The sequence below is a fragment of the Neovison vison genome, chromosome 14, assembly GCF_020171115.1.
Source record: "Neovison vison isolate M4711 chromosome 14, ASM_NN_V1, whole genome shotgun sequence".
In the NCBI taxonomy this organism is placed as follows: domain Eukaryota; kingdom Metazoa; phylum Chordata; class Mammalia; order Carnivora; family Mustelidae; genus Neogale; species Neogale vison.
The window spans coordinates 31,456,229-31,569,690 of NC_058104.1; the positions used below are offsets into that span (position 1 = coordinate 31,456,229).

Here is a 113,462-nt window from a genome sequence, read left to right on the forward strand (position 1 = left end):
GCAGCCAAGAATACTATATCCAGCTAGGCTGTCACTGAAAATAGAAGGAGAGAGAAAAAGCTTCCAGGACAAAGAAAACTAACAGCACTGGCAAACACCAAACCAGCCCTACAGGAAATACTGAAAGGGGTCCTCAAAGCATAGACAGAGCTTAAAAGTAATTGACCAGAAAGGAACAGAGACAATATACAGTAACAGTCACCTTACTGGCAATACAATGGCACTAAATTCTTATCTTTCAATAGCTAGCCTGAATGTAAAAGGGTTAAATGCCTCAGGGAAAACACACAGGGTACCAGAATGGATTAAAAAAACAAGACCCATTGACATGCTATCTACAAGAAACTCATTTTTGGCATAAAGACACGTCAAGATTTAAAGTGAGGGGGTGGAAACAATTTACCATGCTAATGGACATCAAAAGAAAGCTGGGGTGGCAATCCTTGCATCAGATAAATTAGGAGCCAAAGAGTACAATAAGACATGAGGAAGGAAACTATATCATACATAAAGGGCCTATCCAACAAGAAGATCTAACAATTTTAAATATCTATGCCGCTAACATGGGAACAAAAAGGTCCGTCCAACAGGAAGATCTAACCATTTTAAGGATCTATGCCTCTAACATAGAAGCAGCCAATTATATAAACCAATTAATGACAAAAGCAAAGAAACGTATCAACAATAACACAATAATAGTAGGGGACTTGAACAAACCCCTGAATGAAATGCACACATCATCTAAGCCAAAGATTAACAAGGAAATAAAGTCTTTAAATGACACACTGCACCAGATGGACATCACAGATACATTCAGAACATTCCATCCCAAAGCAACAGAATCCACTTTCTTCTCTAGTGTACATGGAACATTCTCCAGAATAGATCACATCCTGGGTCACAAAGCACATCTCCACTGGTACCAAAAGACTGGGATCATTCCCTGCATATTTTCACACCACAATGCTCTGAAGCTAGAAGTCAATCACAAGAGGAAAGTTGGAAGGAACTCAAATACATGGAAATGAAAGAGCATCCAACTAAAGAATGAATGGGTCAACCAGGAAATTAAAGAAGAATTGAAAACCTTCATGGAAACAAATGAAAATGAACACACAACTGTTCCAAATCGTTGGGACACAACAAAGGCAGCCCTGAGAGGAAAGTATATAGTGATACAAGCCTTTCAGAAGAAACAATAAAGGTCTCTAGTACACAGCCTAACACTTCACCTAAAAGAGCTGGAGGAAGAACAGCAAAGAAAGCCTAAATCCAGCAGAAGAAGAGAAATTATGAATATTAGAAATCAGTGAAAATGAAACCAAAAGAACAGTAAAACAAAACGACAAAACTGGGAGCTGGTTCTTTGAAAGAATTAGTAAGATTGATAAACTCCTGGCCAGACTTATCAAAAAGAAAAGAGAAACGACCCACATTAATAAAAACATGAATGGAAGAGGAGAGATCACAACCAATACCCAGGAAATATAAACAACTATAAGAACATATTATGAGTAACTCTATGCCAGCAACTTGACAATCTGGAAGAAATGGATGCATTCCTAGAGACGTATGAACAAAACTGAACCAGAAAGAAATATAAAACCTGAACAGCCCCATATCCAGTCAGGAGGTTGAAGCAGCCATCAAAAATCTCCCAAAAAACAAGAGCCCGCATCCAGACGGCTTCCCAGGGGAATTCTACCAAGCATTTAAAGAAGAATTAATACCTATTCTCCTAAAGCTGTCCCAGAAAAATAGAAATGGAAGGAAAAGTATCAAACCCATTATATAAGGCCAGCATTACCTTGATCCCAAAAGCAAACAAAGACCCCATCAAAGAGAATTACAGACCAATATCCTTGATAAACATGGATGCAAAAATTCTCACCAAAATACTAGCCATTGGATCCAACAGTATGTTAAAAGGATTATTCTCCATGACCAAGTGGGCTTTATTCCTGGGCTGCAAGGATGGTTCAACAACCACAAATCAATCCATCTGATACAATACATTAATAAAAGAAGAAGAACCATATGATACTGTAAATAGATTCTGAAAAAGCTTTTGACAACTGACAGCAACGTTTTGTGATCAAAACCCTTCCCAATGTAGGGACAGAGGGTACATCCTGAAATACCATCAAAGTCATCCATGAAATACCCACAGCAAATATCATTCTCAAGGGGGAAAAATGAGAGCTTTTCCCCAAAGGTTAGGAACACAGCAAGGATGTGCACTATCACCACTGCTATTCAACATAGTACTAGAAGTCCTAGCCTCGGCAACCAGACAATAAAGGAGATAAAAGACATCCAAATAGGCAAAGAAGTCCAACTCCCACTCTTTGCAGATGATATGATACTTTATGTGGAAAACCCAAAACACTCCACTCCAAAATTGCTAGAACCCATATAGGAATTCAGTCAAGTGTCAGGATATAAGATCAATGCTCAGAAATCAGTTGCATTTCTAGACACCAACAGAAAAACAGAAGAAAGAGAATTAAGGAGTCAATCCTATTTATAATTACACCCCAAACCATAAGACACCTATGAATAAACCTAACCAAAGAGGTTAAAGAACCTTTCCTTGGAAAACGATACACTACTCAAGAAAAGAGTTGAGGAAGACACAAAGAAATGGAAAGACATTCCATGGTCATGGATTGGAAGAACAAATATTGTGAAAGTGTCTATGCTACCTAAAGCAATCTACACATTTAATGCAATCCCTATCAAAATACCACCCACTTTTTAAAAGAAATGGAACAAATTATCCTAAAATTTATATGGAACCAGAAAAGACACCGAATAGCCAGAGGAATGCTGAAAAAGAAAACTAAACGTGGTGGCATCACCATTCCAGACTTCAAGCTCTATTACGAAGCTGTCATCATAAAGACAGTACGGTACTGGCACAAAAACAGACATGAAGATCAATGGAACAGAAGAGAGAACCCAGAAATAGACCCTCAACTCTATGGTCAAGTAATCTCCAACAAAGCACGATAAAATGTCCAATGTGAAAATGACAGTCTCTTCAACAAATGGTGTTGGGAAAATTGGACAGCCGACACAGAAAAATGAAACTGGACCATTTCCTCACACCACACACAAAAATAGACTCAAAATGGATGAAAGACCTCAATGTGAGACAGGAACCCATCAAAATCCTTAAGGAGAACATGGACAGCACCCTCTTCGACCTCAGCCACAGCAACTTCTTCCTAGAAACATCGCCAAAGGCAGGGGAAGCAAAGGCAAAAATGAACTATTGGGACTTCATCAAGAGCAAAGCTTTTGGACAGCAAAGGAAAAAGTCAACAAAACCGACAGACAACAGACAGAATGGGAGAAGATGTTCTCAAATGACAGAAGAGATAAAGGGCTTGTATCCAAAATCTTATCAAACTCAACACCCAAAGAGCAAATAATCCAATCATTAAATAGGCAGAAGACATGAACAGACATTTCTGCAAAGAAGACTTCCAGCATCACTCAGCATCAGTGAAATATAAATCAAAACCACAATGAGATACCACCTCACACCAGTCAGAATGGCTAAAATGAACAAGTCAAGACATGACAGATGTTGGCGAGGATGTGGAAAAAGGGGAACCCTCCTACACTGCTGCTGGGAATGCAAGATGGTGTAGCCACTCTGGAAAACATCATGGAGCTTTCTCAAAAAGTTGAAAATAGAGCTACGCTATGACCCAGCATTCGCACTACTGGGTATTTACCCTACAGATATAAATGTAGTGATCCGAAGGGGCACGTGCACCCAAATGTTTATCGCAGCAATTTCGACAATAGCCAAACCATGGAAAGAACCTAGATGTCCATCAACAGATGAAGAGATAAAGAAGATGTGGTATATGTACACAATGGAATACTATGCAGCTACCAAAAGAAATGAAATCTTGCCATTTGCAATGATGTGGATGGAACTAGACTAAGGTTAAATGCTGAGCTAATTAAGTCAACCTAGAGAAAGATAATTATCATACAATCTCTCTAATATGAGGAATTTGAGAGAGAACGGTGGGGCGGGGAGTAGTGAAGAAAACAATGAAATAAGATGGGATCAGGAAGGAGACAAATCATAAGAGATTCAATCTCAGAAAACAAACTGAGGGTTGCTAGGAGGCAGGGGGTAGGCAAAGAGTGGTTGGGTTATGGACACTGGGGAGGGCATGGGCAATAATGAGTGCTGTAAAATGTGTAAGCCTGATGAGTCACAGACCTGTACGCCTGGGGGAAATAATAAATTATATGTTAAAAAAATAAGATTCAAAAAATTAACAAATTTTTGTAAATGGTCCCTCTGCATAAACATTTACAAATCAATGGCATGACAACCAGAAATAAATTAAAACTTCAATGGCCACGATGGGGAAGTTTTGATCAGCCCAACATTAATTTTCTCAAAGCTGAATTGGACAACCATGGCTCTAAAATGGGATGCCTATTTCAATCAGTATTTTGAAACTTCCAAATGCTATCAAGAATTGAAAAATGCATCTCTCTATATACAATTTGAAAACTAAATAAGGTAATCATACCACTAGAGAGACAAAACAGACCTTCTGAGTCCTCTTCTTCCCGTCCCTCACCTTCTTTGTCTACACAGGGGAGGCAACAAGCTTGTGCTCAGGCCACACCATCAGGCCCCATCTGGCACCATCTCCCTCTGCTCTCTGCGCCCTCTCATCTCCCCTGATCCTACCCTCTTATCCCTTCACTAACCCTGCTTTTTCCTCTGAAGCTCCCTCTGCTCCCTCCTTTCCCAAACCTGTTGAAATCGGCCCCTTTGGAGTTAAGTCTTCTGAGGATTTAAAGAGACTCCAGATGTCCAAGTTGTCTCTTTTTCTTTCTCTTACTACAGTTGACACCCAATGTTACATTCGTTTCAGGCTCACAATTAGCGATTATGGAAATTTAAATATTTAAATGTTATGCTATGTTCACAAGTAGGCCTACCATCTATGCCATCACATTACAAGGATTACTGACTGTATTCCTTACACTCTGCTTTAAGTTCCTGGGACTTACTCATTTCCCGGCTGGAGGCCTACATCTCCCTCTTCCCTTGGCCCATTGTGCCCACCACATGACAGGAAGTGGGCTGTGGGCTCTCTTTTGTTACAATATGTAAATGACTGGCATCTCTGCTTCCCTCCTGACAGAAGAAAGCATCCACCTGAGATAACTTGTGGCCTTAAAAGGGACATAATATCTCCGAAGAAAAACTGCAGTTTGCTCAAACTCGCGTTAGGTATTTAGGTCACCTGATCTCAAAAAAGGACCACATCTGGATCCAAGTAGTCTCAAGGCATCCTCAATTTCTCATAACCTAATACGAAATGCCTATACCCAGGCTTTCCAAGACTAACCAGCTACTGTCAACAGTGGATTCCAAACTTCTCAGCCACTACAGGTTTTACTAAACACTGACAAACCTAACTCTATTCATCAGAAAGAGGGGGACGACACAGCCTTTGAAATCTGAAACAGAAGTCGACCAACAGCCCCTTCCCTCGGGCTTCCTCACTATCAACTTCCCCTTCCCTCTCTCTGTGTGACAGGGAAGGGAATGCCCTTGGAGTGCTCACCCCAGAACACAGGGAGCACCATCACCCCGTAGGCTATTGGCGTCAACAGGTAGATGCCGTGGCTGGGGGATACGCCCCCGACCTCAGAGCCATCCCTGCCCCTGCCCTCTGGGATGAGGCCACTGAAGAACCCGTCACAGCATCCCCTTTCACCATCCCCATGCCCCATGTAGTAGAAGCCCTTCTGAATTCGCCTCAGACTCAGCATTTTCCAGCCGGTCACCTCACCACCTATGAAATCCTCCTGCTGTGCTCGCTTTGGCAGCACATATACTAAAATTGAAATCCTCCTGCTTACCACTCCAACAGAACTCTTTCTGGTTCCGACAGCCTCAACCTTTCCACCCTTCTCCCCTCCTTCACGTATGAAATCCCTCACAGCCTCTTTGCCCTGACTGATCACCTGCTGACTCCCTGTGACAACTTGCAGCAAACTGCTCTAAGCGGTGCAGACTTTCAATGCTCTCCTGATGGTTCTTCTTTAAAGGAGGAGAATGACAAACAGCATGACGGGTATGCTACTGCACCTACCTTTGAACACACGGAGGCAGCACCTTTCCCTCCTGCTGCTTCAGGCGAGCAGGATGAGTTACACACCCTTACTCCAGCTTTTACTTTAGCCAGCAGCACGACCACAAACATGGATGCGGATACTCGGTATGTGCTTTGGGTAGCTCGCTCATGGTTCTGGAATATTATGGAAGCAATGCGGTTTCCTTCCCTACAAGGGGGATGAGATGGAAAAGGGTGCCCATGTCCAAAACGCATCAGATGCCACACTTCTGCCTGCAGATCTGGCCATTAGTAAGGTCCCAGGGATATTCTGCACTTGGATCCCGGGAGGCCAAAGGAAACCCCCTCGCTGATATTTCTGTACAAAAAAGTTTCTCAAAAGGAGACCAAAATCCAGACTTCTGCCACGTTCAGGAGGGATGTCCTACCAACTGAGAAGTTGGAATAATTGACGAGTCATGCCCAACAATGGGGCCCAGACAAGGAGAAACCATGTTGCAAATCTAATGACACCTGGATAAAAAGAGATAATTTAGGCTTGGAGCAAAGAACAATCTGGCCCTGTCCAACGTCTAAAATTCCCACTCCTGACAACTGTGCCAGCAGTAAGCCATTGCTCTGCTGACAACTTGAGAGCATTCATGAACCACTATCGATGGGGAAATGTTACAAAGCCTGCAAAAATAGCATTCCTTGTTTATCCCACTTGTCCAAAATACAACCCTGGGAAAAAAGTCCTTACCTCCGCTGGGCATTTTAAACCACTCGATGAACCATCAGACATTTGGCAACGGGATTTCATGCAATTTCCTCATCTCATGGATATAAGTAGGTGTCAGTCAATGTGCCTATGTCTTCTCACTGGACAAAAGCTTTCCCTTGGAGAAAGGTCAATGACTCTTCTGCAGCTAAAATCCTGTTAGAACAAATTACCCCTCCCAGGGAAACCCTCTTGAACTATACACAGTGACCAGAAAACCCATTCTACCATGCAGGCGTTTCACCAATTTGTGATGATTCGCTAGTTTTACAACAATTTCATTGTACATTACTGTCCTCTATCTTCAAAGTTAGTCACACAATGTCCCCAATACTGGGGACTCACCTGGCAAAATCAGCACAGACTTCCCAACTACCTGGGTCAAAGGGATTGCCGTCACTCCTAAATCTCAAGCCCACCCCTTTTTGGAAATCAGTCTCTCCCCCTGGGAGGTAGTCACTGGACACCATGCATTCGAGCACTGCCTCTTTGGACCCACAGTTGGAAAAGGGGACATATTTCAATGAAGCAAAGATGGAGTTGCCTCTGTTCAACCTAACCACACTGCAGTAGATCAGACTTTTCACAGTGCACTCCCAAGGACACGTACTGTGACCGTCACACCTTGCAACCTGGAGATTCTGTTGGGAAAGACACCTCCACAAAGATTCTCTCCAACCTTCCCCGAGAGGACCCTCTCCAATACTGCTAACCAATCCTTGCACTGCCAAACCCCAGGGAATGGATGCTTGGGTCCCCAGGACACCTTCCAAGGTGACACCCAAGCCTGACTTGACCTGTACATCATCTGGTCACAAGAAGGTTATTACTGCACCAACTGAAATACAAAACATATGGGGAGACCCCTTTCCCCACATGTCCAGACAAGACCTGCATTCCTCTCCTCACTACTGCTCCTTCTCCATATTCTGTGCAAAGAATATGCCACTCTAGGCATCTCCCAGTCTCTTCCAAAAGGAGGAAACTTCTTTGGATTATCACCTTTCCAGAAAACACTCACTTTGGTCTTGTGAGCATTTCTAGAAGTTTAGAAGGTTCAGAATTCAAAACTCGTTCCTTTACCTCTACTACTAACTGAATCCTGATTCGAATCCAAATGCTTGGCTTCTGAAGTTACAACATAGCAGATCACTTTTGATAACACACAGAGTTCTAAACAGTTCTTTTGAAAAAACAATACTGTTTGGAAATGTCCTGGAAGTATTCCTATTCTTGCAACAAGTTCTCGAATGAATGCTTCACGTTTTTCAGTGTACTCTATGTCCCCAAACGTGCTCCCTGATTGCAGTCCGTGCGCTCTCCCAGATTTCACTCTTTTGCTCGTAGTCACTTGTGGAGGACACTTCCAGGACACATACAGGACTCTGGGTTGGCCTTCATAGGGAGAAAACCTTCCTCCTTCAGCCCAAACAAGTGCCAAGAAATATTTTCAGCTGGCTCCTTTCATATATAGGGTCCTGGTTTAGAATCAACATATGGTTTGGAATTGTCACCTTGCTTTGGTTCTGCACTTGCTGTCTCTCAAATCCCGAGAACCAGTGACAGGGTGGGGGCTCACTGATCTCAATCTTCAGCAGATACAGACTTCACATGGGGAGCTGGTGAGACTTTCTCCCTTCTAACCCTTCCTGCTCCTCCGGGGTCACCTGAGTAGTTTACAGCTGTCATGCACATACCCTCCAACATGAGACAGGCCAACCAGAAAAGGCTTTGCTAGCACTGAAACACAAAACCACTAAATACAAATAACTTGACAGTTGATTTAAAATTCTTCCAGGGAAACTTCCCTTACCTTTTAATTTATACTACGATTAACTCACATACACTGTTCTATTCATTTCAGGTATAAAATCATGACTCAGCACTTCCATGCAACACGTGGCACCCATTACAAGGTGATCCGCCTCGTTGTTGCATTTCTGGTATTGTTCCCACAGTTTGGTCCCCATCACCTGTTGAACCCATCCCCCCCCCAAACACCACCTCTCTGATGTACCAGCAAGTTGTTTTCTAGCTAAGAGTCTGTTTCTTAGTTTGCCTCTTTTTCCTTCTCTTTTTTGTTTCATATCATATAAAGCAAAGATTGAGTCCAACCTAACCACACTGCAGTAGAGCAGACTTCTCACAGCGCAACTCCCATGTTTTATATCATAAATTCCACAAATGACTGAAATCGTATAGTACCTGTCTTTCTCTGACTTATTTCATCTATCAAGGCAAATCTTGATCAGAAGGGGCAAAGTCTTAAGGGGAAAGTCACAGCAGAGGGAAGAGGTTTTGGTAGGGGGTGTTCTAACACACAACCACTCCAAATAAACAGGGGAACCAAAGGGAGGACATGGACTTGACCTTGCACATGGGTACTGCACTACTCGTACTAGCAGAAGTCTATTCTCATGTCTCTATCCAGCTCCCCACCTCCTCCAACAGGATTTAACCATGAGAAGCCATAATGATTTGAACTACCAGATGCCTCCAATACACTTCTGGTTCTTAACAGCCTTTCATATTTTCCTTTCTCTGACAACATTGAACCTCTCCCAAGTCCCCCAGTGTGCCAAAGGTTTAGTCACGGCTTCTTTGGCCTACATTCAGTTTTCCTTCCTTCTCCACAAACCCAACATTTGCTGGCAGTTGTAACCTTGAAGGTTAGAAACTGGACGGCACATTGTTTTCACCTGGGGCTCTGATTCCAGCAGTAATCGGCAAGTGGGTCCCAAGTGCATTCTTCTAGGGTGCCCCGAGAGTCAGCAGTTGGGGTTTTCACCTCACAAGTACATGCTGTTCCTGTTCCTCTTAATTTGAGTCCAGATTTCTCCCCAGAAACAAGCCTGCATCTGTATCAAACCAACCACGGCATCTCCGGAATGGCACAGCGCGACCCCTCTAGCCAGGGATCAGGCCCTGAGTAAAATAGGTCTTATTCAAATACCCTCGAGGAAAATGAGGACCCAACTGTGGGAACAACACCAGAAATGCCACAACGAGGCAGCTCACCTACCAGCATGTCTCGGGAAGCCGCCCAGAGCCCCCTCCTCAGCTCTCGGCCAACAAGGCCACTCCAGCATCGCACCACAGGAGGCACCAAGCTGCTGCAAAGCCCCTAGGATCCCTCCGGGGCAGCGTCAGAACTTGTTGTAAACGCAACCCTGAGTGTCTGAGGGTCCTCAGCTGGCGGCAGAAACCCTTCCTGCCCTGAGGAACCCAGTGTCAGATGACATCATAGCGTGCCACCTACCCCCTAAGGCAGCTGAGCACAGAAGCAGACAAACAGCCCCCTGCTGGCTGGAGGCATGCGGGCGCCCTCTGCCAGCGGCCCTGGGAATCTCTGCAATGCTCTAAGGGGACCATGAGGGATTGAGGGGACTGGGGGCGCTGGGAAACTAACGGGGTGCGGGGGTGTGGCGCTGCTCTGGGGGAGGCACCGAGGCTTCTCTGGTCCCAGGAAGCCTGTTCCTACACTGGGACAGGCCTTTGCGACAGCATCTCAGATCCAAAAATCGATTCCTTCTCCTCTCTGTCTGAGTGATGACTGAAGCCACATTTGACAATGTCATTACTTAAATTGTAGTGCTTGCACTGCTCCCTTAAAAAATACAGAATGCAGGGCACCTGGGTAGCTCAATTGTTGGGGAAAATGCCTTCACTTTCCAAGCTGGACAGCAATTGAGAGTATATGGTAGAGGTCACAAAATCAAAAATCTAATCATGTTCCCTTCCTATAAACATTAACAACTAACTGTGTATCTTGAAATCAACCATGTATACATATGTGTTTGTGTATATATATATATACACACACACACACTTTTTATGAGAAAGAGTGAGAGAAAGAAGACTGAATGGGAGGGGTGGGCTAGAGAGAGAGGGAGAATCTTTTTTTTAAAGATTTTATTAATTTTTTTGACAGAGAGAGAGAGAGAGAAAGAGATCACAAATAGACAGAGAGAAGGGAGAAGCAGGCTCACCACCAAGCAGAGAACATGATGTGGGGCTAGATCCCAGGACCCTGAGATCATGAACAGAGCTGAAGGCAGAGGCTTAACCCACTGAGCCACCCAGGTGGCTGAGAAGGACAATCTTCAGCAGACTCCATGCTCAGTGTGGAGCCTGATTTAGGCTTAGTCTCATGAACCTGAGATCATGACTGATGCTTCACCAACTGAGCCAACAAGACGGACCCCCATATCAACTCTCTTTGATCCCCTCCAGTAAACTCTAAATTGACTTTGTTGGTATTAATCGTTCTAGTATTACAACCATGATTTTTCTCTCCATGAGTAATTAGCCCCTAGAATGGCAGGCACCAACTTCACAGAGAGCCACGTGATGACACACACACATTCTAGATTAGAAAACTACATTATGATAGAATCCATAATGGTATATATGTTTTACCTTAACATAAAACAGCTATAGTAGCTTTCTGTGATTTCTATATGGTTGTGTATTACTCAATTTCTGAAACATACATAAATGCTATTATTTAAATAAAACAATAGAAGAGAATAGGTGTCAATTACTAGTAAGTAATGGTAGGACTAATTATGCAACATTATGCATTAAAAAATAGAAAGCAATGATTACTAATAAACTTTTCAGTGTATAATAGGCTTAGACTTACCAACAATACGAAATAGGAAAGACAGGACTGAACATTTCCATACATACATACAGTTTGCCAACTACTTTCCTTTCTTACAATTCTTTCATTCCACTAGAGTTCACATACAGTAGTTTCTGGAATACAACAGGGGATTCAACACTTCCATGCATTGTCCAGGGCTCATCAGGACAAGCAGCTCCTTCATCCCCATCACCTATTTCTCCCATGCTGCCCACCATCACTTTGTTGTCTGTCATGAAATGTCTGGATAAAAGACCTCAGACTGAGGCAGGAATCCATCTAAATCCTAGAGGAGAAGAGAGGCAGCAACATCTTTGACCTCAGCCACAGCAACTCCTTGCTAGACACAATCCAAAGGCAAGGGAAACAAAAGTGAAAAGGAACTTTTGGGACTACCTCAGGATCAAAAGCTTCTGCACAGCAAAGGAAACCATCAACAAAACAAAGGGCAACCCACAGAATGGGAGAAGCTATTTGCAAATGACACCACTAAAGGGCTGGTGTCTGAGGTCTACAAAGAACTTCTCAAGCTCAACACGCAAAAAAACTAATAATTGAGTCAAAGAATGGGCAGAAGATGTGACCAGACACCTCTGCAAAGGAGACAGACAAATCACCAACAGACACGTGGAAAAATGTTCATCATCATTAGCCATCAGGGAGAGTCAAATCAAAACCACATTGAGATACCACCTTCCACCAGGTAGAATGGCAAAAATTGACAAGGCAAGAAACAACCAGGGGTGGAGAAGTTGGGAGAAAGGAGAACCCTCTCACACTGTTGGTGGGAATGCAAGTTGGTGCAGCCACTGTGGAAAACAGTGTAGACGTTCCTCTAAAAATGAAAAATAGAGGATAAGATATTTCACACCAGAGCTGAACCTGTTCCAAAAATTACATGTGGCCAAGGGATTCATTGTGGCTGACTCAATTGTTCTCGGGATACATCGTTTTTCCCTTCTTCCCCTTCATCCTCTTCAGCAGTAATAGGACAATCAAATATTTCAAATTTAGAAAGACATTCCAAGACTGGAAGAATGCAGAGTGAGTTCAATGAGTTTCAGGCTGAAGGAAAAAGATATGACCATGAGGTGGCAGTAACGTGCAATCCCCTTTCCTGGGGGACTGACAGGTTTGCAAGAGGGGGGACCCATCACAGTATTAATCCTTCCAAGACTGGGGACATTGAACAGAGTACACATGTGCCTAAGTAAGGCCTTTTTGCAGCCTGGCTTGGCGGGGCGGGGGCAGTGGACACTGCATCAAGGATTTAGAAATCTAACAGCTGTTCAGGGTCTTTTAGAGCTGAAGAGTTCATCTGGATTGCTTAATTGACTCACTGACTTTATTTATGATAAGAAAATGTTGGTCAGTTTTACGACCTATGGAATTCAGCCAGGCAGTCTATACTTAAACATCTCCTCTCCAGGGTTATGTTCTTAAAAGACTGGATGTGTAGAAACCAAATCTGACTTAGGCACCAGCAAGAGGTCTTTAACTCATGGGTTGCAGCTGCCAGTACACAGGGGCCATCTCTGGCTCACTGATATCACAGAACAGAAACAGAATCTGTCACCATGAAGATGTAATATATTTCATCATGAAGGTTTTCTTTCCAACAAAGTTCAAAAAGTATTCAAACTCATAATTTATTTGATTGTGCTTTGTAGCAAGTGAAAAAAATTTTTTAAATGAAAGCTTATTTACTTTAACACTCCCCTCCCTGAAATGGACAGATCATCCAAGCAAAAGATCAACAAGGAAATAAGGGCCTTAAATGACACACTGGACCAGATGGACATCACAGATATATTCAGAACATTTCATCCCAAAGCAACAGAATTCACATTCTTCTCTAGTGCACATGGAACATTCTCCAGAAGAGATCACATCCTGGGTCCTAAATCAGGTCTCAACCAGTATCAAAAGACTGGGATCATGCCCTGCATATTTTCAGACCACAATGCTCTGAAGCTAGAACTCAATCACAAGAGGACATTTGGAAAGAACCCAAATACATGGAGACTAAACAGCATCCTTCTACAGAATGAATGGGTCAACCAGGAAATTAAAGAAGAATTGAAAAAATTTATGGAAACAAATGATAATGAAAACACAACCGTTCAAAACCCATGGGACACAACCAAGGCAGTCCTGAGAGGAAAATATATAGTGGTACAAGCCTTTCTCAAGAAACAAGAAAGGTCTCAGGTACACAACCTAACCCTACACCTAAAGCAGCTGGAGAAAGAACAAGAAAGAAAGCCTAAAACCAGCAGGAGAAGAGAAATCATAAAGATCGGAGCAGAAATCAATGAAATAGAAACCAAAAAATCAATGGAACAAATCAACGAAACTAGGAGCTGGTGTTTTGAAAGAATTAATAAGATTGATAAACCCCTGGCCAGACTTATCAAAAAGAAAAGAGAAAGGACCCAGTTAATAAAATCATGAATGAAAAAGGAGAGATCACAACTAACACCAAAGAAATACAGACAATTATAAGAACATACTCTGAGCAACTCTACGCCAACAAATTTGACAATCTGGAAGAAATGGATGCATTCCTAGAGACATATAAACAAACACAACTGAACCAGGAAGGAAATAGAAAGCCTGAACAGACCCATAACCAGTAAAGAGATTGAAACAGTCATCAAAAATCTCCAAACAAACAAAAGCCCAGGGCCAGACGGCTTCCTGGGGGAATTCTACCAAACGTTTAAAGAAGAACTAATTCCTATTCTCCTGAAACTGTTCCATAAAATAGAAATGGAAGGAGAACTTCCAAACTGATTTTCTGAGGCCAGCATCACCTTGATCCCAAAACCAGACAAGGATCCATTAAAAAAGAGAACTACACACCAATATGCTTGATGAACACAGATGGGAAAATTCTCACCAAAATATAGCCAATAGGATCCAACAGTACATTAAAGGGATTATTCACCAAGAGCAAGTGGGATTTATTCCAGGGCTGCAAGGTTGGTACAACATCCGCGAGTCAAACAATGTGGTACAACACATTAATAAAAGAAAGAACAAGAAGCATACGATACTCCCAATAGATGCTGAAAAAACATTTGACAAAGTACAGCATCCCTTCCTGACCAAAACTCTTCAAAGTGTAGGGATAGAGGGCACAATATTCTCAAAGCCATCTATGAAAAACCCACCGCAAATATCATTCTCAATGGAGAAAAACTGAAAGCTTTTCCGCTAAGGTAGGAGCATAGCAGGGATGTCCATTATCACCACTGCTATTCAAAATAGTACTAGAAGGCCTAGCCTCAGCAATCAGACAACAAAATGAAATTAAAGGCATCCAAATTAGCAAAGAAGAAGTCCAACTATCAGTCTTCGCAGATGATATGATTCTATATGTGGAAAACCCAAAAGACTCCACTCCAAAACTGCTAGAATTTGTACAGGAATTCAGTAAAGTGTCAGGATATAAAATCAATGCACAGAAATCGGTTGCATTTCTCTACACCAACAACAAGACAGAAGAAAGAGAAATTAAGGAGTCAATCCCATTTACAGTTGTACTCTAAACTATAAGATACCTAGGAATAAACCTAACAAAGAGGCTAAGAATCTATACTCAGAAAACTATGAAGTCCTCATGAAAGAAATTGAGGAAGACACAAAGAAATGGGAAAAAATGTTCCATGCTCCTGGATTGGAGGAATAAATTTTGGGAAAATATCTATGCTACCGAAAGCAAACTACACATTTAATGCAATTCCTATCAAAATACCATCCATTTTTTTCAAAGAAATGGAACAAATAATCCTAAAATTTATAGGGAACCAGAAAAGGCCTCGAATATCCAAAGGAATATTGAAAAAGAAAGCCAAAGTTGGTGGCATCACAATTCCGGACTTCAAGCTCTATTACAAAGCTGTCATCATCAAGACAGCATGGTACTGGCACAAAAACAGACACATAGATTGATGGAACAGAATAGAAAGCCCAGAAATAGACCCTCAACTCTATGGTCAACTAATCTTCAGCAAAGCAGGAAAGAATGTCCAATGGAAAAAAGACAGCCTCTTCAATAAACGGTTTTGGGAAAATTGGACAGCCACATGCAGAAAAATGAAATTGGACCATTTCCTTACACCACACACGAAAATAGACTCAAAATGGATGAAGGACCTCAATGTGAGAAAGGACTCCATAAAAATCCTTGAGGAGAACACAGGCAACATCCTCTTCCACCTCAGCTGCAACAACATCCTTCCTAGGAACATCGCCAAAAGCAAGGGAAGCAAGGGCAAAAAGGAACTATTGGGATTTGATCAAGATCAAAAGCTTTTGCACAGCAAAGGAAACAGTTAACTAAAGCAAAAGACATCTGACAGAATGGGAGAAGATATCTGCAACTGACATATCAGATAAAGGGCTAGTGTGCAAAATCTATATAAAGAACTTAGCAAACTCAACACCCAAAGAACAAATAATCCAACCAAGAAATAGGCAGAAGACATGAACAGACATTTCTGCAAAGAAGACATCCAGATGGCCAACAGACACATGAAAATATGCTCCATATCACTCGGCATCAGGGAAATACAAATCAATACCACAATGAGATATCACCTGATACCAGTCAGAATGGCTAAAATTAACAAGTCAGGAAATGACAGATGCTGGCGAGGATGCAGAGAAAGGGGAACCCTCCTACACTGTTGGTGGGAATGCAAGCTGGTGCAACCGCTCTGGAAAAGAGCATGGAGGTTCCTCAAAATGTTGAAAATAGAACTGCCCTATGACCCAGCAATTGCACTACTGGGTATTTACCCAAAGATACAAACGTAGTGATCCGAAGGGGCACATGCACCTGAATGTTTACAGCAGCAATGTCTACAATAGCCAAACTATGGAAAGAACCTAGATGTCCATCAACAGATGAATGGATAAAGAAGATGGGTATAAATACACAATCGAATAATACGCAGCCATCAAAAGAAATGGAATCTTGCCATTTGCGACGACGTGGATAGAACTAGAGGGTATCATGCTTAGCAAAATAAGTCAAGCGGAGAAAGACAACTATCTTATGATCTCCCTGATATGAGGAAGTGGAGATGCAATGTGGGGGGTTAAGGGGGTAGGAGAAGAATGAATGAAACAAGATGGGATTGGGAGGGAGACAAACCATAAGTGACTCTTAATCTCACAAAACAAACTGAAGGTTGCTGGGGGGAGGGGGGTTGGGAGAAGGGGGGTGGGGTTATGGACATTTGGGAGGGTATGTGCTATGGTGAGTGCTGTGAAGTGTGTAAACCTGGCAATTCACAGACCTGTACCCCTGGGAATAAAAATATATGTTTATAAAAAATTTTTTTAAAAGAAAAAAAAAAAAAGAAGGAGGTAAGCAGGGGCACCTGGGAGGATCAGGTCTTGATCTCAGGATGGGATAGAGTCCCACATTGGGGTCCACACTCAGTGTTCAGTCACCTTCTCCCTCTGCCTCACCCTCCTCACCACTGTACTTGCACAAAATCGTTAAAAATGGAAAAAGAAAAGGAGATGAGGTAAACGGTACGTTTGGAAGATATTATTGATGAGTTTCCTTCCAATGAAGACTGGAAAGGATAAATAAAACAATTCCTGTTTTCCTTGTAAATTTCACTCTAAAAGAATGAAAGGTTTATGGTATCAGGTACCTGCCAAGTTTTCCCTTGGTTTCCAACTACTGTAACAATGTTGGCAAAAATAAACACTGAAAAGTAATAAAAGCATGTTCCAGTGGAGGACAGTCTGTGCTTTTACCTGGGGCACTGGTTCTAGCAGAACTCAGAGAGGGGAACCCCAGCTCTACCTTCTAGAAGGTCTTGAAATCAGCAGTTCCTACATTCCTGTCCCAAGCCAATGTAGCTCCAGTTTCTCTGAAGCTGAGTCAGGACATCTTCCCAGAAACAAGTCGGGATCGGTAACAAAGCAACCACAGCATTTCTGATGTGGGGTCCCCTGACCTCTCAATCCAGGGACCCCTGAGTAAAATAGGGCTTCTTCAAATGCCCTCAGGGAAAATGAGGACCAAACCATGGGAAGAGCCCCAATATGTAAGCGCCTGGATTTCTCACCTACCAGCACATCCTGGGGAAGCTCCCAGAGCCCCCTCCTCAGCACTCAGCCAACAAGGCAGTTTCTCTGTCACACCTCAGGAGGGAACAAGTTGCTGCAAAGCCCACAGATCTCCCCAGGGCATCGGGGGAACTGGCTGGAAATACAGCTCTGACTCTCTATCCCGGGGCAGTGAGAGTGGAGCTGGATCCCTAGGTGGCTACAGAAGCCTTTCCTGCTGAGACCCCCTTGGGTCAGAGAATCCAAAGGGGAAACCTCTGCTGGCCATGGCTGCTCACACAGAGAAACCGCCCCCTTCCTGTTGGAGGTGCGCGGGCCCCCTCTGCTGGCCACCCTGGGAATCCCTGCAATGCTCCAATTATGGCATTTCAGTAGGAGGAAAGAGGGTGCTGTCTCTCCCCTGACACATCCTGAGGCTCGGCCCCACAACCCTATGCAAAAAGAGGTGCGCCCATCTTCCCAAGTGAAAAGGCATCTGCAGAGCTCAGCCCCCGAGAGGTCAGAGCTGTGGGCTCAGGGAAATCTGATGCCCGGGATTCCCGCCTTCTCTGGCCATAATGCTCAGAGCACCTACCCACACCTCCCCCACCCCGGTCCATTCTCCACCTCCACACAACTAGACCACCAACCGCTGTTCATCCTTGAAACTATTCTTTGTCTCTGCCTCTGTCTAACCTATCTCCTTGCTTCCTCTCCCTTGCAAGCACTTGCCCAATTCCCCCTACCATTCACTCAGTGTCTCATCCTGTCAGTCTCCTTTTATAAAAAAAAAATATTTTATTTACTTTATTTGACAGACAGAGATCACAAATAGGCAGAGAGACAGGCAGAGAGAGAGGAAGGAATCAGGCTCCCTGCCAAGCAGACAGTCTGATGTGGGGCTCGATCCCAGGACCCTGGGACCATGACGTGAGCTGAAAGCAGAGACATAACCCACTCAGCCACCTAGGCACTCTCCAGACAGTCTCTTGATCACTCCCCAGACCCTCAGGCCTCCTGCTCTGTACAGCTCTGTCTGGGAACACCACAGGGAACCACCTCTCCTGTCAAACCCTCTGTCCTGCCCTCCTTTGGCCTAGGCCCTGTCACAGGACTTGACAATCCCATTTATAAAGGCTGCTCGGGCTGACCCTGACTACCGCAGTGCAGTTACCAGCCTCTCCTGAACAGCATGTGAACAGACTGAACTTGATCCTTCGGTGGCCCTGCCATGACCCCAAAGCTGCTGGAGGATGGCTGCGTCCATGACCTGGGAAGAAGGAGGGCTTTGCAGAATCCAGCAGCTCTGCTGCAGAAGGGGTTGGCAAAAAGGGCCTAAAAGGGGACAGAATCACACCCCCAACTCCTCCTGCTGCTGAGGAAGGGATGGGTCTCCTGTCAGTGACCTCTGCCCTGCCCATCCCTCAACAGGGAAACTGTGGGAGCATTGTGGGGCATGATGGGTCTCCCCAAGAACACGGCCACCATCAGCTTTCCTCAAACACCCCTGTGGTTGGGGGGCAGCTGAGAAGGTGAAACCACTGCACAAAACCCGGATTAATGCTGGGCCTCCTCACCAGGCTCTCAGGGCCTCTCCCGACACCTCGTTCTCTGCTCACTGTCACAGCAGACCACTGCCTGGGGACAGGCAGCTGTCTTGCTCATCACTACCCCCTCCCAAGCTAGCAGGTGCCATGTGCTCAAGGGGATCTGTCACCAGAGTTAATACAAACACCAGTGGAACTAAATTCAAACTGGGCCCCCTCCCCGGAAGGATTCTTGGGGTCCCTTGCAGAAGAGGTACCACGGAGCGTAGTCTTGCTCTATCCTCTGTCACCACCACTGCTGCCAGGGTGTTATCTGTGCATGAAGGCGTCACTCTGTGCCCTCGAAGGAGAAGGACTGTAGGTCCTCCTGAAGGCAGACGCTGACACAGACACAGAACCGTGAGCGGTTTATTGGGGGGATACCACGAGAGACACGAAGCACAGGGGAGAGGATGGGCAGGGAAAGCACTCAGACCACCAGGCAGAAAACATTCTTATTTTTACTAAATAGAAACTCATTGGAGCCTGGTTGTTGGAGGTCAAGGTGGTCTTCAAGTTACAAAATGATTAGCCTGTAAGCAAAAGGATTTGGGTTAGTACACTGGGACCTTATATGTTCACAAATGCTCTTTGCCTCCCATAGTGGCTCTGAGGCCTTGGATGAATACTTGCATGTGTGGCTGCCTAAGTGAGTCTATTTGTAGTAGACAATAACTGTCTTCACATCTCACATATAAAGCTCTGATTGTAACCGTTCTCCTCTCTTTTACTTCATTGTGGCTGTGACCTGAAATTTAATAGAAAAAGGGGGCTCTTTGCCTTGTCTTTGAAATGAGAATGGCCACTACCTGGGCTGAGGTGATACACTCTTAGTGCATTTTGTGGACTTAAGTGAACATCTTTTGACGCTCTTCTGAGTGGAGCTATTTTCATTTAAACAGAACAGTGAATGGTCAGAGCCCATGTATTATGCATTTTACTTTCTTTAGGGAAAGGATTAAAGGGAGAAAGGGCAACATGTGAGCAAAGTGGGAAAGGGGAGAAGGTGAGGGAGAGAGAGAATCCCAAAGAAGCTCCACACTCAGCACCAAGGCCGGCTTGCAGCTCAATCTCAGAACCTCGAAATCATGACCTAAGCAGGAATCAAGGTTCTGCTGCTTCACCGACTGAGCTGCCCATGAGCCCCTGCAGGTTCTTTATGGACTTCAACTCCTATTGCTCAAGTGACCTCAGAATCCAGTATGCTCCCCCTTTCACAGATTAAAAAAAAAAGCTGAGGTCCTGAGAAGGCCCCACTGAGAGTTGGACTTTGGGCTGAGAAATCCAAATCTGCAGGACACTAGGACTGACGTCCCGGGGGAGGTGCACAGCTGCAGGCAGGGTGGTGACATAGATACAGAGGCCTGGTGACAGGGCTCCAGCTACGGTGGCTCCTGGTCAACACTGACTCCCCCACGAACAGTCTGACTCTGGTTGATGAGGCGAGGGCAGCCACCCTTCGCCAGGTCTCACTCCCGTCTTCCCTTTTTCTCAAACCCTACATGCCGCAGATGAAGCGAGAGGTGTTTCATCCCTCCCAGAACAACAAAGGCGGATGCTGGACATGCACGACGGTAAGAGACAGACGTCTGCCATTGTGCGACAGAGACACTTCCTTCCCAACAATGGCACCTGCCCACTGCTCAGTGTGTGCAAAGAGCCAGGCACACGCATGTGTGTCCTGAGGAACTTCAGCATCTTCAAAGGGCCCCCAGCCCGGTTTCCCCTTGAATGCCAAGCCCTGAGCACAAACTCTGCCTTTGCTCCACCGACACAACTGCAAGGTGAGTATCCGGAAACAGAGATGCCTATAAGCTCCGCACGAAGACTTGCCACTTTGAACAGGAAAGGACACCACCCACGGACCCCAGGTTATACCCAACACACACAGCTCAGGACACTGCGAGGCCCAGAAAAGAACAGGACTCCAGAATAGGGTACAACTGAAAACACACCTGTACTTACTTGGTTCTCCACTGGGACCTTCTTGGGCACAGGGCTGCTATTGTCCCCTTGAGCTCCACAGGCTTCGGAGTGGAAAGGAAGCCCTAGTAGAGATGGAGGTGGATTCAGACTGGCGATGACCATGTAAGATTCAAGCCAACCCTCTCCCCCTGCCCCAGACTATTCCATGCTCTCCCTCTGGAAGGTCCTTCCTGTTTCTCACAGGACTCCCCTGACCCCTGTGGATGAAGGAGGGAACAGTCCCTCACCCTCACACGTATGACCACTCTGCCTGGGAACAGATGTTTCCAGAACTAATCTATAACGCAGGACAACTGGGGCCTCCACACATGAGGGTGATGTGAAGGTTGTGCTTCATCCAGCCCTGAGCCCAAAACCTCGTGTCTGCGCAGTGCAGCTGGGCAATGCTTCTGTGTCTGTCCTCTGCGAGATGTCACCTTTCTTCCCCATGGCAGACACCTGCTGCCCAGTTCTGGGCGGTGGCCCAGACAGTCCATGAGATGGACGTCCACACAAAGCGGAGGAATGTGACCATGTCCTCACTCGGGCTTAGCTTTGCTTTGAAAAGCCCTGTGGTACCACCTCTGCATCCTCTCACCGACGGAAGTGGCTAAACTGTGAATGTGCTTTATGGAACACATCAATTCAGATCATCTCACCGTGTGGTGGAGGAACGCGATGGGGCCGAGGCCCCCAGGTCCCCCAGTGTGGAGCTGGAGGAGGAGGAGGAAAGCCTGGTATATTCTGCCCCCTGTGGTAGGGCATACAGAGGGGACCTGGGCAATGAGGAAACACTCCCACACCTGTACTGACCTGCAGAAAGACAAGAAAACATTTTAGTAAAACAGACAAAAGTTGCAACACCAAGAGAAGAAACCAAAGCAAAGAGCTCTCAGCATGCGACTTCTTCCGGAGAGCAGCATCTGCTGCAAACCTGACCTGCCCCTCCCAGCTGGTGCCAGTTCAAAGACAGGGGAGAGGGCAGTGGCTGTCACAGGAATAGGCTGTCACCAAACATCACTGCCCAGGTCTGCCCACGTTCACCAGCAAGAACTCGTGTCTTAAAGATGAAAAAGGGTCACTGCAAACTAGTACAACAGCACATTCCAGACACGGGGGCATCGGCATCCAGGACAACACTTCGTCTTTCCTCCTCGGTCCCCGGAGAAGATTCTGGTTAGGTCAGAAGAGAGGGAATGGGACGAAACTGAATGCCCTTTCTCCACAAAGTTTCTGAGCCACTCGAGGGGAATCGTTCACTTGAGAGTCCCCAACTCTCCCCACGCTGCCTCGCCTCCTGACAAAGGGTTCTCTACTCTCTACAGTTTCTGGCCATGGACAAAGACCCTTGAGGAATTAGGGGCTTGTGGTCTGACAGAACCCTGGAAAAGCGTCTTCCGAGGAACATGATACCAATAAGCCTTCTTTACACTCAGCAGCTGTGTCTGTCTTAATACACAGTCATTTGGAAATTTCAACCGACTGAGTTCCAGAGTCATTTTGTCCAATGGGAAATGAAGATGGGAGGGCCAAATAAGAGAATTCACAGAAATGTATATGCTTCCCGATGGAAAACTCCACACGTATGATGAGAACAGAAATAAGCTCTTAGGAAAGTAAGGACCAAAGAACCTGCTCCTGGAAGCCCAGCTCAAGGGCTGGGAGGCAGTGGTCAATGCAGGTCATCACTGACGTCCCCCATTAGAACGTGTGCGCGGGTTGCGATTCCGACAGTGCGCCTGAGAGCTTTGATACTTCAAAATACTTGTAGAAAGGGTGTGAGTAGGTGGATTCTGCACAGCAGGTTTTCCAGCAGAGGTAAAACAGGGATAACTCGTGAAACTTACCCTGAGAATGTTCTAGACTGCAAAGGAGACAGTATTAAATTCAGAGAGAGTTTTCCCCAGGCTCCATTTGTGAGGATTTCCGGACCCATCGAGCCCCGGCATGAGCACAACACAGTTGCACTGAACGTAACCTAAAAGGAGTCAGGCCAGCCAGAGGACTTCACTGGGGAGGGAGCGGTCCACCTCCCCCAGTTACTTCCCCGGGGTGCACTGTGGGCAGGCAGGGGTGCACACACACGCACACGCATGGTCCCCAACACTAAGTTGCAAGACGGTAGCACCCGTGCCAGAACGGCTACCCGTCCCCTGCATCTCACCTACAGCCTGGGGTGAACAGAGGCCGTGGGGAAATCTACCGTCACCACATGTGAATATAGGTCTGCACCTCGACACAGACAAGGAGTCTGCCGCCAAGGATAATCCACAAAGGAAAAAACTCCATTCCGGACAGGCCGGGATCGACGTCCAGGACCACACTTCCCCATCATGGCAAGCACAGCATCTCCTTCTGTACATTGAGAACACGCTCCTTAGCTCAGGCGCAGAGCAAATGCGTAGTCCTTGGTGCTGAGAACGACGGACGGGCCGATTCACCAACCCCAAATGCAAACCGGTGTGTCTGGAGAGCACATGTGACGCTCCCAGGATGGGTCGGGAGAGACACTATGAGCTGGCACAGCCACCAGATCCCAACTGAACCCGCTCACGGGAGCACAACTGAAACCCGTGTGAGGGGTGGGCCCTGAGGGGGGTCACCGGGATTCCCTCTTCAGGGCTGATGCACCAGGGGGCGTTTTCTATGACACACCTGCACCTGGCGGCGGGCACCATCATCTCACCAAGGGGTCAGCTGGAGGGATTCCAGCTCACGTCTTTGCGCGCACAATTGGAAAGCAGAGGAGGTCTCACAACTCACCTTCTCCACCAACACTCAGGCTGCCCAAAGCACGTGGCACAAGTAGGAGGAAGTCGTGACTTTTCCCATTTTTCCCTCTGTGAGCACCTCTGCAGACCTCCTCCCGGGTTAGTCTCCTGACCCAAAAACAAAAAATGCTCCTGCTCCAGCAGGAAGGAAAACCACAAACCCAGCCGGACTACCTGAATTCACTGTGGAGTGAGACGTCATCCTCCTCGAGTTATGTACACAGATGCGCGCGCGGGCACACACACGCACACACACTCACGCACACACACACACACACACACACGAGGTGAGCATCCTACCACCACCTGTCTCTAAGCATCTGTAGCTTTGGGAGGAAGCGCGAAATGGAGGATCTCTAACAGAGCAGCCCGGAGGCTCCTGGGTGAGCGGCGTGCACTCTGAAAGGGATGATCGCAGATCACACGCAACACCACAAGGCCAGGACAGGGTGCTGTCCACACTGCAAAACATTTCAGAAACGGACACAACTCAAAACGCCCACACCACTTACCGTAGGCATCTCGGGGCCCTTTTGAGGGCCGGTGCGGCTGTTCATCCCGGGAACCGGTCTAGGTGCTGGATCAGACAAAGGACAGGTTTATTGTGGTTTGCATGCCCTCCATGCCTTCCTCTCCCATCTTGCACTCTTTCCCACACTCGCGTCCCTTATCAGAGGGTTTCCCACGTGACTCAAGTGACTCCTTTGCTAGGAGAGACACCAGTCCCCTGACCCTTGCGGGAGACAATCCAGGACCCCCGTTCCAGTGTTTCCATAAGTAATGCATCCCGTTTGGACAGGTCAGGGTACAACTGGCTGGAACTCAACACTAAAATTGGGGTGCTCAACACACATCAGGCAAATCACTTTTTCTTCATAGATTAAACATCTAAGTGAGAATAGCATTGGGTGGGTGACAGCCACAAACCCCCAACATGAACGGCCCACGTTCTCTTCTCAGGCCACAAAGGATGGTTCGTTTGTCCAGCCTGCGGATGAGACTAGCATGCGTGACTGACCAACAAGAAAAAATTTCAGAGAAGAAACAGACTCGGACAGTTGTATAGTCACGAACAAGAAAACATAGGCAGATGGAGCAATAAAACTATGGCATGACACCGACAGCATGAGAGGAATAAAATACCTCATTGATGAATATGGTCCCATAGATTACCAATAAAACAAAAATATAGGAACTTCCATAACAGGCAAATAAATGCCCTTTTTGACAAATAGTCTTTCCTCCCCCCAAGGTTTGACTCCTGAGTCAAGGTGGGAAGGGAGCTCGGCTCCCACATTCTCGGGCGCAGCTCTTCAGTAGGGGGTGGCCGGGGGGAAGGTGTGGAGGGACGTGAGCTCCACCTGTCACAAGGGCAAGTGTCCAGGAATGGGAAAGGCACCATGTGGTTTCACAGCAGAAATCAGGCTGCTGCATTTCACATCGTGCTCCCTACCTTGCCACAGAGGCTTCTGGAACTCAGGCCTTCCCGGCATCGGTCCGCGACGCGTGGGTCCCACAGGCAGCATCTCCCCATCTATCATGCGCAATCTTGAACACAGAAAAAGAATGGACATTTTTTAAGAATTAAAACACCACGTCCTCTCCTAGGCACTAAACAGCATAGCCGTCACCCCTCCGAACACCGTAAAAACGCACGGCAAACTCTCTCACCTGTGTTTCAGGTAGGCGTTCTCCCTGCTCTGCTGCACTATCCTCCTCTCCCAATCCCGAGCCCTCATCTGTGGGAGAAAAAACACACCCATCATCGGGTGTGCCAGACTGTGCCCCAAGAGAAGACGAGGAAAAGGAAAACACTTACCCAGTTAGCCACAGCATTCCTCTCCTGGACTGCGATCTGAAAAAAGCCAGCACACCAAGAGCCCATGTTCAGGGCTCTAAAGGCCACTACCGTCACCTGCAGGGGGCGCCAAGGGGTCAGTGTGTTGGGCACAACTCAGGTTACCTGGCTTTGGAAGGTCAACTCCGCCTCTGGCAGCTGGTGCTGCATGTCTTCCACTTGTTGTCTGAGGGACAAGTGTTTTCATCAGACAAAACCCAACATGGGGTGTGATTTTCCATCATCTGCCCAAGTGACCAACCTCCTCTATCAGTCCCCTCATACAACGTATCCCAAAACAGGACCACTTTCACCTGATTATAACTGGACAGTAAGATCAAAGCTATTGTTACAGCCTTTCTTAATCGTTTTGCTTCACCTGCAGGTTCAGAATTGAATAATTTCCTTACCCATTTTCAATCCTTCCCTCAGTTATCACATGACAAGTGTCTTTTGTCACGAAGCTCTATTCTCCTCGAACTTCTATCCTCACCATGGTTCCCAGTGTTGCAAAGACCATCACCATCAGATGGCACTACAACGTTTATACATAAGATTCATCCTAGGCAAACTGCTCTCCTCAAGATTAGGACAACTGAAACCAAGGACACTGGTGTGGAGCCAGTTTCCAAAGAGTCACGCCAGCGCTGGGGATCAGGACATGTTTAGTAATGTAATTGTTTTGTTCCTCATCTTTCTGTGGCTGTTAATTCTCTCTGGATATATCCTCTGAATTTTTGTGTATATCACCTGAGTCCTAATAATGTACAAAGATGAAAATCCAAAGGGAACAGGGATTTCAGGAGCCAGTAGTAGGTAGTGTCTGGACTTACCTATACTTCTCCATTTCATCTTCGGTCACCTTCAGCTTTTCTTTGGCAGCTGACAGCTCATTCCTGGTTGCATTCAGTTCATTAATGGTCTCTTCTAACTTCCTAAGATGGGAAAGGTATGTACATTGTCCAGGAGACAAGGTCCTGAATTTCGGCCATTGATCCTCCCAAGCACACTTGATGGCCTAGGTTGGAACGTCCCCACTAAAAGCACAGACTGAAAACACAACAGGAGATGAATGAAGGCCCCATTTAGGGTTCAAGAACAATCAAACTCTGGCTGCTGCCAAGTTCCCTCCAATCGGGACTGTCTTCATACTTCCCTACTTCAATTCATTCACCATGTCACCAAATAACATTGCACTCTGTGCCCTCTCAGGGTTGGTCTTTGGGTTGAGACGGTGAAGGCTCATTTCAATTCAAAGTGAAAAGCCAAGCCTGACCAGCCACACCCATTAGGATGAAGCAGTGGCCCATCATTAGTCTCACACCTCCATGGGGAGCCCTGATCCTTAGACCAAGGTTGGGCAACACAGTCAGCCCAAAAGGAACCTTCCAGAATAGGGCGTCACTGGCATGGAAACTCACTCCCACACATCTCTAGGATTGAGATGTACAACCCCTGCCCCCACTTGAAAAATCCTGGTGTAGGAAAAGGCCAACCGTACTGCCAAAAATAGGTCCTTAAATAATCCATGTGAACTGTCACATACTCAGGGTGTTTTGTCCAGGGAACAGACTTCAGATGGAAAACTGTCAACTCCATTGTGTTAACCTTCTCGAATACAAGACCAAGTTCAAGGATGGTGAAGGCAGCAAACGGTGATGTTAGCAAGGTTGGTTTGCTGGGCTGCCTCAGACTCTCGTTCATGGTGTTGATTCAAAGGTTCCAACAGGACACGTGTCAAGAATCACGCGCAGAAAAAAGACTTTAAAAGCTGAGACAAAACCTCGAGAAAGAGAAGGACATGAGCATCTGCTTCTGGCCTCTCCACGATCCTTCAGCAAATGGCTTCTGGAGCGGCAGTCAATGTGTGGCCCAGGGATATGGTGCTGAAGAGAGAAAGGTGGTGAGGACACTAGACCGGCCCCAAGAAGAACTTAGCAATGAACAGAACCCAGGTGCCTGTGAGAGAGAGCGGCCCCTACCCCTGGAGAGGGAAGAGATAACACAAAGCTGAGTCTCCAGGGAAGACAGGGAACAGTTTTGCTTTTCAACAGGAATGAGGGCCTCCAACGTCCTGATCTCCTCCTGAGAAACAAAAGGAAACACTGGACAAGAGACCAAACTTGTGAGTGCACCTAATTTTGAAAGAGCACATGAAAAACATGAGAACCAGATGGAGGAGGAGGAAGACTAGGAGGAAGCCTAGGAGAAAGCCAGCCTGGCAGTGGGAGCCAAGCTCCCCAGGACACATCAGTGAATTCTGGAACAGGCGAGTGAATACAAAGTAAAAGAACAAGCAACCTTTTGGGGACAGGTAGGAATGCAACAAGCAAAGTTCCGGTTCAGCCAGCAAAGATGAGACTTAGTAAAACTGCAGGCTTTGGATGGGATCCGGGAGAGTTCCACCTAGAAAAACATGTGGAGGGGCACAAGGGTGGCCTGGTCATTAAGTATCTGCTTAAAAGTATTTGATTCAGGTCATGATCCCAGAGCCCTGGAATCGAGCCTCACATTGGACTCCCTGTTCGGCGGGGAGTTCCCTGCTTCTCCCTCTCCCACTCCCCCTGCTTGTGTTCTCTCTCTCACTGTGTCTCTCTCTGTCAAATAGGTAAATGTACAATCTTTTCTAAAAATAAAAAAAATAAAAAAAAAAGAAAGAAAGAAAAAAAAGAAAATCACTTGGACAGGAAATACCCTGACCTTCTTAGTGACTGGGCTGCACCGAATGATCTCAGTTGTACACCAGATGAAGGGACCCAGTATTGCTGGAGCCCCAGCCCACGTTCCACAAAGAAACTTTCCTGGTTTCTGCAGGAAGAGATTCCAATTTTCTCTCCACATTCTGGGCCCAAGTCTCATGCTGCACAAGAATGGTACCTAATGCAGGAGCGGTAAGAGCACGTGGGGAGAGTGAACCTGAAAGGACAGTGTAGACCGACCCAGAGGGGATCCAAGCATCCAAGTGATTAATGCTGCTATCTGCCGGCGCAACTCCTTAGAACAGAAAGGAAAATGCAGGCTACACCTATCAAAATAGAAAGGGCAGGCACAATTCTACAAAATGCATTTAGCAAAAGTACTCTACGATCCAATTCCAGAAGTTCCAAATACAGTTATCTAGACTTGACGCCACATAAATTTATACAACGGTACTTATGACAACACAGCAAGAGTTTACTCTTCTGCAGTCCGTTTTTGTTGTTCACTGAACTCCACCATCATATCCACTTTCTTCCTTAGCAGGTTCAATTCCGCTTCTTTAGCTGTTTTCTGAGAACTCAGGGCATTATACCGGTCTTCCAGGAACCTTTCGCTCTCTGTAAAGGATGAGTTTCCTTTTGTGTGTTTGTGCCATGACCTGAGAACTTGGTTTTGATGGGGAAGGAGAAGGGCAAGACCGTGAAGGCAGGAAGGAATTCTTTCCCTGCCTGATGCAAACTCATTGCCACCCTATGGAGATTTCTTTCCCCTAAACAACATACCTTTCAGTTCTTGGTTTTTGCATGTGACGGCTCTCAGCACTTCATCATCCAATTCATCTTGGACCTTTAAGACAGATGTAAGAAAAGACCTATGAGGGCACCTAGCAGGACAGCATCAGAGAGGGCAACAAAGAAAGTCCTTGAGGCATAAATAGAATAAGGAGAAAGTAAGACAACTGGTTCATTTCAAAAAACACACAAATGGCTTTCTCAGTGGAACAGATACTAAAAGAAATCTTCTACTATATAATTGGACTTGCTATCGCCCTTCATCACTCACATATTTTGTGGGATTTTCTACATAATGTGGAGGGCAGCTCTGAATGATGTGAAGATTACCCAACTGTGAAATAAACCATACTTCCTAGACCTTGAAGTGGCAAACCTCATCGTGGTGGTCCCAAGTGAAATCGCAGCTCGCTGTTCAGTAGAAGCTGCAGTGCCCAGACGCCCACTCTCTACTGCGTAAACAGCTCACAGGTACACTGCACTCACCTCCCCCACAGAGTCAAAAGCCTCCGGAGCAGCATTCTAACATCGACCTCTTACCACATCCACAGTCTGGTTATCTCTGGAGTTCATAGCTTCTGAGAGAGCCTGTTTAAGACGAAGGGTGTCCTTCAAATTTTCATTGATGACCTCCACCTTTCTGATGTTCTCCTTCAAGATAATATATGGAAATATATATATATATGTATTGAATGAGGAACAAGGACTCATTCCTTGGGGCGCTTGGGTGGCACCTGGATGGTCCAGTGTGTGGAGTTTCTGACTCCTGCTTTCACTGGCCTCAAGTCCTGATCTCAGGGTCATGGGATTGATCCCTGCAGCAGGCTACACACTCAACATGGTGTCTGCTTGGGATTCTCTCTCTCTCTCCTTCAAGCCCCCTCCCCTCACTCTTTCCTTCTCTCAAATCCATCAATCTTAGAAATAATAATAATAAGAGTAATTATTATTTTTATTTCCACTGTTACAACACAATCCGGGCAAAGAAAGGATTCTTACTTTCCATTTATTTATTTCGCAAAGGGAAACCTTAGGCTGTCTCTTCCTTTGCGCTTCGTTCTTTGCTTTGCTGATCTGTAAAGCATAGAAAAAAGGAATCAGAATCCCAAAATAGCATCATGTTAGAGAATCCTATCTAACAATGTGTAACTCCTTTCTCGAAGAGAGAGGCAGTGCTCTACATTGTGAAGCTTCTCTTACTCAAGGACCACTCTGGATCCCATGAACTAGATCAATAGAATGAACTAGCCGAGGAGGAGGGAACCAAAATGAAATCACAAAAAATATTTGAAAGGGCACACATACCTTCTCCTCCCAACTGGCTATGGTTTTTTCAATTTCCTTGATTTCCCTTTGCACCTGATTAATATTACTCTTTATTTGGTCTAAAGGAAATGAAAGGAGAAAAAAGAATTTTAAGATAATTAGCAAAACCAGCGACACTGAATAATCCCAGTGGGATTGAATAATCCTACCAGGGACACATTCTCTGACACGTGGGTGTCACTAACTTGCTAGCATTCCCATTGTGCCTGAAGAAAGCAAGAACTCACAGCGATGAACAACGGCATTCGACCGTTTCCAAAGCGCCTGTCGGCCACCCAGGCCATCAACAGCCAGCACCTCAGAATCACCACAATCCATGAGCCCCAGACACTATCCATTATCCCCGCTGGCACACATTCGATTCCATTCATTTTCCCTTGGCAGGAAAGGCTCCCTCCACTTCCGACTCAAAACCATGCTTTGATCCTCTCCCATGACACGTGCTCTGTGAGGCAAGATCTGCCTTCTTCTCCAAGTGTAGCCTGTTTGCTAGACTCAGAGAGCTTTCTCCTCTTGACATTTCGCCAAGAGCCAGCTCATGACAAAGTACTCCCTCCAGACCTCAGGCTGTGATCATCACTTGCCTCCTAAACATCTCTCTGCAAAATGACACCTTGTATTCTCCCTAGTCCCACGAGGTGTTCCTCCTCCTGGTCTCTTAGACAGGGCAACTCCCTCCACATTGTCACTTAGACTCCCCATGGGGAAGAGAACCATTTGCAAGACTTAACAAGTCAGTGAGACATCAGGAGTCACCATATTTATCCCTCATCAGATTATACCCACATCATACACTGGTACCGAGAATTTTTGGCGAAGAAAGCCGAAGCTGAAAATCTTACCTTCATGTTGTCGAGGCTTTACCTAAGAGAGGAAGAAACAGAGATGGGCTGGATTTCAGAACATATTACAAGTAAAAATCTATAGTTCAGCTAGATACCAAATTTTTAATCCAAAGATATTAAAATAATCACTTTGCTTAGCAGAAGGAATTCACAGGATTAAAAAAGAAGACAACATTGGAATTTCTTGATTAAGTCATCATAGTTCACAATCCATTTCTGATAAAGAGCACAAGTGTGTATAACTTCCTTTTGAGTCCCAAATCTATTCACATTCTATTGCATCAGTGTTCAACCTATTCAATTTTGACAAGGGATCATGCAGATATTTACAACTTATTCATTATTTCACCATTTCCCTAGCTTTTGTTTAATGTTAGTAACCATGCAGTTTGTGTTAGGTTTTTTTTCATTGTATATATTTACTGAGATGGAATTTAAACATTGTCTCCAGCTTTACTGAGCTACAAGTATAACGTGTACAGTGTGTTGATGTGGTACATTTATAGATCACAAAATGATAACCACCACGGCTGATCCTTCAGCCTGCCCCATGGTTGCTTTTTGTGGTGTATGTAATAGAGTTTTGCTATTCTGTGTCCTTGGATGAATTTAGTGCAGGTTCCTGCCATGCTAATTACAACACAGAACATACCCATCACTGTCAGTTTGGTGAGTGCCTCTTTCCACTCAATTCTACCCTACAGGTGTTTGTGTGTCTTTTTTGTCTTTCATGGGGCATGTTTCTGGGATGCATCCATGTTGCATGGTTCTTGAATCTCCCAGATGGGAATCGACGCAAATCATTACAGTATGTGTGACCTTTTGAGTCTGGCTTCGCTCATTAAGTTCTTTGTGGAGATGAAGAGCCAAGAGAATTAGCAGTAAAACATGTGGGAAGAATTTGAGATTCCCAAATGGCACAAAGGGAATAGATGTTGGGGTCTTGGCAGCGCCCAGAATGCACTATTTTGTGGCCAACACAATGGTCTGGGAGAAACTTCAGACTGGAGCCTATGCTGCGTTGGAAGCAAGGTATAAGGTGATCTGTATAAAGCAGGGAAGCTTGGTAGGCACCATGGGGAAACGCGGAGGGGCATCCGTGGGTCCCTTGGAAGAGCTGGTCTTGATTTCTATTCCAGCTAATTGCTGTTTGGCTTTCCTGAGCTTTGCTCTGTGGTTCATGAACCAAACCTGCAGTATGGTGGGCTGGATCTCCAGTTTCTAGGCCATTTCTTTCTGAAGGCTGGGGAGTGGGGTATGGGTTCCGGCTAAGCCAGGATTCCAAATCAGCCAGCTGTTTTTTGATTCCTTTCCTTTGTGAATGCTTCTCGAGCTTTCCTTTAGGAAGGTCCCCTGTGCTGCGACATCCCGAGATCTAGCTGTGTCCCCATGCTCTGGTCCTGTGTCTCTCTCATCAGTTTTTGGTGCAGTGTTCTAGGATTCGCAGTTGTGTATAACACCCAGCGCTCCATGCAACACGTACCCTCCTAACCCATCACCTGGATCACCCATCACCTGGCTCACCCATCTCCCCACACCCCTCCCCTCTAAAACCCTCAGCTTGCTTCCCAGAGTCCATAGTCTCTCATGGTTCATCTCCCCCTCTGATTCTGCCCCCCTAACTCGTTTACTTCTCCATTCTCATAATATCCTCCATGCTATTCCTTATGTTCCACAAATTAGTGAAACCATATGATAAGTGACTTTCTCTACTGGACTTATTTCACTTAGCATATTTCCTTAACTTTTTTGCAACACAATATCTGCACTGGAGTATAGAACCTGGGACTATTGTAAAGTCCTGGAAGGAACTTGGGGGGTGTCTGGTTGGCTCAGTGGGTTGGGGCCTCTGCCTTCGGCTCGGGTCATGATCCCAGAGTCCTGGGATCAAGCCCCACATCGGGCTCTCTGCTCAGCAGCAGCCTGCTTCCTCCTCTCTCTCTCTGCCTGCCTCTCTGCCTACTTGTGATCTCTGTCTGTCAAATAAATAAATAAAATCTTAAAAAAAAAAGTCCTGGAAGAAAGGAAAAAAGAAGGCAGAGAGTCAGGAAGGCAAGGGAGCAAAAGCTGTGTCAAAGATATGACTCTTTCCTTCTCTAGAAAGATTTCCTGAAACTTTCCAAAGAGTTGGCTGTTTACTGAATTCACACACAGTTAGAGCACATCAGGTGCTATGAAGTCTCCCAGACTATGAGAAATGGAATGTCATCAAAAAGAAGTAAAAGCTATCGAATGAGAAAATAGAGTGGCCCATGATGACAGATGAAGCATAAGCCACCACAGAAAGACAGCGGATGTTTCCAAAAAGGGGAGCCAGGCAATTCAGACTCGAGTGACACTGGTCTTATTAGAGCTCAATAACATCTAGGCAAGACCTCATTTTGCACCATGAACATATTTCCCCATTCAACAGTTTTACGGGATGATGAGAGGCTGAGGCCAACCCCCACATCTTGCCAGGATCTTGGAATATCACCATGCTATCACAAACCAGTCATCATAATGTTGGTGGGGAGAGTGCATCAGGGCAGGGCAATCAGACAACCATAGTTATTCCTTTAATTTCACATGTTGATTAGGAACCTCTGAGCTCCCCTGGCCCTTGTCACCAACCCCAGAGGCAGGGGAAGTGTAAAGGTAGATGGCTACACCGAATACATAATATTTTTCTTTTCTCTTTGAAGGGAAGTTTTCTCCATTGACAGGGAGAGGGAGGAGTATTCCCATGGAGAAAGAAACTCGAGAGTTCTTCCTTCTTAGAAAGATCAGCCCTCAAGTGAAATCATGTCACCAGAGTCTAACTCAGGGTTTCCCAGAGACTAAGCCACAAAGGTGAGGGAAATACTCGACTCCAGTGCCATCTCTCCCTGCCTCACCGATGAATACCTCAGTCTAACCCTGAGTCAGAGGAGCAGAAAACCTCACCCTAACACCCACCTACCTCAGTTCCTTTACCAGGACACAGTATCTTGCTTTCAACACAACCCTACAAGACATGCTACAGGTAAAAACCATGAGAGCAAGCACGAGAATCACACTTCTTGTGGCAGAAGGGATGGGTTAGCCGGCTGGGGCTTTAAAGTCCCTTCCATGTAGGATAATCCATCTAAGGGAAAAGTGCACAAGAGGAAAAAGAGGTGGTACATGTAAGCATAGATATGAAACTCTAAGACTGTAACATGATTCTAGACAACACCACCAATAAATCAAGAGTGCTTGTGCTGGCTTCATGAAGAGGCTCAAAATAAACCAGAGCAAAGAATCATTGACAGGAAAGAATATCCAGTAGAAACTTCCAAAAAGGAAACAGAAAGGGCGCCTGAGTGGCTCAGTGGGTTGAGTCTCTGCCTTTAGCTCAGGTCATGATCTCAGGGTCTTGGGATCAACTCCCACATTGGGCTCCCTCCTCGACGGGGAGCCAGCTTCCTCCTCTCTCTCTCTCTCTTCCTGCCTCTCTGCCTACTTGTGATCTCTCTCTGTCAAATAAATTTTAAAAAATTATTAATAATAAAAAAAGCAACACAATGACAAAAATTACAAAGACAGCACAGAAAATCCAAGACTGGTAGGTCACTGCAAAATGTGTAACACACACATAATAGGAATTCCTATTCCTATAGGAGTGAGGACAGAGAGATATTTGAAGCAATAATGACAGAGGATTTTCTAAAATTAATGGAGTTTCCAAATCAAGATCCGGGGAAATAAAACATCAAAAGCAGGAGAAATAGGGCGCCTGGGTGGCTCAGTGGGTTAAAGCCGCTGCCTTCGGCTCAGGTCATTATCCCAGGGTCCTGGGATTGAGCCCCACATCGGGCTCTCTGCTCATCTCTCTCTGCCTGCCTCTCTGCCTGCTTGTGATCTCTGCCTGTCAAATAAATAAATTAAATCATTAAAAAAAAAAGCAGGAGAAATACAAACACACACACACAATGAACAAAAAGCACCAATAATGTCTGTTATAGAATATTCAGCTACAGATCATTAAAGACAAAGAAACAGTTCTGCAAATCTGGAGCAGGGGCTGGGAGTGGGTAGGGGAAGGGGGAGAGGGGAGCAGTAACACCTTACTCCAGAGGAAGACAGATAAGAACGACATCGCACTTCTTTTCAGAAAAGATGCCATGAAGAAGGATGAAATGTGTACACTGTTGAAAGAAACATCGAACTAGAAACCTTTTGCCAGTGAAAGGATCCTTCAAAACACACCTCAGAGTAAGTAAGGAAAACCATCAGGAACAACGACGGGCATTATTTCAATGATGAAGGGGTCTCCATTTCTCCATTGTCCATTTCTCCAAAAGGACACAACAATTTCTAATGTGCATGCATCAACAACAGAGTATCAGAGCACATGAAGCAGAAACGGAAAATATTGCTGGTGGGAACAGATGAATCCATTCCTACAGCTGGAGAATTCAAAACCCTCTTATCAGTCATTGACAGACCCAGAGATACACAAATAACATGAGAACACAGGTGCACTGGCGAGCATCACCCATCCGCTGCATCCACTGACCTCGGCAGAATACATGATTCAACGACGAGGTATAGACACTCTTCTCAAGCTCACGTGGAACAGTCACTGAGAGAGGCCATAGTCGGGGCCATACAACACATGAGAACCACCAAAGGAATCGAAACTACAGGAAACAATGCTCGCAGACCACAGATGACTCAAACTAGAGATTGAGAACACAGAGAGCTGGAGAATGGCCCAAAACCGGAGATTCAACAGCACACTTCTAAAGAAGACAAGGTGGGGAGGGAAGGTGGGTGGAGGGACGGGGGAAAGAGGGGAAGGGGAAGAAGAGTCCACTTCTTGTGGCGAGCACTGAGGAATGTACAGAATTGTGGAGTCAAGTTGTACACCTGAAACTCACATTACACTGTTTGACGATTATGCTTGAACTTAAAAAAAAAAAAAAAAAAGAACATATGGATCAAGAAGACACTTCAATAGAAATTTAAAACTACATCAATCTAGGTGATCATCGAAATGGACATATTAGAGGGAAATCTGTAGTACTGAATGGACATAAAAATATCCAGTGACTATAAAATTTTCTGCTTATTTATGAATGAAAGTACACAAGGTACATTACTATACTTACAGCGAGGATGGTTCTCCACAGGTAAATGAGAAAGGCACAGGTTCCCAAGCAGGCAGTTATAATGAGAAGCTTCCACAGAACTTCAATCACATCAGGGCCAACACAGAAATGGTCAGGCAAGGAAAGGACAAGCTGAAATACCATTTGAGACAATGAGGAATCTCAAAGACATTTACTGTGTATCTGTCACAAAGAATCTACTTTACAAACCCTCAACCGGCCTCCAGGAGGTAAGCATACCTCTCACCTACCTCCTCCTGGAGGGGAAGGCGCACAGAGGGATGACCAAGGAGCTGGGGCAAACTCTGGGGAGTGATACGTGTGTTTATCATCTTACCACGGTGATGGTTTCCTTGTTGCTTACCTATGTTCAATATCAACAAACAGTATCCTTTGAAAAGATGTTGTCATCACATATACATTATAACACACTGAAGCTGTAGGCAAAATCTAATAGACAAATCTTAAGAGATCTTACTCTACCTACAAGGACGTTGCAAATTTGTTTCTATGGCTAACAGAACTTGAGAATGGATAAGCCAACATAAAATACACAAGAAAAGTCAATGTAAACTTAGAATAGGTAAGAAGTCAGTGACTTCTACTGCACATCCATGAAGGAGCTGGATAAACTCCTTTGGTACGTTTCCAAAACTACACCCAAAATTTATGGAAGAATGAGAGAAAGCATGAATATAATGTACTAGAGGTGCAAAGGAGCATGTTATATGGACAGATGTTTATAGATTAGGACATTCGTGACAGAAAAGGGAGGCTGCTCTTTAATATGATATGTAATTATTTTCCAGTAAAAATTATATTAGAGTTATTGCTTAGTTTCTGAAAACATTAATGTTTTCTTTCAATGCTCACATTGCTTATGAGTCACAGTCCAAGATGTCCGATTCCTGAAGTACATAACGATTTGCATAATCAGGTGATCATGTGTGCTCTAAGGTTATCTGTGACATTTAGGATCTCCAAAACGCCGATGAAAGGAAGTCCTTTCCTATTGCTTAGTATTGTAATTAAATCGGGCAATAAAAGCTATAAAATTTAACTCTTTAAAGAGAGAAAGTATTAAAGAATGTATTTATTTCTTTGAGAGACAGAGGAGGGAAGGGCAGAGGGAGACTGAGCAGCAGACTGCCAGCTGAGCAGGGAGCCCAACCAGGGCTCAATCCCAGGACCCTAGGATCCTGACCCAAGCCTAAGGCAGACACTTAACTGCTTGAACCACCCAGGTGCCCGGGAATTCTAAAAGAATACAGTATTCCTGGATATGAACACCAAGGAAGGAACACATCATTTTACAAAAACTAGATTTAGAAGTACTACAGGTTAAAAGACACTAACAATGCAATTCTTACTAGTTCACACCAAGCTTGAATTTTGTGGACACACACCTCTCTAGAAAGGAGCTCCTGAAATATGTAACAATTTCCCCTTCAGCCCACACAGCTGAGGTCAGAGAAATGTGTGCTAGCGGGAAACGTACACGGTCTTTGAACATCCACTGTCTGAAAGAGAGCAGTAGCTGTCAGACAATGGTTGATCATGGGTATCAAATGCACAAGAGACAGAGGCCATCTTGTCAGGAATGTAAAACGCGCCCCGTCGTGGGTACTCAGTACATCTGGCAGCTGTCTGGATGCTGATACGAGTAGCTGAATCTGCACTAGATGACAGCCAGTGGGGCCAAAAACACTAGGTTCTCGACAGCGGCCATGAGCAGGTGGAGGTGGGAAACGCAAGAGCAGTTCATTTAGGCAAGAGTTCAGAGATGGGGTAGAATGAGAAAGGTGAACAGATCCATGAGATGCAGCCTAGGTAGAAGGGAATAATTGAAATCAAGACGACCAAGAAATTCCCTCTTCTGAAGACTCCAGTGAAACAGAATGAAGCCTATTTTGACTAGAGATCTTCACATGGGATAGGTCTGCCTCAATGAAAGGGTCCTTCTTGAACAATGACACTTCCGGACCCCTGTTTCATAATCTGGTACAAGCAGATCTAAAGAAGTCTACTGATTTCCAGGGGTGTCCCATAACTGTTATCTCTCTCTCTCTTTCTCTCTCCTGGGGTTACAGGTTTTACTTTTTCATCATAGAGTGAAATATTCATGCTGGGAACCACTTATTTCTTTATATTTGGACAATCCTAAGGATATCCAGAACCTTCTTATCTTGGGGAAACCAACACTCTGCACAAACTTGGCCGAAGAAAGAACAACAACTCATTCACTCCCTGATCACATCACTCCTAGTGATGGTTCCTGTGAATATATCCCAGCAGGATGCAGTCCCTTAGTGTCTTCTGGGATTCTCAGGTCTCCATGGACCAGGAGGGACACATGGTCCCTGGGGACAGCCTCCAAGACCAGAAGGAGAGGGCTGATTCAGAAGCTGCTGAAAGTCAACAAACCCAGAAGCACAGAGCACAAAGGACCTTTCACTTTTTAACACTCTAGTCCCAACACCAAAGCTTCAGATACCCAGGGCTGTCAAACATGACGAATATAAACAATGTGCTGATAGGAAAACCAACTATACAGAAGATGGACCCTGAATTTACCAGGTGTTGGGGACCGCCTCCAGCCGGGAAAATCCCCGCCATTACAAGATGGCGTTTGGCTCACTGCCAGCAAAATATGCTGCAAGTAAACAAAGAAGGTTCTGGTGAAGATCGCCTAAAGGAGGACATAGTCATTGGCTGTTTCAAATTTAATCAGGATAGTAACAGGACTCTCATTGGCTCTCCCCATTGTTTGGCCCCTTATTGGTCACCTTGTTCACTGATTGGTCATGTAAACGTATATAAGTGTGTAGGCTTGCGGAAATAAAGACAGAGAAGATACATCTGAACCGGGGCTTCTTGTCGTCCTTGAGGGTCGAGGGCGACAATCAGGCTTGAAGCAGGATCATCATTGGGCTTCCAGGGGCTCATCTAACACCTCTAGCTCCTATTAAATTAGAGTTCTGACATTGTCAAAAACAATGTAATGAGATAGAATGTACATATCAACAAGCCCCCTATTTAGGACAAAGAGCTCAATGGCTTTCATATCTTCACAAATCCTTCCTCTTGACACTATAAACCTGGGGTGTTCAGGTTTCCATCCTACAAAAGCGGCTCTTCTTGGACCAAGGAGCACAGACAGGACCCATAACATGATGGAAATGGCTGTGGCCAAAACCCCTTAAGGCTGACTGAAAAACCTTCCCTGTTGTGCCCGGTCTTCAGGAAGAACTATCATTCTTCTGAGGTTCCCATCAGGAACCCCATGAAAAAGCTGTTATGAAACCACCATGTGAAGGAACCCAGTCAGAAGGAAGACACCACTAGTAGCTCAGTCAGTTAAGTGACCAAGTCTTGGTTTGGATCAAGTCATAATCTCATGGTCCTGAAATTGAGCCCCTCTTTGGGCTCTGGGCTCTATGCACAACTGGTTTGGGATTCTGTCTTTCCCTCCCCGCCCGCGCCATTCCCCATCACCTGTGCCCCTTCTTTTGCTCAAAGAAATCCTATTTCAAAAAATAAGAAGAAGGAAGACACCACTGAAGTGTCATGTTTACTCACATTTGGGTTTGGGGAACTGGGATATGGGAACACGAGGAGCCAGAAGAGTAGCCTTTGCACCATCATGTTCTTGTCCTTTTAAGGGGCACTGTGGCCCCAGGGAGGAGGTGAAGATGGGGGGCAGGGAAGGGAAGAGTGGGAGGGTTAGGGAGGGGTGGGGAGGGGAGAGGGTGGTAATTAAGGATGGGAATAGGGAGGAATTAGGGGGTACGATGGGGAAAGCCTTGGTCAGGAGAAGAAGGGGGTCAAGGACAGTGTCAGGGTCAGATTAAGTATTCAAGGGGAAGGAGCAGGGTTCACAAAGGTTAGGAGGTCAGCAGGTTAGTAAAGCACGAGGTCAGCAGGACAAATTAGCAGGTAAAGTAAATTCTCAGGAGCAGTTGGTATGAAGAATCCAACTTCCACCAAACCTTCCCCTGTTTGAACGTTTCCTTAGCAACCTAGAACCCTTTTGATCTCTCCACCAATCAGCTGCCTTTGCCCCTAGTACCTCAACATGGATGCCACAGGTGACCTCGTTGATACAAAGCCCCTTCCCCCCTGATACCCCACTACGGGCCATCCCAACGACAGGTCCTCTCTGGAACTTTGGCCATCCTTCCTGTTTGCTCCCTCCAACCCAGGTCCCTCTTCCCTCTTCTGGGTGCTCTCTCCTTCCTTTCCACACTCCCGGCCCAGAGCCACTGGCTGAACAAAGGAGAAAGCAAAGGAGGACCAAACGGCAAAAACAAACAAATACACAACCAGAGTAGGAGGTTCCAGCCTTCTCACAGCAACTCAACGCAGTCTACAGAGCATACCTAAGATACAGCTCTTGATGGCAAACCATCAGGCGCGTGCACACACACACACACACACGCACACGCACACACATACACACACTGGTGAGGCCACACACACGGGTGAGGCCACACTGCCCTCTGCTGACCACACGGTGTAAATGCACATGTATGTCCCCTGGGCCTCCCTCCAAGGCATCCCCATACCTGCATTAGTGCCAACAACAGACACAAGGACCTCTGTGTCCTCCTTAACTCCTTCCATTCAGGTCCTGGCTGCTCCTCACAGCTGATCCTGCCACGCCGGATGTTCGCTCAGGGCTTTCTCCACCTCCGTGCGCCCGATGCGGTTCCTGCAGGATCAATGGCTCTTGTCTGGTTTCTGAGCAGCTGCCCAGGTCAAGAGACCCAGGCCCTCAGGTCTCATGTTTTGGAGGATCCCATCTACCCCTGGACTGCAGGAAAACTATACCTCGGACCTGGCTCTGTCATAGGCCCCAAACATGAAGAATGCACACTCCGTGCTGAGACATACAACACTCGCATGCTCCCCAGAGTATCTCGCCTCGCTTCCTCTGCTCAGGGAGGAGGGTGAATATTTACCTTTGCACTAGCTCTGGGGCGTGACTCAAGCAGCTTCCTTTGACCTGAAACCTAATGGAACTCTTAACATTTATCTTGAAAATTTATGCGAATTCTGCATACTTGTCCCCATTAGATTAGCATGTTTGCATCTGACCCTGCATTTACCCCATCCAAGTGTGAGCGTTTCAGGGACTCCTGTGGTGTCGATGGTCAGAGAGAGGATCTTGCCACACTCACCAGCTGGCCCTGGAACAAGGTTGCAGGATCACGGGATGATTCACGTGGTTTAGAGCAGAAAGCTCACACCAAGGCACTGCTCCCATCCAGGAAAGAGGACGCATGACACGCCATTAGAACTTTCATAGGAATTGCATTGAATCTATAGATTGTTTGGGGATAGTAGGGACATTTTAACCATGGTAATTCTTCCAACCCCTGAGCATGGACTGTGTTTTCATTTGTTTGGGTCTTCTTTGATTTCTTGTAGCAGTGTCTGGTAGTTTTCAGTATAGAGGTCTTTTACCTCCTTGGTTAATTAGATTCCTAGGTGTTTTATTCTATTTTATCCAATTGTACGTGGGACTGTTTTCTTACTTTCTCTTTCTGATAATTCACTTGCCTTTCCCTCTAACGGGTCTAAGTTTTACCTTTTCGTCTCTTGCCATCAGCAACCATTATTCTGACTTCTAAAACCATAGATCGATTTTCCCTGCTCACTGAGACAAATGGAGTCATTCGGTCTGTACGTCTTTGTGTCTGACTTCTTTCTCTCCAAATAAGGCCTGTGAGATTTACACATGTCATTGTCTGTATCAATAGTTCATCCTTCATCATTATGTAGAATCCCATTCTATGAACATACCTAAAATGGACTTCTCCACTCTACTTTTGGTGAGAGAATGGAATTCTTTCCAATCTGGGATAACATGAATAAAGTTGCTATAAACATTATTGTACATGTTTGTTGCTGAATACTTGTAGGGATTTTATGATAGATAAATATCTAGGAGTAGAGATGCGGAATCATAAGGTATACGTAGTTTAAGCTTCATTAAGGTATTACCACACAGTTTTCTAATTCCTAACTTATACTCATACTGCAGTGGAAGCTGAATACAAGGTCAATAAAAGCTCCAATTGCATAGTTATGCTGAGCAAAATAAGTCAGTCAGAGAAAGACAAATATCATATGATTTCACTCCTGTGCAATTTAAGATACAAAACAAATGCACATAAAGAAAAAAGGGAAAGAGAAAGAGAGAGGGGAGCAAACCAGGAAAAAGACTTATAACTGCAGGAACAAACTGGTGGTCTCCAGAAGGGAGGTGGGGACATGGGTGAAATAGGTGATGGGCATTGAGGAGGGCACTTGAGGAGCACTGGAGTTTGTACTGGGTGCTGAATCACTAAATCCTACACTTGAAACTAATATTATACTGTATGTTAACTAACTGGAATTTAAAATAAAATAACATTAATTAAAAAGTTCGATTTGCTCCATACCCTCCACAACACTTGAGATTATGAATCTTTCAAACTTTAGTTATCCCTATAAGCATGCAGTATTATTTCATCAGAGTTTTCATACCATTTTAAGGGCCACGTAGTAGTTCCTTCTGTCAAGATGATGAAGTTTTTTAGTTTACTAATCTTTAATTGTTAGAGGCTTTTATTTTTTTAATTCTTTAAAAAACACTTGGATGATCATCCTTTAATATAAAATTTTTGTGTTCCAATATCAGAAATTAAAAGAGAGTTATCACTACAGATTTTACACACTTAAGAAATTAGGGGCGCCTGGGTGGCTCAGTTGATTAAGTGTTTGCCTCAGCAGTGTTGGCTTAGGTCATGATCTCAGGGATACAGCAAAGGCGGTCCTAAGGGGAAAATACATAGCATCCAAGCCTCGCTCAAAAAAACTGAAAAATCTAGAATACACCAGCTGTCTCTACACCTTAAAGAACTGGAGAATCAACAACAAATCAAACCAACTCCACACATAAGAAGGGAAATCATGAACATTAGAGCTGAGATCAATGAGGTAGAAACCAGAGATAGAGTAGAACATATCAATGAAACTAGAAGCTGGTTTTTTGAAAGAATCAATAAGATCGATAAGCCACTGGCCACACTAATCCAAAAGAAAAGAAAGAAAGACCAAATTCATAAAATTATGAATGAAAAGGGAGAGATCACAACTAACACCAAGGAAGTAGAAACAATCATCACAACTTATTATCAACAGTTATATGCCAATAAGCTTAGCAACCTAGATGAAATGGATGCATTCCTGGAAAACTATAAAGTACCAAAAATGAACCAGGAAGAAATCGACAACCTGAATAGACCAATATCTAATAATGAGATTGAATCAGTGATCAAAAACCTCCCAAAAAACAAGAGCCCAGGACCTGACGGATTCCCTGGGGAATTCTACCAAACCTTAAAAGAAGAAATAACACCTATTCTCCTGAAGCTGTTTCCAAAAATTGAAGCAGAAGGAAAACTTCCAGACTCTTTCTATGAAACAAGCATTACCCTGATCCCCAAACCAGGCAAGGACCCTACCAAAAAGGAGAATTTTAGACCAATATCACTGATAAATATGGATGCTAAGATTCTCAACAAGATCCTAGCCAACAGGATCCAACAGCACATTAAAAAGATTATCCACCATGATCAGGTGGGATTCATCCCTGGGCTACAAGGATGGTTCAACATTCGCAAATCAATCAATGTGATACAACAAATTAATATGAGAAGAGAGAAGAACCACATGGTCCTCTCAATCCATGCAGAAAAAGCATTTGACAAAATCCAGCATCCGTTCCTGATGAAAACGCTTCAAAGTATAGGGATAGAGGGAACATTCCTGAACCTCATCAAATCTATCTATGAAAGACCCACAGCAAATATCATCCTCAATGGGAAAAAGCTTGCAGCCTTCCCATTGAGATCAGGAACAAGGCAAGGATGCCCACTTTCACCACTCTTGTTCAACATAGTATTACAAGTCCTAGCAACAGCAATCAGAAAACAGAGAGAAATAAAAGGTATCCAAATTGGTAATGAAGAAGTCAAACTCTCTCTCTTCGCAGATGACATGATTCTTTATATGGAAAACCCAAAAGACTCCACCCCCAGACTACTAGAACTCATACAACAATTCAGCAACGTGGCAGGATACAAAGTCAATGTGCAGAAATCAGTGGCTTTCTTATACACAAACAATGAAAATACAGAAAGGGAAATTAGAGAATCGATTCCATTTACTATGGCACCAAGAACCATAAGATACCTGGGAATAAACCTAACCAAAGAGGTAAAGGATCTGTACTCGAGGAACTACAGAACCCTCATGAAAGAAATTGAAGAAGACACAAATAGATGGAAGACCATTCCATGCTCTTGGATCAGAAGAATAAACATTGTTAAAATGTCTATACTACCTAGAGCAATCTATACTTTTAATGCCATTCCGATCAAAATTCCACTGGCATTCTTCAAAGAGCTGGAGAAAATAATCCTAAAATTTGTATGGAATCAGAAGAGACCCCAAATCGCTAAGGACATGTTGAAAAACAAAAATAAAGGTGGCAGCATCACGTTACCTGATTTCAAGCTTTATTACAAAGCTGTGATCACCAAGACAGCATGGTACTGGCATAAAAACAGACACAGAGACTAGTGGAACAGAGTAGAGAGCCCAGATATGGACCCTCAACTCTATGGTCAATTCATCTTCGACAAAACAGGAAAAAAAATACAGTGGAAAAAAGACAGTCTCTTCAATAAATGGTGCTGGGAAAACTGGACAGCTATATGTAGAAGAATGAAACTCGACCATTCTCTTACACCTTACACAAAGATAAACTCAAAATGGATAAAAGACCTCAATGTGAGACAGGAATCCATCAGAATCCTAGAGGAGAACATAGGCAGTAATCTCTTCGATATCAGCCACAGCAACTTCTTTCAAGATACATCTCCAAAAGCAAAGGAAACAAAAGCGAAAATAAACTTTTGGGACTTCATCAAAATCAAAAGCTTCTGCACAGCAAAGAAAACAGTCAAAAAAACAAAGAGGCAACCCACGGAATGGGAGAAGATATTTGCAAATGACAGTACAGACAAAAGGTTGATATCCAGGATTTATAATGAACTCCTCAAACTCAACACACACAAAACAGGCAATCACATCAAAAAATGGGCAGAAGATATGAACAGACATTCTCCAATCAAGACATACAAATGGCTCTCAGACACATGAAAAGATGTTCATCATCATTAGCCATCAGGGAGATTCAAATTAAAACCACATTGAGATATCACCTTACACCAGTTAGAATGGCCAAAATTAACAAAACAGGAAGCAACATGTGTTGGAGAGGCTTTGGAGAAAGGGGAACCCTCTTCCACTGTGGGTGGGAATGCAAGTTGGTGCAGCCTCTTTGGAGAACAGTGTGGAGATTCCTCAAGAAATTAAAAATAGAGCTTCCCTACGACCCTGCCATTGCACTCGTGGGTATTTACCCCAAAGACACAGATGTCATGAAAAGAAGGGCCATCTGTACCCCAATGTTTATAGTACCAATGGCCACAGTCGCCAAACTATGGAAAGAACCAAGATGCCCTTCTATGGATGAATGGATAAGGAAGATGTGGTCCATATACACTATGGAGTATTATGCCTCCATCAGAAAGGATGAATACCCAACTCTTGGAGATACATGGACGGGACTGGAAGAGATTACGCTGAGTGAAATTAATTCAAGCAGAGAGAGTCAATTATCATATGGTTTCACTTATTTGTGGAGCATAACAAATAGCATGGAGGACAAGGTGCATTAGAGAGGAGAAGGGAATTTGGGTAAATTGGAAAGGGAGGTGAACCATGAGAGACTATGGACTCTGAGAAACAATCTGAGGGGTTTGAGTGGCGGTGGGGGGTGGGAGGTTGGGGTACCAGGTGGTGGGTATTATAGAGGGCACGGCTTGCATGGAGCACTGGGTGTGGTGAAAAAATAATGAATCCTGTTTTTCTGAAAATAAATAAATTGAAAATAAATAAATAAATAAAGTAGTATTAAATATTGTCAATTATATGATCATTTCTCTATTGTTGGGCATTTTCAGAGGCTGCACATGTCATCAAAAACAAATGAAATAGAGGTAAGTCTATCACCATGTATTGTAGGCTAGGATAAATTGTTAACTTTTGTTTGTCATGTATCTATATATGTATATATGTATAAAATTTAAAATGTACTCCCAGGGGCACTGGGTGGTTCAGTGGGTTAAGCCTCTGCCTCAGCACAGGTCATGATCCCATGGTCCTGGGATGGAGCCCTGCATCAGGGTCTCTGCTCAGCAGGGAGACTGCTTCCTCCTCTCCCTCTGCCTGCTGCACTGCTTACTTGTGATTGGTCTCTCGCTGTCAAATAAATAATTAAAATCTTTAAAAAAAATTCCTCACTCTATCTGATTAAAAAAATAATGATAAAAATAAATAAAATGTACTCCCAGAGACTCCAAGATGGTGGAGAAATAGGAAACCTTATTTTCATCTGGTTGCAGGAATTCAGTCAGACAGTTATTGAATCATTCTGTTCACCTGTGAACTCACCCAGAGATGTAAGAAAAGAGTAGCTGCAACTCTAGAAATACAAAAATGACCAGCAAGGCTCTCATTCAGAACAGAAGGAGAAAGAAACAGCTTCTAGGAGAAACAGAAACTAAAAGAAGTTGTGATCACTAAATCAGTCCTGCAAGAAACACTAAAGGGGATCCTTTAAGCAAAGAGAGAGCCCAAAAGTAACACGGACCAGAAAGGAAGAGAGACTATATACAGAAAGCGTGCCTTTAGAGGTAATACAATGGCACGAAATGCCCATCTTCTAATAGTTACTCTGAATGTAAATGGAATCAATGTACCATCAAAGGCATGGGGTTTAGGATTGGATGAAAAGGCCAAGACCCATCCAGATTTCATCTAAAGAGAATCGTTTTAGACCCAAAGACACCTCCAGATTGAAAGTGAGGGGGTAGAAAAATATTTATCAGGCTAATGGACATCAAAAGAAAACTGGGGTAGCAAACCTTATCAGACAAATTGGGTTTTATTTTTGTAAAGATTTATTTATTTGGCAGAGAGAGAGAGATCACAAGTAGGCAGAGAGGCAAGCAGTGATAGATGGGGAAGCAGGCACCCTGCTGAGCAGACAGACTGATGCAGGACTCGGTCCCTGGACCCTGAGATCATAACCTGAGCCAAAAGCAGAGGCTTAACCCACTGAGCCACCCAGGCGCACCCAGAAAAATTAGATTTTAAACCAAAGATGTCATAAGAGATGAGGAAGGCTATTATATCATACTTAAAGGTTCTATCAAACAAGATCTAACAATTGTAAATATTTATGTTGCTAACACAGTCAATTATATAAGCTAATTAATAACAAAATTAAAGAAACACAGCAACAATGATACAATAATAGTAGGGGATTGAACACCCCACTCACAGGAATGGACCTATCATCTAAGCAGAAGATCAACAAGGAAACAAGTGTTTTGAATGACACAGGGCACCAGGCGGACTTCACATATATATTCAGAACATTTCATCCTAAAGCAAAATAACATATATTTTTTTCCTGAGTAAACTTAGAACATTCTCCTGATTGCTTAAATATTATGTCACAAATCACATCTCAACTGGTACCAAAAGTTTGGGATTATTCCTCACATATTCTTAGACCCTAGTGCTGTGAATCTGAAACTCAATCACAAGAGGAAATTTGGAAAGAACCCAAATACATGGAAGCTAAACAGCATCCTAGGAAAGAATTTCTCTCTTAGGAGATGATATGCTACTCTACAGAGAAAACACTAAAGACTCTACCAAGTAACTACTAGAGTGATTAATGAATTCAGTAAAATTTGAGGATACAAAATTAGTATTAGAGATCTGTTGCATTTCTATACACTCCTAGTGAAACTGTAGAAAGAGAAATTAAGAAAGCAATCCTATTTACAATTACCCCAGAAAGTTAAAAACACATAGCTATAAACTTAAACAACGAGGTGAAACACTTCTACTCTGAATGCTACCAAACACTGGTGAAGGAAACTGAAGATGACAGAAACAAATTCATGAGCAAATGCCATGTTCATCAACTGGAACAACCAAGATTAAAATATCCATACTACCTACAGGAACCCACAGTTTTAATGCAATCCCTATCAAAATATCAACACCAGTTTTCATTCAACGAGAACAAAGTATCCTATGGAACAGAAAAGACCCTGAGTGGCCAAAGCAATCTTGAAAAAGAAGAACAAAACTGGAGGTACCAAAATTCCAGATTTCAAGATATACTACAACACGGTAGTCATCAAAACAATACAGCCTGGCACAAAAATGAACACACAGATCAATGAACAGAACAGACAACCCAGAAATAACCCCATTCTTGTATGGCCAATTCATTCATGACAATGGAAATCAGAAATTCACAATGGGGAAAAGATCTATCTCTTCAACCAATGATGTGGAAAAACTGGACAGCCACTCACAAACAATGAAATCACACTACTTAATTATACCAAGCACAAGAAAGACTCAGAATGGACTAAAGACTTCCATGTGAGACCTGAAGCCATAAAATTCCTGAAAGAACATAGGCTGTCATTTCTTTAACATCAACCATGGAAACAGTTTTCTAGGAAGGCCTCCTCTGGCAAGGGACACAAAAGCAAAATTAAAACACTGGCATTACAATGAAATCTAAACTTGTACTCAGTGAAGAAAACTACCAATAAAACACAAAGAGAACATATGGAATGTGAGAAGATGCTCGCAAATGATGTGTCTAATAAGAAGTTAATATCCGACTTCATCAAAATCAAAAGCTTCTACACAGCAAAGGAAACAGTCAAAAAAACAAAGAGGCAACCCACAGAATGGGAGAAGATATTTACAAATGACAGTACAGACAAAAGGTTGATATCCAGGATCTATAAAGAACTCCTCAAACTCAACCCACACGAAACAGAAAAACACATCGAAAAATGGGCAGAGGATATGAACAGACACTTCTCCAATCAAGAAATACAAATGGCTATCAGACACATGAAAAAATGCTCATCATCATTAGCCCTCAGGGAGATTCAAATTAAAACCACATTGAGATATCACCTTACACCAGTTAGAATGGCCAAAATTAACAAAACAGGAAACAACATGTGTTGGAGAGGATGTGGAGAAAGGGGAACCCTCTTACACTGTTGGTGGGAATGCAAGTTGATGCAGCCTCTTTGGAGAACAGTGTGGAGATACCTCAAGAAATTAAAAATAGAGCTTCCCTACGACCCTGCAATTGCACTCCTGGGTATTTACCCCAAAGATACAGATGTCGTGAAAAGAAGGGCCATCTGTACCCCAATGTTTATAGCAGCAATGGCCACAGTCGCCAAACTATGGAAAGAACCAAGATGCCCTTCAACGGATGAATGGATAAGGAAGATGTGGTCCATATACACTATGGAGTATTATGCCTCCATCAGAAAGGACGAATATCCAACTTTTGTAGCAACATGGACGGGACTGGAAGAGATTATGCTGAGTGAAATCAGTCAAGCAGAGAGAGTCAATTATCATATGGTTTCACTCATTTGTGGAGCATAACCAATAGCATGGAGGACAAGGGGCGTTAGAGAGTAGTAGGGAATTTGGGTAAATTGGAAGGGGAGGTGAACCATGAGAGACTATGGACTCTGAAAAACAGTCTGAGGGGTTTGAAGTGGCGGGGGGGTGGGAGGTTGGGGTACCAGGTGGTGGGTATTATAGAGGGCACAGCTTGCATGGAGCACTGGGTGTGGTGAAAAAATAATGAATACTGTTTTTCTGAAAATAAATAAATTGGGGAAAAAAAATCAATAAGATCGATAAGCCACTGGCCACACTAATCCAAAAGAAAAGAATGAAAGCCCAAATTCATAAAATTATGAATGAAAAGGGAGAGATCACAACTAACACCAAGGAAGTAGAAACAATCATCACAAGTTATTATCAACAGTTATATGCCAATAAGCTTAGCAACCTAGATGAAATGGATGCATTCCTGGAAAAATATAAACTACCAAAATTGAACCAGGAAGAAATCAACAACCTGAATAGACCAATATCTAATAACAAGATTGAATCAGTGATCAAAAACCTCCCAAAAAACAAGAGCCCAGGACCTGACGGATTCCCTGGGGAATTCTACCAAACCCTCAATGAAGAAATGACACGTATTCTCCTGAAGCTGTTTCAAAAAATTGAAGCAGAAGGAAAACTTCCAGACTCTTTCTGTGAAGCCAGCATTGCCCTGATCCCCAAACCAGGCAAGGACCATACCAAAAAGGAGAATTTCAGACCAATATCACTGATGAATATGGATGCTAAGATTCTCAACAAGATCCTAGCCAACAGGATCCAACAGCACATTAAAAAGATTATCCACCATGATCAGGTGGGATTCATCCCTGGGCTACAAGGATGGTTCAACATTCGCAAATCAATCAATGTGATACAACAAATTAATATGAGAAGAGAGAAGAACCACATGGTCCTCTCAATCCATGCAGAAAAGGCATTTGACAAAATCCAGCATCCGTTCCTGATGAAAATGCTTCAAAGTATAGGGATAGAGGGAACATTCCTGAACCTCATCAAATCTATCTATGAAAGACCCACAGCAAATATCATCCTCAATGGGAAAAAGCTTGCAGCCTTCCTATTGAGATCAGGAACATGACAAGGATGCCCACTCTCACCACTCTTGTTCAACACAGTATTAGAAGTCCTAGCAACAGCAATCAGACAACAGAGAGAAATAAAAGGTATCCAAATTGGTAATGAAGAAGTCAAACTCTCTCTCTTCGCAGATGACATGATTCTTTATATGGAAAACCCAAAAGACTGCACCCCCAGACTACTAGAACTCATACAGCAATTCAGCAACGTGGCAGGATACAAAGTCAATGTGCAGAAATCAGTGGCTTTCTTATACACTAACAATGAAAATACAGAAAGGGAAATTAGAGAATCGATTCCATTTACTATAGCACCAAGAACCATAAGATACCTGGGAATAAACCTAACCAAAGAGGTAAAGGATCTGTACTCGAGGAACTACAGAACACTCATGAAAGAAAATGAAGAAGACACAAATAGATGGAAGACCATTCCATGCTCTTGGATCGGAAGAATAAACATTGTTAAAATGTCTATACTGCCTAGAGCAATCTATACTTTTAATGCCATTCCGATTAAAATTCCACCGGCATTCTTCAAAGAGCTGGAGAAAATAATCCTAAAATTTGTATGGAATCAGAAGAGACCCCGAATCGCTAAGGACATGTTGAAAAACAAAAATAAAGCTGGTGGCATCCCGTTACCTGATTTCAAGCTTTATTACAAAACTGTGATCACCAAGACAGCATGGTACTGGCATAAAAACAGACACAGAGACCAGTGGAACAGAGTAGAGAGCCCTGATATGGACCCTCAACTCTATGGTCAATTCATCTTAGACAAAACAGGAAAAAATACACAGTGGAAAAAAGACAGTCTCTTCAATAAATGGTGCTGGGAAAACTGGACAGCTATATGTAGAAGAATGAAACTCGACCATTCTCTTACACCATACACAAAGATAAACTCAAAATGGATAAAAGACCTCAACGTGAGACAGGAATCCATCAGAAACCTAGAGGAGAATATAGGCAGTAATCTCTTCGATATCAGCCACAGCAACGTCTTTCAAGATACATCTCCAAAAGCAAAGGAAACAAAAGCGAAAATAAACTTTTGGGACTTCATCAAAATCGAAAGCTTCTGCACAGCAAAGGAAACAGTCAAAAAAACAAAGGGGCAACCCACAGAATGGGAGAAGATATTTGCAAATGACAGTACAGACAAAAGGTTGATATTCAGGATCTATAATGAACTCCTCAAACTCAACACACACAAAACAGGCAATCACATCAAAAAATGGGCAGAAGATATGAACAGACACTTCTCCAATCAAGAAATACAAATGGCTATCAGACTCATGAAAAAATGCTCATCATCATTAGCCCTCAGGGAGATTCAAATTAAAACCACACTGAGATATCACCTTACACCAGTTAGAATGGCCAAAATTAACAAAACAGGAAACAACATGTGTTGGAGAGGATGTGGAGAAAGGGGAACCCTCTTACACTGTTGGTGGGAATGCAAGTTGGTGCAGCCTCTTTGGAGAACAGTGTGGAGATTCCTCAAGAAATTAAAAATAGAGCTTCCCTATGACCCTGCCATTGCACTCCTGGGTATTTACCCCAAATACACAGATGTCGTGAAAAAAAGGGCCATCTGTACCACAATGTTTATAGCAGCAATGGCCACGGTCGCCAAACTATGGAAAGAACCAAGATGCCCTTCAATGGATGAATGGATAAGGAAGATGTGGTCCATATACACTATGGAGTACTATGCCTCCATCAGAAAGGATGAATACCCAACTTTTGTAGCAACATGGACGGGACTGGAAGTGATTATGCTGAGTGAAATCAGTCAAGCAGAGAGAGTCAATTATCATATGGTTTCACTTATTTGTGGAGCATAACAAATAGCATGGAGGACAAGGGGCGTTAGAGAGGAGAAGGGAATTTGGGTAAATTGGAAGGGGAGGTGAACCATGAGAGACTATGGACTCTGAAAAACAATCTGAGGGGTCTGAAGTGGCGGGGGGGGTGGGAGGTTGGGGTACCAGGTGGTGGGTATTATAGAGGGCACGGCTTGCATGGAGCACTGGGTGTGGTGAAAAAATAATGAATCCTGTTTTTCTGAAAATAAATAAATTGAAAATAAATAAATAAATAAATAAATTATGTAGTATTAAATATTGTCAATAATTTGATCATTTCTCTATTGTTGGGCATTTTCAGAGGCTGCACATGTCATGAAAAACAAATGAAATAGATGTAAGTCTATCACCATGTATTGTAGGCTAGGATAAATTGTTAACTTTTTTGTCATGTATCTATATATGTATATATGTATAAAATTTAAAATGTACTCCCAGGGGCGTCTGGGTGGTTCAGTGGGTTAAGCCTCTGCCTCAGCTCAGGTCATGATCCATGGTCCTGGGATGGAGCCCTGCATAAGGGTCTCTGCCCGGCAGGGAGACTGCTTCCCCCTCTCCCTCTGCCTGCTGCACTGCTTACTTGTGATTGGTCTCTCGCTATCAAATTAATAATTATAATCTTTAAAAAAAATTCCTCACTCTATCTGATTAAAAAAATAATGATAAAAATAAATAAAATGTACTCCCAGAGACTCTAAGATGGTGGAGAAATAGGAAACCTTAATTTCATCTGGTTGCAGGAATTCAGTCAGACAGTTATTGAATCATTCTGTTCACCCGTGAACTCACCCAGAGATGTAAGAAAAGAGTAGCTGCAACTCTAGAAATACAAAAATGAGCAGCAAGGCTCTCATTCAGAATAGAAGGAGAAAGAAACAGCTTCTAGGAGAAACAGAAACTAAAAGAAGCTGTGATCACTAAATCAGTCCTGCAAGAAACACTAAAGTGGATCCTTTAAGCAAAGAGAGAGCCCAAAAGTAACACGGACCAGAAAGGAAGAGAGACTATATACAGAAAGCGTGCCTTTAGAGGTAATACAATGGCACGAAATGCCCATCTTCTAATAGTTACTCTGAATGTAAATGGAATCAATGTACCATCAAAGGCATGGGGTTTAGGATTGGATGAAAAGGCCAAGACCCATCCAGATTTCATCTAAAGAGAATCGTTTTAGACCCAAAGACACCTCCAGATTGAAAGTGAGGGGGTAGAAAAATATTTATCACGCTAATGGACATCAAAAGAAAACTGGGGTAGCAAACCTTATCAGACAAATTGGGTTTTATTTTTGTAAAGATTTATTTATTTGGCAGAGAGAGAGAGATCACAAGTAGGCAGAGAGGCAAGCAGTGATAGATGGGGAAGCAGGCACCCTGCTGAGCAGACAGACTGATGCAGGACTCGATCCTTGGACCCTGAGATCATAACCTGAGCCAAAAGCAGAGGCTTAACCCACTGAGCCACCCAGGCGCACCCAGACAAATTAGATTTTAAACCAAAGATGTCATAAGAGATGAGGAAGGCTATTATATCATACTTAAAGGTTCTATCAAACAAGATCTAACAATTGTAAATATTTATGTTGCTAACACAGTCAATTATATAATCCAATTAATAACAAAATTAAAGAAACACAGCAACAATGATACAATAATGGTAGGGGACTTGAACACCCCACTCACAGGAATGGACCTATCATCTAAGCAGAAGATCAACAAGGAAACAAGTGTTTTGAATGACACAGGGCACCAGGCGGACTTCACATATATATTCAGAACATTCCATCCTAAAGCAAAAATATATATATATATATATTTTTCTTGTGTAAACTTAGAACATTCTCCTGATTGATTAAATACTATGTCACAAATCACATCTCAACTGGTACCAAAAGTTTGGGATTATTCCTCACATATTCGTAGACCCTAGTGCTGTGAATCTGAAACTCAATCACAAGAGGAAATTTGGAAAGAACCCAAATACATGGAAGCTAAACAGCATCCTAGGAAAGAATTTCTCTCTTAGGAGATGATATGCTACTCTACAGAGAAAACACTAAAGACTCTACCAAGTAACTACTAGAGTGATTAATGAATTCAGTAAAACTTGAGGATACAAAACTAGTATTAGAGATCTGTTGGATTTCGATACACTCCTAGTGAAATTATAGAAAGAGAAATTAAGAAAGCAATCCTGTTTACCATTACCCCAGAAAGTTAAAAACACCTAGCTATAAACTTAAACAACGAGGTGAAACACTTGTACTCTGAATGCTACCCAACACTGGTGAAGGAAACTGAAAATGCAAAACAAATTCATGAACAAATGCCATGTTCATCAACTGGAACAACCAAGATTAAAATATCCATACTACCTACAGGAACCCACAGTTTTAATGCAATCCCTATCAAAATATCAACACCCGTTTTCATTCAACCAGAACAAAGTATCCTATGGAACAGAAAAGACCCTGAGTGGCCAAAGCAATCTTGAAAAAGAAGAACAAAACTGGAGGTACCAAAATTCCAGATTTCAAGATATACTACAACACGGTAGTCATCAAAACAATACAGCCTGGCACAAAAATGAACACACAGATCAATGAACAGAACAGACAACCCAGAAATAACCCCATTCTTGTATGGCCAATTCATTCATGACAATGGAAATCAGAAATTCACAATGGGGAAAAGATCTATCTCTTCAACCAATGACGTGGAAAAACTGGACAGCCCCTCACAAACAATGAAATCACTCTACTTAATTACACCAAGCACAAGAAAGACTCAGAATGGACTAAAGACTTCCATGTGAGAACTGAAGCCATAAAATTCCTGAAAGAGCATAGGCTGTCATTTCTTTAACATCAACCATGGAAACAGTTTTCTAGGAAGGCCTCCTCTGGCAAGGGACACAAAAGCAAAATTAAAACACTGGCATTACAATGAAATCTAAACTTGTACTCAGTGAAGAAAACTACCAATAAAACACAAAGAGAACATATGGAATGTGAGAAGATGCTCGCAAATGATGTGTCTAATAAGAAGTTAATATCCGACTTCATCAAAATCAAAAGCTTCTGCACAGCAAAGGAAACAGTCAAAAAAACAAAGAGGCAACCCATGGAATGGGAGAAGATATTTGCAAATGACAGTACAGACAAAAGGTTGATATCCAGGATCTATAATGAACTCCTCAAACTCAACCCACATGAAACAGACAAACACATCAAAAAATGGGCAGAGGATATGAACAGACACTTCTCCAATCAAAAAATACAAATGGCTATCAGACACATGAAAAAATGCTCATCATCATTAGCCCTCAGGGAGATTCAAACTAAAACCACATTGAGATATCACCTTACACCAGTTAGAATGGCCAAAATTAACAAAACAGGAAACAACATGTGTTGGAGAGGATGTGGAGAAAGGGGAACCCTCTTACACTGTTGGTGGGAATGCAAGTTGGTGCAGCCTCTTTGGAGAACAGTGTGGAGATTCCTCAAGAAATTAAAAATAGAGCTTCCCCACGACCCTGCAATTGCACTCCTGGGTATTTACCCCAAAGATACAGATGTCGTGAAAAGAAGGGCCATCTGTACCACAATGTTTATAGCAGCAATGGCCACAGTCGCCAAACTATGGAAAGAACCAAGATGCCCTTCCATGGATGAATGGATAAGGAAGATGTGGTCCATATACACTATGGAGTATTATGCCTCCATCAGAAAGGACGAATATCCAACTTTTGTAGCAACATGGACGGGACTGGAAGAGATTATGCTGAGTGAAATCAGTCAAGCAGAGAGAGTCAATTATCATATGGTTTCACTCATTTGTGGACCATAACCAATAGCATGGAGGACAAGGGGCGTTAGAGAGTAGTAGGGAATTTGGGTAAATTGGAAGGGGAGGTGAACCATGAGAGACTATGGACTCTGAAAAACAGTCTGAGGGGTTTGAAGTGGCTGGGGGGTGGGAGGTTGGGGTACCAGGTGGTGGGTATTATAGAGGGCACAGCTTGCATGGAGCACTGGGTGTGGTGAAAAAATAATGAATACTGTTTTTCTGAAAATAAATAAATTGGGAAAAATAAATAAATAAATAAATAAATATATTATCAAAAAAATTAAAAAAAAAAACAAGCAAGCAAGAGAGAAAGAGAAAGAGACAAGTTGGAACTATTGACTTCTCTTGTAATATTGCATCCAGAAGATTATATTTTAAAACTGTTTTGGTCCACATTTTTGTAAATGATAAATTCTACATTAACAGTCAAATAAAAAAAAAAGAAGTTAATATCCAAAATATATAATGGACTTATAAAATGCGACACCAAACAACAACAACAATAATAACAAACCCAAATGATTCAATTTGATACAACTGAAAAGCAAATGGAGAGCATGAAGAGACAGTTCTGTATAAGTAAATAAAGATGGGCAGTGGACACATGAAAGGGTGCTTACTATCACGAACCATGGGAGAAATTCAAAGCAAAGTAACAATGAGATAGCATCTCTCCCATGCCATAGTGGGTAGAAGAAAAACCATAAGAAAGAACAAGTATTGAGTACTAGAACAAAGGGTACCCTCATGCATTGTTGGTGAGAATCCAAACTGGTGGAGCCACTATGGAAAACACGATGTGGGTTCCTCACAAAATTTATAAATACCATAGGATCCAGTAATCTACCTGAGGTCAGTGAAAATGTTCATTTGAGAAGAGAGATACATCCCTACTTCAAATGAAGCATTACTACCACAGCCAAGATAGGGAAGCAATCCAAGTATCCATGCATATATTCATGGATAAATACTCAGGCATAAAAAATGTATGTGATCTTGCCATTTGCAACAACATGAATAGATCTAGAAGATATAATGATAACTGAAAGAAGTCATTCAGAGAGAGACAAATGTGATTTCACTCATATCTAGAATTGAATAAACAAAGAAATAAGATGAATCAAAACAGACTCTTCAATACAGAGAACAGACTGAGGGTTGACAGAGGAGAGGTGGGAATGGAGATGGGTGACAAAGGTGAAGGGGATTCAGAGGACATTGATGGTGATGGGCACAAGAGTCATGTACAATGGATGAATTATTATACCCCACACCTGACACTAATAGAACACTTTGGTACTGAGATGTGAATAAAAACATTTCAAAAAGAATACTGGCACAGCAACAGATTTGTTGATTTCATTATCTTGGAATGAAAATGTGATATATCAAGTTTCTGAAATCATTATTAAGTTGGGAAAACGGCAGTGTGGTCATAAAGTTGCTCCTATCCAGATATATAATTGAGTAACTATGGCAGGTCTATGTGATATATGCTGTTACTTCTCCCCTCAAAATGATTATGCCCCCTTGCATCTTCTTCAGAAAATTACCTTAATCCCACATGCAAAAGTTCTCTGTGTATGAATTCAAATGTGCAAATCTTAAACCTGTATACCTAGGAAATATCTCTTCTCAAAATCAGCGAATGAGGCAATGGCCTTGTGTCTAAAATATACCTATATTAACTACACATATACAAATAAACTATCAAATGAAATACACTAAGATGGAATGAAATCATATTGATACAGATACACTCTTTTTTTATATGACTAGTCAATGTGGGAAGAAACTTTCACCTGTGTGGGAAAAGTTAATCATAATCTACAGCAACAAATGCTGCTGTTATAGAAAGCTGCATTCTCCTTAGACGGCCTATCTTCTTTCTTACAATAAGCCACAGGAAGGAGCCTTGACAGTATTAAGACTTAGGAAGATATATGAATGTAGTATGTGAATTAGAAGATAAGAAAAACATAAAAGTGAAGAAATTGGAAATGTGTGAATCAGTGGACACTAGCATCATTTTTTTTTAAAGATTTTATTTATTTATTTGACAGAGAGAGATCACAAGTAGGCATGGAGGCAGGCAGAGAGAGAGAGAGAAGGAAGCAGGCGCCCTGCCGAGCAGAGAGCCCAATGCGGGACTCGATCCCAGGACCCTGAGACCATGACCCGAGCTGAAGGCAGCGACTTAACCCACTGAGCCACCCAGGCACCCTAGCATCATTTTTAACATACGAAACAATACCATCACGTTTTTTCTTCTGAAAGAGATTTAAAAACTCTGCTTAGTACCATCTTCTCCATATTTAGAGCTCGTCTTCCTAATTTCTTTTATTATTGTTTAAAGATTTTATTTATTTGTCAGAAGGAGAGAGAGCACAAGCAGACAGAGCGGCAGGCAGAGCAGGCAGGGGGAGAAGCAAGCTCCCTGCTGAGCAATGAGCCTGATGTGGGAGGCAATCCCAGGACCCTGGGATCATGAGCCAAGCAGACAGCAGCCGCTTAACTGACTGAGGCACCCAGGCATCCCAATTATTCTTTTTAAAAGATTTATTTATTTTCTTATTTTAGAGAGTGATATCGATGACCAAATGATGGAGAATCAAGAAGCTGAGCAGAAGAGAGACAAACAACTACTGGACCACAAGAGGAGAACTGGAGAGAGAAGTGATACCATAAGAGGAAACAATATTAGAATAATTGGGATCCCAGATGAAGGGAGGGCAGAAGGTATATTGGAGCAAATTATAGTACAGAATTTCCCTAATATGTCAAAGGGAACAAGCCACAAAACCAAGGAGGCTCAGAGAACACCCCTCAAAATCAATAAAATAGAGGTCCACCCCCGTCATCTAACAGGAAATCTTGCAAGTCTTACTGACAAAGAGAAAAATCCTGAGAGCAAGAGGACTGTAACATACAATGGTAGAAATATTAGATTGACAGCAGACTTATCCACAGACACCTGGCAGGCCAGAAAGGACTAGCATGATATATTCATAGCACTACACTAGAAAAATATGCAGCCAAGAATACTATATCCAGCTAGGTTGTCATTGAAAATAGAAGGAGAGATAAAAAGCTTCCAGGATGAACAAAAATTAAAAGAATTGATAAACACCAAATCATCCCTACAGCAAATGCTGAAAGGCGTCATCAAAGCAAAGATAGGGCCTAAAAGTAAGAGACCAGAAAAGAACAGAGACAGTGTACAGTGACAGTCACCTTACAGCAATACAACAGCACGAAATTCATATCTTTCAATAGTTAGCCTGAATGTAAATGGACTAAATGCCCCAGTGAAAACACACAGGGTACCAGAATGGATTAAAAACAAACAAACAAACAAGATCCATGATATGCTTATTACAAGAAACTCATTTTAGACCCAAAGACACATCCAGATTTAAAGTGAGGGGGTAGAAAACAATTTACCATGCTAATGGACATCATAAGAAAGCTGGGTGGCTATCCTTACATCAGATCAACTAGATTTTAAGCCAAAGACAATAATAAGACATGAGAAGGACACAATATGATTCGTAAAGGGTCTATCCAACAAGAAGATCTAACCATTTTAAATATTTATGCCCATAACATGATAGCAGCCAATTAGATAAACCAATTAATAACAAAATCAAAGAAACACATCAACAATAATAAAATAATACTAGGGGGCTTTAACAACCCCCTCACTGAAATGGACACATCATCTAAACAAAAGATTAACAAGGAAATAGAGGCTTTAAGTGACACACGGGACCAGATGGACATCCCCGATATATTCAGAACATTCCATCCCAAAGCAGCAGAATACACTTTCTTCCCTAGTACACATGGAACATTCTCCAAAATGAAACACATCCTGGGTCACAAATCACATCTCCACTGGTACCAAAAGTGTGGGATCATTCCCTGCATATTATCAGACCACAAAGCTCTGAAGCTAGAACTCAATCACAAAAGGAAAGTTGGAAGGAACTCAAATACATGGAGGCTAAAGAGCATCCTACTAAAGAGTGAATGGGTCAACCAAGAAAGTGAAGAAGAACTGAGAAAATTCATGGAAACAAATGAAAATGGAAACAAAACTGTTCAAAATCTTTGGGACACAGCACAAGCAGCCCTGAGAGGAAACGGTAGAGCCATACAAGCCTTTCTCAAGAAACAAGAAAGGTCTCAAACACACAATCCAACCCTACACCTAAAGGACCTGGAGAAAGAAGAGCAAAGAAAGCCTAAACCCAGCAGGAGAAGAAAAATCACAAAGATCAGAGTAGGAACCAGTGAAATAGACACCAAAGGAACAGTAGAACCAATTAACAAAACTGGGAGGTGGTTCTTTGAAAGAATTAGTAAGATTGATAAACTCCTGGCCAGAATAATCAAAAAGAAAAGAGAAAGAACCCACATTAATAAAATCACGAATGAAGGAGGAGAGATCACAACCAACACCAAGGATATACAAACAATTATAAGAACATATTATGAGCAAATATACACCAGCAAATCTGACAATCTGGCAGAAATGGATGCATTCCGAGAGATGTACCAACTACCAAAACGGAACCAGGAAGAAATAGAAAACCCGAACAGACCCATAACCAGTCAGGAGATTGAAGCATCCATCAAAAATCTCCCAAAAAACAAGAGCCCAGGGCCAGATGGCTTCCCAAGGAAATCCTACAAAGCATTGAAAGAAGTATTAACACCTATTCTCCTGAAACTGTTCCAAATAATAGAATGGAAGGAAAACTTCCAGACTCATTTTATAAGACCAACATTACCTTGATCCCAAAACCAAACAAAGATTCCATCAAAAAGGAGAATTACAGGCCAATATCCTTGATGATTACATATGCAAATAATCTTGCCAAAATACTAGCCAATTGGCTTCAACAGTACATTAAAAGGATTATTCACCACGACCAAGTGGGATTTATTCCTGGGCTGCAAGGATGGTTCCACATCAGCAAATCAATCAATGTGATACAATACACTAATAAAAGAAAGAACAAGAACCACATGATTCTGTCAATAGATGCTGAAAAAGTTCTCAACAAAGTACAGCATCCTTTCTTGATCAAAACTCTTCACAATGGGGGCGCCTGGGTGGCTCAGTGGGTTAAGCCGCTGCCTTCGGCTCGGGTCATGATATCGGGGTACTGGGATCGAGTCCCGCATCGGGCTCTCTGCTCAGCGGGTATCCTGCTTCCTCCTCTCTCTCTCTGCCTGCCTCTCTGCCTACTTGTGATCTCTCTCTGTCAAATAAATAAATAAAATCTTAAAAAAAAAAAAACTCTTCACAATGTAGGGATAGAGGGTACATACCGCAATACCATCAAAGCCATCTATGAAAAACCCACAGTAAATATCATTCTCATTAGGGAAAAACCGAGGTTTTCCCCTAATGTCAGGAACACAGCTATTCAACACTATTGAGCCCCATTCAGCAGCTATCCCCACTGCTATTCCACATAGTGCTAGAAGTCCTAGCTTTGGCAATCAGACAACACAAAGAGATAAAAACCATCTGAATAGGAAAAGAAATCCAACTCCCACTCTTTGCCATGACACTTTGTGGAAAAAGCCAAAAGACTCCACTCCAAAACTGTTAGAACTCATACAGGAATTCAGTCAAGTGTCAGGATGTAAAATCAATGCTCACAAATCATTTGCATTTCTATACACCCACAGCAAGACAGAAGAGAGAGAAATGAAGGAGCAATCCTATTTACAATTGCACCCAAAACCATAGGATACCTACAAATAAAACTACCCGAAGACGCAAAGAACCTATACTCAGAAAACTATAAAGTACTCATGAAAGAAGCTGAGGAAGATACAAAGAAATGGAAAGACATTCCATGCTCATGGACTGGAAGAAAAAAATATTGTGAAAAAATGCATGCTACCCTAAGCAATCTACACATTTAATGCAATCCTTATCAAAATACCATCCATTTTTTAAATGAAATGGAACAAATACTCCTAAAATTTATATGGAACCAGAAAAGACTCCGAAGAGCCAGAAGAATGGTGAAAAAGAAAACTAAACTTGGTGGCATCCCAATTCCAGACTTCAAGCTCTATTACAAAGCTGTCATCATCAAGACAGTATGGTACAAGCACAAAAACAGACACATAGATCAATAGAACAGAAGACAGAGCCCAGAACTAGACCCTCAACACTATGGTCAACGCATCTTCAACAAAGCAGGATAGAATGTCCAATGGGAAAAAAGACAGTCTCTTCTACAAATGGAAATTGGACAGCCACATACAGAAAAATGAAACTGGACCATTTCCTTACACCACACACAAAAATAGACTCAAAATGGATGAAAGACCTCAATGTGAGACAGGAACTCATCAAAATCATTAAGGAGAACATGGGCAGCACCCTCTTCGACCTCAGCCACAGCAAATTCTTCTTAGAAACATCGCCAAAGGCAAGGGAGGCAAGGGTGAAAATGAACTATTGGAACTTCATCAAGATCCAAAGCTGGTGGACAGCACAGCAAGTGTCAACAGGGTATAGCTCAGTGGTAGAGCATTTGACTGCAGAACCAAAAGACTACTGACAGAATGGGAGAAGATATTCGCAAATGACATATCAGATAAAGGGTTAGTATCCAAAGTCTATAAAGAACTTATCAAACTCAACACCCAAAGAGCAAATAATCCAATCAAGAAATGGGCAGAAGACATAAAAAGACATTTCTGCAAAGACGACATCCATGGCCAACAGACACATGAAAAAAAAAATCAATCAGCATCAGGGAAATACAAATCATAACCACAATGAGATACCACCTCACACCAGTCAGAATGGCTAAAATGAACAAGTCAGGACATGACAGATGTTGGCGAGGATGCAGAGAAAGGGGAAAACCTCCTACACTGCTGCTGGGAATGCAAGCTGGTGCAGCGACTCTGGAAAACAGCATGCAGGTTCTCAAAAAGCTGAAAATAGAGCTACCCTATGACCCAGCAATCGCACTACTGGGTATTTACCCTACAGATACAGATGTAGCGATCTGAAGGGGCACATGCACCTGAATGTTTGTAGCAGCAATGTTCACAATAGCCAAACCATAGAAAGAACGTAGATGTCCATCAACAGATGAAGGGATAAAGAAGATGTGATATATATATATATATGTATATATGCAATGGAATACTATGCAGCCATCAAAAGAAACCCAATCTTGCAATTTGCAACGATGTGGATGGAACTAGAGGGTGTAATGCTGAGTGAAATCGGTCAATCAGAGAAAGACAATTATCATATGATCTCTCTGATATGAGGAATTTGAATAAGGCAGGGCAGGAGGTCTGGGGGTAAGGGAACAAAATAATGAAACAAGATGGGTTCGGGAGGGAGACAAACCATAAGAGACTCTTCATCTCACAAAACACTGAGGGTTCCTGGGGGTGGGGGGTAGGGAAAAGGTGGTTGTGATATGGACGCTGGGGAAGGTATGGGCAATGGTGAGTGCTGTGAAATGTGTAATCCTGATGATTCACAGACCTGTATGCCTGGGGAAAATAATACATGATATATTAATGAAAATAAGTTTTAAAAAATTTTTTTAATGATCCCTCTGCATGCACATTGACAAATAAATGGCCTGACTTAACCAGAAATAATGTAGAACTTCAATGGCCATGATGGGGAAGTTTTGATCATCCCAACCTTAATTTTCTCAAAGCTGAATTGGACAACCATGGCTCTAAAATGGGATGCCTATTTCAATCAGTATTTTGAAGCTTCCAAATGCTATCAAAATTAAAAATGCATCTCTCTGTATACAATTTATAACCTAAATGAGATAATCATAAACGAGAGAGATAAAACAGCTTTTGAGTCCTCTTCTTCCCTTCTCTCACCTTCTTTGTCTACACAGGGGAGGCAACAAGCTTGTGCTCAGGCCACACCATCAGGCCCCATCTGGCACCATCTCCCTCTGCTCTCTGCGCCCTCTCATCTCCCCTGATCCTACCCTCTTATCCCTTCACTAACCCTGCTTTTTCCTCTGAAGCTCCCTCTGCTCCCTCCTTTCCCAAACCTGTTGAAATCGGCCCCTTTGGAGTTAAGTCTTCTGAGGATCTAAAGAGACTCCAGATTTCCAAGTTGTCTCTTTTTCTTTCTCTTACTACAGTTGACACCCAATATTACATTCGTTTCAGGCTCCCAATTATTGATTTTTTAAGTTTAAATATTTAAATGTTATGCTATGTTCACAAGTAGACCTACCATCTATGCCATTACATTACAAGGATTACTGACTGTATTCCTTAAGCTCTGCTTTATATTCCTGGGACTTACTCGTTTCACGGCTGGAGGCCTTCATCTCCCTCTTCCCTTGGCCCATTTTGCCCACCAGGTATTTAAGTCGCCTGATCCCAGAACAAGGACCACATCTGGATCCAAGTAGTCTCAAGGCATCCTCAATTTCTCCTTTCCAAGACTAACCGGCTACTGTCAACAGTGGATTCCAAACTTCTCAGCCACTACAGGCTTTACTAAAACTGACAAATCTAACTCTATTCATCAGAAAGAGGGGGACGACACAGCCTTTGAAACCTAAAACAGAAGTCGACCAACAGCCCCTTCCCTCGGGCTTCCTCATTATCAACTTCCCTTTTCCCTCTCTCTGTGTGACAGGGAAGGGAATGCCCTTGGAGTGCTCACCCCAGAACACAGGGAGCACCATCACCCCGTAGGCTATTGGCGTCACAGGTAGATGCCGTGGCTGGGGGATACGTCCCCGACCTCAGAGCCATCCCTGCCCCTGCCCTCTGGGATGAGGCCACTGAAGAACCCGTCACAGCATCCCCTTTCACCATCCCCATGCCCCATGTAATAGAAGCCCTTCTGAATTCGCCTCAGACTCAGCATTTTCCAGCCGGTCACCTCACCTCCTATGAAATCCTCCTGCTGTGCTCGCTTTGGCAGCACATATACTAAAATTGAAATCCTCCTGATTACCACTCCAACAGAACTCTCTCTGGTTCCAACAGCCTCAACCCTGCCACCCTTCTCCCCTCCTTCACAGATGAAACCCCTCACAGGCGCTTCGCCCTGACAGATCACCTGCTGACTCCCTGTGACAACTTGCAGCAAACTGCTCTAAGCGGTGCAGACTTTCCATGCTCTCCTGATGGTTCTTCTTTAAAGGAGGAGAATGACAAATAGTATGACGGGTATGCTACTGCAACTCCCGTTGAACACACGGAGGCAGCACCTTTCCCTCCTGCTGCTTCAGGTGAGCAGGATGAGTTATACGCCCTTACTCAGCTTCTACTTTAGCCAGCAGCACGACCACAAACATGGATGCGGATACTCGGTATGTGCTTTGGGTAGCTCGCTCATGGTTCTGGAATATTATGGAAGCAATGCGGTTTCCTTCCCTACAAGGGGGATGAGATGGAAAATGGTGCCCATGTCCAAAACGCATCAGATGCCACACTTCTGCCTGCAGATCTGGCCATTAGTAAGGTCCCAGGGATATTCTGCACTTGGATCCCGGAAGGCCAAAGGAAACCCCCTCGCTGATATTTCTGTCAAAAAAAGTTTCTCAAAAGGAGACCAATATCCAGACCTCTGTCACGTTCAGGAGGGATGTCCTACCAACTGAGAAGTTGGAATAATTGACGAGTCATGCCCAACAATGGGGCCCAGACAAGGAGAAACCATGTTGCAAATCTAATGACACCTGGATAAAAAGAGATAATTTAGGCTTGGAGCAAAGAACAATCTGGCCCTGTCCAACGTTCTAAAATTCCCACTCCTGACAACTGGGCCAGCAGTAAGCCATTGCTCTGTTGACAACTTGAGAGCATTCATGAACCACTATCGATGGGGAAATGTCACAAAGCCTGCAAAAATGGCATACCTTGCTTGTCCCACTTGTCCAAAACACAACCCTGGGAAACAAGTCCATACCACCCCTGGGCATTTTATACCACTCGATGAACCACCAGACATTTGGCAACGGGATTTCATGCAATTTCCTCATCTCATGGATATAAGTAGGTGTTAGTCAATGTGCCTATATCTTCTCACTGGACAAAAGCTTTCCCTTGGAGAAAGGTCAATGACTCTTCTGCAGCTAAAATCCTGTTAGAAAAAATTACCCCTCCCAGGGAAACCCTCTTGAACTATACACAGTGACCAGAAAACCTATTCTACCATGCAGGCGTTTCACCAATTTGTGATGATTCGCTCGATTTACAACAATTTCATTGTACATTACTGTCCTCTATCTTCAAGTTAGTCACACAATGTCTCCAATACTGGGGACTCACCTGGCAAAAGCACAGACTTCCCACCTACCTGGGTCAAAGGGATTGCCGTCACTCCTAAATCTCAAGCCCACCCCTTTTTGGAAATCAGTCTCTCCCCCTGGGAGATAGTCACTGGACACCATGCATTCGAGCACTGCCTCTTTGGACCCACAGTTGGAAAAGGGGACATATTTCAATAAAGCAAAGATCAAGTTGCCTCTGTTCAACCTAATCACGCTGCAGTAGAGCAGACTTTTCCCAGTGCACTCCCAAGGACATGTACTGTGACCGTCACACCTTGCAACCTGGAGATTCTGTTGGGAAAGACACCTCCACAAAGATTCTCTCCAACCTCCCCCGAGAGGCCCCTCTCCAATACTGCTAACCAAACCTTGCACTGCCAAACCCCAGGGAATGGATGCTTGGGTCCCCAGGACACCTTTCAAGAAGGCACCAAAGCCTGACTTGACCTGTACATCATCTGGTCACAAGAAGGTTATTACTGCACCAACTGAAATACAAAACATATGGGGAGACCCCTTTCCCCACATGTCCAGACAAGGCCTCCATTCCTCTCCTCACTACTGCTCCTTCTCCATATTCTGTGCAAAGGATATGCCACTCTAGGCATCTCCCAGTCTCTTCCAAAAGGAGGAAACTTCTTTGGATTATCACCTTTCCAGAAAACACTCACTTTGATCTTGTGAGCATTTCTAGAAGTTTAGAAGGTTCAGAATTCAAAACTCGTTCCTATACCTCTACTACTAACTGAATCCTGATTCGAATCCAAATGCATGGCTTCTGAAGTTACAACATAGCAGATCACTTTTGATAACACACAGAGTTCTAAACAGTTCTTTTGAAAAAACAATACTGTTTGGAAATGTCCTGGAAGTATTCCTATTCTTGCAACAAGTTCTCGAATGAATGCTTCACGTTTTTCAGTGTACTCTATGTCCCCAAACGTGCTCCCTGATTGCAGTCCGTGCGCTCTCCCAGTATTTCACTCTTTTGCTCGTAGTCACTTGTGGAGGACACTTCCAGGAGACATACAGGACTCTGAGTTGGCCTTCATAGCGAGAAAACCTTCCTCCTTCAGCCCAAACAAGTGCCAAGAAATATTTTCAGCTGGCTCCTTTCATATATAGGGTCCTGGTTTAGAATCAACATATGGTTTGGAATTGTCACCTTGCTTTGGTTCTGCACTTGCTGTCTCTTTGAGAGAAAAAGTGACGGGGATGCGGGCTCACTGATCTCAATCTTCAGCAGATACAGACTTCACATGGGGAGCTGGTGAGACTTTCTCCCTTCTAACCCTCCCTGCTCCTCAGGGGTCACCTGAGTAGTTTACAGCTGTCATGCACATACCCTCCAACATGAGACAGGCCAACCAGAAAAGGCTTTGCTAGCACTGAAACACAAAACCACTAAATACAAATAACTTGACAGTTGATTTAAAATTCTTCCAGGGAGGGACGCCTGGGTGGCTCAGTTGGTTGGACGAATGCCTTCGGCTCAGGGCGTGATCCTGGAGTCCCAGGATCGAGTCCCGCATCGGGCTCCCAGCTCCATGGGGAGTCTGCTTCGCTCTCTGACCTTCTCCTCGCTCGTGCTCTCTCTCACTGTCTCTCTCTCTCTCTCAAATAAATAAATAAAATCTTTAAAAAAAAAAATTCTTCCAGGGAAACTTCCCTAACGCTTTAATTTCTATTACGATTAACTCACATACACTGTTCTATTCATTTCAGGTGTAAAATCGTGACTCAGCACTTCCATACAACACCTGGCGCCCAACACTAGAGTAAGACTCAATCCCCATCACCTGTTGAACCCATCCCCCCAAACACCACCTCTCTCATTACCAGCAAGTTGTTCTCTAGCTAAGAGTCTGTTTCTTAGTTTGCCTCTTTTTCCTTCTCTTTTATGTTTTATATCATATAAACCAAAGATTGAGTTGCCTCTATTCAACCTAACCACACTGCAGTAGAGCAGACTTTTCACAGTGCAACTCCCATGATTTATATCATAACTTCCACAAATGAGTGAAATCATATAGTACTTTTCTCTGACTGACTTATTTCGTTTATCAAGGCAAATCTTGATCAGAAGGGGCAAAGTCATAAGGGGAACATCACAGTAGAGGGAAGAGGTTTTGGTAGGGGGTGTTCTAACACACAACCACTCCAAATAAACGGGGGAAACCAACGGGAGGATATGGACTTGACCTTGCACATGGGTACAGCACTACTCCTACTAGCAGAAGTCTATTCTCATGTCTCTATCCAGCCCCCCACCTCCTCCAACAGGATTTACCCATGAGAAGCCATAAGGATTTGAACTACCCGATGCCTCCAATACACTTCTGGTTCTTAACAGCCTTTCATATTTTCCTTTCTCTGATAACGGTGAACCTCTCCCAAGTCCCCAATTGTGCCAAAGGTTTAGTCACAGCTTCTTTGGCCTACATTCAGTTTTCCTACCTTCTCCACAAACCCAACATTTGCTGGTAATTCTAACCTTGAAGGTTAGAAACTGGACGGCACATTGTTTTTACCTGGGGCTCTGATTCCAGCAGTAATTGGCAAGTGGGTTCAAGTGGATTCTTCTAGGGCGCCCCAAGAGTCAGCAGTTGGGGTTTTCACCTCACAAGTACATGCTGTTCCTGTTCCTCTTAATTTGAGTCCAGATTTCTCCCCAGAAACAAGCCTGCATCTGTATCAAACCAACCACGGCATCTCCGGAATGGCACAGCGCGACCTCTCTAACCAGGGATCAGGCCCTGAGTAAAATAGGTCTTATTCAAATACCCTCGAGGAAAATAAGGACCAAACTGTGCCAACAACACCAGAAATGCAACAACGAGGCGTCTCACCTACCAGCATGTCTTGGGAAGCCGCCCAGAGCCCCCTCCTAAGATCTCCGCCAACAAGACCACTCCAGCATCGCACCACAGGAGGCACCAAGCTGCTGCAAAGCCCCTAGGATCTCTCCGGGGCAGCGTCAGAACTTGCTGTAAACACAGCCCTGAGGGTCTGAGGGTCTGAGGGTCCTCAGCTGGCGGCAGAAACCCTTCCTGCCCTGAGGAACCCAGCGTCAGGTGACGTCATGGCGCGCCGCCTACCCCCTAAGGCTGCTGAGCACAGGAGCAAACAGCCCCTGCTGGCTGGAGGCATGCGGGCGCCCTCTGCCGGCTGCCCTGGGAACATCCGCAATGCTCTAAGGGGGTGAGGAAAGGGTTGAGGGGGCTGGGGGCGCTGGGGGACTAACGGGGTGCGGGGGTGTGGCGCTGCTCTGGGGGAGGCACTGAGGCTGCTCTGGTCCCAGGAAGCCTGTCCCTACACTGGGACAGGCCTTTTGGACAGCACCTCAGATCCAAAAATCGATTCCTCCTCCTCTCTGTGTGAGTGATAAGTGAAGCCAAATTTGACAATGTCATTACATAAATTGGAGTGCTTGCACCACTCCCTTCCAAAATACATAATGCAGGGCACCTGGGTAGCTCAGTTGGCTGGGCAAATGCCTTCAGCTCAGGCCATGATCCTGGAGTCCCGGGATCAAGTCCCGCATCGGGCTCCCATCTCCGAGCTCCGAGGGAAGTAGGCTTCTACCTCTGATCTTCTCCCCTCACATGCTCTAACTCCCTCTCAAATAAATAAGTCAAGTCTTGAAAACAAAACAAAACACACACCATACAAGTACAAATGTAAAGTAACAGACACCTGTGTTTACCCACCAAAATGTTCCTACGACATAAGTCACTGACACCCATTACACTCTTTGACCTTTTCTTTCTTCTTCCTTTTAGGAATAATGTCCGCTCAGGTCAGGATATATGAAAGTCCACTGATCCAAGACATCATTTAGCACCAAGATCTTGATTGTGAGAATTTATTTTCGACCTTGCCAATAAAATGTTTGGTGACACATAGGTGACAGAGTCAAAATGCAAACCTGAGGGAGCAACAGATGCGTTATGAATTTACTGCATGTCTCTTTAGATCCTATGTTCAATGAAAGGGACTTTAGACATGGTAGATGGATGAAATCCTTTCCACCAGTCTGGTAAGGAACCAGTTTTACCTTTGACTACTAACTGCCATCTCTTCACAAGCAGGAGGAGGCTTGGTGAAGTAGACGCTTCTGCTTGGATGTAAGAGAAGGCTGCACGGGTAGAAACTGTCCACCTCACATCCCACGTCAGGATGGGCAGGCAACATGAGGATAGCAACCCCGTATCCTGCTGCACATTGCCAGCTCCAGAGGGAGAACATGGACCTTATTATCAAATACTCTGGGTTGAGATCAGCTGTGCCTCTGTGCCAGTTCCAGGCTGCAGGACTGGGGCCTGGTTTTGGAACATGAGCTAGGCCCTGCTGGTGCAGGAGGAACGCAGCAGGGACAGGGCAGGGAGGGAGAGGCTCGGGGTCACTTCCCCACAGGGCAAGCACTAGAAACTACCTGCAAAGAGCAGCATCCTCTCCCTCAAGCCACCTCTCTCCCTGACAGATCCTGAGGCTGGGCCCCACATCCCCAGGCCGAGTGATGGGGACTCATCTTCCCAAGTGCAATGGCTGCCGGAGGGAGATCAGAGCCCTGGACTCAGAGAACTCTGATGCCCAAGATTCCTGCCTTTTCTTGCCCCAACACTCAAAGCCCCTCCTCCGTGGGCCATGAATCTCCTTCCACACTCCGGGGCCCCAGCCCACCTATCTTCCTTGCAATTCCCCCTTGTCCCTTCCTCTCTCTATCCCTGTCACCTCTGGCTCTTCCTCTCCCACTCTCAGACTCCTGGTGCTGCCACACTGTCAGGGTGTTGTCCCGGAGTCCTTGAGAGAGAAGCTGATGAACCTGATGACTTAAATTGGTAAGTGTCATGAGGTCCCACACAGATCAAGCATGAGAATCAGGTGGCCATTTTCCCATTTATGTATATAATGTACCCCACACTGACACCCAGTGAGGTTACAGAGTTACGTGGCCTTTCTAGAGATGTTTTAGGTGTCATACCTTCTCCATTAGTATGGGATGATTTGAAAGCCACAAATCTTTCTATCCAAAGGTCAATACCCAGGACTGAAGAATATTTTAATGCCATATATGCAGTATCATTTTCATACAGATCAGACCGATTTTTCTTTGAGATTCCCTTTTAGAGTTGTGTTCAAAAAGCTATTCAATTTGCAAATATATGGGGCAATCCTAGTTATCCTTTCTTGATCAATCTAGCACATTTGCAATGATGATCAAAGAACAAACCTTGTGGGTTTCATTCTTCTGAAATCTATTGAGACTTCCTTTATTCCCAATTTATAGTTATATTTAAATTCGATTCCTTCTTTGCTATAGACTAATATCAAGGCAATCCAGGACGCCAATGGGGCCCATTGCCCCTCAGAGGGCCAGGACATAAGGGAAGGTAGAGCAAGACCTTCGTTTATACTCACACCCCCTCCTACTAACCAGAGGGGATCAGGACAGATGGTGGACCCAAGGAACCTCAGACACCTGAAGGGTGGGAGTCTGGAGCCAAGATGGATCTTGGGAAACCTTGGGGAGCAGAAAAGGAGGAAGAGACACAGAAAGTGGGAACAGGGGAGGCAGGGTTGGATGCCAGTGAGTCAAGGACTGGATACACAGATAAGGACTAGGCATGAGTTGAGGGTGAGCATATACTCAAGAAGTACCCTTATGGACAAAATGGGAGTCAAAGAAGAACCTTCAAGGGGTAGGATATTTGAATTCAATAACAGCACCAGTGATAACGATACTACAATAAATGTCTCCTTCCATTCTGAGTGTTCCACTTTGTGTGACAAGCTGAATAATCTCACTATTATCTAGGTCATTCTACTGCCTTGCATGTGTGGATTTTCAGTTCTCCTGCACAAGGGAAAATGTAAGTTGATTCTCACGACTGAGCTTTGAGATCTCCCAAGAATGTGTGTCTTTTAAAAGGCAGATTCTCTCCTGGGGCACAGAGGGACAACACCCACCATTCTTGGCAGCACCAGGAGTTAGGAGGGGTTGGGTGCCTCAGAAAGTGACTCTGAGACAAGGATGTGAGTATAAGTAGTTTCTCTGGAAGGGTCATTGGTGGGAAGAAGTAATGGGAGCTAAGACGTGAAGGAGGAGTGCAGCCACACACAAGACAGGGCGTGAGTTTAGAGGTCACTGCTTGGGCAACTCTGTCTCCATCCATTGCGAACTTCCAAGAGATGTGCAGAACAGCCCTGAGTCATCCCATCCAAGTGCGAAAAGACCCTCACAGGATGAGTGTTGCTCTTATGGACATTAATTACCTGGCTGACGAGTTCACTGCCATGGCCAAAGAAGCCAAGGAAGTCAATGGACACCCTCAGGCAAAGAGCTGCAGGCAACTGCGGGAGGCAGCCACTGTGTGGACAAGACAGGGCTTCCCAGTGAAGACCCCAGAGGGCACCATCCCTCTCCTCTCATGGGTGTATTGCCTATCACGACCAACGGGATCTGAAATACTGAGAAATTAGTGTAGTACTGCACATCACACACCAAATGACTGCCAGGATGCCTTACTTTCATTATTGTTTACAGTCCCAACACTGATACTTCGTACATAACAAGGAACTTCTGACCCATGACTACTCAACCCCACTCTTTCACTCCAGAAGTTTCAATGGAAGCCACTCTTCTTCCAAGCACTCTTCAAATCTTGCCAAAGACAAAGACATGAACCTTTACCGAGGGATGCAGGATTATTGACAGTGTATACCTTGTGCCAAGAACAGTGAACAATTTTGTCTTCCAGGAAAAAATTCCCATTCCTTAGAGTCTCAGAGGGCATGGATCTGAGGCTTCAGATGCTCCCTATCCTTGAAATCAGTATTAAGAAATGCAGCTTTACAAGCTGAAAAGCAATTGACAGTATATTGAAGTAGTGACAAAATAAAAGATCTAATCATGTTCCCTTCCTATAAACATTAACAACTGTGTATCTTGAAATCAAGATTTCTGGAATACAACAGGGGATTCAACAGACACACGCATGCACACACTTTTTTTTTTTTTTTTTTGAGAAGGACTGAGAGAAAGAAGACTGAATGGGAGGGGTGGGCTAGAGAGAAAGGGAGAATCTTTTTTTTTGAAGATTTTATTAATTTGTTTGACACAGAGAGAGAGAGAGAGATCACAAGTAGACAGAGAGAAAGGAGAAGCAGGCTCCCCACCAAGCAGAGAACATGATGTGGGGCTAGATCCCAGGAACCTGAGATCATGACCTGAGCTGAAGGCAGAGGCTTAACCCACTGAGCCACCCAGGTAGCTGAGAAGGACAATCTTCAGCAGACTCCATGCTCAGTGTGGAGCCTGATTTGGGCTTAGTCTCATGAACCTGAGATCAGGACCTGAGGCAAAATCAAGACTCTGATGCTTCACCAACTGAGCCAACAAGGCGGTACCTCATATCAACTCTCTTTGATCCCCTCCAGTAAACTCTAAATAGACTTTGTTGATATTAATCGTTCTAGTATTACAACCATGATTTTTATCTCCACGAGTAATTAGCCCCTAGAACGGCAGGCACCAACTTCACAGTGTGTGTGCCATGTGATGACACACACACATTCTAGATTACAACACTACATTGTGATAGAATCCATAATGGTATATATGTTTTACCTTAACATAAAACAGCTGCAATAGCTTTCTGTGATTTCTATATGGTTGTGTATTACTCAATTTCTGAAACATACATAAATGCTATTATTTAAATAAAACAATAGAAGAGAATAGGTGTCAATTACTAGTAAGTAATGGTAGGACTAATTATGCAACATTATGCATTAAAAAATAAAAAGCAATGATTACTAATAAACTTTTCAGTGTATAATAGGTTCAGACTTACCAACAAAACCAAATAGGAAAGACAGGACTGAACATTTCTATACATACATACAGTTTGCCAACTACTTTCCTTTCTTACAATTCTTTAATTCCACTAGAGTTCACATACAGTAGTTTCTGGAATACAACAGGGGATTCAACACTTCCATGCATTGTCCAGGGCTCATCAGGACAAGCAGCTCCTTCATCCCCATCACCTATTTCTCCCATGCTGTCCACCATCACTTTGTTGTCTGTCATGAAATGTCTGGATAAAAGACCTCAGACTGAGGCAGGAATCCATCTAAATCCTAGAGGCGAAGAGAGGCAGCAACATCTTTGACCTCAGCCACAGCAACTCCTTGCTAGACACAATCCAAAGGCAAGGGAAACAAAAGTGAAAAGGAACTTTTGGGACTTTCTCAAGATCAAAAGCTTCTGCACAGCAAAGGAAACCATCAACAAAACAAAGGGCAACCCACAGAATGGGAGAAGCTATTTGCAAATGACACTACAGACAAAGGGCTGGTGTCCTAGGTCTACAAAGAACTTCTCAAGCTCAACACCCAAAAAACAAATAATCGAGTCAAAGAATGGGCAGAAGATGTGACCAGACACCTCTGCAAAGAAGACAGACAAATCACCAACAGACACGTGGAAAAATGTTCATCATCATTAGCCATCAGGGAAGGTCAAATCAAAACCACATTGAGATACCACCTTCCACCAGGTAGAATGGCAAAAATTGACAAGGCAAGAAACAACCAGGGGTGGAGAAGTTGGGAGAAAGGAGAACCCTCTCACACTGTTGGTGGGAATGCAAGTTGGTGCAGCCACTGTGGAAAACAGTGTAGATGTTCCTCAAAAAATGAAAAATAGAGGATAAGATATTTCACACCAGAACTGAACCTGTTCCAAAAATTACATGTGGCCAAGGGATTCATTGTGGCTGGCTCACTTGTTCTCAGGATACCTCGTTTTTCCCTTCTTCCACTTCATCCTCTTCAGCAGTAATAGGACAATCAAATACTTCAAATTTAGAAAGACATTCCAAGACTGGAAGAATGCAGAGTGAGTTCAATGAGTTTCAGGCTGAAGGTAAAAGATATGACCATGAGGTGGCAGTAACATGAAATCCCTTTCCTGGGGCATTGACAGGTTTGCAAGAGGGGGGACTCATCACAGTATTAATCCTTTCAAGACTGGGGACATTGAACAGGATACACATGTGCCTAAGTAATGCCTTTCTGCAGCCTGACTTGGAGGGGGGGGGCGGTGGATGCTGCACCATGGATTTAGAAATCTAACAGCTGTTCAGGGTCTTTTAGAGCCGAAGAGATCATCTGGATTGCTTAATTGACTCACTGACTTTATTTATGATAAAAAAAAATGTTGGTCAGTTTCACGACCTATGGAATTCAGGCAGGCAGTCAATACTTAAACATCTGCTCTTCAGGGTTATGTTCTTAAAAGACTGGATGTGTAGAAACCGAATCTGACTTACGTACCAGAAAGAGGTCTTTAACTCATGGGTTGCAGCTGCCAGTACACAGGGGCCATCTCTGGCTCACTGATATCACAGAACAGAAACGGAATCTGTCACCATGAAGATGTGATATATTTCATCATGAATGTTTTCTTTCCAAACAAAGTTCAAGAAGTATTCAAACTCATAATTTATTTGATTGTGCTTTGTAGCAAGTGAAAAAAAAATTTTTTAATGAAAGAATATTTACTTTAACACTCCCCTCACTGAAATGGACAGATCATCCAAGCAAAAGATCAACAAGGAAATAAGGGCCTTAAATGACACACTGGACCAGATGGACATCACAGATATATTCAGAACATTTCATCCCAAAGCAACAGAATACACATTCTTCTCTAGGGCACATGGAACATTCTCCAGAAGAGATCACATCCTGGGTCCTAAATCAGGTCTCAACCTGTATCAAAAGATTGGGATCATGCCCTGCATATTTTCAGACCACAATGCTCTGAAGCTAGAACTCAATCACAAGAGGACATTTGGAAAGAACCCAAATACATGGAGACTAAACAGCATCCTTCTACAGAATGAATGGGTCAACCAGGAAATTAAAGAAGAATTGAAAAAATTCATGGAAACAAGTAATAATGAAAACACAACCGTTCAAAATCCTGGGACAACAAAGGCAGACCTGAGAGGAAAATATATAGTGGTACAAGCCTTTCTCAAGAAACAAGAAAGGTCTCAGGTACACAACCTAACCCTACACCTAAGGCAGCTGGAGAAAGAGCAAGAAAGAAAGCCTAAGCCAAGCAGGAGAAGAGAAATCATAAAGATCAGAGCAGAAATCAATGAAATAGAAACCAAAAAATCAATGGAACAAATCAACGAAACTAGGAGCTGGTTCTTTGAAAGAATTAATAAGATTGATAAACCCCTGGCCAGACTTATCAAAAAGAAAAGAGAAAGGACCAAATTAATAAAATCATGAATGAATGAAAGAGGAGAGATCACAACTAACACCAAAGAAATACAGACAATTATAAGAACATACTCTGAGTGACTCTATGCCAACAAATTTGACAATCTGGAAGAAATGGATGCATTCCTAGAGACATATAAACAACCACAACTGAACCAGGAAGAAATAGAAAGCCTGAACAGACCCATAACCAGTAAGGAGATTGAAAGAGTCATCAAAAATTTCCAAACAAACAAAAGCACAGGGCCAGACAGCTACCCGGGGGAATTCTACCAAACGTTTAAAGAAGAACTAATTCCTCTTCTCCTGAAACTGTTCCAAAAAACAGAAATGGAAGGAAAACTTCCAAACTGATTTTATGAGGCCAGCATCACCTTGATCTCAAAACCAGACAAGGATCCCATCAAAAAAAGAGAACTACACACCAATATCCTTGATGAACACAGATGGGAAAATTCTCACCAAAATATAGCCAATAGGATCCAACAGTACATTAAAAGGATTATTCACCATGACCAACTGGGATTTATTCCAGGGCTGCAAGGCTGGTTCAACATCTGCAAATCAATCAATGTGATACAACACATTAATAAAAGAAAGAACCAGAACCATATAATACTCTCAATAGATGCTGAAAAAACATTTGACAAAGTACAGCATCCCTTCCTGATCAAAACTCTTCAAAGTGTGGGCGCCTGGGTGGCTCAATGGGTTAAGCCGCTGCCTTCGGCTCAGGTCATGATCTCAGGGTCCTGGGATTGAGTCCCGCATCGGGCTCTCTGCTCGGCAGGGAGCCTGCTTCCCTCTCTCTCTCTCTGCCTGCCTCTCCATCTACTTGTGATTTCTCTCTGTCAAATAAATAAATAAAATCTTTTTTAAAAAAAACTCTTCAAAGTGTAGGGATAGAGGGCACATACCTCAATATTCTCAAAGCCATCTATGAAAAACCCACCGCAAATATCATTCTCAATGGAGAAAAACTGAAAGCTTTTCCGCTAAGGTTAGGAGCACGGCAGGGATGTCCATTATCACCACTGCTATTCAACATAGTGCTAGAAGGCCTAGCCTCAGCAATCAGACAATGAAAGGAAATTAAGGGCATCCAAAACAGCAAAGAGGAAATCAAACTATCACTCTTTGCAGATGATCTGATACTGTATGTGGAAAACCCAAAAAACTCCACTCCAAAACTGCTAGAACTTGTACAGGAATTCAGTAAAGTGTCAGGATGTAAAATCAATGCACAGAAATCAGTTGCATTTCTCTACACCAACAACAAGACAGAAGAAAGAGAAATTAAGGAGTCAATCCCACTTACCGTTGCACCCTAAACTATAAGATACCTAGGAATAAACCTAACAAAGAGGCTAAGAATCTATACTCAGAAAACTACAAAGTACTCATGAAAGAAATTGAGGAAGACACAAAGAAATGGAAAAATGTTCCATGCTCCTGGATTGGAGGAATAAATATTGGGAAAATATCTATGCTACCAAAAGCAATCTACATATTTAATGCAATTCCTATCAAAATACCATCCATTTTTTTCAAAGAAATGGAACAAATAATCCTAAAATTTATATGGAACCAGAAAAGGCCTCGAATATCCAAAGGAATATTGAAAAAGAGAGCCAAAGTTGGTGGCATCACAATTCCGGACTTCAAGCTCTATTACAAAGCTGTCATCACCAAGACACCATGGTACTTACAGCATGTATGTACAGATACATAGACCGATGGAACAGAATAGAAAGCCCAGAAACAGACCCTCAACTCTACGGTCAACTAATCTTCGACAAAGCAGGAAAGAATGTCCAATGGAGAAAAGACAGCCTCTTCAATAAACGGTGTCAGGAAAATTGGACAGCCACATGCAGAAAAATGAAATTGGACCATTTCCTTACACCACACATGAAAATAGACTCAAAATGGATGAAGGACCTCAATGTGAGAAAGGACTCCATCCAAATCCTTGAGGAGAACATAGGCAGCAACCTCTTCGACCTCAGCTGCAACATCTTCTTCTTAGGAACACTGCCAAAGGCAAGGGAAGCAAGGGCCAAAAGGAACTATTGGGATTTGATCAAGATCAAAAGATCAAGATCACTCGGCATCAGGGAAATACAAATCAAAACCACAATAAAATATCACCTGACACCAGTCAGAATGGCTAAAATTAACAAGTCAGGAAATGACAGATGCTGGCGAGGATGCGGAGAAAGGGAAACCCTCCTACACTGTTGGTGGGAATGCAAGCTGGTGCAACCACTCTGGAAAACAGCATGGAGGTTCCTCAAAATGTTGAAAGTAGAACTACCCTATGACCCAGCAATTTCACTACTGGGTATTTACCTTAAAGATACAAACGCAGTGATCCGAAGGGGCACGTGCACCCCAATGTTTACAGAAGCAATATCTACAATAGACAAACTATGGAAAGAACCTAGATATCCATCAACAGATGAATGGATAAAGAAGATGTGGTATATATACAATGGAATACTATGCAGCCATCAAAAGAAACGAAATCTTGCCATTTGCGACGACGTGGATGGAACTAGAGGGTATCATGCTTAGCGAAATAAGTCAAGCGGAGAAAGACAACTATCATATGATCTCCCTGATATGAGGAAGTGGAGATGCAACGTGGGGGCTTAAGGGGGTAGGAAAAGAATGAATGAAACAAGATGGGATTGGGAGGGAGACAAACCATAAGTGACTCTTAATCTCACAAAACAAACTGAAGGTTGCTGGGGGGAGGGGTGTTGGGAGAAGGGAGGTGGGGTTATGGACATTGGGGAGGGTATGTGCTATGGTGAGTGCTGTGAAGTGTGTAAACCTGGCGATTCACAGACCTGTACCCCTGGGGATAAAAATATATGTTTATAAATTTTTTTTTAAAAAATTAAAAAAGAAAAAGAAAAGAAGGAGATAAGGGGCACCTGGGTGGATCAGGTCTTGATCTCAGGATCCTGGGATCGAGTCCCACGTTGGGGTCCCCACTCAGTGTTCAGTCACCTTGTCCCTCTGCCTCTCCCTCCTCACCATTGTACTTGCATAAAATCGTTTTAAAAAAAAAAACAAACAGAAAAGGAGATGAGGTAAAAGGTATGTTTTGAAGATATTGTGGATGAGTTTTCTTCAAGTAAAGACTGGAAAGGATAAACAAAACAATTCCTCTTTTCCTTGTAAATTTAACTCAAAAAGAATAAAAGGTTTATGGTATCAGGTACCTGTCAAGTTTTCTCTGGTTTCCAACTACTGTAACAATGTCGGAAAAAATAAACACTGAAAAGTAATAAAAGCATGTTCCAGTGGAGGAAAGTCTGTGCTTTTACCTGGGGCACTGGTTCTAGCAGAAGTCAGAGAGGGGAACCCCAGCTCCTCCTTCTAGAAGGTCCTAAAAGTCAGCAGTTCCTGCATTCCTGTCCCAACCCAATGTAGCTCCAGTTCCTCTGAAGCTGAGTCACAGCTTCTTCCCAGAAACAAGTCGGGATCGGTAACAAAGCAACCACAGCATTTCTGATGTGGGGTCCCCTGACCTCTCAATCCAGGGACCCCTGAGTAAAATAGGGCTTGTTCAAATGCCCTCAGGGAAAATGAGGACCAAACCGTGGGAAGAGCCCCAATATGTAAGCGCCTGGATTTCTCACCTACCAGCACGTCCTGGGGAAGCTCCCAGAGCCCCCTCCTCAGCGCTCAGCCAACAAGGTAGTTTCTCTGTCACACCTCAGGAGGCAACAAGTTGCTGCAAAACCCCATGGTCTCCCCAGGGCATCAGGGGAACTGGCTGGAAATACAGCTCTGACTCTTTATCTCGGGGCAGTGAGAGTGGAGCTGGATCCCTAGGTGGCTACAGAAGCCGTTCCTGCTGAGACCCCCTTGGGTCAGAGAATCCAAAGGGGAAACCTCTGCTGGCCATGGCTGCTCACACAGAGAAACCGCCCCCTTCCTGTTGGAGGTGCGCGGGCTCCCTCTGCTGGCCACCCTGGGAATCCCTGCAATGCTCCAATTAATGGCATTTCAGTAGGAGGAAAGAAGGTGCTGTCTCTCCCCTGACAGATCCTGAGGCTGGGCCCCACAACTCCATGCAAAAAGAGGTGCGCCCATCTTCCCAAGTGAAAAGGCCTCTGCAGAGCTCAGCCCCTGAGAGGTCGGAGCTGTGGGATCAGGGAAATCTGATGCCCGGGATTCCCGCCTTCTCTGGCCCTAATGGTCAGAGCACCTACCTACACCTCCCCCACCCCGGTCCATTCTCCACCTCCACACAACTAGACCACCAACCGCTGTTCATCCTTAAAACGCTTCTTTGTCTCTGCTTCTGTCTACCCTATCTCCTTACTTCTTCTCCCTTGCTAGCACTTGCCCAATTCCCCCTACCATTCACTCAGTCTCTCACCCTGACAGTGTCCTTTAAAAATATATATATATTTTATTTACTTATTTGACACACAGAGAGCACAAGTAGGCAGAGAGGCAGGCAGAGAGAGGAGGAAGCAGGCTCCCTGCCAAGCACAGAGCCTGATGCGGGGCTCGATCCAAGGACCCTGGGACCATGACCTGAGCTGAAAGCAGAGGCTTAACCCTCTGAGTCACCCAGGCACTCTCCTGACAGTCTCTTGATCACTCCCCAGACCCTCGCGCCTCCTGCTCTGTGCAGCTCTGTCAGGGAACACCACAGGGAACCACCTCTCCTGTCAACCCCTCTGTCCTGCCCTCCTTTGGCCTAGGCCCTGTCACAGGACGTGACAATCCCATTTATAAAGCCTGCTCAGGCTGACCCTGACTGCCATAGTGCCGTTACCAGCCTCTCCTGGGCAGCATGTGAACAGACTGAACTTGATCCTTCGGTGGCCCTGCCATGACCCCAAAGCTGCCGGAGGATGGCTGCGTCCATGACCTGGGAAGAAGGAGGGCTTTGCAGAATCCAGCAGCTCTGCTGCAGAAGGGGTTGGCAAAAAAAGCCTAATAGGGGACAGAAGCATACTCCCAACTCCTCCTGCTGCTGAGGAAGGGATGGGTCTCCTGTCAGTGACCTCTGCCCTGCCCATCCCTCAACAGGGAAACTGTGGGAGCATTGTGGGGCATGATGGGTCTCCCCAAGAACACGGCCACCATCAGCTTTCCTCAAACACCCCTGTGGTTGGGGAGCAGCTGAGAAGGTGAAACCACTGCACAAAACCCGGATTAATGCTGGGCCTCCTCACCAGGCTCTCAGGGCCTCTCCCGACACCTCGTTCTCTGCTCCCTGTCACAGCAGACCACTGCCTGGGGACAGGCAGCTGTCTTGCTCATCATTACCCCCTCCCAAGCTAGCAGGTGCCATGTGCTCAAGGGGATCTGTCACCAGAGTTAATACAAACACCAGTGGATCTAAATTCAAACTGGGCCCCCTCCCCAGAAGGATTCTTGGGGTCCCTTGCAGAAGAGGTACCACGGAGCGTAGTCTTGCTCTATCCTCTGTCACCACCACTGCTGCCAGGGTGTTATCTGTGCATGAAGGCGTCACTCTGTGCCCTCGAAGGAGAAGGACTGTAGGTCCTCCTGAAGGCAGACGCTGACACAGACACAGAACCGTGAGTGGTTTATTGGGGGGATACCACGAGAGACGAAGCACAGGGGAGAGGATGGGCAGGGAAAGCACTCAGACCACCAGGCAGAAAACATTCATATTTTTACTAAATAGAAACTCATTGGAGCCTGGTTGTTGGAGGTCAAGGTGGTCTTCAAGTTACAAAATGATTAGCCTGGAAGGCAAAAGGATTTGGGTTAGTACACTGGGACCTTATATGTTCCCAAATGCTCTTTGCCTCCCATAGTGGATCTGAGGCCTTGGATGAACACTTGCATGTGTGGCCGCTTCTGCGAGTTTATTTGTAATAGACAATAAGTGTCTTCACATCTCACATATAAAGCTCTGATTGTACCCGTTCTCCTCTCTTTTACTTCATTGTGGCTGTGACCTGAAATTTAATAGAAAAAGGGGGCTCTTTGCCTTGTCTTTTAAATGAGAATGGCCACTACCTGGGCTGAGGTGATACACTCTTAGTGCATTTTGTGGACTTAAGTGAACATCTTTTGACGCTCTTCTGCGTGGAGCTATTTTCATTTAAACAGAACAGTGAATGGTCAGAGCCCATGTATTATGCATATTACTTTCTTTAGGGAAAGGATTAGAGGGAGAAAGGGCAACATGTGAGCAAAGAGGGAAAGGGGAGAAGGTGAGGGAGAGAGAGAATCCCAGAGAAGCTCCACACTCAGCACCAAAGCCGGCTTGCAGCTCAATCTCAGAACCTCGAGATCATGACCTAAGAAGGAATCAAGATTCTGCTGCTTCACCGACTGAGCTGCCCATGAGCCCCTGCAGGTTCTTTATGGACTTCAACTCCTATTGCTCAAGTGACCTCAGAATCCAGTATGCTCCCCCTTTCACAGATTAGAAAAAAAAGCTGAGGTCCTGAGAAGGCCCCACTGAGAGTTGGACTTTGGGCTGAGAAATCTAGAACACACGCAAATCTGCAGGACACTGGGACTGACGTCCCGGGGGAGGTGCACATCTGCAGGCAGGGTGGTGACATAGATACAGAGGCCTGGTGACAGGGCTCCAGCTAGGGTGGCTCCTGGTCAACCCTGACTCCCCCACGAACAGTCTGACTCTGGCTGACGAGGCGAGGGCAGCCACCCTTCGCCAGGTCTCGCTCCCATCTTCCCTTTTTCTCAAACCCTACATGCCGCAGATGAAGCGAGAGGTGTTTCATCCCTCCCAGAACAACAAAGGCGGATGCTGGACATGCACGACGGTAAGAGACAGACGTCTGCCATTGTGCGACAGAGACACTTCCTTCCCAACAATGGCACCTGCCCGCTGCTCAGTGTGTGCAAAGAGCCAGGCACACGCATGTGTGTCCTGAGGAACTTCAGAATCTTCAAAGGGCCCCCAGCCCGGTTTCCCCTTGAATGTCAAGCCCTGAGCACAAACTCTGCCTTTCCTCCACCGACATAACGGCAAGGTGATGATCCGGAAACAGAGATGCCTGTAAGCTCCGCCCGAAGACTTGCCACTTTGAACAGGAAAGGACACCACCCACGGACCCCAGGTTATACCCAACACAACAGCTCAGGACACTGCGAGGCCCAGAGAGGAACAGGACTCCAGAAATGGGTACAACTGAAAACACACCTGTACTTACTTGGTTCTCCTCTGGGACCTTCTTGGGCACAGGGCTGCTATTGTCCCCTTGAGCTCCACAGGCTTCTGAGCGGAAAGGAAGCCCTAGTAGAGATGGAGGTGGATTCAGACTGGCGATGACCCCGTAAGATTAAAGCCAACCCTCCCCCCCTGCCCCAGACTATTCCATGCTCTCCCTCTGGAAGGTCCTTCCTGTTTCTCACAGGACTCCCCTGACCCCTGTGGATGAAGGAGGGAACAGTCCCTCACCCTCACACGTACGACCACTCTGCCTGGGAACAGAAGTTTCCAGAAGTAATCTATAACGCGGGACAACTGGGGCCTCCACACATGAGGGTGATGTGAAGGTTGTGCTTCATCCAGCCCAGAGCCCAAAACCTCGTGTCTGCGCAGTGCAGCTGGGCAATGCTTCTGTGTCTGTCCTCTGCGAGATGTCACCTTTCTTCCCCATGGCAGACACCTGCTGCCCAGTTCTGGGCGGTGGCCCAGACAGTCCATGAGATGGACGTCCACACAAAGCGGAGGAATGTGACCATGTCCTCACTCGGGCTTAGCTTTGCTTTGCAAAGCCCTGTGGTACCACCTCTGCATCCTCTCCATCGACGGAAGTGGCTAAACTGTGAATGTGCTTTATGGAACACATCAATTCAGATCATCTCACCGTGTGGTGGAGGAACGCGATGGGGCCGAGGCCCGTGGTCCCCCAGTGTGGAGCTGGAGGAGGAGGAGGAAAGCCTGGTATATTCTGCCCCATGCGGTAGGGCATACAGAGGGGACCTGGGCAATGAGGAAACACTCCCACACCTGTACCGACCTGCAGAAAGACAAGAAAATATTTTAGTAAAACAGACAAAAGTTGCAACACCAAGAGAAGAAACCAAAGCAAAGAGCTCTCAGCATGCGACTTCTTCCGGAGAGCGGCATCTGCTGCAAACCTGACCTGCACCTCCCAGCTGGTGCCAGTACAAAGACAGGGGAGAGGGCAGTGGCTGTCACAGGAATAGGCTGTCACCAAACATCACTGCCCAGGTCTGCCCACGTTCACCAGCAAGATCTCATGTCTTAAAGATGAAAAAGGGTCACTGCAAACTAGTACAACAGCACATTCCAGACACGGGGGCATCGGCATCCAGGACAACACTTCGTCTTTCCTCCTCGGTTCCCGGAGAAGATTCTGGTTAGGTCAGAAGAGAGGGAACGGGACGAAACTGAATGCCCTTTCTCCACAAAGTTTCTGAGCCACTCGAGGGGAATCGTTCGCTTGACAGTCCCCAACTCTCCCCACGCTGCCTCGCCTCCTGACAAAGGGTTCTCTACTCTCTACAGTTTCTGGCCATGGACAAAGACCCTTGAGGAATTAGGGGCTTGTGGTCTGACAGAACCCTGGAAAAGCATCTTCTGAGGAACATGATACCAATAAGCCTTCTTTACACTCAGCAGCTGTGTCTGTCTTAATACACAGTCATTTGGAAATTTCAACCGACTGAGTTCCAAAGTCATTTTGTCCAATGGGAAATGAAGATGGGAGGGCCAAATAAGAGAATTCACAGAAATGTATATGCTTCCCGATGGAAAACTCCACACGTATGAGGAGAACAGAAACAAGCTCTTAGGAAAGTAAGGACCAAAGAACCTGCTCCTGGAAGCCCAGCTCAAGGGCTGGGAGGCAGTGGTCAATGCAGGTCATCACTGACGTCCCCCATTAGAACGTGTGAGCGGGTTGCGATTCCGACAGTGCGCCTGAGAGCTTTGATACTTCAAAATACTTGTAGAAAGGATGTGAGTAGGTGGGTTCTGCACAGCAGGTTTTCCAGCAGAGGTAAAACAGGGATAACTCGTGAAACTTACCCTGAGAATGTTCTAGACTGCAAAGGAGACAGTATTAAATTCAGAGAGAGTTTTCCCCAGGCTCCATTTGTGAGGATTTCCGGACCCATCAAGCCCCGGCATGAGCACAACACAGTTGCACTGAACGTAACCTGAAAGGAGTCAGGCCAGCCAGAGGACTTCACTGGGGAGGGAGCGGTCCACCTCCCCCAGTTACTTCCCCGGGGTGCACTGTGGGCAGGCAGGGGTGCACACACACGCACACGCATGGTCCCCAACACTAAGTTGCAAGACGGTAGCACCCGTGCCAGAACGGCTACCCGTCCCCTGCATCTCACCTACAGCCTGGGGTGAACAGAGGCCGTGGGGAAATCTACCGTCACCACATGTGAATATAGGTCTGCACCTCGACACAGACAAGGAGTCTGCCGCCAAGGATAATCCACAAAGGATAAAACTCCATTCCGGACAGGCCGGGATCGACGTCCAGGACCACACTTCCCCATCATGGCAAGCACAGCATCTCCTTCTGTACAATGAGAACACACTCCTTAGCTCAGGCGCAGAGCAAATGCGTAGTCCTTGGTGCTGAGAACCACGGATGGGCCGATTCACCAACCCCAAATGCAAACCAGTGTGTCTGGAGAGCACATGTGACGCTCCCAGGATGGGTCGGGAGAGACACTATGAGCTGGCACAGCCACCAGATCCCAACTGAACCCGCTCACGGGAGCACAACTGAAACCCGTGTGAGGGGTGGGCCCTGAGGGGAGTCACCGGGATTCCCGCTTCAGGGCTGATGCACCAGGGGGCGTTTTCTATGACACACCTGCACCTGGCGGCGGGCACCATCATCTCACCAAGGGGTCAGCTGGAGGGATTCCAGCTCATGTCTTTGCGCGCACAATTGGAAAGCAGAGGAGGTCTCACAACTCACCTTCTCCACCAACAGTCAAGCTGCCCAAAGGACATGGCACAAGTAGGAGGACGTCCTGACTTTTCCCATTTTTCCCTCTGTGAGCACCTCTGCAGACCTCCTCCCGGGTTAGTCTCCTGACCCAAAAACAAAAAATGCTCCTGCTCCAGCAGGAAGGAAAACCACAAACCCAGCCGGACTACCTGAATTCACTGTGGAGTGAGACGTCATCCTCCTCGAGTTATGTACACAGATGCGCGCGCGGGCACACACACACACACACACACACACACACAAGGTGAGCATCCTACCACCACGTGTCTCTAAGCATCTGTAGCTTTGGGAGGAAGCGCGAAATGGAGGATCTCTAACAGAGCAGCCCGGAGGCTCCTGGGTGAGCGGCGTGCACTCTGAAAGGGATGATCGCAGATCACACGCAACACCACAAGGCCGGGACAGGGTGCTGTCCACACTGCAAAACATTTCAGAAACGGACACAACTCAGAACGCCCACACCACTTACCGTAGGCATCTCGGGGCCCTTTTGAGGGCCGGTGCGGCTGTTCATCCCGGGAACCGGTCTAGGTGCTGGATCAGAAAAAGGACAGGTTTATTGTGGTTTGCATGCCCTCCATGCCTTCCTCTCCCATCTTGCACTCTTTCCCACACTCGCGTCCCTTATCAGAGGGTTTCCCACGTGACTCAAGTGACTCCTTTGCTAGGAGAGACACCAGTCCCCTGACTCTTGCGGGAGACACCCCAGGACCCCCGTTCCAGTGTTTCCATAAGTAATGCATCCCGTTTGGACAGGTCAGGGTACAACTGGCTGGAAATCAACACTAAAATTGGGGTGCTCAACACACATCAGGCAAATCACTTTTTCTTCATAGATTAAACATCTAAGTGAGAATAGCCTTGGGTGGGTGACAGCCACAAACCCCCAACATGAACGGCCCACGTTCTCTTCTCAGGCCACAAAGGATGGTTCGTTTGTCCAGCCTGCGGATGAGACTAGCATGCGTGACTGACCAACAAGTAAACATTTCAGAGAAGAAACAGACTCGGACGGTTTATAGTCACGAACAAGAAAACACAGGCAGATGGAGCAAAAAAGCTATGGCATGACACCGACAGCATGAGAGGAGTAAAATACCTCATTGATGAATATGGTCCTATAGATTACCAATAAAACAAAAATATAGGACCTTCCATAACAAGCAAATAAATGCCCTTTTTGACAAATAGTCTTTTCTTCCCCCAAGGTTTGACTCCTGAGTCAAGGTGGGAAGGGAGCTCGGCTCCCACCTTCTCGGGTGCAGCTCTTCAGTAGGGAGTGGCCGGGGGGAAGGTGTGGAGGGGCGTGAGCTCCACCTGTCACAAGGGCAAGTGTCCAGGAATGGGAAAGGCACCGTGTGGTTTCACAGCAGAAATCAGGCTGCTGCATTTCACATCGTGCTCCCTACCTTGCCACAGAGGCTTCTGGAACTCAGGCCTTCCCGGCATCGGTCCGCGACGCGTGGGTCCCACAGGCAGCATCTCCCCATCTATCATGCGCAATCTTGAACACAGAAAAAGAATGGACATTTTTTAAGAATTAAAACACCACGTCCTCTCCTAGGCACTAAACAGCATAGCCGTCACCCCTCCAAACACCGTAAAAACGCACGGCAAACTCTCACACCTGTGTTTCAGGTAGGCGTTCTCCCTGCTCTGCTGCACTATCCTCCTCTCCCAATCCCGAGCCCTCATCTGTGGGAGAAAAAACACACCCATCATCGGTTGTGCCAGACTGTGCCCCAAGAGAAGACGAGGAAAAGGAAAACACTTACCCAGTTAGCCACAGCATTCCTCTCCTGGACTGCGATCTGAAAAAAGCCAGCACACCAAGAGCCCATGTTCAGGGCTCTAAGGGCCACTACCGTCACCTGCAGGGGGCGCCAAGGGGTCAGTGTGTTGGGCACAACTCAGGTTACCTGGCTTTGGAAGGTCAACTCCGCCTCTGGCAGCTGGTGCTGCATGTCTTCCACTTGTTGTCTGAGGGACAAGTGTTTTCATCAGACAAAACCCAACATGGGGTGTGATTTTCCATCATCTGCCCAAGTGACCGACCTCCTCTATCAGTCCTCTCATACAACAGATCCCGAAACAGGACCACTTTCACCTGATTATAACTGGACAGTAGGATCAAAGCTATTGTTACAGCCTTTCTTAATCGTTTTGCTTCACCTGCAGGTTCAGAATTGAATAATTTCCTTACCCATTTTCAATCCTTCCCTCAGTTATCACATGACAAGTGTCTTTTGTCACGAAGCTCTATTCTCCTTGAACTTCTATCCTCGCCATGGTCCCCAGGGTTGCAAAGACCATCACCATCAGATGGCACTACAACGTTTATACGTAAGATTCATCCTAGGCAAACTGCTCTCCTCAAGATTGGACAACTGACACCAAGGACACTGGTGTGGAGCCCGTTTCCACAGGGTCACGCCAGCGCTGGGGATCAGGACATGTTTAGTAATGTAATTGTTTTGTACCTTATCTTTCTGTGGCTGTTAATTCTCTCTGGATATATCCTCTGAATTTTTGTGTATCTCACCTGAGTCCTAATAATGTACAAAGATGAAAATCCAAAGGGAACAGGGATTTCAGGAGCCAGTAGTAGGTAGTGTCTGGACTTACCTATACTTCTCCATTTCATCTTCAGTCACCTTCAGCTTTTCTTTGGCAGCTGACAGCTCATTCCTGGTTGCATTCATTTCATTAATGGTCTCTTCTAACTTCCTAAGATGGGAAAGGTATGTACATTGTCCAGGAGACAAGGTCCTGAATTTCTGCCATTTATCCTCCCAAGCACACTTGATGGCCTAGGTTGGAACGTCCCCACTAAAAGCACAGACTGAAAACACAACAGGAGATGAATGAAGGCCCCATTTAGGGTTCAAGAACAATCAAACTCTGACTGCTGCCAAGTCCCTCCAATCGGAACTGTCTTTATACTTCCCTACTTCAATTCATTCACCATGTCACCAAATAACATTGCACTCTGTGCCCTCTCAGGGTTGGCCTTTGGGTTGAGACAGTGAAGGCTCATTTCAATTCAAAGTGAAAAGCCAAGCCTGACCAGCCACACCCATTAGGATGAAGCAGTGGCCCATCATTAGTCTCACACCTCCATGGGGAGCCCTGATCCTCAGACCAAGGTTGGGCAACACAGTCAGCCCAAAAGGAACCTTCCGGAATAGGGCTTCACTGGCATGGAAACTCACTCCCACACATCTCTAGGCTTGAGATGTACAACCCCTGCCCCCACTTGAAAAACCCTGGTGTAGGAAAAGGCCAACCGTACTGCCAAAAATAGGTCCTTAAATAATCCATGTGAACTGTCACATACTCAGGGTGTTTTGTCCAGGGAACAGACTTCAGATGGAAAACTGTCAACTCCATTGTGTTAACCTTCTCGAATACAAGACCAAGTTCAAGGATGGTGAAGGCAGCAAACGGTGATGTTAGCAAGGTTGGTTTGCTGGGCTGCCTCAGACTCTTGTTCATGGTGTTGATTCAAAGGTTTCAACAGGACACGTGTCAAGAATCACGCGCAGAAAAAAGACTTTAGAAGCTGAGACAAAACCTCGAGAAAGAGAAGGACATGAGCATCTGCTTCTGGCCTCTCCACGATCCTTCAGCAAATGGCTTCTGGAGCAGCAGTCAATGTGTGGCCCAGGGATATGGTGTTGAAGAGAGAAAGGTGGTGAGGACACCAGACCGGCCCCAAGAAGAACTTAGCAATGAACAGAACCCAGGTGCCTGTGAGAGAGAGCGGCCCCTACCCCTGGAGAGGGAAGAGATAACACAAAGCTGAGTCTCCAGGGAAGACAGGGAACAGTTTTGCTTTTCAACAGGAATGAGGGCCTCCAACGTCCTGATCTCCTCCTGAGAAACAAAAGGAAACACTGGACTAGAGAGCAAACTTGTGAGTGCACCTAATTTCGAAAGAGCACATGAGGAAACATGAGAACCAGATGGAGGAGGAGGAAGCCTAGGAGAAAGCCAGCCTGGCAGTGGGAGCCAAGCTCCCCAGGACACATCAGTGAATTCTGGAACAGGCGAGTGAATACAAAGTAAAAGAACAAGCAACCTTTTGGGGACAGGTTGGAATGCAACAAGCAAAGTTCCAGTTCAGCCAGCAAAGATGAGACTTAGTAAAACTGCAGGCTTTGGATGGGATCCGGGAGAGTTCCACCTAGAAAAACATGTGGAGGGGCACAAGGGTGGCCTGGTCATTACGTATCTGCTTAAAAGTATTTGATTCAGGTCATGATCCCAGAGCTCTGGGATCGAGCCCCACATTGGACTCCCTGTTCAGCTGGAAGCCTGCTTCTCCCTCTTCCACTCCCCCTGCTTGTGTTCTCTCTCTCACTGTGTCTCTCTCTGTCAAATAGGTAAATGTGAAATCTTTTCTAAAAAAAAAAAAAAGAAAGAAAGAAAGAAAAAGAAAATCACGTGGACAGGAAATACCCTGACCTTCTTAGCAACCGGGCTGCACCGAATAATCTCAGTTGTACACCAGATGAAGGGACCCAGTATTGCTGGAGCCCCAGCCCACGTTCCACAAAGAAACTTTCCTGGTTTCTGCAGGAAGAGAATTCCAGTTTTCTCTCCACATTCTGGACCCTAGTCTCATGCTGCACAAGAATGGGACCTAATGCAGGAGTGGTAAAAGCACGTGGGGAGAGTGAACCTGAAAGGACAGTGTAGGCCGACCCAGAGGGGATCCAGGCATCCAAGTGATTAATGCTGCTACCTGCCCGCGCAAGTCCTTAGAACAGAAAGGAAAATGCAGGTTACACCTATCAAAATAGAAAGGGCAGGCACAATTCTACAAAATGCATTTGGCAGAAGTACTCTACGATCCAATTCCAGAAGTTCCAAATACAGTTATCTAGACTTGTCACCACATAAATTTATACAACGGTACTTATGACAACACAGCAAGAGCTTACTCTTCTGCAGTCCGTTTTTGTTGTTCACTGAACTCCACCATCATATCCACTTTCTTCCTTAGCAGGTTCAATTCCGCTTCTTTAGCTGTTTTCTGAGAACTCAGGGCATTATACCGGACTTCCAGGAACCTTTCGCTCTCTGTAAAGGATGAGTTTCCTTTTGTGTGTTTGTGCCATGACCTGAGAACTTGGTTTTCATGGGGAAGGAGAAGGGCAAGACCGTGAAGGCAGGAAGGAATTCGTTCCCTGCCTGATGCAAACTCATTGCCACCCTATGGAGATTTCTTCCCCCTAAACAACATACCTTTCAGTTCTTGGTTTTTGCATGTGACGGCTCTCAGCACTTCATCATCCAATTCATCTTGGACCTTTAAGACAGATGTAAGAAAAGACCTATGAGGGCACCTAGCAGGACAGCATCAGAGAGGGTAACAAAGAAAGTCCTTGAGGCATAAATAGAATAAGGAGAAAGTAAGACAACTGGTTCATTTCAAAAAACGCACAAATGGCTTTCTCAGTGGAACAGATATTAGAAAAAATCTTCTACTATATAATTGGACTTGCTATCGCCCTTCATCACTCACATATTTTGTGAGATTTTCTACATAATGTGGAGGGCAGCTCTGAATGATGTGAAGATTACCCAACTGTGAAATAAACCATACTTCCTAGACCTTGAAGTGGCAAACCTCATCGTGGTGGTCCCAAGTGAAATTGCAGCTCGCTGTTCAGTAGAAGCTGCAGTGCCCAGACACCCACTCTCTACTGCGTAAACAGCTCACGGGTACACTGCACTCATCTCCCTCACGGAGTCAAAAGCCTCCGGAGCAGCATTCTAGGACAACTAACATCGACCTCTTACCACAACCACAGTCTGGTTATCTCTGGCTCTCACAACTTCTGAGAGAGCCTGTTTAAGACGAAGGGTGTCCTTCAAATTTTCATTGATGACCTCCACCTTTCTGATGTTCTCCTTCAAGATAATATATGGAAATATATATATGTATTGAATGAGGAACAAGGACTCATTCCTTGGGTCGCTTGGGTGGCACCTGGATGGTCCAGTGTGTGGAGTGTCCGACTACTGCTTTCACTGGCCTCAAGTCCTGATCTCAGGGTCATGGGATTGATCCCTGCAGCAGGCTACACACTCAACATGGTGTCTGCTTGGGATTCTCTCTCTCTCTCCTTCAAGCCCCCTCTCCTCACTCTTTCCTTCTCTCAAATCCATCAATCTTAGAAATAATAATAATAAGAGTAATTCATTATTTTTATTTCCACTGTTAGAACACAATCCGGGCAAAGAACGGATTCTTACTTTCCATTTATTTATTTCGCCAAGGGAAACCTTAGGCTGTCTCTTCCTATGCGCTTCTTTCCCTGCTTCGCTGATCTGTAAAGCATAGGAAAAAGGAAACAGAATCCCAAAATAGCATTATGTTAGAGAATCCTATCTAACAATGTGTAACTCCTTTCTCGAAGAGAGAGGCAGTGCTCTACATTGTCAAGCTTCTCTTACTCAAGGACCACTCTGGATCCCATGAACTAGATCAATCGAATGAACTAGCCGAGGAGGAGGGAACCAAAATGAAATCACAAAAAATATTTGAAAGGGCACACATACCTTCTCCTCCCAACTGGCTATGGTTTTTTCAATTTCCTTGATTTCCCTTTGCACCTGATTAATATTACTCTTTATTTGGTCTAAAGGAAATGAAAGGAGAAAAAAGAATTTTAAGATAATTAGCAAAACCAGCGACACTGAATAATCCCAGTGGGATTGAATAATCCTACCAGGGACACATTCTCTGACACGTGGGTGTCACTAACTTGCTAGCATTCCCATTGTGCCTGAAGAAAGCAAGAACTCACAGCGATGAACAACGGCATTCGACGGTTTCCAAAGCGCCTGTCGGCCACCCAGGCCGTCAACAGCCAGCACCTCAGAATCACCACAATCCATGAGCCCCAGACACTATCCATTATCCCCGCTGGCACACATTCGATTCCATTCATTTTCCCTTGGCAGGAAAGGCTCCCTCCACTTCCGACTCAAAACCATGCTTTGATCCTCTCCCATGACACGTGCTCTGCGTGGCAATATCTGCCTTTTTCTCCAAGTGTAGCCTGTTGCTAGACTCAGAGAGCTTTCTCCTCTTGACATTTCGCCAAGAGCCAGCTCATGACAAAGTACTCCCTCCAGACCTCAGGCTGTGATCATCACTTGCCTCCTAAACATCTCTCTGCAAAATGACACCTTGTATTCTCCCTAGTCCCACGAGGTATTCCTCCTCCTGGTCTCTTAGACAGGGCAACTCCCTCCACATTGTCACTTAGACTCCCCATGGGGAAGAGAACCATTTGCAAGACTTAACAAGTCAGTGAGACATCAGGAGTCACCATATTTATCCCTCATCAGATTATACCCACATCATACACTGGTACCGAGAATTTTTGGCGAAGAAAGCCGAAGCTGAAAATCTTACCTTCATATTGTCGAGGCTTTACCTAAGAGAGGAAGAAACAGAGATGGGCTGGATTTCAGAACATATTACAAGTAAAAATCTATAGTTCAGCTAGATACCAAATTTGTAATCCAAAGATATTAAAATAATCACTTTGCTTAGCAGAAGGAATTCGCAGGATTAAAAAAGAAGACAACATTGGAATTTCCTGATTAAGTCATCATAGTTCACAATCCATTTCTGATAAAGAGCACAAGTGTGTATAACTTCCTTTTGAGTCCCAAATCTATTCACATTCTATTGCATCAGTGTTCAACCTATTCAATTTTGACAAGGGATCATGCAGATATTTACAACTTATTCATTATTTCACCATTTCCCTAGCTTTTGTTTAATGTTAGTAACCATGCAGTTTGTGTTAGGTTTTTTTTTCATTGTATATATTTACTGAGATGGAATTTAAACATTGTCTCCAGCTTTACTGGGCTACAAGTATAACGTGTACAGTGCGTTGATGTGGTACATTTATAGATCACAAAATGATCACCACGGCTGATCCTTCAGCCTGCCCCATGGTTGCTTTTCGTGGTGTATGTAATAGAGTATTGCTATTCTGTGTCCTTAGGTGAATTTAGTGCAGGTTCCTGCCTTGCTTTAAAACACAGAACATACCCATCACTGTCAGTTTGGTGAGTGCCTCTTTCCACTCAATTCTACCCTACAGGTGTTTGTGTGTCTTTTTTGTCTTTCATGGGGCATGTTTCTGGGATGCATCCATGTTGCATGGTTCTTGAATCTCCCAGATGGGAATCGTCGCAAATCATTACAGTCTGTGTGACCTTTTGAGTCTGGCTTCACTCATTAAGTTCTTTGTGGAGATGAAGAGCCAAGAGAATTAGCAGTAAAACACGTGGGAAGAATTTGAGATTCCCTAATGGCACAAAGGGAATAGATGTTGGGGTCTTGGCAGCGCCCAGAATGCACTATTTTGTGGCCAACACAATGGTCTGGGAGAAACTTCAGATTGGAGCCTATGCTGCGTTGGAAGCAAGGTATAAGGCGATCTGTATAAACCAGGGAAGCTTGGTAGGCACCATGGGGAAACGCGGAGGGGCATCCCTGGGTCCCTTGGAAGAGCTGGTCTTGACTTCTATTCCAGCTAATTGCTGTTTGGCTTTCCTGAGCTTTGCTCTGTGGTTCATGAACCAAACCTGCAGTATGGTGGGCTGGATCTCCAGTTTCCAGGCCATTTCTTTCTGAAGGCTGGGGAGCGGGGTATGGGTTCCGGCTAAGCCAGGATTCCAAATCGGCCAGCTGTTTTTTGATTCCTTTCCTTTGTGAATGCTTCTCGAGCTTTCCTTTAGGAAGGTCCCCTGTGCTGCGACATCCCGAGATCTAGCTGTGTCCCCATGCTCTGGTCCTGTGTCTCTCTCATCAGTTTTTGATGCAGTGCTTCTAGGATTCGCGGTTGTGTATAACACCCAGCGCTCCATGCAACACGTACCCTCCTTACCCATCACTTGGCTCACCCATCACCTGGCTCACCCATCTCCCCACATCCCTCCCCTCTAAAACCCTCAGCTTGCTTCCCAGAGTCCATAGTCTCTCATCGTTCATCTCCCCCTCTGATTCTGCCCCCCTAACTCGTTTTCTTCTTCCTTCTCATAATATCCTCCATGCTATTCCTTATGTTCCACAAATTAGTGAAACCATATGATAAGTGACTTTCTCTACTGGACTTATTTCACTTAGCATATTTCCTTAACTTTTTTGCAACACAATATCTGCACTGGAGTATAGAACCTGGGACTATTGTAAAGTCCTGGAAGGAAGGGGGGGCGCCTGGTTTGCTCAGTGGGTTGGGGCCTCTGCCTTCGGCTCGGGTCATGATCCCAGAGTCCTGGGATCAAGCCCCACATCGGGCTCTCTGCTCAGCAGCAGCCTGCTTCCTCCTCTCTCTCTTTGCCTGCCTCTCTGCCTACTTGTGATCTCTGTCTGTCAAATAAATAAATAAAATATTTAAAAAAAAAAGTCTTGGAAGGAAGGAAAAAAGAAGGCAGAGAGGCAGGAAGGCAAGGGAGCAAAAGCTGTGTCAAAGATATGACTCTTTCCTTCTCTAGAAAGATTTCCTGAAACTTTCCAAAGAGTTGGCTGTTTACTGAATTCACACACAGTTAGAGCACATCAGGTGCTATGAAGTCTCCCAGACTATGAGAAATGGAATGTCATCAAAAAGAAGTAAAAGCCATCGAATGAGAAAAAAGAGTGGCCCATGATGACAGATGAAGCATAAGCCACCACAGAAAGACAGCGGATGTTTCCAAAAAGGGGAGCCAGGCAATTCAGACTCGAGTGACACTGGTCTTATTATAGCTCAATAACATCTAGGCAAGACCTCATTTTGCACCATGAACATATTTCCCCATTCAACAGTTTTACGGGATGATGAGAGGCTGAGGCCAACCCCCACATCTTGCCAGGATCTTGGAATATCACCATGCTATCACAAACCAGTCATAATAATGTTGGTGGGGAGAGTGCATCAGGACAGGGCAATCAGACAACCATAGTTATTCCTTTAATTTCACATGTTGATTAGGAACCTCTGAGCTCCCCTGGCCCTTGTCACCAACCCCAGAGGCAGGGGAAGTGTAAAGGTAGATGGCTACACCGAATACATAATATTTTTCTTTTCTCTTTGAAGGGAAGTTTTCTCCATTGACAGGGAGAGGGAGGAGTATTCCCATGGAGAAAGAAACTCGAGAGTTCTTCCTTCTTAGAAAGATCAGCCCTCAAGTGAAATCATGTCACCAGAGTCTAACTCAGGGTTTCCCAGAGACTAAGCCACAAAGGTGAGGGAAATACTCGACTCCAGTGCCATCTCTCCCTGCCTCACTGATGAAGACCTCAGTCTAACCCTGAGCCAGAGGAGCAGAAAACCTCACCCTAACACCCACCTACCTCAGTTCCTTTACCAGGACACAGTATCTTGCTTTCAACACAACCCTACAAACATGCTACAGGTAAAAACCTGAGAGCAAGCACGAGAATCACACTTCTTGTGGCAGAAGGGATGGGTTAGCAGGCTGGGGCTTTAAAGTCCCTTCCATGTAGGATACTCGATCTAAGGGGAAAGTGCACAAGAGGAAAAAGAGGTGGTACATGTAAGCATAGATATGAAACTCTAAGACTGTAACATGATTCTAGACAACACCACCAATAAATCAAGAGTGCTTGTGCTGGCTTCATGAAGAGGCTCAAAATAAACCAGAGCAAAGAATCATTGACAGGAAAGAACATCCAGTAGAAACTTCCAAAAAGGAAACAGAAAGGGCGCCTGGGTGGCTCAGTGGGTTGAGTCTCTGCCTTTAGCTCAGGTCATGATCTCAGGGTCTTGGGATCAACTCCCACATTGGGCTCCCTCCTCGACGGGGAGCCAGCTTCCTCCTCTCTCTCTCTCTTCCTGCCTCTCTGCCTACTTGTGATCTCTCTCTGTCAAATAAATTTTAAAAATTATTAATAATTAAAAAAGCAACACTATGACAAAAATTACAAAGACAGCACAGAAAATCCAAGACTGGTAGGTCACTGCAAAATGTGTAACACACACATAATAGGAATACCTATTCCTATAGGAGTGTGGACAGAGAGATATTTGAAGCAATAATGACAGAGGATTTTCTGAAATTAATGGAGTTTCCAAATCAAGATCCAGGGAAATAAAACATCAAAAGCAGGAGCAATACAAAAACATACAGACAAACAATGAACAAAAAACACCAATAATGTCTGTTATAGAATATTCAGCTACAGATCATGAAAGACAAAGAAACAGTTCTGCAAATCTGGAGCAGGGGCTGGGAGTGGGTAGGGGAAGGGGGAGAGGGGAGCAGCAACACCTTACTCCAGAGGAAGACAGATAAGAACGACATCGCACTTCTTTTCAGAAAAGATGCCATGAAGAAGGATGAAATGTGTACACTGTTGAAAGAAACATCGAACTAGAAACCTTTTGCCAGTGAAAGGATCCTTCAAAACACACCTCAGAGTAAGTAAGGAAAACCATCAGGAATAACGACGGGCATTATTTCAATGATGAAGGGGTCTCCATTTCTCCATTGTCCATTTCTTCAAAAGGACACAACAATTTCTAATGTGCATGCGTCAACAACAGAGTATCAGAGCACATGAAGCAGAAACGGAAAATATTGCTGGTGGGAACAGATGAATCCATTCCTACAGCTGGAGAATTCAAAACCCTCTTATCAGTCATTGACAGACCCAGAGATACACAAATAACATGAGAACACAGGTGCACCGGCGAGCATCACCCATCTGCTGCATCCACTGACCTCGGCAGAATACATGATTCAACGACGAGGTATAGACACTCTTCTCAAGCTCACGTGGAACAGTCACTGAGAGAGGCCATAGTCGGGGCCATACAACACATGAGAACCACCAAAGGAATCGAAACTACAGGAAACAATGCTCGCAGACCACAGATGACTCAAACTAGAGATTGAGAACACAGAGAGCTGGAGAATGGCCCAAAACCGGAGATTCAACAGCACACTTCTAAAGAAGACAAGGTGGGGAGGGAAGGTGGGTGGAGGGACGGGGGAAAGAGGGGAAGGGGAAGAAGAGCCCACTTCTTGTGGCGAGCACTGAGAAATGTACAGAATTGTGGAGTCATGTTGTACACCTGAAACTAACATTACACTCTTTGACGATTATTCTTGAACTTAAAAAAAAAAAGAACATATGGATCAAGAAGACACTTCAATAGAAATTTAAAACTGCATCAATCTAGGTGATCATCGAAATGGACATATTAGAGGGAAATCTGTAGTACTGAATGGACATAAAAATATCCAGTGACTATAAAATTTTCTGCTTATTTATGAATGAAAGTACACAAGGTACATTAGTATACTTACAGCGAGGATGGTTCTCCACAGGTAAATGAGAAAGGCACAGGTTCCCAAGCAGGCAGTTATAATGAGAAGCTTCCACAGAACTTCAATCACATCAGGGCCAACACAGAAATGGTCAGGCAAGGAAAGGACAAGCTGAAATACCATTTGAGACAATGAGGAATCTCAAAGACATTTACTGTGTATGTGTCACAAAGAATCTACTTTACAAACCCTCAACCGGCCTCCAGGAGGCAAGCATACCTCTCACCTACCTCCTCCTGGAGGAGAAGGCGCACAGAGGGATGACCAAGGAGCTGGGGCAAACTCTGGGGAGTGATACGTGTGTTTATCATCTTACCATGGTGATGGTTTCCTTGTTGCTTACCTATGTTCAATATCAACAAACAGTATCCTTTGAAAAGATGTTGTGATCATATATACATTATAACACACTGAAGCTGTAGGCAAAATCTAATAGACAAATCTTAAGAGATCTTACTCTACCTACAAGCACGTTGCAAATTTGTTTCTATGTCTAACAGAACTTGAGAATGGATAAGCCAACATAAAATACACAAGATAAGTCAATGTAAACTTAGAATAGGTAAGAAGTCAGTGACTTCTACTGCACATCCATGAAGGAGCTGGATAAACTCCTTTGGTACGTTTCCAAAACTACACCCAAAATTTATGGAAGAATGAGAGAAAGCATGAATATAATGTACTAGAGGTACAAAGGGGCATGTTATATGGACAGATGTTTATAGATTAGGACATTCGTGACAGAAAAGGGAGGCTGCTCTTTAATATGATATGTAATTATTTTCCAGTAAAAATTATACTTAGAGTTATTGCTTAGTTTCTGAAAACATTAATGTTTTCTTTCAATGCTCACATTGCTTCTGAATCACTGTCCAAGATGTCTGATTCCTGAAGTACATAACGATTTGCATAATCAGGTGATCATGTGTGCTCTAAGGTTATCTGTGACATTTAGGATCTCCAAAAAGCCGATGAAAGGAAATCCTGTTCCTATTGCTTAGTATTGTAATTAAATCGGGCAATAAAAGCTATAAAATTTAACTCTTTAAAGAGAGAAAGTATTGGGGCGCCTGGGTGGCTCAGTGGGTTAAAGCCTCTGCCTTCGGCTCAGGTCATGATCCCAGGGTCCTGGGATCGAGCCCCGCATCGGGCTCTCTGCTCCTCAGGGAGCCTGCTTCCTCCCCTTTCTCTCTGCCTGCGTCTCTGCCTGCTTGTGATCTCTGTCTGTCAAATAAATAAATAAAATCTTTAAAAAAAAAAAAAGAGAGAAAGTATTAAGGAATGTATTTATTTCTTTGAGAGACAGAGGGGGGAAGGGCAGAGGGAGACTGAGCAGCAGACTGCCAGCCCAACCAGGGCTCAATCCCAGGACCCTAGGATCATGACCCAAGCCTAAGGCAGACACTTAACTGCTTGAACCACCCAGGTGCCCGGGAATTCTAAAAGAATACAGAATTCCTGGATATGAACACCAAGGAAGGAACACATCATTTTACAAAAACTAGATTTAGAAGTATTACAGGTTAAAAGACACTAACAATGCAATTCTTACTAGTTCACACCAAGCTTTAATTTTATGGACACACACCTCTCTAGAAAGGAGCTCCTGAAATATGTAACAATTTCCCCTTCAGCCCACACAGCTGAGGTCAGGGAAATATGTGCTAGCGGGAAACGTACACTGTCTTTGAACATCCACTGAAAGAGAGCAGTAGCTGTCAGACAATGGTTGATCATGGGTATCAAATGCACAAGAGACAGAGGCCATCTTGTCAGGAATGTAAAACGCGCCCCGTCGTGGGCACTCAGTACATCTGGCAGCTGTCTGGATGCTGATACGAGTAGCTGACTCTGCACTAGATGACAGCCAGTGGGGCCAAAAAAACTAGGTTCTCGACAGCGGCCATGAGCAGGTGGAGGTGGGAAACGCAAGAGCAGTTCATTTAGGCAAGAGTTCAGAGATGGGGTAGAATGAGAAAGGTGAACAGATCCATGAGATGCAGCCTAGGTAGAGGGCAAAAATTGAAATCAAGACGAGCAAGAAATTCCCTCTTCTGAAGACTCCAATGAAACAGAATGAAGCCTATTTTGACTAGAGCTCTTCACATGGGATAGGTCTGCCTCAATGCAAGGGTCCTTCTTGAACAATGACACTTCCGGACCCCTGTTTCATAATCTGGTACAAGCAGATCTAAAGAAGTCTACTTATTTCTAGGAGTGTCCCCTAACTGTTATCTCTCTCTCCCTCTCTCTCTCCTGAGGTTACAGGTTTTACTTTTTCATCATAGAGTGAAATATTCATGCTGGGAACCACTTATTTCTTTATATTTGGACAATCCTAAGGATATCTAGAACCTTCTTATCTTGGGGAAATCAAACTCTGCACAGACTTGGGCGAAGAAAGAACAACAACTCATTCACTCCCTGATCACATCACTCCTAGTGATGTTCCTGTGACATATATCCCAGCAGGATGCGGTCCCTTAGTGTCTTCTGGGATTCTCAGGTCTCCATGGACCAGGAGGGACACATGGTCCCTGGGGACAGCCTCCAAGACCAGAAGGAGAGGGCTGATTCAGAAGCTGCTGAAAGTCAACAAACCCAGAAGCACAGAGCACAAAGGACCTTTCACTTTTCAACACTCTAGTCCCAACACCAAAGCTTCAGATACCCAGGGCTGTCAAACATGACAAATATAAACAATGTGCTGATAGGAAAACCAACTATACAGAAGATGGACCCTGAATTTACCAGGCTTGAAGCAGGATCATCATTGGGCTTCCAGGGGCCCATCTAACACCTCTAGCTCCTATTAAATTAGAGTTCTGACATTTTCAAAAACAATTTTAAGGAGATAGAATGTACATATCAACAAGTCCCCTATTTAGGACAAAGAGCTCAATGGCTTTCATATCTTCACAAATCCTTCCTCTTGACACTATAAACCTGGGGTGTTCAGGTTTCCATCCTACCAAAGTGGCTCTTCTTGGACCAAGTAGCACAGACAGGACCCAAAACTTGATGGAAATGGCTGTGGCCACAACCCCTTAAGGCTGATTGAAAAGCCTTCCCTGTTGTGCCCGGTCTTCAGGAAGAACTATCGTTCTTCTGAGGTTCCCATCAGGAACCCCATGAAAAAGCTGTTATGAAACCACCATGTGAAGGAACCCAGTCAGAAGGAAGACACCACTAGTAGCTCAGTCAGTTAAGTGACCAAGTCTTGGTTTGGATCAAGTCATAATCTCATGGTCCTGAAATTGAGCCCCTCTTTGGGCTCTGGGCTCAATGCACAACTGGTTTGGGATTCTCACTTTCCCTCCCCGCCCGTGCCATTCCCCAACACCTGTGCCCCTTCTTTTGCTCAAAGAAATCATATTTAAAGAAATAATAATAAGAAGGAAGACACCACTGAAGTGTCATGTTTACTCACATTTGGGTTTGGGGAACTGGGATACGGGAACACGAGGAGCCAGAAGAGTAGCCTTTGCACCATCATGTTCTTGTCCCTTTTAAGGGGCACTGTGGCCCCAGGGAGGAGGTGAAGATGGTTGGGGGGCAGGGGTGGGAACAGTGGGAGGGTTAGGGAGGGGTGGGGAGGGGAGAGGGTGGTAATTAAGGATGGGAATAGGGAGGAAATAGGGGTTAGGATGGGGAAAGTGTTGGTCAGGAGAAGAAGGGGTCAAGGACAGTGTCAGGATCAGATTAAGTATTCGAGGGGAAGGAGCACGGTTCACAAAGGTTAGGGGGTCAGCAGGTTAGTAAAGCACAAGGTCAGCAGGACAAATTAGCAGGTAAAGTAAATTCTCAAGAGCAGTTGGTATGAAGAATCCAACTTCCACCAAACCTTCCCCTGTTTGAACGTTTCCTTAGCAACCTAGAACCCTTTTGATCTCTCCACCAATCAGCTGCCTTTGCCCCTAGTACCTCAACATGGATGCCACAGGTGACCTCCTTGATACAAAGCCCCTTCCCCCCTGATACCCCACCACGGGCCATCCCAACGACAGGTCCTCTCTGGAACTTTGGCCATCCTTCCTGTTTGCTCCCTCCAACCCAGGTCCCTCTTCCCTCTTCTGGGTGCTCTCTGCTTCCTTTCCACACTCCCGGCCCAGAGCCACTGGCTGAACAAAGGAGAAAGCAAAGGAGGACCAAACTGCAAAAACAAACAAATACACAACCAGAGTAGGAGGTTCCAGCCTTCTCACAGGAACTCAACGCAGTCTACAGAGCATACATAAGATACAGATCTTAATGGCAAACCATCAGGCACGTGCGCACACACACACACACACACACGCACACGCAAACACACACAGACACACACACGCACGCACACACACACGGGTGAGGCCACACTGCCCTCTGCTGGCCACACGGTGTAAATGCACATGTATGTCCCCTGGGCCTCCCTCCCAGGCATCCCCATACCTGCATTAGTGCCCACAGAAAGATTCAAGGGCCTCTGTGTCCTCCTTAACTCCTTCCAATCAGGTCCTGGCTGCTCCTCACAGCTGATCCCGCCACGCCGGATGTTCGCTCAGGGCTTTCTCCACCTCCGTGCGCTGGATGCGGTTCCTGCAGGATCAATGGCTCTTGTTTGGTTTCTGAGCAGCTGCCCAGGTCAAGAGACCCAGGCCCTCAGGGCTCATGTTTTGGAGGGTCCGCTCCAACCCTGGCCCTCAGGAAAACTGTCACAGGGAGCCAGATACCTCGGACCTGGCTCTGTCATGGGCCCCAAACATGAAGAATGCACACTCCGTGCTGAGACATACAACACTCACATGCTCCCCAGAGTCTCTTGCCTCACTGCCTCTGCTCAGGGAGGAGGGTGAATATTTAGCCTTGCCCTAGCTCTGGGGAGTGACTCAAGCAGCTTCCTTTGGCCTGAAACCTAATGGAACTCTCAACATTTATCTTAAAAATTTATGCGAATTCCGCATACTCGTCCCCATTACATTAGCATGTTTCCATCTGACCCAGCAATTACCCCATCCAAGTGTGAGCCTTTCAGGGACTCCTGTGGTGTTGTTGGTTGGAGGGAGGATCTTGCCACACTCGCCAGCCAGTCCTGGAAATTGGTTGCAGGACCACGGGATGATTCACGTGGTTTAGAGCAGAAAGCTCACACCAAGGCACTGCTCCCATCCAGGAAAGAGGACGGATGACACGCCATTAGAACTTTCATAGGAATTGCATTGAATCTGTAGATTGTTTGGGGATAGTAGGGACATTTTAACCATGGTAATTCTTCCAACCCCTGAGCATGGACTGTGTTTTCATTTGTTTGGGTCTTCTTTGATTTCTTGTAGCAGTGTCTGGTAGTTTTCAGTATAGAGGTCTTTTACCTCCTTGGTTAATTAGATTCCTAGGTGTTTTATTCTTTTTGATCCAATTGTACGTGGGACTGTTTTCTTACTTTCTCTTTCTGATAATTCACTTGCCTTTCCCTCTAACGGGTCTAAGTTTTACCTTTTCGTCTCTTGCCATCAACAACCATTATTCTGACTTCTAAAACCATAGATCGATTTTCCCTGCTCACTGAGACAAATGGAGTCATTCGGTCTGTACGTCTTTGTGTCTGAGTTCTTTCTCTCCAAATAAGGCCTGTGAGATTTACACATGTCATAGTCTGTATCAATAGTTCATCCTTCATCATTATGTAGAATCCCATTCTATGAACATACCTAAAATGGACTTCTCCACTCTACTTTTGGTGAGAGAATGGAATTGTTTCCAATCTGGGATAACATGAATAAAGTTGCTATAAACATTATTGTACATGTTTGTTGCTGAATACTTGTAGGGATTTTATGATAGATAAATATCTAGGAGTAGAGATGCGGAATCATAAGGTATACGTAGTTTAAGCTTCATGAAGTTATTACCACACAGTTTTCTAATTCCTAACTTATACTCATACTGCAGTGGAAGCTGAATACAAGTTCAATAAAAGCTCCAATCGCATAGTTATGCTGAGCAAAATAAGTCAGTCAGAGAAAGACAAATATCATATGATTTCACTCCTGTGCAATTTAAGTAACAAAACAAATGCACATAAAGAAAAAAGGGAAAGAGACAGAGAGAGGGGGGCAAACCAGGAAAAAGACTTATAACTGCAGGAACAAACTGGTGGTCTCCAGAAGGGAGGTGGGGACATGGGTGAAATAGGTGATGGGCATTGAGGAGGGCACTTGAGGAGCACTGGAGTTTGTACTGGGTGCTGAATCACTAAATCCTACACTTGAAACTCATATTATACTGTATGTTAACTAACTGGAATTTAAAATAAAATAAAATTAATTAAAAAGTTCTATTTGCTCCATACCCTCCACAACACTTGATATTATGAATCTTTCAAACTTTAGTTATCCCTATAAGCATGCAGTATTATTTCATCAGAGTTTTCATACCATTTTAAGGGCCACGTAGTAGTTCCTTCTGTCAAGATGATAAAGTTTTTTAGTTTACTAATCTTTAATTGTTGGAGGCTTTTATTTTTTTAATTCTTTACTTTACAAAACACTTGGATGATCATCCTTTAATATAAAATTTTTGTGTTCCAATATCAGAAATTAAAAGAGAGTTATCACCACAGATCTTACACACTTAAAAAATTAGGGGCGCCTGGGTGGCTCAGTTGATTAAGTGTTTGCCTCAGCAGTGTTGGCTTAGGTCATGATCTCAGGATCCTGGGACTGAACCCAGATCGTGCTCCCTCCTTCCCCCTCCTCCTCTACCTGCCAGTCTACTTGTGATCTCTCTCTCTCTGTCAAATAAATAAGTAAAATCTTTTTTTTAAAGAAAAATATATAACGACACTAAATAAAACAAAAATCTGAATGATTCAATATCTATTTTAATAATTGAAATAATTATTAACAAACTTACCAGAAAGAAAGTCCTAGATCCAAGTAGTTTTATTGGCAAATCCTATCAAACATTAATGGAAGAAATAACACGAAAATTACAAAAACCCTTTCAGACACTAAAGGAGCAGTTAACACTGGATGTTATCAGGTTTTAAGCCTTTAACAATGTGAAAAGTGAAAAATCTTCCATGTTAATCTTATTTTTCCTTTGGTTACTAGTAAGATTGGAGTGTTTCTTTTTAAAGATTTTTCTTTTTTTTTTTTTTTACAGAGAGAGACAGTGAAAGAGGGAACACAAGCAGGGGCAGTGGGAAAAGGAGAATCAGGCTTCCCACTGAGCAGGGAGTCCAACACGGGGTGCGATCCCAGGACCCTGGGACCATGACCTGAGCCAAAGGCAGATGCTTAACAACTGAACCACCTAGGCACCACAACGTGTTTTTTTTTTAATGTATTTATTTGACAGAGAGAGAGAGAGAGAGATATCACAAGCAGGCAGAGGGGCAGGCAGGGAGAGAGAGAGTGAAGCAGGCTCCCTGCTGAGCAAATGCCTGATGTGGGTCTGGATCCCAGGACCCTGAGATCATGACCCAAGCTGAAGGCAGAGGCTTAATCCGCTGAGCCACCCAGGTGCCCCAGATTGAAGTTTTTTGTACATTTACTGTCCTTTCCCCATTTTAAAGTCTGAATGTTTGTTTTTTCTGACTGGTTAGTTAAGGTTTCTTTATTTATTTGAGAGAAGGAGAGAGAACAAGAGAGAGAGAACACGAGTTCAGAGGGGTGGACAGAGGAAGAGAAAGAGACAGAGAGGAGAGAATCTCAAGCAGGCTCCCCACTGCACAGGGAGCCTGGCACTGACATGGGGCTCAGTCTGACAACTAAAAGATCATGACCTGAGCCAAACTCAATCAAGAGTTGGACACCTAATTGAGTGAGACTGAGCAGAGGGTGGTGTGCTCATTATGAAAGTAAAAGTCCTCAGTTCGCAGTCCCTCTGCGAACTGCTTGTCTAAAATACCTGCTTGTCATTAGAGCACTTTTGACCTAAGGTATCATTCAAAGACTGTGGGAACTGTGGGAGAGATGGATCACGAATCCAGTCTCTCCTCACTTACTAGATTCTCAGTAGCACACTAAGGCACAAGGAGACAAGATAGTTTGATTTTGATGGAGAAAGGAGATAGGTCATGAAAAACCAGAATATAAAAACCATGCAACTTCAGAGTCCCGAAGGAGGTCCTATGCACCCAGGTAAGATATGAGCTCCATACCCATGGAGATAATGAAGGAAAACAAGCCCTTCTGGCAAAATATTTCATTACACACCGGGGCCTGTACCATAATTGCCTGGGGGATAATCCTTCCAGGGAGCCAGAAAAGTAATAAGACAAAGAAATGTGCAGTATTATCATTCTTCTCAGAGAGACTGAGAGTGTGCGGCTGGAAGGAATTTGGGATATTGTCTAAGAATCGCATAAAAGACACAGCAGTGAAAGGAGCAAGTTGCTCACCACCTACCTAAGCAAAGTACATCAGACCAACTGCAGGGCTTTGCTTCTCACGAGTTTGGGGCCAGAGCTGCTTTGCTTGGCACTCTGGGGATGAGGCTGCACACGGTCACCTAGGCCTTTCTTTGCATCCTTCCCCATGCAGCAAACAGCTTTTCCTCCAAACAGATGCTGAACAAGCGTATAAAGGATGTTGGTTAAGTATTCGTTATGAAGAATGTTGGGCTCCCCGAGCGGCTGCACAGCTCCGTCTCACCCTGGCTGCAGGAAGGTGGAGAGAAGAGGAGAGAAGCCACGCTTTTCCTGGTACTCACTTGAATCCTCAAGCTCTCCAGCTTGCTCCCTCCTCCCTTCCTTACAAAACAGAGAGAAAAAGAAGAAAAGCGTGAAAGTCCGAGGATGTATTTGGTTAAAAAACACCAGAGCTCCTTTCCCCGGCCGATAACATAAGGGTGATAGAGCTCCCACATCTCCTATCCCCCATTCCAAAATCAGAGAAGCTCTGAAAAATAAAACTGCTTCTCCTACCTCATTTGATGCAAAACCTGACCTATCAGGAAGTGAAACTCCCTGTGGTCTTTATCCTAATCACTTGGCATAGTCCTATGTTTCAATGCAGAAATATTTATTGGTATGATTTCAAGATGCAGCTCCATAAGAGCTGGGAAACAATGAATTCTAAAACACGTTAGCCATATGGTTTTCAGGTAAGGAAGAATACAGAAAGATATTTCATCAGCGGCGACTGAGAAAATGTTCACAAAGCTCCCCGAACAGTGCCTGGCACCCAAGAAACAGGAATTCCATTTTCTTCTGCCCATGTTTTGCTTGTATGGAGAAGGAGCCCTTCTTCAGAAATTAGCCCCAGGCTGGCTAATGGGGATCACATATTACGGATGAGGTACCAAGTGAAAATATTTGCAACTTATGCAACAGACAAAGAGCTAATATCTCTAAGATATCCAGAATTCCTAAAGAAGAAAAAGACCAAACTTGGTAGGAAAATAGGCAAAATACATGAATAGACAGTTTACAGAGAAAGATAAGCAAATGTTCCTTAAACATTAAATAAATAACAGACGGTTACAGAAGGGAAGGGATGGATGATGGGGAATCAGGTGATGGGTCCTGAGGAGGGCAGGTGTGGTGATGAGCACCGGGTGTTACACGCAACTAATGAATCATTGAACACTACATCAGAGACCGATGAGGTACTATATGTTGGCTAATGGGACATAATAAATAAATAAATAAATTATAATAAGAATAATGATAAATAAGCCACCTTTGGGAGGCTGGGTGGCTCAGCTGGTTAAACATCTGACTCTTGGTTTTGGCTCAAGGATAATCTCAGGGTTGTAAGAGCCCCACATCTGGCTCTGTGTTCGGTGATGAGTGTGCTTGGGCTTCTCTCCCTCTCTCTCTCTCTTCTCTCCCTTTGCCCCTCCTCCCACTCTCTTGTCTCTCAAAGAAATAAATAAATCTTTGTAAAAAACCTGTCCTGTTAAGTTTGATTTGGAAATTGTTTTTCCCAGTTCTGTGTACTAAAAAGGTCCTTAAAACAATGGCATCTAATAGCAATGAATCAACATAGAGACTAGATTATGACTTCTAAATATCATTGCCTATTCAAGGAGATCCTACGAGAAACTGATATTTCCAAGTATGGAGCAGAGCAAATACCAGGTAAGTCTGGGACCTCTTATTAGATCAGGAAGTAAAGAAGTAATCAGATAATGGTGGGGCACATCAAAAGGACACAGAAGTCCGTTGAAGGGCTCTCATTGACTGAATTTGAGAAAATCTGGGCACCAAAAAGAATAATCACTGCAACGGGTGATTGAGGTTTTAAAATTCCATGACTCAGGGCACCTGGGTCGCTCAGTGAGTTAAAGCCTCTGTCTTTGGCTCAGGTCATGATCCCAGGGTCCTGGGATCGAGCCCCACATCCGGCTCTCTACTCAGCGGGGAGCCTGCTTCCTCCTCTTTCTCTCTGCCTGCCTCTCTGCCTACTTGTGATCTCTGTCAAATAAATAAGTAAAATCTTTTAAAATAAATAAATAAATAAAATTCCATGACTCAATAGTGATACAGGGGGTAGGAGGAGGAAGGGAAGTTCTTTTTTGAGAACATGGCAGGTAGGCAATGCAGAACAATGAGAGAATTTGGAAATCCTTTTGTGACCTCCGATGCAGTGATTGATTCACATAAGGATCATTATTGGAAGCTTTATCTTCTAAATGAAGGTTATTAGGAAATAGGATATTCACGCAGAACGCAGTATTGTCCCACAAATTACATGCTTACCTAAATGTTCCTTTAATTGAGAAATATGTCTGACACCATCGAAACCAAGTGAACCAATGTAATATCATTAACAGTGGAACAATCTGACAGCAGATGCCTAAAGACATGATGAGGCGTACTGTATGTGGATTGCCTATGAAATGTTTTTGTCAGAAATACTGATCCTGAATCCTATCTATTCCGATCTAAACCTAATCTCCAATTCACATTAACAAGGTAAATAATACCATGACCGTCTCAGTCTATTTGGGAAGCCAGAATAAAATTCCAGACACTGGGTGGAAGCCGGAAGTTCAGGATCAAGCTACCATCCTGGTTGGGTGTGGGCCCTCTTCTCGTATCCTTATACAGGGGAAAAGGCAAGAAAGCTCTTGGGGCTCTGTCATAAGACTGCTGATCCCATCCGTGAGGCTTTGTTAAAGTAAACAGCCTCAAAACTAGTAGGCTCAATTAAACTATTAAGTGATCCCTAACAACCTCCCAAAGTTCCCACCTCCTAATACCATCACCTGGGGGGTTAGAACATATAAATTTGGGGTGGGAGATGCGAATATTCAGAACAGAACAATGAGGAAACAGTCACACATATGCAGTATGTGAGATACTCAACAAGACAATTCCCCTGGATTTAAAGGCAATGTCAAGAGAATAAAAGTAGAATTCCTCCAGGTAAGAAAAGACCAACAAGACATAATAACAAAATGCATTACATGGACCTTGTTGGGAGCCTGGATCTTAAAACAAACAAAAAAAACAAAAGAGGGCGCCTGGGTGGCTCAGTGGGTTAAGCCGCTGCCTTCGGCTCAGGTCATGATCTCAGGGTCCTGGGATCGAGTCCCACATCGGGCTCTCTGCTCAGCAGGGAGCCTGCTTCCTCCTCTCTCTCTGCCTGCCTCTCTGCCTACTTGTAATCTCTCTCTGTCAAATAAATAAATAAAATCTTTAAAAAAAAACAAAACAAAAACAAAAGAAAACAAAAAGCTACAAAAGACATTTTGAGATAATTGAAGAATTTTCAGTGTGTAATGGATATAAATGATATTAAGGAACTATGGTTAATTGTTTTAGGTGTGAAAACAGTATTATTGTTATACAGGAGAATGTCCTTATGTTTTAAGGATGAGTACAGAAGACTTTTTTTTTAATATTTCATGTATTTATCTTAGAAAGAGAGATCACAAGCAGTGGGGAGGGGTAAAGGGAGAAGCAGTCTCCCCACTGAGCAGGGAGCCTGACATGGAACTTGATCCCAGGATTCTGGGATCATGACCTGAGCTGAAGGCAGACACTTAATGACTGAGGCACCCAAGCACCCTGCAAGAGACTTTAATTGTGAAGAGAGTAATGCCTGCAACTTATTTTCTGATGGTTTCTTTTTTTTTTTAAAGATTTTATTTATTTATTTGACAGAGAGAAATCACAAGTAGGCAGAGAGGCAGGCAAATAAATGTGTATACATATATAAACATATGCATATATTCATATGAGTATGCATGTGTATATATATAAATAATGAGAGAAATAATGCAAATAAGGTAACAAGTTAAAGTATGCCAAAATGATTCCGATTCTCAAGATCTCCAAAGCATATTTTGAAAACCATTTTGCTAGACAATATGCAAACAGGATTCCCCAAATTAGTATTTGGTGGTGGCTGGTGGAAGCTCCTAGAAACCAAAATATAATCCATCTCTCCATATGTATATATCTTAGTGCCTCAACTCAATCATGGTAATATCTGGGATTTCTTAATGCAGCTTCATGAATGGACTTGTTCCCATTGGTTCTCTTATCTGGCACATTGTGAAAGCTTTTATAATCTTAGTTCCAGCTCAATTTCTCTTACTTTTTGTTTTTAATCTTACAATTAAAAAGACTTCCCTCAACTTGTATTTCTCTATAGAGAAAGTATGACCTGCTCCAGAAACATCTGTCTCAGGCACATCTGTCTCTAAGTAATTGTGGTATGGGATCAGGTGACTTTTTCCTTTGACCTCACAACCTCTCAAGGTAAATCGATTATTATTTCCTTCTCTTCTGTAAGCTAAAGGGTCTGGAACTCTATGGTACCTTCTACTTCTAAAGCTCTATCCTTCAACACCAACTAATCCAAAAAAAAACCTCTATAATGAGAGAGCATGAAGAACTTCATGAAACATGAGAATAAAATGCACGTATTTTTATGCAATATTTTAGAAGAGTAGAATGATACAGTGAAAAAGATCAGAATCTATGTTTACAGCCCAAAGGAGGGAAGGATGGAGGCAGGAAGACTGAGAAGGAGGTCCCTTCCCCCATTCTTAAAGAGGGACAGAAAGAAAATGGGAAATCTAAGTGGCCTTTAAGTGGTATGTTCTTTCTAAATATATTTTCTGGATACCCACAAAATATAAGGTAATTTTACCTAGAGCTTCTTATTTTTTTTTTTAAGATTTCATCTATTTATTTGAGAGAAAGAGTGCCCAAGCAATGGGGAGAGGCAGAGGGAGAGGGAGAAGCAGACTCCCCACTGAGCAGGGAGCCCAACATGGAGCTAGATCCCAGGACCACAAGATCATGACCTGAGCCAAAGGCAGATGCTGAACCAGGTGAGCCACCCAGGCATCCCTTTCACTTTATTTTTAGAGGGTTTTTTTGAGATGGGAGCTATTAGTGTCCTGACTTCATTAACAGGCCTGGGGAGGTTAGATGGATTCCCTTGATAAGCTGCTGAGTCAGAATTCAAACTCAAACCTTTGACTTCAAGTCCCAAACATTTTCTTCTTAATGATCACT

At 44.2% G+C, this 113,462-nt stretch overlaps 2 protein-coding genes across 4 annotated transcripts; both read right to left on the reverse strand.

The window, feature by feature from the left end:
• Positions 1-20,728: 20,728 nt before the first annotated feature.
• Positions 20,729-39,145, reverse strand: LOC122895472 (transport and Golgi organization protein 1 homolog). The gene is made up of 16 exons (XM_044232900.1): positions 39,124-39,145; positions 36,550-36,681; positions 31,433-31,454; positions 30,570-30,649; positions 29,805-29,915; positions 29,256-29,319; positions 28,952-29,090; positions 26,607-26,708; positions 25,900-25,960; positions 25,756-25,791; positions 25,608-25,675; positions 25,390-25,484; positions 24,449-24,513; positions 21,825-21,978; positions 21,166-21,248; positions 20,729-20,977 (listed from the first exon to the last, which is right to left on the reverse strand). Exons 5-16 carry the CDS (start codon positions 29,835-29,837, stop codon positions 20,729-20,731), a joined length of 1,149 nt encoding a protein of 382 aa, XP_044088835.1. The 5' UTR covers positions 29,838-29,915; positions 30,570-30,649; positions 31,433-31,454; positions 36,550-36,681; positions 39,124-39,145.
• A 344-nt stretch (positions 39,146-39,489) lies between these two features.
• On the reverse strand, positions 39,490-104,455 carry LOC122895678 (transport and Golgi organization protein 1 homolog). 3 transcript variants are annotated; one of them, XM_044233254.1, is made up of 17 exons: positions 104,432-104,455; positions 99,983-100,114; positions 95,064-95,085; positions 94,202-94,281; positions 93,896-93,970; positions 92,882-92,945; positions 92,578-92,764; positions 90,257-90,358; positions 89,551-89,611; positions 89,407-89,442; positions 89,259-89,326; positions 89,041-89,135; positions 88,101-88,165; positions 85,496-85,648; positions 84,836-84,918; positions 41,115-41,260; positions 39,490-39,511 (listed from the first exon to the last, which is right to left on the reverse strand). In XM_044233254.1, the coding sequence occupies exons 1-16, from the start codon at positions 104,435-104,437 to the stop codon at positions 41,191-41,193; spliced, it is 1,299 nt and encodes a 432-aa protein (XP_044089189.1). In that variant the 5' UTR covers positions 104,438-104,455; the 3' UTR covers positions 39,490-39,511; positions 41,115-41,190. The 3 variants fall into 3 exon arrangements, with proteins under 3 accessions (XP_044089189.1, XP_044089190.1, XP_044089188.1); XM_044233255.1 differs by lacking the exon at positions 104,432-104,455 and having other exon boundaries at positions 92,578-92,716; positions 99,983-100,140; XM_044233253.1 differs by lacking the exon at positions 104,432-104,455 and having other exon boundaries at positions 99,983-100,140.
• Positions 104,456-113,462: the final 9,007 nt, after the last annotated feature.

Coding starts and splice junctions, on each gene's coding strand:
- LOC122895678 (XM_044233253.1), bottom strand. CDS start 100,126: ATGGTATTTCAGCTTGTCCTTTCCTTGCCTGACCATTTCTGTGTTGGC. Junction 92,765..92,881: donor CAAAAACCAAGAACTGAAAG/GTATGTTGTTTA, acceptor ATGAAAACCAAG/TTCTCAGGTCATGGCACAAA. Junction 41,261..84,835: donor AGGTCCCAGAGGAGAACCAA/GTAAGTACAGGT, acceptor TTGATCCTGCAG/GAACCGCATCGGGCGCACGG.
- LOC122895472 (XM_044232900.1), bottom strand. CDS start 29,837: ATGAACTCCAGAGATAACCAGACTGTGGATGTG. Junction 25,792..25,899: donor AGTTGACCTTCCAAAGCCAG/GTAACCTGAGTT, acceptor GGCTTTTTTCAG/ATCGCAGTCCAGGAGAGGAA. Junction 24,514..25,389: donor CCAGAAGCCTCTGTGGCAAG/GTAGGGAGCACG, acceptor TGTCTGATCCAG/CACCTAGACCGGTTCCCGGG.